Source organism: Leptodactylus fuscus, chromosome 1 (assembly GCF_031893055.1).
Source record: "Leptodactylus fuscus isolate aLepFus1 chromosome 1, aLepFus1.hap2, whole genome shotgun sequence".
NCBI lineage: Eukaryota > Metazoa > Chordata > Amphibia > Anura > Leptodactylidae > Leptodactylus > Leptodactylus fuscus.
In genome coordinates, this window is record NC_134265.1 from 223,169,286 (window position 1) to 223,297,252 (window position 127,967).

The 127,967-nt window shown below is 40.6% G+C and overlaps 1 protein-coding gene across 1 annotated transcript; it reads left to right on the plus strand.

Moving 5' to 3' along the window:
• Nucleotides 1-4,977: 4,977 nt before the first annotated feature.
• WRN (WRN RecQ like helicase) lies at nucleotides 4,978-105,420 on the plus strand. Its single transcript, XM_075262230.1, has 37 exons — nucleotides 4,978-4,992; nucleotides 6,083-6,198; nucleotides 8,812-8,957; nucleotides 11,987-12,135; nucleotides 12,625-12,774; nucleotides 14,758-14,830; nucleotides 16,549-16,663; nucleotides 20,106-20,379; nucleotides 25,127-25,195; nucleotides 26,418-26,544; nucleotides 27,266-27,341; nucleotides 29,424-29,491; nucleotides 34,048-34,156; nucleotides 35,274-35,342; nucleotides 37,750-37,832; nucleotides 39,453-39,559; nucleotides 40,598-40,785; nucleotides 55,838-56,012; nucleotides 57,044-57,225; nucleotides 58,366-58,467; nucleotides 60,802-60,894; nucleotides 65,423-65,564; nucleotides 74,953-75,123; nucleotides 76,836-76,933; nucleotides 78,390-78,465; nucleotides 78,560-78,636; nucleotides 80,093-80,171; nucleotides 80,865-80,977; nucleotides 83,259-83,373; nucleotides 84,450-84,581; nucleotides 85,837-85,999; nucleotides 88,797-89,023; nucleotides 94,714-94,845; nucleotides 96,277-96,439; nucleotides 101,044-101,261; nucleotides 102,009-102,143; nucleotides 104,211-105,420. Exons 1-37 carry the CDS (start codon nucleotides 4,978-4,980, stop codon nucleotides 104,316-104,318), a joined length of 4,635 nt encoding a protein of 1,544 aa, XP_075118331.1. The 3' UTR covers nucleotides 104,319-105,420.
• The last annotated feature ends 22,547 nt before the right edge of the window (nucleotides 105,421-127,967 follow it).

Below are 127,967 nucleotides of genomic sequence, written 5' to 3' on the forward strand. Positions count from 1 at the left end.
TCGCTCTCCTGTCATATGCACGTATAAGTAACCAGTAAGTCATGTCGTGATATAGAGTTCGGACAGCAGAAGGAAGTGTAGGTGACATTTCCCAAGACAATTGAGGGCGCTTGTGAAGAACAGTCTTGGGCAGTGGTGAAACTAAAGTGCATTACCCCCTACCCCATTCATTTGGCGTATCCTTGATAGTGATAGTTATGGGTGCTCTAGTTGTGTCCCATAGACTTGAAAAGGGCAAGAGCATGCCTTTTCAGGAATACAGAAAGTAAGCAGTACGGTGCCCGGCTTGTAAACAATGCTGAGTGCTCTGACAAACAGCTGATCTGCAGGGATCTGCTGGAGCGTTTTTGCAACGTGGGGCCCTGGCCTAAATGAGCCAGCTCCTGCTTTATAACAGAGGTTGGGGGACAGCTTGAATCCCTGACCACTTTCTCCCTGGTAAAGATCACCAATATCTGGCAGCAGAGTTCAGCTCTGGCCCCCTGGTCATTGGCTGCTTACTTTTCAATATATCAGCATAAAGCGTACCTCTTATGTCTCTAACAATTATTATTTATTTATATATATAACACCATTAATTCCATGGTGCTTTACATTTGGGGGTTACATGCAATACACAGAATATACAGGTAGATATAATACTAACAATGACCGACTGGCACAGTGGAGTAGAGGACCCTGCCCGCGAGGGCTTACAATCTATGAACCGTTTTTGCAACGTGGTGCCCTGGCCGAAATGAGCCAGCTCCTGCTTTATAACTGGGGTTAGGGGACAGCTTGAATCCCTGATTACTTTCTCCCTGGTAAAGATCACACATATCTGGCAGCAGAGTTCAGCTCTGGCCCCCTGGTCATTGGCTGCTTACTTTTCAATATAGCAGCATAAAGCGTACCTCTTATGTCTCTAACTATTATTATTATTATTTATTTATATAGCACCATTAATTCCATGGTGCTTTACATTTGGGAGTTGCATACAATTTGGGGGTTACATGCAATACACAGAATATACAGGTAGATATAATACTAACAATGACCGACTGGCACAGTGGGGTAGAGAGCCCTGCCCGCGAGGGCTTACAACAGTCCACCAGTAATCATTAGTCATTCTTTAGTTGAGGCATTTACTGTCCTGTTAAGTTTTTGTTTTTTTAATATAGATTGTGAGCCCCATTTAGGAATCACAATGTACTTTTTTTTCCTCCTATCAGTATGTCTTTGTAGAATGGGAGGAAATCCACGCAAACACGGGGAGAACATACAAACTCCTTGCAGATGTTGTTCCTTGCGAGATTCAAACCCAGGACTCCAGCGCAGCAAGGCTGCCGTGCTAACCACTGAACCACTGTGTTGTCCCACTGTCCTGTTAAGTTGATAGGACCTACTGGGCCCCTGAGAAAAACAGTGATGAGCCTCTTATTTCCCAATATCACCATACAGAGCATCTCTCATGAATTTCTAACACTCCACCAATAACTATTAGCAATGGAGTTTAGTAGCTTAGTCGTTTACCTGCACTCTAATAGACATTAGAAAGCTGATCATAAGGTGATAAAGCCCCCTCACCTACTGTATATCAATTCATTTTCATCCATGCCATTGTCACACTACATGAAACTAAGACTAAAATGCAGTGGCCTATAAATAGGGGGCGTGGCAATGGATCACAACAACAGCAATGTGAATGTAGCTCTAGTTTAAATTTTTAGTTTTATATCGAAGACGAAAAGGCCCAAGTTACTTTATTGGCATTTATCAACTTTCTATTCTTTTTGATATTGGTTAGACTATTGCAACTGATTTTGCTCTTCATCCCATGAACAAAGGTAAACTTTATGGAATGGGGACAACTAAAACTAATTGATTGCTCAAAAATGCCATTAAAATAAAAGTCAAAAACGACGGACCATAAAAATGTAGAAACAAAAGCCAGTATGAAGTGCTGCTTTTAGAAAGTTTCCAGGCCACCAATAGGAGTTCTCAGCTATTTTAATGTTTTAGGCTGGGACCACATGGGACGGAATCACCCACTATGGGGAAAAATCGCAACTTTTTACAGTACAGGCAAAGTGGATGGGATTCCAGCGAATCTCATGCCCACTTTGCAGTAAAAACCGCCGTGTAGCCACGCCGCGGTTTTGGAAATCGCAGAATGTCAAGTATACCTACGGAAACATCGGCAGTTTCCCAGTAGGTATAATTGTAACAGAAAATCCATGGAGGAAAACTCTGCGAACTTTCTGTTTAAAGCGTTGCAGGAAGAGCCGCTATGCGTTACCGCCGTGGTTTTTCCCACATCCCTTTATTGCTGCGGGACGTCCCTTGGGGCCTTAGCTTCAAGGAGCATTTATACATACAAGTATGTCCGGCTCATTCACATGTTGTCACTGTGGGTTTGGAGTTGGAGCCAGAAAAAAAAATACTGACTCTTGCTCCCCAGTCATGCTAAAACTTGCTAGTTTTTTTAGGGTTCAGGGATATCTGAGTTAGTGTAGCTGTCATGGAGAATATTGAATTTTACATTTAAATTAAATCCCACTTCTTGCTACATATTTGTACTATATCATGTGAGATGTGTTTTTCAGTCTTTGGAAAGCTGGGTAGCATACCAGGTAATTCTGTAATAGCGACTGCTGAATATGGAGTATATAATAATAATAATAATATATAAAATGAATCATCCTCATTGCTCCAAAATCATTACAGAATGTGCCAGGTTTACATTTCAGAGTTCTGTCAAAGCTGGGTAGCATACCAGATAATGCAGGAATAGAGACTGATGAGTACTAATTATACGAAATACCATATATACTTATATACTATAAGCCGAGGCCCCTAATTTTACCACAAAAAACTGGGAAAACTTATTGACTCGAGTATAAGCCGAGGGGGGAAATGCAACAGCTACTGGAAATTTTCAAAGATTAAAATGGTCGGAGTTTTTGGGTGCTGGGAAAGGGGAGGGGGTGTTTTGTTTGTCTGTCTGCCCCTTCCCTGAGCTTGAGGACTGTTTTTTCTTTCCCCACTTGGAATTCAGCCTGGCTGACTATAGGGTATCTGCAGTGCTCCTATTAACCCCTTCCTGACGGAACAGGAGCACTGCAGATCCCCTATATTCAGACACAGGGATACCTAATGTGTTTCACAGTAATTTTCTACTTTTATTTTTTTTTTTTAAAATCTTCTTTTTTTTTTTGCACTACTTTATGGGAGATTCTATACATTAATATTGTGGCTGGTCATAGACCCCCCCCCCCCCCTTCCTAATTTTTTTTTTTTTTCGAGTATAAGCCGAGGGGGGCTTTTTCAGCGCAAAAACTGGGCTGAAAAATTCGGGTTATACTCGAGTATATACGGTAATTCCCCCTGCTTGCCAACCATGCCAAAGCATACGAGTTTCCTTTCAGCGTTTTGGAAAAACTTGGGTAAGCATAGCATGTGGAGCTGTGATGGGAAAAACTGAATACAACATTTATCTACATAAATCTGACTCCTTCCTACAAAACTTCACCTCTGTACATCTTACATCAATTAGAGACTTAAGAATATTCCAATACTGTGGGTATGTGGACCAAAACCACCACTAACCCTGATTACTTTATTTCTAAATTTTGCTGTATAAATATGTGAAACCTCCTTTTTTAGGGCTTTATGATTGCCTTATGGTTGCATGACTTAAATGGAAACGAAAATGTCAGGGGAACAGCGAAAACTTCCCGACTGGATGGCTAAACAAGATACACATTGTGCAAGCGAGGCTAACAAGGCAAGTCTCCTTCAGTAAATCAATATTATCTTGAGTTAGTGTGTACTGCACATGGAACCATAGTAGCATGTTTAGACCCTCTTTTAAATTTTCATCTGATAGTTGTTGACTATTGCATGAGGAATTGTCTGTGAAGAAAAAAAATCCAAAATAAAAGCTTATTCATCCTGTAGAGGGTTTTCCCTATCCACAGATTATTGGTTAAAGTTGTGGATTAGCGGAGTTCCAACTTTTGGGACTCCTACTGATTACAAGTGGTGTTTTGCTCATCTATCTGAATCCATCTTGTGGATAGGGGATAAGTTGCTATGGTGGGAAAACCCCTTTAGGCTAAGGTCTCACGTACCAGGCCGCAGCCAAAAAGCCTTGCAAGAAGCACTGCAACAGAAACGCATCACTTTTTTTCCCACCGTGCTTTTCACAGAAAATCCACAGTTATCCTCTGCAGATTTTCTGCTTCAATTAATTCAATACAAACATCACCGTTTCTGTAGATATAATTAACATGCTGCAATTTACAAAAACACAACGTATTTTGAAATCATGTCCGCTGCAGATATGTGGATGGGATTAGCCAGAATTCCATCCACTTAGCAGGTACTGTAAAACACAGCTGGTTTTCCTGCGGTGTTTGTGCCACGTGAGGGCCTGGGCTCAAGGCTAAAGCTCTACATTGCGGAAAAGCTTCCAGGTATGGATTAAGTAGAAGGTAGAAGTATAAAAGCTTCCTTTTATATTTCCCATTCCTTATGTAGCCATGCATGTGCTTGAATCAAAGAAACACAGCAAAATAAAAAAAGCATCTTTTTTGCAACATATTACCTTAGCATAAAGGAGTTTTCCAGGAAGTCTGTGCATGCTTACTTTCTCAGAGTTCTGTATTAGTTTTGACCCCTGGTCACATGACCAGAACCTGTACCTGTCCCCTGTGTCAATCCACATCCTTTCTCCTCCTATTTTTAAAGGTAGCTAATTACCAGTGCTGTGGGGGCTACCGTCTATAGTAAAGCCAGCTCCCATAGCATGGGTGGAAGCACCTGGGGTGTTGGATACTGCTTCTGATCAGATGATTTCATAGTTTTTTTTGTTTGTTTAGGTGTTAGTGATGGCTTTCTTTTAGCTTTTCTGTATGTAAATCCCATTTTTGAGGAGTACTGTTTATCACTCATGAAGTCAATGCCTCAGAGACTGCAAGCAGTTATAAAAGCCAGATGTGGTGCAACAAAGTACTAGTCATGTGCTGGAGTGTTATTTTGTTTGTCTCTTTTTCATGATTCCATAATTTTTTCCTCAGAATTGAGTGATTCCATAATTTATTCCCTGTGCTTGTTCTAAAAATCTAGCTGTTACTGGTTACCATAATTATTTTTCTGGATTTCTTTTAGTGTTTCTTAAAGCCAGAAAGTTGCTATATGAAATGCCTTTATTTTTTTTTTTTTTCATGGCTGTGATCTGCTTTTTTTTCTACAAAATTAAACAACTGAAGGAACATTCTCGGGGACTGGTGATTCCATATTTTTTGCCAGGGATTGTAGCAAATTTGTTTGTTTTTTTAATGAGATTGGTGCTTACTAGCCACTGATATTTGATAGAAACGTCTGAGCTATGTAGAGTTTAGACATTCATATTAAAGAGATTTTCCTTTCTAAAAATATTGATAACCATTTCTGAGAATACATTATCAATATCAAACAAGTGGAATCCGGCACCCCCATTGAACTACTGTTCTCTGCAGCTGATACACAGAGAATGGAGCAGCAATCCGACAGCTGTTATCTGTTTATTGTCCAGGCCCCAGTACTGCAGATCAACGACCATTCATTTGAATGATATGTAAGCTGAAGTGAATGTTTCATCAGTACACAGAAAACAATGGTTTCTGCCTCCTGCTCCATTCTTTGTGTATTGTTGTTGAGAACAGTTGTTTGATGGGGAAGGCAGGTGTTGGACCCTCACCCAATTAATATTAGTGACTAGAGATGAGTGAACACTATTCGAAACGGCCATTTCCAATAGCACGCACCCATAGGAATTAATGGAAGTGGCTGGCACGCAGACTTTGCCGGCGGCCGGCCGCTTAACCCCCCCTGTGTGCCGGCTACGTCCATTCATTCCTATGGGTGCGTGCTATTCGAAACGGCCGTTTCGAATAGTGTTCGCTCATCTCTATTAGTGACCTATCTTTAGAAGAGGTCATCCATATTTGTTGCCTGGAAAATCTCTTTAAAGTATGGTGTTGTACACCGATACAAATATTCTAGCTGGTGATGGTCAAGTGTCTTTCGGTTCCTAAACCGTAATTTGCTTTTTAATTAGAATTATCCCTGGAAGAAAAATATATTTGAAGATAATCTCCCGTTCCTGAAATTCACTGGCTCAATTGTCTATAGTTATGAAGCACAGGAATGTTCCTTCTTTTCGGAGTACATCAGGTGAGCTCTTTCATATAACACAATTTATGCTTCATATTAAATGGAATCATTAAGGGTGCGTGCACACTACGTAACGCCGGGCGTGTATGAGAGCCGTACACGCCGGCATTACAGCAGACTGCCGAACACTTCCCATTCACTTCAATGGGAGCGCTCGTAACAGCGGCGTTTACGAGCGCTCCCATTGAAGTGAATGGGAAGTGTTCGGCAGCCCTGCTGTAACGCCGGCGTGTACGGCTCTCATACACGCCCGGCGTTACGTAGTGTACATGCACCCTAAAGGAGTTTTCTCATCTCAGGATTTCAGCTGCCCTCCTGTCTCCTCTCCCCTCCACTTCTTGGTTTTCAGCTCAATCCAGAAGCGTTTTTGGTCCTTGTTCTAAACTGCACAGTCATATCTGATTTACATAAACAGGCACTGATTAAGAAACATTACTATCACTTACTGAGATTTGACAACTGTAAGAAATATACAGAAAGAGAGAAAATAATATAGATGGTTGGGTCCAATGGGTCCAGTCAGAGTGATAGCCTGTAACCTAAGCAACAAGCTGTAAACACTGAGGAGAAATATTTATCTGTATCTGACAATGTATCTGACGATAGATAAAGCAATGTGCGTTGGGTAAACACTTCTGTTAGCTTAAACTACAAGTCTGAATAAGTTATTGGAGATGGAAATAACCCTTTAACTCCCAGTTTGATCCCTTGTGAAATGAAGCATATGTAAATTGATAGATTCTCTTTAGGCCCATCTGCATTCGGTATTCCGTTCGGGGACCAGCAAACACATTCTCCACCTGACATGGCGTCTCCGGTGTGGGCAGGAAGTCAGTTGCTTCTTTCATTCCTATTGAGACTCTCATAGGAATAAATGGAAAGACTGACTTTCTGTGAAAACATGAGAAGCCATGTCATTTGGAGAGTGAGATTGTTGGTCATATGGTACAGCTACAGACCAGAAAAGAGTAGTTATCTCAAAAATACATCCACCATTAAGATTACCTTTACTACAATTTACAACATGTGCCTTTCTACCATGGCAGAAAATTAAAGGGGTATTCCCACGTTGCATACTCAGCAGTCTTCACTGCTGTAAAATTTTCTTTCTTCCTGGTTTCTTGCATCATTTGGTGGGTGGGGTTTCACATGCAACCTGCCGTTTAGCTCCACCCCCAAATTGTGTAGCTCCGCCCACTGCATAGCTTGATCCTATGGGGCGGCTGAAGGGCCTCTGATGTCATCAAAGGTCCTCAAACAACACTATATGCACAATATTGGACTATGAAGTACAGGCAGGAGCAACTCCATTCTGTGTTACATACAGAGACTGCCTGTCTCTGCCATAATGAACACAATTGAATTAGCTAGCCTGATAACTGGGAGAACAGAAGACAAGTTCAGAAATGAAAACAGCTCCTCTCTTCTATCTGAGAGCAGGAAGCTAGGTCACGTGGTGTAGACACAGGAATAATTAGAAACACAGGCTCGCTCCCTGCACTTAGCCCCTCCTCCCTCCCCCCTGAGAGCAGCAGATACATCACTTGACTTTTGAGCAGATAAGTCAGGGCTTTGGCCACAAAGAATTTAATAAAGTAAGATAGTGGACAAACAAAGCAGTTTTGCTGAAGCAGTGTATTTAGGAAGAGTCTTACATCCACATTAACAAGCAGTATAGATAGGATCCTTGTGATGGGACAACCCCTTTAAGAAATTTGCGAGAGTTCAACTTAGTGCATTACATTTTGTTCCGGTATCACATGCTCAATGAAATGAAGCTAATGAAATGAAGTTAAGTTTTCTGAAAAGTTAGTGACTATACACAATAGTCTTGATTTCTCAAGTTTTGGCCCTTTTTGTCATTTGCTGCATTTAAGACAGTTATAAATATATCATTCTACTTTATATACTTGTCCAATAGATCTGGAACTTCGCTGCTTGTTTACCACTATGTTTGTACGTCAGGATTTCATCACACCGCTGCATGTAGCACTTTTTCCCCTTTTATTCAGTGAGCATTATGACCGAACCCAACAAACGCTGTTGTTAGTCAACGCCGGTTGCAGATGTGGATAGAACCTGAATTACATAGACAGATTGAAGATCGGTGTGATAAAGAAAAGAAACCTCAAATTTACTCATTTTACAGCCCTAATCACATTTTGGAGGAATCCTATGTTGATGAATGTCCCAAAGTATACTTCCATTGAATGCTTCTGGTGTGTGCCGCTGTATACCCATACCGTTGGATACTTTCCCATAAGGTTTTATGGCAACCCCCCTCAAGCAAATCCTGTATTGGCCTCGAATATATGCCAAAAGGGCATTCTTTTGGCATACACAGGGTACATTGTGGCCTGTGGTAAAATACATTGGGAACTTTTGTTTATGCAGTTGCATTGAAATGTACAAGGTTTAACCACTTTTTATATGACATTCCTAATTGCAACAGAAAATTGTTTGGGACTCCATATTTGGCTCATTTTGCTTGCTGAAGAGCTTCTCAAATTGCCCAAAAGATAAAAACTATACTAGGGAAACCTCAGTATCTCATTTTTTGTTGGTTTATGTATCAGCACACATAATTTCTATTTTGTTTACTTCCTATTCTAGAGAGAATCTTTCTGAAGAAGCTGTGCTTGGATTTGACATCGAATGGCCTCCTGCTTATAAAAAGGGCAAAAATGGAAAGGTCTCCCTCATTCAAGTATGCACTTCAGAAGAGGAATGCTATTTATTCCAGGTTTCCTCAATGACAGGTCTGTTATATTTAAGTATTCTTAATATAATAGATCAGCATTCACCTTTAACCATAATTAATTCACCCCTTAAGGACCCGGCCATTTTTTGGTTTCGCATTTTCGTTTTTCCCTCCTCACATTTCAAGAGCCATAACTTTTTCATTTTTCAGTTCACAGAGTCACATGATAGCTTATTGTTTGCGGGACAAATTGTACTTTGTAATGGCATCATTCAATATGCTGTGCAATGTACTGGGAAGCTGGAAAAAAATTCAGAATGAGGTGCAATTGGAGAAAAAATGCATTTGCGCCATTTTCTTATGGGTTTAATTTTTACAGCGTTCACTGTTTGGTACAAATGACATGTTACCTGTGTTCTACGTGTCAGTACGAACGCGGTGATACCAAATTTATATAGTATTTGAAATGTTTTGATACTTTTAAAAAAATGATAAACTTTGCAAAATAGAAAAAAAATTTTGTGTCATCATGTTCTAACACCTGTAACTTTTTCATATTTCCATGTATGGAGCTGGTTGTGGTGTCTTTTTATGCGGGACAAGATGACGTTTCTATTGATACCATTTGGGGAAAGATCTGATGGTTTGATCACTTTTTATTCAATTTTTTATAGGAGGCAAAGTGTTGAAAAAAACGCTTTTTGGCGGTTTTTATTTTTTTTGCCGCTACGCCGTTCGCAGTACGGGATAAATGTTTTAATATTCTAATAGTTCAGGCATTTTGGAGCGCAGGGATACCTAATATGTTTATGTTTAATGTTCTTTAATTACTTTTATAGCTAATCTAGGGAAAGGGGGGTGATTTGAACTTTTATATATTTTTTATTTTTTTAATACTTTTAAAAACTTTTTTTTTTTCTTCTGTTACATTTATGATCAGACCCCTTAGGTACCGTGAAACCTAGGGGGTCTGATCGCTCATACTATTCACTGCAATACTACAGTACTGCAGTGAATAGCAGAATCGCAGCACTTCTATTAGACGATGCCTCTGGCATCGTCTAATAGATCTAGTGCAGAGACAAGCCTGGAAGCCTTCAATAGGCTTCCGGCTGTCATAGCAACCGATCACCGCCCTCATGTGACGTTCAGGAAGGCGGTGATCGGCGAAACATGGCGGCGCCCATGCCGCCGGCGCCGTTTACACACTGCGGTCACGTTTGACCGCAGTGTGTAAAGGGTTAACAGCAGCGATCGGCTCGGGCACCGACCGCTGCTGTTATTGGCAGGTCCTGGCTGTATGATACAGCCGGCATCTGCCGTGTATGGAGCTCGCTCAGCGTGTGAGCTCGCTCCATACATCCCCATGCGACCCATGACGTACAGTTACGTCAAGGGTCGCTAAGGGGTTAATGTTTTTAAAGGGCTTTTTCCAGACAAAAAAAAAAAAAGGACATTTAGTGTTATTAGTTGGTTAATAAGTGCATCCAAATACATTCAGCAGTGTTTTGAATGATTTTGGGGTTTCTCTGGGAATTCCTGGTCATCTTTTACATTTGTACATGGGTATCTTTCTATTCGGTTTTCCAACATCTACCATGATGTATTGTGCTTCACTCAGGGCTGACTCGCACTACCTCCCACTCTTATTCCCCCTTCCTCTCTCTCACATCCCCTCCCTGTTTCATTGGCTAGCTCACCCGCTACTAACCCTTCCCAACTAACTAACTCAAACCCCCCACCCCATCATACTTGCCTGTCTTCCTGTCTGGATCTTCTGGGCACGGGTCATCACTTTTTTTTTTCTTGACGCCGTGTACACAATAGAGCCGGAGTGCCAGCATACACTGTAATGAGCTCTATTGAACAGGCGTGGGTGGCCGGCAGATGTCAAGAAGAGGAGGAATCGGGCCATAGACTTGTACTGGGGTGGCTTTCCTCACAGCTCAGCATGAACTTAGTGCACTGTCAAAGTTTTCTAGCAGTATTTAAAACTACACATTCATGAGGACATGAAAGGTCCTCTTAATTGCTGTTTGGGTACAAAGGTGGGAATGTTTTTTTCGGCTTTCGGAGTGTAGACAGAACAGAGGAGTCCAATCTGTGGTTCGCGGGTTGAATGCTTCACACCACAACACCACACAAAATCAAAAACTTAGTTGGCTCTGCCAGTGAGACACCAAGAGAGCCGAGTGTGCATGCCGGCCGGCGGCCATTTTTGGGAGGCCGCTCTTGCTCTTGTAGTTCAATACAGGAGCGGCCTCCCAAAAATGGCTGCCGGCCGGCATGCGCACTCGGCTCTGCTGGTGTCTCACTGGCAGAGCCAACTGCACAGGCGTCGGAGGTGACTCAAAGGAAGACGATGAAAGAAGGGGAGGATCCAGCCGAAGATAGAGGCGTCGCTGGAGCGTGTTTTCGAGCAGCAGTGGGGATGCCCTCATTGCATTTTCAGCGCTGAGGCCCACACCCATTGCTGCAAGAGAACTAATTTGCATACCGTTAAAAAACAGTATTTCTAAGGAACGGCGCAGCAGAGACCACGCCTAAAGGTAAGAGACGAATAGCCTTTCTAAAGACTATTCCGACGTGTGATCGTCAAAAAATTCATTTCAATGGTAGAATCCCTGAATTTCTGATTGGGCGCCTTTTTGACACTATAATTGAATGGTATTTTGCATGAACCCCTTGGTACCTGTTCAGTATTATTATGGCATATGTTGCAAAGGAATCAAATTAGTAAAACATAAAAAACACAATATTTGTATCTCCTGAAATCATACTGACACCTAGTATAAAAGTAGTACTGATATATAATTTTTACCACACAGTGAGCGCCATTAGCATGAACTCCAACAGAAAATGTCAGAATCTCTGTTTTCTCAGTTTCCACTGCAATATTTTCCAGTATGTCATAGCATATATTTTATATATGATATAATAATATACAAATGTTGGCATAAAAAATACTGCTCGTCTGGCAAAAAAAGCCCTTGTTTAGCTATATAAATTGTAAAATGAAAAAAAGGAAGACATTGAAGTTAAAATGAAAGGATAAAAAATGACTAATTGAATTAATCTATTACACAGGTTTTCCAAAGGGTCTTAAAAGGCTGCTTGAAGACATTTCTATAAAAAAGGTTGGAGTTGGTATTGAAGGGGACCAATGGAAGTTAATGAGCGATTGTGATCTGAAGTTGAAAGGATTCATTGAACTTACTGATTTGGCAAACGAAAAGGTATTAAACGTTTTGTTTTTTTTTTCTAATACATGTATACCCTATTCCATGGAATGCTGACACTGCGTTTAAGTCTGCCATGTTCTTCAGACTACTGAGGTCTGAACTATTTCTCTCGAGTCCACCAAAAATATGTACAATCTGCTCAGCTGGGCTTGTTTATTTATCTTAATAGGGAGAGCAATCTAATCTTCTGCCAGACACCCCCAGTAGCTTATCCGCCTGAATGTGTAATTGTAATATGGAATCTGCCACCAAGAGGCCACTGAACTCCATAAGGTTTAAGTCTTTGTCCGTATAACAAACACAACCAGCGGCACCACTTTTAATGGAACATATTCATTGGAAGTATGCGGCAAATCTCAGCGGTAAAACTGCGCCTGTTTTAACCCACACATACTACTACTACTACTAGTGTACACTGTTTCTGATATTAATGTTGGGAGATGACTAAAAAAAAATAATGCCTCTTCTGTTTACTTTGTACAGCTTCACTGTAAGGAGAAGTGGAGTTTGAATGGTTTGGTCAAACATCTCTTCAACAAGCAACTTCTGAAAGATGATTCTGTACGTTGCAGTGACTGGGATCGACTTCCTTTAAGTGAGGACCAGAAAGTTTATGCTGCCTCAGATGCTTATGTGAGTTTGTTTAACTCTGATTTCCTTAATGTTTTTCAATACACTAGTAAATATATTAGTTATGACGTTAATTGTGTGTATATCTATATGTCATACACACTTTATCCATTTTCAGTCCTCATTTATAAAGTTGTTAGAATAAAAACTGAAAGTTAAATATTAGAGACACACTCTGACTTTTTTTTTTTTTAAATTGAAACAGGGCAAAGAGTAAATGCTTGGGGCATTTGTTTCTTTTGATAGAGCCTTTGACCTGCCAATTCACATGGAAGTGGGAAGTCCCTCTTTCTAGGCAAGTCTATAATAGCCTTAGATCCAGATCCTCATGGACTTGGGTAGAAAATGGGACATCTGGCTGCTGTGTAAATGTAAGTTTGCTGATCACATGACCAGATGAGGACCCGTTCAAAGGCACTCTTAAAAGAATATTCTTGGTGGGTTAACCGACCATGCTATAGACTACTCTATGCTTTGTACAGAAGAATTAAAATCATCTGGCTGAAGTGAAGTTTTACCTCAGATTTGAAGCACAACCAACTATGCTTCAAACCAGAAGATCATCAGGAAGCCGTAAACATATCACTGCTGAGAAACAAGTTATCATAGCAGCTCGCCTAAATCCTCTTTAGTCTCTGTCTCTGTTGTCACTAGCTATCGGTCACAGGGACTTGAAACCCTGAGACCAGTCTGCTTTATAACTATATAACTAGAATTTGATTCATTAAAAAATAAAAAAGGTGAAAAAATGCAGATTGAATTAATACTTTATACATTATGCTGCTCACATGCGGTCCAGATGCTACTATTACAATATACTTGCTCAAACTTTGAAATATTGGGCACCTCACACACATTGGACTCACACTGCATCCACTTTACTTATTAGGACATACTGCAAACATAACGCTTCACACATTAGGCACACTCCACACACAACTGTGCATACTCTGAACATGCTGAATAGATGCTGTGCTTTCATAAGACATGCTTCACATGACATACTGGAAACGAACAGCATCTACCACACATATATTTAAACATACTGCATACATGCAGCTTTCACATTGGACATACACTGCATGCAATTAGTTCTCACCTTGGACATCTTCCTCAAATATGTTCACATCTGGAATATTTGACATGCGTTGTATACATTGTACAGAAAGTGCTACTTACGGCAGGTTAACTTTTTTGCTCGGGTTTCTGTTCTTCCGGTCCAATTGGAGACCCAAAAAACGGAAACCCTATCTGCTTAGTAAGCGGTTACCCACAGACTAAAATGGGGTCTGCCAGGTTTCTGCCCAAAAAATGCAGAGAGAAGTGTCCTGCTTATAGGATTGGGAGACAGAATCTCTGAACGGTCTCACAGCGCAAGTGTGGACCCAAACTGACACAATGTGCATGTTCTTCATACCCTACACACCTATCACAAGCACTATAAACCTCTTGCTCCTTTATATTTTTAAGCCAGGCCCTTGATTGAGATAGACATCTCAAATAAATGTATTCTCGCTTTAAGTCTGCTTCACCCTCAAGAATAGCCCACGGTCATTAGTCTTTGTCTTCCCTATGGGCCTCTCTCATGCTGAGCCAGCTGCATAAGCCATATGTTCACCTTTAATAAATGATAAATCTCACCCCTAATCTGTCCAGGTTAACCCATAGACATTAGTCTTTGCCTCTCCTCTGTACCCCTGTGTGGCAGAACAGCAGCACATGCTGTATGTCTTCTCATATTAAATGATAACTATTTGCTCAACTCTAAATTATACCATAAGAATGTCAGCAAGTGCTTACCTGGCCAGCCTCTTGCATTTATTTACAAAGGTCAGTGAACTTTGAGGTGACTTCTAATATTTTTTTTAAGGGTACATTATTCTTTATAATGTATACTGAGAATGGTGACACTGCAAATTGTGAGGAAGACTGAGTATAATCTTATGCTGTTACAGAAAGTTGTGATATGGTCTTTATACTTTCTAGGCTGGACTTCTGATTTACCAAAAGTTGCAGAGCTTGAATGAGAAAGAGAAACTTGCTTTATCTATCACCACAGGTAAGTTTTACACTATACTACCTGTTCTCCATATGGTGCTTCTGTGTGGGTGTCATATCATATATTTTAGTATGTTAAGAGATACAGTCCTATGAAAAAGTTTGGGCACCCCTATTAATCTTAATCATTTTTAGTTCTAAATATTTTGGTGTTTGCAACAGCCATTTCAGTTTTATATATCTAATAACTGATGGACACAGTAATATTTCAGGATTGAAATGAGGTTTATTGTACTAACAGAAAATGTGCAATATGCATTAAACCAAAATTTGACCAGTGCAAAAGTATGGGCACCTCAACAGAAAAGTGACATTAATATTTAGTAGATCCTCCTTTTGCAAAGATAACAGCCTCTAGTCGCTTCCTGTAGCTTTTAATCAGTTCCTGGATCCTGGATGAAGGGATTTTGGACCATTCCTCTTTACAAAACAATTCAAGTTCAGTTAAGTTTGATGGTCGCCAAGCATGGACAGCCCGCTTCAAATCATCCCACAGATGTTCAATGATATTCAGGTCTGGGGACTGGGATGGCCATTCCAGAACATTGTACTTGTTCCTCTGCATAAATGCCTGAGTCGATTTGGAGCGGTGTTTTGGATCATTGTCTTGCTGAAATATCTATCCCCGGCGTAACTTCAACTTCGTCACTGATTCTTGAACATTATTCTCAAGAATCTGCTGATACTGAGTGGAATCCATGCGACCCTCAACTTTAACAAGATTCCCGGTGCCGGCATTGGCCACACAGCCCCAAAGCATGATGGAACTTCCACCAAATTTTACAGTGGGTAGCAAGTGTTTTTCTTGGAATGCTGTTTTTTTTTGGACGCCATGCATAACGCCTTTTTGTATGACCAAACAACTCAATCTTTGTTTCAACAGTCCACAGGCTTGTCCAAATGTACTTTTACATACCTAAGGGGGCTCTGTTTGTGGCGTGGTTGCAGAAACAGCTTGTTTCTCATCAATCTCCCATACAGCTTCTCCTTGTGCAAAGTGTGCTGTATTGTTGACCGATGCACAGTGACACCATCTGCAGCAAGATGATGCTGCAGCTCTTTGGAGGTGGTCTGTGGATTGTCCTTGACTGTTCTCACCATTCTTCTTCTCTGCCTTTCTGATATTTTTCTTGGCCTGCCACTTCTGGGCTTAACAAGAACTGTCCCTGTGGTCTTCCATTTCCTTACTATGTTCCTCACAGTGGAAACTGACAGGTTAAATCTCTGAGACAACGTTTTGTATCCTTCCCCTGAACAACTATGTTGAACAATCTTTGTTTTCAGATCATTTGAGAGCGGGCTGTCCATGCTCGGTGACCATCAAACTTAACTGAACTTGAATTGTTTTGTAAAGAGGAATGGTCCAAAATACCTTCATCCAGGATCCAGGAACTGATTAAAAGCTACAGGAAGCGACTAGAGGCTGTTATCTCTGCAAAAGGAGGATCTACTAAATATTAATGTCACTTTTCTGTTGAGGTGCCCATACTTTTGCACTGGTCAAATTTTGGTTTAATGCATATTGCACATTTTCTGTTAGTACAATAAACCTCATTTCAATCCTGAAATATTACTGTGTCCATCAGTTATTAGATATATCAAACTGAAATGGCTGCTGCAAACACCAAAATATTTAGAACTAAAAATGATTAAAATTAATAGGGGTGCCCAAACTTTTTCATAGGACTGTATATATCTCATAGAATTGATATTTCATAGGATTGAGTTCTGGATCGTGTGAGGTGAAAAACAAGTTGAACATTTTGTCACAGGAGCTCCTTGTTCTAGTGGATCAAGTCCCTGATAATTTCAACAACTCCAGAGATGCACAAAGGTAATATTCCAAGTATTATGTTGTATTAGTGATACAGTTTGTTTCGAGTATGTAAGTTTTTTTGCTTTCTGCAAAGAATGTATGTTCTTAAGGGCTTGTTCACACGGGCACAGAGGGGGCGGATTATGGTGCGGAATCCACGTCATAATCCGCCCCCTCACAATGGTGGTCTATGGATACCGCTAGCGGCATCAAAAAAGAAGCAAGCTGCCCTTTCTTCAGGCGGATTCCGTGGCTGAATCAGCCGCGGTGTCCACCTCGTGGCAGCACAGTCCGGACTGGGCTCATTCATTTGGGCCTAATCCGGAGCGGAAAGCCACGACGGGATGTGCACACGCAGATTTGTGTGTGAACTAAGCCTAATGGTTATATTTAATGTTCCATACAATGTACTGTGCAATGGTAAAAAAAAAATAAAAAAAAAAATTCAATCCTGCTACTGTTTCGTTGGCATAGCTTTTACTATGCACTTAAAGGGGGGATCCAGCTTCCAGAACTGATCTTCAAATATGTCAGCAGTTCTAAATCCTCACTGTTCCCTTGTGCAGCCTTTGCTTGGTTTTGTTTTACTTGCTGCTCCTTGTGTCACTGTTATTTACTGCTCCTTGTGTCACTGTTATTTACATGCAGTGAATCAAATTACATTTCCCATTATTTATCTGCCTACTCTCACTCTCTGTATTTGCTGCTCGTGGGGGAGCGGAGGGTCTAAGGGCCCGTGCACATGATGTAACGCGCCATTGATTCTGACACGTAAACTCATGTCAGAGTCAGCACTGCAAAACAGAATCTTATTAACTTCAATGGGTTCCTTCTTACGCGCGCTACACACTGAAATCAAAGGGAGGCTGTGAAGAGGTAAACTGTTTTGTGTTATGTTTCCATGTGATTTCCTCTATGTAACCTTAGTGGTGGTACAGGAGTCCCCAGGTCTGGTAATATCTCTGTATGAATGTTCTATTACTGCTTCTTATTTCTTTCTTTCCTCATTAGGCTGGCCACCTAATGCTCTATTTTCCTACTATTTCTTGTCTTACCATCTGGGAACAATATACTAACACTAAGTAACTGTTCACATTAACATGGATTTATAAAGTGTTTTTTTTTTTTTGTATATTTACCTGCAGTAGTGGAGTTGCACTTGGGTGTGTCTGCCCTGATCTTATAAGAGGCAAGTCTGCAGCAACTCCAGGGTTTTATAGGGACAACTGCAGAGGATTATGGGAAATGTCTAAGGTATAAAATGATTCCAATTCCCAGAAAGCTGGGTGAGTGTTGGTGAAGTTCACATGGTGAATAGTTTGTGAGACTACAGCAGCCTGAGGTACAAGGTGTTTGTTGTACACATTATGGAGATTTTCTGAAGAATTATTTTTTTTTGTTAAAACTGGACTTCCTGAAATAAACTCCTTGGATTCTTTTCATCATTCAAGACCTGATTGTTTTTTTGAAAAATCCCATGCTTCACAGAGGCTTTTTAACCCATTGATTTCAATGTGTTACGAGCGTTAAATGGAACCCATTGAAGTCAATGGGATTCTGTTTTGAAGTGCTGATTCTGACACGAGTTTATGTGTCAGAATCAATGCCGCGTTACATCGTGTGCACGGGCCCTAAAAGTGATCTTGCAAATGAAGTGAGCTTGCACATCACAGCATCATGTGAACAGATGTGGGAGTGATTTATTACCTGCAATTTCATTGGAGGAGACAGTGGAGAAAGAGTGAGTACACAGAGTGAGAGCAGGCAGATGAATCGTGGGAAATGTAGTTTTTCCACAGATGCACTGCATGTAAATAATAGTGATACAAGGAGCAGCAAGTAAAATAAAGCAAAAGCTGCCTAAGGGAACAGTGAGGAATTTAGCACTTCTCTCCTTGTATTTGAAGATAATTTTTGGAAGTTGGATTACCCCTTTAAAGTCAACTGGTTTCATATATTCTTCTGGTCAGGACAGTTATTAGACTACTAAATGTATATAGTTTTATTTCTTATAAAATATAAAAACTTTTTTTCTTAAAAATACATTTTTGCCAGACAAGCTCTAGTTTTTAGACTTGATAGTCCGATGTTTAGATGGATCAGTCATGTGTGCCAGTATATGATTGCTCTTTGGTGACTTTGAAGTGCCTGCTCTCCTTCTTTTTGTAGCTAGACATCTTGAAGGGCAGTGTCCCAAGTGAATATAACTGTTTGTCAGTGTTTTTTTTTTTTGTACAATTGTAAATGAATAAACTATTAAAGGGGTTGTCAGGGATAACTAGAAATCCCTACACTAATCTAAACACCCTTCTAATTTACAAATAACATAATTTATCAAAAAATGGATAGTTACCCATATCCATTTTTGATAAATTATGTTATTTAGAAAGTAGGGACATTTTCTGATTATCCGGTGACGATCCGTTTCCAGAAATGGATAGTCACCGTCACTACTACTCTTCCCTCCCCCCCCCATCCACCCCTTTATACTTACCCTCCAGGCTCCTCACTCTGTAATGATTCTGCAGGGTGCGCGCTCTTCTCCACTGTGCGCGCCGCTACCGGTAATTCACCTCTACTGCACATCCGCACATGCACAGTAGGTGTGGATAATCGCTGGAGGAGAAGACTGAATCAGTACAGGAGGAGGAGGGGACATCTCACAGGAAGAAACGTGGAGTGTAAGTGTATAATGTGGGTGGAGGGTTGGGCTGAGTAGTTAAGGAAGGGCAGGGTAGCTAGAGAGACGGGGAGGGGGTTGTATGGCGGGGGAAGTGAGGAAGGAGGGGGGAGTAAGGTGAGATGGGTTAGTGTGGAAGTTATATAGCAGGAAGCTGAGGCAAGTTAACAAATGCAGAAGATACCAGGAGCTCCCAGAGATGCCCAGAAATCACTAAAAACACAGATAAAGGTATATGGGTGCATTTATTAACCTTACATTAACATTACCGTAATTAACATTAGTAGCACTATCAGACTTTAAAAAAACAAAATATTTTTTGCCTGGAAAAGTCCTTTAATAGAGATGAGCGAACACTATTTGAAACAGCCGTTTCGAATAGCACGCTCCCATAGAAATGAATGGAAGCAGCCGGCACGCAGACTTTGCCGGTGGCCGGCCGCTTAACCCCCCACGTGCTGGCTACGTCCATTCATTTCTATGGGAGCGTGCTATTCGAAACGGCTGTTTCAAATAGTGTTCGCTCATCTCTATCCTTTTAGTATTTTGTTTTGTACTAGGCCACAAATTACCTGACTATCTCTTGTGTCTTGATCTGCCTGTTGTCATCCTCTGTTTGGAGGTGTCCATTGTAATATCTTATCCTCGGTACAGTTATGACATATCTGCATTGAGCTGCTTTTGGCTACTGTTTTAACCAGGCAGCCGAACTCTAGATAGAGTTTCTGTAGAGACTCCTTGTTTGGAGCAGACTGACTTGTTTGCATATTTTATTCACAGAACTGAAGATATCCTTGCTGAACTTTCTTCAGGCCTAGAAGACTTAAGAAACATTATTGCAGAGGCTTCTAAAGATCATAAAAATAGTGCAAAAGAGGAACCTTTAGGTCAAGGTGATGTCCACTCAGCAAGCATAGAGGAAGAATATATAGAAGGGAAAATTGGCAAATGTAATGAGGATACTAAAATCCATCAAATAGATACTTCAGATCAACCATCACATTGGAATCTTATGACTGAGGAAGAAGAGAATAAAGAAACAATAAAGTTTGAGGTAATAATTGCATTTTTTAACCTATCCTTGACTCATTCTTCTCTTGCAAGTTTCAGTATTATGAAGGATAAAGATGGTTCTCCAACAAACCACATCTTTCACACCTATTAAAGTGCTTATTCTGATTGTAAGTAAAGAAAAATATTGCACAACTCAAAGCTCTTCAAGTCTATGTAAACCTGAAGTTCAGAACAGCCATAACCCAGGATGGAAATACAGTGCCTTGCAAAAGTATTCATTCCCCTTGAACTTATTCACATTTTGTCACCTTACAACCACAAATTTAAATGTATTTTATTGAGATTTTAAGTGATAGACCAACACAATGTAGCAGATAATTGTGAAGTGGAGCGAAAATGATACATGGTTTTCAAAATTTTAATCAAATAATCTCAATCTACGTTGTAGAACCACATTTCGCTGCATTTATGATGTCTCTTTCAGCTTTGCGCATCTAGAAACTGAGATTCTTTGCAAAATGGCTCAAACTCAGCCATTGGATGGATGGAGAGCATCTGTGGCAAGGCTGCCGTTCAATGGGATTTACGTCTGGACTTTGACTGAGCCATTCTATCACATGAATATTCTTTGATCAAAACCATTCCACTGTAGCCCTGGCTGTATGTTTCTCCTTCCCAGCCTCAAGTCTTTTGCAGCCTCCAACGGGTTTTCTTCCAGGATTGCCCTGTATTTAGCTCCATCCATCTTCCCATCAACTCTGACCAGCTCCCCTGTTTCTGCTGAATGGTGTGTTCAGGGTGATGAGTAGTCTTACTTTTCCGCCACACATAGTGCTTTGCATTTAGGCTAAAAAGTTCAACTTTGATCTCATCTGACCAGAGCACATGTTCCACATGTTTTCTATGTCTCCTATATGACTTGCAGTTCCTCCAGAGTAGCCATGGGCCTCTTGGCTGCTTCTGTGACCAGTGCTCACCTTGCTTGATCTGTTACTTTAGGTGGAAGGCCATGTCTTGGTAGGTTTGCAGTTGTAGAGTATTTTTTCAGTTTTAGGATGATGTATTGAACAGTGCTCCTTGAGATACTCAAAGCTTGAGATATGTTTTTATAACCTAACCCTACTTTAAACTTCTCCACAAATTTATCTGTGACCTGTCTGGGGAGTTCCTTGATCTTCATGATGCTGTTTGTTCACTAGTGTTCTCTAACAAACCACTGAGGTCTTCACAGAACAGGTGTATTTATACTGAGACTAAATTACAAACAGCTAGACTCTATTAACCAATTAAATGACTTCTAAAGGCAATTGATTGCATTGGATTTTACTTAGGGCTATCAGAGTGTAGGGGGGTGAATACTTTTGCACATCACACTTTTTAGATTTTTATTTGATTGAAATTTTGAAAATCATGTAACATTATCATTCCACTTCACAATTATCTGCTACTTTGTGTTGGTCTTTCCCTTAAAATCTCAATAAAATACATTTGAGGTTTTTTTTTCTTGTTGTAAGGTGACAAAATGTGCAAACGTGCAAGGGGTAGGAATACTTTTGCAAGCCACTGCAGGTTAAAATCACTCAGTGGATAACCTAAATCAGCCATACACATTAGATAGCTTTTGATTGACTATCTCAGCCTACTCCTCTATGCAGATGCTCACTTTGATCCAGCAGTGCACGCATGCATACTGAACTGGGAGGGGGGGAAAGCTAGCGCCATGCATTTCATCTCCAGGGGCAAAGCCTCCATACACATTAAATGGCTGGTCAAAACCTTCCAAAACTGTGGGCGGTATATTTTGGAAAAATTTGTATGTTACAATGCTGGTCATATTGCATCCTTGAGGTGGGAGTACACCTAAAATGGATTGAAACAAAATATTACAAGTTTTAAAATCATTTTATTACAAAATAGTTTCTGCTTGGGCTGTTATCTCTTTACAATATAAATGTACATCGCCTTTGAACAGGCGAGACTGATTGATAGCCATACTTCTGCAGTTATAGTTGGGAACTATTTGATTTAAGAGAGAGAGACTAGAAGGGGAATTATCATAATAATAATAATAATAATAAGAAGAAGAAGAAATACAATAACACATTTAAAATTGGTTGTTTTTTTAATGTAGCTCCCTGCCACTTTTTGTCTCCAGCATATGGATGACATTTGTTCATATCTTGTCCACATTTCTGCTACTGTAGAACTAGTGTCTAACCTGCTTTGATTACTAATTATGTGACCCCGTTCTTAAAGCGGTTTTCCCATATTTAAATTTGTAGATGATTAGTAGAGGACCATATTATTCTGTGTGGGGGCCACTGTGGAACATATTTTACTGTGCGGGGGCGACTGTGGAAAATATTTTATTGTGCGACGGCCACTGTGGAGGATTATACTCTTTATGAATGTGTGTATTGTGGGGAAGGTAGCTCGGTAGCAGCAATAGTACAGACCCAACCAGTCAGAGACAGGGACACAAAATGTGGTGCAAACAGGTTTACTTAGAAAAAAAACAAACAAATGGCAAAATAAATAAATATTCACGTCAGGTACAAAAATAAGCAAAATCAAATGCAGCCAATGCAGGCAAAAGCGAAAACAAAACTCTTGCTCGTCCGAGCTCTAACTAATACAGAGTACGGCTAACCATACATGTGACTTACTTCTGGCCACACGATCAAACAAAGCACAACAAGTCCTAGCATGGTCTCACCAAAACTCAACTCTCCAAGACAGACTCAGGCACCTCCTCCCACTCCCAGTATCTGCCCTGAAGTGCAGACACTGCAGCCTTTATGGCCGAGTAATGAGCCTAGGACCCAGACCTGGGGCTGAAACCTAGTCCTGCACTGCACTACACATATGTCAGGAATCTGGGGGAGATATACTGTGGCTCTAGCACTCTGCCTGTCACCTTTCTCACAGGGTATATAAATATATTTACCAAATGCCAAAATAGCATAATTCATTGTTGTCCTGAAGCTTTCTCAGTGTGACTGTAATGATGATGTATGGAAGTGAATACAATATTACAGCCAGTGGAGAAGGTTATTGAGTGAGAATTAGGAGTCTAAAGATGGCTTCTGAGGGTATAGTGGGCAGGCTAGCTAGAGAAACAGAAAGGGAGAAATGAATCAGCTGTGAGTGCAGACCAAGGAATCAAGAGAGTTATTGGAACAGCAAGATGCCAATGTAAACAAATGCAAAGGGTGGCAGAAACTCCCAGAATCACTCAAAACACTGCTAAAGGTATTTGAGTGTACCTATTAATCTATTAATAACACTAAGGGGGAGTTCACACGGAGTAAAGTGCCGCGTGATGTGTCATGTATACGCCGCGTGAGATTTTGCGGGCCGTATACGCTCCCATTGATTTCAATGGGAGCTGGGATCGTATACGTGGCGCTATTTTGCGGCCGCAAACTCACGGCCGCAAAATAGCGCCGCGTGTACGATCCTAGCTCCCATCACACGGCACTTTACTCCGTGTGAACTCCCCCTAGCAGACCTTTTTTTGTAAATAAATTTTTTGCCCAGAAAACCCCTTTAAAGGGATCCTATCATTCAATCACTTTTTTTTTCTAACACGTCGGAATAGCCTTAGGAAAGGCAATTCGTCTCCTACCTTTCGTTGTCTTCTCCACGGCGGCGTTCGCCTAAAATCCCGTTTTTTTCGGTATGTAAATGAGTTCTTTCGCAGTGGGTGCGTCCCCAATGCTGCCAGAGAACTCTCCAGCGCCGCTACCATCTTCTTCTGCAGCAAGGTCTTCACCGCGGCTTTTAACTTCTAGGCCTCGGGCCTAGGGCAAGCCGACTGTGACAATACTATGTAAGTGCCAATTTTTCTTGTGGCCGCGAGCATGCACAGTCAGCTTGTCCTAGGCCCGAGGCCTAGAAGTTACAAGCGGCTACCAGAAGAAGATGTGGTGCAGAAGAAGGTAGAAGTGGCGCTGGAGAGTTCTCTCGCAGCATTGGCGACGCCCCCACTGCTGTTTGAGCGCTGGGGACCGCCCCCAGTGCTGCAAAAGATCTCATTTACACACCGAGAAAAAACAGGATTTTAGGCAAATGGCTGCGCAGAGAAGACAACGAAAGGTAGGAGACGAGTAGCCTTTCTTAAGGCTATTCTGACGTGTTAGTTAGAAAAAAAGTGATTGGATGATAGGATCCCTTTAGGCCGGGGCCCCACAGGATGTAAATGCCGCGATTTCCCCGCAGCGGAGACGCTGCGGGAAAAATCTCGGCATTTTACAATGCAAGCAAAGGGGATAGGATACATGCGAATCCTATGCCCACTTTGCGGAAGAAATCGCAGCGTGGACACACTGCGATTTGCAAAGCCGTTGCAGCATGTCAATTATATCTACGGAAACGCCGGCAACTTTCCCGTAGATATAATGTTAAGAGAAAGTCTGCAGAGGAAAACTTTGTGAACTTTCTCTTAAAAGCGCTGCGGAAGGAACCGCAGTGCGTTCACACTGCGATTACGGCCCATGGGGCCTTAGCCTTAAGATCATTTTTAAAATTGTATTAATGTTTAAAAATGTATTAATGTTCACCATTTTGGCACTAAATGTTGATGTATAAATGCAAACCATTATGCAAGTAATGTAGTATGAAAAAATTATCTAACTTTATTAAACTGCATGTCATTCTGATATATTTGCCACCTACTTTGATGTGGGGATGGAATCCTGTGAAAATATATTTCTCCTCTGTGTGTCTTCTCTTGTTCAAAATTAGTTTATCAAGATATCTTATTTTATCATGTTTATTAATGATAGGATAACGAGGAACTTGAACAGTCATATGTATTTGGTAGTGATGAAGAATTTGAGACAGAGATGCTTAAGGTAGGAGTTTTTTTTTTGTTCTCTCAGTTAAGCATTTACTGTTTTTTTATGCATGGTTTACAGACTAAGGCTGCCTTCACACGGAGTAACGCCAGCTGCCATTCACAGCCGTACACGCGAGCGCTGCGGAAGGCTCACAAACACTTCCCATTCACTTCAATGGGAGCGCTCGTAACGCCGGCTTTACGAGCGCTCCCATTGAAGTGAATGGGAAGTGTTCGGGAGCCTTCCGCAGCGCTCGCGTGTACGGCTGTGAATGAAGCCCGGCGTTACTCCGTGTGAAGGCAGCCTTATACTAATACAGGGATGGTCACATTTGTGGCTCCTTTCCATCAATCCTCCACTGCCAGCCACAGGGTATCCACCCTAACACACAGTAGGTGTGTATAAAGGTAGTCAAGACCCATAAGTACCTGGGCTGATCACCTAGATGTGCTGCACAGAAAGTGCCACAGCAGGCTCTACCTGCTCAGGAGGCTGAGGGCCTTTGGAGTCCAGGAGGCACTTCTTAGAGCCTTTTTCAACTCTGGTAGCATCAGCCATCTTTTTTGTTGTGGCCTTACTCTCAACCGCGGTCAAGCTGTATAATCAACATCAGGCTAAGCGGAGATCACTCCGTACAGAGAACTAACTGCATTTTTTTTCTTTCTTTTTCTGACTCCTAGTATCTTTTTATCTTCTATTCTGAGCTTTGTATGTGTCTTTATTTCTTGTACTATTACTGTATTATCCATGCTGCTGTAACACACAATTTCTTCATGGTGGGACTATTAAACTATTATTATCTTATCTATCTTAACTTATTACTGAAATTTAGAAAGGCACAAAATCCCAAAAAGTATTGTGTGAACCCAGCTTGTAGGTAGCAGGATTCGGCTACATGCATGCTTTATATTTAAGTCTTAAACTAAGGAGATGCTTAGATGTGTGGAAAAAAAAATTGGATTTTTTAATTGAGTTGATTTGCAAAGTTTTTTTTTTTACTTTTGTTTCATACTTTGTATCTCTGAAAGGAAATGGGTTGCATTTTTTTTCTTTTAATGCAAGCCTGTTATAAGTGGTTGCTTTTGTTTGCTATGTGGAACTATGCAGTGGGGTTGTCTTTCATCACAATCTAATGGTCACTGAAATTGACTATATGGCCAGACCATCCTACCTAATAAAGAATATTTACAATAAAGAGTAATAAATATTTTCTATTTTTTGAAATTTTTTTGTTTAGTCTGTAGAAGTCGTGGAAAAAAGTCCAGAATCATTCTCGACAAGCTCTTCCAATAGTAAAGTAGACATTAACACTGTGGATGAGGAAGAAGATGAAGGTATAGAAGAGGAGGAAGATGATGAATGGGGTATGAACTACTACTAAATTATTTTGGTTTTATTTTCAGTGATGCTGTGTTTTTATCAAAGCATTTCCTTCTCTAAAAGCAACTTAATCTGACTATATTGGCTACTCACTGGAAATACCTGACAGCAGACACAGGATAACGAATGACACTACCTACTGACAGGGTGTCCTGTTGGGTGGTGGACATGCTGTGAATGCTACAAATAGGGCAATATTACTTCATCTGTTATGGACAGGGTGAAGGGAACAACTTGTGGTTTTTGTTAGGCCAGGTAAGAAAAGTACAAAATTTCAATCTTGTGCGCAGATCATGTTAAAGGCCTTGTCACATGTCGTTATTTTGGTATCTGTGTTTGTAATCCAAAACCAAGAGTGGAGTGATAAGGTATAATGGATGGATTTACTGGTTTTAGCTTACAGACAAATCATGGGATAGATCTGTGACATATATAAGACCTTTGATTACAACTTGTGTACATGACTTTTCGGACATTATAGGGTTACGTCTGTAGTTGTAGTGGCCATTGTGTCATCTAGTTCTCTCTTTTCACAGTGTAAGATTGTGAGCAACAGTTCAATTCGATGTGGTCTATCTTTCACACAATCCAAACCTGTAATAATAATAAAATATTGTAGGTGAGAAATGACTTTTAATTGGTTGAGATGGCATGGAAAATAAGTAAGTGATGTTAATTATACCTTTTTCTCCATTTTCCGAGAAGATCCAGCTCTTCCTGAACCAAATGTGCATCAGATATCTTGCTTGAAAACCTATTTTGGCCATTCAAGTTTTAAGCCGTAAGTACAACTTGGGGGCAATTTATAATAAGAAAAACTCATAGCATATTGAGACAACTGTAAACAGTAAATGTACTTACCGTATTTTTCGGACTATAAGACGCACTTTTTTTCCCCCAAATTTCGGAGGAAAATGAAGGTGCGTCTTATAGTCTGAATGTGGGTTTGCAGCATGGCCGCGCTACTACTACCGCTGGTTTTCTTCAGCGGCAGTAGCGCGGCAATCCGCAGGCCCCGGCAGCTAAGACAGTCCCCGGCATCTGCTGTAATAGACCGGCGGATGCCGGGGAGTGTCTTAGCTGCCGGGGCCTGTAGATTGCCGCGCTACTGCCACCACTGGTTTTCTTCAGCGGCAGGAGTGTGACAATACTGCAGGCCCCGGCAGCTAAGACACTCCCCGGCATCCGCCGGTCTATTACAGCAGATGCCGGGGACTGTCTTAGCTGCCGGGGCCTGCGGATTGCCGCGCTACTGCCACTGAAGAAAACCAGCGGTGGCAGTAGCACGGCCATGCTGCAAACCCACTGCTCCTCCGCAGGTCCCGACAGTTAGTTAGCCCCCCCCCCCGGCCTCATACCTTTAGTGATGCAGGCCGGCTCCTGCACGGCGAGGCCGCAGGAGCCGGCCTGTTCCGATGACAGCTGGGAGCCTAATGAAGGCTCCGAGGCCTGTCATAGATATATATTACTATCGCGGCTGGTCTATGACCCTCCGCGATAGTAATGTATAGAATCTCCCATAGACGGCAATACACTTGTATTGCCGTCTATGGGACTTGCAATCAAATGATTGCAGGTTCAAGCCCCCTAGGCGGGGGATATTAAAATAGTAAAAAAAAAAACAAAAAAACACTTAAAAAAAATATAATAAAAAATAAAATAAATAAAAGTTCACCTCCTTTCCCTAGAATACATATAAAAGTATAACATTACTGTGAAACATATACATTAGGTATCCCTGTGTCTGAAAATGCCCGGTCTACACCTGGCCCCACAAAAAAAACGCCCTATACATCCCCGTACAGCTGCAGGGTCACCTGTCAATGTGGCCTTGCAGCTGTTCCAAAACTACAACTCCCATATATTAAATATTTTACCATTTTTTGCCTGAAAATTTTTTTTCCCTATTTTTCTCCTCTAAAACCTGGGTGCGTCTTATAGTCCGAAAAATACGGTAGATTCTGTTCTTGCTTGTGACATAGCGGTCAATGGGGAATTTACATTCCTTGTGGATCTTGCGTACTAAGAAAATGAATTGAATAGTTGTATATTGATAAATTCCTTTTATTACAGTGGAAGGTGGAACTTTAAATTAAGCAATGAAATAGACTTTTATCAGTGTGTCTTAGAAAAGTTGATTGTAATTTCCTTTTAAAAGGAAAATATTCAGTTGAATTTGTTTTCGGGCTTTGTGTATAGAATTTCTAGTAAATTCTGGTTTTGAAGCTGATGAATAGAAAAAGACCCTTTAACATTAAAAATGGTTTAGTAATTTTCACCAAAGCAGGGTTCACACTAGCGTCGGTGTCTGACAGCTAGTGTCCTATGCTAATGTACGCGGAAGATTTTAGCATCGGACACTATCTGCGTCCGTTACAATTTGCAATTTGTGTCCTCATAGTAGATCTCTAGGGAAAATTTACACTTTATTATTTTGCTTTAGTTTTTACTGTAATTGGGGCATATGTAGTATCCCCAGTCATAGGAGAGAACAGTTATCTTAGTCACTGACAGAGCTAAGTGTTTCCTAAGCCCCAACAGCTCTGTAGTGGTGGGAGTTGCCTATCTATCAGGTGATCACCAGATCCATTAGGATCAGTGGCTCTGACACTTCTTGATTTCAGCTCTCAACAGTGGGATATTTGTAGAGACAGCCGTTTTCAATGCCAGTCTTCAAATCCTTGGCACCAACAGAAAAGTCACCTTGTTAATGGACATGTGTGGTGTGCCGACATAAAGACCAGCACCAAGCACTGTATATATATATATAAGTGGTTAATTTATGTTGGGAAGGAGAGAAGAGGTTATTAGTGTTTAATATTTGTTTATATCAAACTGAATTTTTTTTTTTTTTAACTCACAGAGTTCAATGGAAAGTTATCCATTCCATTTTAAAAGAAAGACGAGACAACCTTGTTGTCATGGCTACAGGTAAAATCTTTTTATCATTCACTAATACCTTGTCCATTTTAATGTTCATATATTTTTACACTACAAGATTTTGCATAGGGCGAATAGAGCATGGTTGCAATATATGACCAAGACCTGCTAAGAATAGGTCAGACCTGCTACGGATAGCAAAATAACCCACACAGAGCACAATCAAATGGATGGGCGTTTTTTGAGGTATGATGAAAGGGGTGCTCAGAGACTCTGGGGAACGCTCAGGGTGCTCCGTGAGCCTCATTTACATATACAGTTTCTTCGTGTAGTGCTAAGGTATTAAGTGACCATCCGGAATCCATATTGACAGTATCCCTTTAAGAATATTAGATGGTAACAGCCTGTAAGTTCTGTAGACTTGGTAATGTTTATTGAGAGACGCTGCATATTTACGCTGAGCTCTCTTATCAATGTTTCTCACAGAGTATTGTTATGAGAATGCTGTACCGTATAACGCTAGTTGATGGGAATGCAGGTTTGCTTAGCACCAGGAGCATTCAACATCCGATGAAGGATTTTCCCAGTGTCAGGTTAACCTCTGAAGAACTGGCCATTCAGAGGGGGGAGACCTTATACTGGAAAAATACTGATCTGTTAGTTTGTGTAGCATGGGGCTACGCAGGCATTTGTTTTCAAGAAGATATAAGCTGAGAAAGTTTGCTGCGAAGTTAGAAGTGTCTGGACCTGCGTGCTAAGGGGACGCCCATGGCGCAGTGTGGATCCCAGGAACTCTCTATCTTCACTGGCCCGCTTCTCCCAGCTGATGCCGGATAGATGATGCTTATAATTCCTGGTGAAGCTTTAACCTGCATATAGATGTGTAATGTAAGCTATGGAGAGAATTCTCTGCCTTCGCCGGTCGCCTCCACGGTTGATGATTTTCTTTTCCAGGCAGATGATGATGTAAGCTCTTGGTGTTGATTCTGTATCTTAATCTTTGTATATTAATCTTTGTATCTTGTATTATAGAACAGTGTATGCAATATCACACTATCTTCTGTTATTTTATGTAATCACTGAGTCTTCATATACCTTTCTAAAAGGCTATTCAGGCATATGTTTAGCTAAAAAAGCGTTTTCTGAATGATAGAATCCCTTTAAAAAGCAATGCAAGAGTTGATGTTTTCTTTCACATCCCACCCAGAAAGAGTTAATAAAATTTAAGTTACAGGCACCCCAAAATGGTGGCAATGAAAAGTACATCTCATATTGCAAACAACAAGTCCTCATTTGGCCAGAAAATTAAAAAAAAAAATAACTTAGACAATGTGAAGACCAATACCTCACAAATTGCCAAATCATTAGGACCTAACTGGCTGCAGCTAGACTGAAATGTGTAAGCTGTGTGATACAATATCAGGGGACACCCCAGGTTTATAGCTTATGAGAGGATACAGCAGCACTGATTCCCCAGAATGCTCCCCAGTCCGTGTCATAGGAGCTAGTGGGAAAATAGCATGGGATTTGGTGTACTCAATTCACTCCGCACAACTTACATATTCACTTCTGGGATACTAATGCACACTACTCTACTAAATAAATTCTTTTAGGGGTTCAGTTTTCAAAATGGGGTCATTTTCTGATGGATTCCAATTTACTGGCACCTCAAGTTCTCTGCAAACATGACATGACATCCAAAAACCAAACCATCTAAATTTGAATGTGAAAGCTGAATAGCGCTTCTTTCCTTCTGTCTTGTTGTGTGCCTCAGCAGCAGTTTGTGCCCACATGTTTGACATTGTTGTACCCAGGACACCCCACTTAACCAATATATGAGGGCACAAAGTCCTGTTGATCACACAGCAGGATGCAGAAAAGAGGCAGCTCTGTTTGGGTTTTGGAAGGGTTTGGTGTTTGGGTGCCATGTCACTTTGGACAGTTCCTGAAATGCCAGTAAACTGGAATCCCTTGACGTGTGAACCCCATTTTGGAAACCTCCCCTCAAGTAATTTATCCAGGGGTACAATTAGCATATATACCCCCAAGTATTGCTTTAATATATTCTCCATAAATGAATGCACCATCAGCTGCACAGAGTGAAAATGACAGTTTACCCAGGAATACGTCATTTCATTGCACAATATGTTGTGCCCGGCTTGTATCCGAGACAAACGCTCCAAAAGCTTTTGTACCAAGGGTAACCCACATTTCAGTTTTTGGAGTCTTTGTCTCTGCTGTTGCAATCGGATATAACATATCAGACTGAAATGGGTGTATCTCTGAAAAAATTACAATTTTCACTGCTCATTTATTAAATAATGCAATACTTAAGGATTAAAGATGCTCTTTCTGCCCCTACTTACATTCCTTGAATGGTGGTAGTTTTCAAAATAGGAGGGTGCATTTTTTATTTTCGTCTCAGACTCTCTGCAATGGCCCATCATTGGAGTGTAAATAACCAAATTAGGTATGGGTATGTATGTATAGGTAAGTATGGTGCTCTTTAATTTCTAAGCCTTGCCATATTTGTAGGCAAAAGATTAGGGCCACATATAAGGTGTTTCCGAAATTTGGACATTTCATAGTGCCATGATATGGGCAGGACCTATTGGCCACTGAAATGGCCTAAGAAAATTTCACTTTTTATTTTGCACCATCTGCTGTGTGTTTCTTTTTGGAAATCATCTTTGGAGTCAAAATGATCACTATACCCTTTGAAGTGTGCAGTTTTGGTACCCTCCACCGCATTAGCACCCTAGAAGCAAATGTGTCATGGCACCTGAAAATGATTCTGCCCTTCAAAAGCCGAATGGCACTTCCTACCTTCTGTGCCCTGCCATGTGCCAGTACAGCAGCTTCCTTGCATATGTGGGGTATTTTGTAGTCAGGTAAAATTGTGTAACAAATTGTTGGATATATTTTCTCCTTTAACCCCTTGTAAAAGTGAAAAATTTGTGGCTAAAGCAATATTTTATTTCAACAAATATAATGTTTCATTTTCACTGCCCAATGTTAATAAATACGACATTATATTGGGGAAAAAGAAGTAATTTTTCATTTTCACATCCTATTGGTAGAAATTTGGTGAAACAGCTGTGGGTTCCAAATGCTGACTATGCCCCTCAATAAAGTCCTTGAGTTTCCAAAATGAAGTCATTTATTGGAGCTTTCCACTTGGCTCTGCCAATGTGACATTGTGCCTGAAACCTATTTCCATCAGAATCTGCCATCTGAAAAGCTGAATGCTGCTCCTTCCCTGCTGTTTGCCAATACAGAAATCTATATCCAAATGTGGATCATTTCTATAGTCAGGAGAAATTGCTCGACACATTGTGAGGTGATTTTCTCCTTTAACCCCTTGTAACTTTAACCCCTTATTGCTACATTTTACAGATAAGAATGTAATTTTCCATTTTTATGGCCCAATTCTATGAAACCCTGTAAAGTCAAAGTACTCACTATACCCCTTGATAAATTCCTTGACAGGTCTAGTTTACAAAATAGTGTCACTTTTAGGGGGTTTCCACTATTTTGGCACCTTAGCGGCTCTGTAATTGGGACATGGTACCTAAAAACTATTCCAGAAAAGTATAAATTCAAGGGTAAACAAAAATATTAGTAAAAGAAAATGAAACGTGCAAATTTTACCTCCTCAACTCCTGTTAAGCACTTATAGGGTTGAAATACTTGGTATATGCTGTTTTGGCTTATTTAAGGGGTGAAGTTTTGAAAATGGGGTGATTTTGGGGGGTTTCTAATACAGGGGGCTTTAAAAACCCCTTCATAACTGGATTAGTTCCTTGAAAAATGGGTTTTGAAAATGTTCTGTAAAATATTAAATATTGTTGTTTGACTTGTAAACCTTATAATGGATGTACAAAATAAAGAGGTGATTAAAGTTTGATGCCAACGTAAAGCAGAGATCTGGGACATGAGATTTATGATATAATTTTGGTGATATGACTATCTCTATGCAATGCACATCATTTCAAACTTTTTAAAATGCATATTTTTCAAAATTTCCACCAAATTTCCTATTTTTCATAGTTAAGCACAAAACATATCAACCACAATTTACCACTAAGATGAAGTACAATGTGTCACGAAAAAAAAAAATCAAAATTACTCTTTTGAGTGCTCTAAAGTTATTACGACATAAAGTGACACATGTCAGATTTGAAAAATTGAGCTCTGTCAGGAAGTCAAAAACTGGCTTCGACAGGAAGGGGTTAATTATAGACTGCAGTGAGATCAAGCCAGCAGAAAAAGAGAGAAAAGTTAATAACGACCCAAGAACAGAGATGTGAAACCCTCATTTATAAGACGTTCATGACATATCCTTAAACCTTTATTTGGGATAGGCGTTGAATTTTGGATTTGTGGGGGTCTGACTTGTATGACCAACAAATAAAGGTTGATTGATCATTTTGTAGACACTTTGCATGGTAATGTAATTAAGTCTCATTTACTGCAAAATGTATGGAAGTATATATGGTAAACATTGATGGCACTACCTTGGTGTCTTCAATATGACCTATCCTAACATACAGCTTCAAAATAAGGCACTACCAAACATAAAATGTCCTTTTTTTTCTTTTTTAAAGGTTATGGAAAAAGTTTATGTTATCAGTTTGCTCCGGTGTACACTTCCTGCATTGGCATTGTAATCTCACCACTTATTTCTCTTATGGAAGACCAGGTTTTACAGCTTTCGTAAGTGATGCAATATAGAATTATTTTATCCCCATGGATCTTGGGAAGTTGTTGGAAATTGTCATATTATAGCTTAAATTTCCTTAAATATGGCAAATAATAATATTGTTTCTAGATCAGTGATGGCGATCCTATGTCGCACGTGTCACAGTTGACATGCCAAGACACTTAAGGTGACACAGATCGGCAAATCATTTTTACTCACCTGTCCATGCTTCTGTCCTGGCTGCCTTTTGTGGCCTCCTCTAGGCGGTGCGTCATATATATCAAATGACATAATGCTACACACAGCGTCCTGCCGTTCTTCGGGCATAGCTACAATGCACCCTGGAGGCAGCAGTGTAAGGCAGCCAGGACTGGAGCATGGACAGGTGAGTAAAAAGTATTGGCCACTACTCTGTGTGGGGGTGGGGGGATAAAAGGGGGTCATATAATGCGGGTGGGCTTTAAAAAAAAGGAGTCATATAATGTGTGGAGGTGTATAAAAGGGATGTGGTAAAACATTTTAAAATTTTACTGTTTCCTGTAGTTGCATGTCCATGTGCTTGTTTCTCTCTGTTGGCTCCCCCTCCTCTCTCCATAGACTTCTATATTACCTGATCTATCTGTGGGTCTTTAACAAATTATCGTAATTGAGCAATTCAGCAGAGAGGAGGGGGCCTGATAACAGGAGGTAGAAGCATTTTCCTTTGATAAGGGGGGGGGGGGGAGGGTCCCCATGCAGACTCCCCCCAAACGGAATACCAACGCAGATGTGAATGAGGCCTTAGTGTTTCAAGACAGACCAAGTCACTTCCTCTCCTCCCAGGATCTGTCCTGGGCTGCAGCTAATTCAAGATCCACCCTGGACCACACGTATATGTCAGGAATCTGATATACTGACTCCAGCACTTTGCCTGTCAGCTTCTCACACCACATAGAGAATTGAAGCTAGTTTACATATAATCTTCTATATGTCTTGTATGAGTGGACGGATTTTAAAAAGAAAAACAGATTGTTCAGGGGCACTGCAAGAAACTTATGGTTTATGCTATTTGATGACAATTGATGACAAATCCTCTTTAAACTATACCGTATGTATATTTAGAGTAATATGCATATCTTCTTTTAACATCAGGATGTCAAATATTCCTGCCTGTTTTCTTGGATCTGCACAGACTAAAAACATTATGCATGAAGTGAAAGGGTAAGTCTCTCACTGTTATAAGCCTGTCTCAGCAGAAACAGAAGTGCTACCTTCATTGTGTGTATGATGTAGTGGACTAAACACTAACTTGTCTAATCTCTAGTAACACTTTTGCTAGAAAATCCCTCCCTACAGAATTTTTATTGAAGAGAAGAAAAAAAACATTTCATAGGAATGACTATTATGTCTTAACCCTTTCAGGACCAAGCGTCGTTGATGCCCCAATACGCAGACCAAATTTAGCACTTTGGTATACATTGCTTAACACAACAATATCTTTCTAATAGCTTTGCATATCTCAGCTATTTTTACCAAGTTTTTTCAGGACACGTAAGGCTTGAAATAAATAACCTTATTTGTTAAATAAGTTGAATATTTTTTTGTTAGAAGTAGAAAAATGGTATAAAATGTAAAAAAAATAATAATAAGCAAATAACAAATTTAGCACCTTTTACTTAAAATATATAAATATATATATATATATATATATATATATATATATAAATATATATATATTTATTTATTTAGTTAAATATGCTATTGCACAAAAACTTATTAAAATTAGATTTTCTTGTTCTTCTGATTACAGGGGCTACACATTTATATAGTTTTTCTTAACAAAAATTAGATGATATATGGTTTCATATTCAGCAAATATGATTTTCTGGACCCCTAGTTCCTAGTCCTGGACCCCTAGATAGATAGATGGATAGATAGGAGAGAGATAGATAGATAGATAGATAGATAGATAGATAGGAGATAGATAGATAGATAGATAGATAGATAGATAGATAGATAGATAGATAGATAGATAGATAGGAGACAGATAGTTAGATAGGAGATAGCTAGATAGACAGACATTGATATGCTGTATATACTTACTTATCTACTCACACACATACATTCATAATTATCCACTGTTATTTATTTATAAGATAGATAGCTAGCTATTGATATGGACTAGCATTACATGAGTGCCCAATGTCTGACATGCCATTACAAGTCTTTTGGACACTGTTGAACCAGTACAGAAGTTCCAGAGAGTGAACAGCGCATAGCGTAGCCCAGTGACATAACTAGGAATAGCGGGGCCCCGTGGCGAACTTTTGACATGGGGGCCCCCCCCCCTTCGTGACTGACACCAAAGACCTCGACTGACCAACCTCTGCCACGTTCCTGCACGCTCTATTATGCCCCATAGTGGCGCCTGCATACACCATTGTGCCCATAATGAACACCCATGACCAATTGGAGACCCTGAAAGTAACCGCTTTTTAATGCGTATAGGTTTCTCTTTGGGGGGGTCCCAATCAGACTCCACGAACGGAAACCTGAACGCAAATGTGAATCAGGCTTAAACATCACATTATAAAATATAATTCTAGTATTCTAAAATATAATTCTAGACATTGATATGCTGTATATACTTACACATATACACATTTACTCACACAAATACATTCATATACAACTTATACACACATACAGGACTCACACAGTATATAAGGCACATAATGTAAACACATATACACATCTATAAGTATTTTATCCAAAAATATACTTACATGTGGCTGTGCAGCTCTGTCTAGCAGTGAAGAGAGCAGATACATCGCACAGGATGTCTCCCTTCACACTCCGATACTGAGGCGGGGGAGGGGCGGAACAGGAAGCTGCTGTGTGCGGAAGCTTTTACAAGAAGCATCTGCAGCCCTGCATCTAGCAGTGATTTGTCTTCTGCCGATTTTCTCCTTACGGTAGGGAAGGTATGGGGCCCTTGAGGGTGAGGGGGTCCTGGGTAATTGCCCAGTTTGCCACCCCCTAACGCCAGCCCTGGGGCCCTGGTAACAGCCTATTAAGGAAAAAAAATCCCGCAGGGGTAGCGGCTGTCGCTGGGCCCCTAGTGTCCCTGGCCCTGTCGCAACTGCTGCCACGGTAGTTACGCCACTGGCCTAGTCTGTAAACAATGCCAAGTAAACAGCTGATCTGTGGGGGTCATGACAGTTCGACCTTCCAGTCTGTATGGCAGATTATAAAACTAGTAGAAAACCTCTTTAGGCATGACTGCATTTTGGTGTGTACCATCCGATGAAGATAAGGGAGAAATAGACCACTCTAAACATAAGCTTAATAAGATTAGGAACATCATAGTGTTTGGAGTCTTAGGAGTGCTAAATATTTGGTAATTGCTCTAGTGAAAAGGATATCTAGTATTCTGTTGGGAGTAAATACTGTATGGTGATATGATTATTGGTTGGAATGAGTATATGAATCTTAAAATGTTACAGAACAAAGTCCTTCTTATTGTAAATATGTGCACTGCTGACTACAAGTTTTATTGATTGTCATAATGATATAATATGTGGTGATAAATCTTTTGCAATTTTTGCTCATTTTTGCTTTATCACAGAGGAAAGTTTAAAGTTATTTACATGACACCTGAATTCTGTTCTGGAGGAATTTCTCTGCTGCAAGAGCTAGATAACAATTATGGTATGCCATCATTTTCTTTTTTCACTCCGTTTTAGTTGTTTAGCTGTCTATAAATACACTTAAAAGGAATGTATCGCCATTTATTTATTAAAACCAAATAAATAAATCATCATTTTTCATCCATCACTTTCTTTAAAACATGTTTTTATTTTCAAACTAGATATTTTATTGTATTCTATTTTCTGTACATAATAATGGGGGCTGCCATCCTACCTTAGCTTCTTTTTTGCTCTGTTAACAGCCTCATGCACATGACCGTGTTTGTTTTCAGTGAGCTAGCCGTGTTTTTCATGGTAAGCACACTGACCCATGGGGCTATGGAGGCACAGGTGTCACATAGCTGTCATTCATGTACTGTCCGTGTCTTTCAATCAAAGGTCGGCTACATGCACATAGTTGCAGCAGTTGTCTAAATCTAACTCATGAGAGAGTTTTCTAGAGTGTTCTGTGGAGGGAGGGGAAATAGATAAGCTGTGACGACATCTATTGTCAGTAGTGGATGCAATGATGGGTATTATGTTGTGTTATCTACAGACCTATAGAATTGACAAGGTCAGTCTATTATAAGATTACTAGAGTGAATGTTGCAGGGTATAGTACACTAATAGCAGAACTGTCTATAAACAAATGTTTAAAGAGATCCTATCATTCAAATGGAATTGTTTGTGCCTAACACGTCGGAATAGCCTTAGGAAAGGCTATTTGTCTCCTACCTTTAGATGTCTTCTCCGCGCTGCCGTTCCGTAGAAATACCGGTTTTCGCCAGTATGATAATAAGTTCTCTCACAGCACTGGGGGTGAGCCCTAGCGCTCAAACAGCACTGGGAGTGTCCCCAATGCTGTGAGAGAAATCTCCAGCGACGCCACCATCTTCTTCAGGAACGTCCTCTTCCTGTGTCTTCTTCCGGCGGAGGCAGTGCTCACAGTCCACAAGAAAATGGCCGCTTACTTACTGTGTAAGGAGACGAATAGCCTTTCTTAAGGCCATTCCAATGTGTTGGGCACAAAAAATGCCATCAAAATGATAGGATCCCTTTAAAGGGATTATATCATTAAAACTCAATTTTTTCTCACTAACACGTCGGAATAGCATTAAGAAAGGCTATTCTTCTACTCCCTTTAGATGTCTTCTCCAAGGCGTTGTTCGGTATAAATCCCGGTTTTCATCGGTATGCTAATGAGTTTTCTCACAGCACTGGGGGCGTCCCCAATGCTGCGAGAGAACTCTCCATTGCCGCCTCCATCTTCAGGAACGGCCTCTTCACGCGTCTTCTTCCGGCACAGGCTTCAAACTTCTAGGCCTAGGGCAAAGCCAACTGTGCATGCCCGTCGGCCACAAGAAAATGGCCGCTTACACAGTATTGTCAGGCATCTGGGGAAGATATATCGTGACTCTAGTACTCTGCCTGTCACCTTCCCACAGCTTGGAAATAAAACTGCATATTGTCCAACAGCCTATCTAAAAACCTACATAGTTTTTCTAGCTTGCATTACAAAAGACACTTATACAAATGTTAAGGCAGCTGCAATTGACTATCCTTCAGAAACAGCCATGCAAGTATCCCTGGGGTCCAGCCTGCCATAATCACCTACTGATACTATTTCTTTTATCTTGTTTAGGTATAAGCCTAATTGCCATCGATGAGGCCCATTGTATATCTGAATGGGGACATGATTTCAGAAGTGCTTATCGGTGCCTTGGAAAGCTTAAGAAATTACTTCCTACGGTAAGAATTGTACATACTCTTCACTTTATCACTTTATATTAGGGTTATTCTGGTAATTTGAAGATTTCCCCTCTGATTTCTGATCAGCAGGAATATGACCACTGGGACCTGGTCATGAGAAGGGGGAGGGGGGTTTAGTCCTGTTCCCATTCATGCGAATGTGCGCTGCCAATCTTTATATTCTCTATCGATGGCTACTGTAACTTCAGCAATCCCAGTTTTTTCTTATGTCAAGCTGCAAATAGTATTGTTCTGTCCCTACATAATATATTGGTATGTAGAGGTATCTCTGTATGCCAGTACATTTTAAACTTAAAAATATATTTTCTGTGCCCTGAGTGCTTTGACCTTATGTTTAAATGGAGCAGTGAACATTGAACATGCATGGTTTTGCTCAATTCAAGGTCTGTGAGACTCATGTAGAATAGCCAAGCACTGTACTTGACACTCTCCTTTAGTCCCATATACTTCGATTTGAAGTTAACACACCTGCTGGACTTCAACACCATTGAAATGATGATGAGACACCGGACCACTGGTCTTGTGATCAATGGTCTGCATCAGACACTGTGAATATATGATAATTGTTGATTATGGGAAACCAGGGGTGAACCTTCCCCTTTCGCCGCCCGAGGCGAACTACAGAAAGCCCCCCCCCCCCCCCCGGAGGAGGGGGCATGACCGAACAGAAAGGGGTGGGGCCGAGCAGAGGGGGCGGGGCTTAGCACTGTTCGCAGGCAGAGAGCAGGCACGGAGATGACCTGCTCTCTGCCTGAGCGTGAGGGGAGGCTGCTGTAGCAGCGCTGCTCCAGTGGCCTTCCCAAACCACCGCTCGGTGCTAAGCCAGTCCAGGATAGCTTGTCCTGGACTGGCTTAGGGAAGCAAAAATACCGCCCTCCTTGGGGCCCTGACATAGCGCCGCCTGAAGCACTCGCTTCAGGTCGCCTCATGGGAGGTGCGGCGCTGTGGGAAACTGCTTTAATGTATTTCCTAATACCAAATATCTTATGTAATAAATTGTTTGGTTTATACATCTAGGTGCCTGTAGTCGCTTTGACAGCAACAGCAAGTCCGTCAGTTCGTGATGACATTCTAGCGTCCTTACACTTGCATAACCCACAGATCACCTGTACTAGTTTTGATCGTCCAAACTTGCACTTAGAAGTTGCGAGGAAGACATCAAATATTGCTCGAGATCTTCAACAGTTTCTCATTAAAAAGCAAGGGTAAGACCTATTTAACACAGAGCTAAGGCGCTTCAAATAATTGTCACTATACAAAAATCATTGAATTATGTCTGGTCTATAAAAATTGTAGACTTCAGAATTTTAGACTTTTATAATTCAGCACACTGTCAACTTTCCCGTTATGTGCCCTGGGGCTGGAGATATCGGTGCCGGTAGATTTGGCACACTGTCATAAGGGTGTTCCTGACAGTCTTGCTGGGCTGTGAGGAACGACCCTTCTGACAGTACTCGTCCATGAAACTGAAACTGATCACAGCAAGATTTGCCCTCCAAAAGCTCTTTGGCACTCATTCCCTTCTGCATCTCGCTGTGTACCCACATGTGGGGTACTATGGTAGTCTGGAGAACTTGCATAACAAATTGTGGGATTTCTCCTTTAACCCCTTTTGAATGTGTAAATTCTAGGAGTAAAAGAAAATGAAACATAAATTTTACCTCCATTTTGTCCTAATTACTGTTAAACACTTATAGGTTTGAAATATTTGTTATATGTTGTTTTGGCTTATTTAAGGGGTGCAGTTTTGAAAATAAGGTGATTTATGGGGGTTTCTACAACGGGGTTTTCAAAACCCTTTATTAACTGGATTAGTCCCTTAAAAAATGGGTTTTGGAAATGTTCGTGAAAGTTTTGAATATTGTTGTTTGACTTGTAAACCTTATAATGTCTGCAAAAAATTAAAGGGTGACTAAAGTTTAATGCCAACATATACCCTGTTTCCCCGAAAATAAGACACTGTCTTATATTAAATTCTCTTCCGAAATATATGACCTGTCTTATTTTCGGGGGATGTCTTATGGAGCAGCTGGAGCGGGGGACAATCGGCAGTCATGCCGGCGCTTCCTTAACGGAGTGCCGGCATGACTGCCGGTTGTAGGTGGTGCAAGAGGTGGTGGTGGGGGGCGGAGGTATGCTAGTTACCTTCCCCATCTTCATAGCAGCGCTGGTGCTGCTGTTGGTCACGGTGGTGGAAGTGGTTGGCGGGGCTTAGCAGAGATTAGCGAGGCTTCCGGCGGTTGTGCCAGAGAGCCTCACTTAGTGGGCATTGCAGCCGGCTGAACGCTGTGCTCCTTGTGCACAGGAAAGCTGGCTGCCTCCTCTGCTGTGATACCACTGTTCTGGCTGCTGTGGGATGAGCTGGGAGAGTGGACTCCCCGCAGCATACGATGCTTTCCCAGCTCATCTTACAGCAGCAGGAACAGTGGTATCACAGCAGAGGCAGCAGCCGGTATACCTGTGCACACGGAACATCGTGCACAGTGTTCTGCCGGCTGCAGTGTTTTTAGGGATGTCTTATTTTGGGGGGGGGGGGGGGGTGCCTTATATTAGGCAATTTAACAAAACCTCCCCATGCCTTACTTTTGGGGGATGTCTTATTTTCGGGGAAACAGGGTAGCAGAGATCTGGTACATTAGATTTATGATCTAATTTTGGTGATATGACTATCTTTATGCACATGCACATCTTTTCAAACTTTTTAAAATGCATATTTTTCAAAATTTCCACCAGATTTCCTATTTTTATCATAATTAAGCACAAAATATATCAACCAAAATTTAATACTATAATGAAGTACAATGTGTCACAAAAAAAATATCAAAATTACTTTAGTGAGTTAAAGTGTTCCAAAGTTATTACTACATAAAGTGACACATGTCAGATTTGAAAAATCGAGCTCTATTAGGAAGTTAAAGACTGGCTTCGGCGGTAAGGGGTTAAAGCGTTCAGTAGCCATTTCCAACATTTTTATGTTAGAATGCAAAAGAAAGGGAAGCATTTTTTTCCCCCTGAGAATACTCCATTGTGTGCAAAGTTGGTAGAGCAGTTTTATTTATTTTATTTGCTTGATTATATAGCACTATCATATTCCACAAACATTTTCAGCCACTGTCCCATGTAGCGCTCACAATCTACATTCACTACATTATTTATATTTTAGCCCCTTAACAAAAAACTAAAAGTTTTTTTTTTCTAAAAGTCGCCATATTCTGACACCCGAAACATTTTTATATTTCCATGTATTGGGATGCATAGGGCATCTTTTTTTGCAGGGCTGTTTTATCAGATGCAAAACAGTGAAAGAACAGCAGTTTGGTACTTTTGATTCATTTTTTTTTTTTCCTGCTAGAGCGTTTACCGTACAGGAAAAATATTTTTATAAATTTGTAGATCGGCCATTTTCAGATACAGGGACACCTAATGTGTATGTGTTTCACAGTAATATTTTACTTCTATATGTATTCTGGGGAAAGTGAGTGATTTGAACTATTTAATTTATTTATTTATTTTTTTAAACTATTTTATTAGCCTCTCCTAGGGATCTTGAACCCTCAATTATTTGATTGCAAGTCTTATAGACTGCAGTACAACTGTATTGCAGTCTATGGAAGATTTGTTATATAGCTATTGAGGCTGGTCATGTGTGTGTGGGGGGGCCTTAGCATTGGGTCTCAGCTGACCCGGTTGCTATGGCAACCGTGCTGCAAGAGAGCAGCCGCCATCTTTAAAGACCCCACAGCTGCTATGCTATTATGGTGGATGTTGGAAAAGAGTTCATGGAAATAGGAGGGGTTATACACCTATTTTTTTCCAACCCACCATCACTTTGCTAGAATTGATAGGATCCTCCTTTTCTCCTCAATGCTCCCTGACTTCACTTACAATTGCCAGATGCCCTGCTCCTGGTTGGATCACAACCTTGTCATGATGAATATCAATTTAAAGAAGCCTTCACTTGCCTGCTTAAGGTGGCCTTTAAATGAGTTCCTGCTGACACATCCTGGTATTAAACAAATAATCTGGGGCGCCCGTACAGAGTTCTTTGTGCATAATAGCGCCTCGGATAAAGGCTCCACTATTAACTGGGCTGCCCATAATGCTACAATTAGGGGTGACATTATAGCTGAAGCCTCTCATCTGAAAAAAGGTCTAAATTACAAGCTGATCCTGAATATAAATTATTCAAATTAGAATCCGCTAATCCACTTCAACCCTCCCACTATCTGAATAAATGTATCAGGGATGTCAAACTTCAACTCAACTCTTTGCTTACTTATAAGACTGAAAAGGTTATATGATGGACCCAAGTGAAATTCTATAAACTGGCAAACGAGCCTAAGTTGCTAGCCTCTAAATTCAGGGCCTTTTAGAAGCTAAACATGATATATCTAATAGTTGGGTGGCAGAATCACCTCCAGTCCTTTTTCTATCTATGTACAATTTCAGCAGTTTTTCCAGACATTGTACTCCGCCCTCATCTCTGCCTGTCCCCTGGAAATTGCTTCCTACCTCTGCTCCCTCCACCTTCCTACTTTAACCGCTACTCACACCACTTCCTTAAACATACCCATAATTAGAGAAGAATTGGCTCTAGCCATCAATGCCCTTAAGAACGGGGAACCCCTCGGCTGGATGGCTTCTCATCCCTTTACTATAAAAATGTTAAATCTACCCTCTTACTGCATCTTTTGCTAATGTTTAATGACATTCTATAAGACTTTAAGTTCCTTTGTGACCATGCTCAGCGTGTCCATTACTATAATTCCCAAGGTGGGCAAATACACTTCTACTCCTGTTAACTATAGACTCATTTTGATCTTAAATAGAGAAATTAAGTTTTTTCCCTACACCTTGGCCCGCTCGTGTCCCGTCCTTACTACATCTTGACCAGGGTTGATTAATCCCAGGTAGACAGGCTCAAACAACTGGGCCAACCAGTATTGTAAGCCTATCTTCTTATTGTCCTTGGATATTGAAAAGGATTTTGATAGCTTGTCTTGGAGTTACCTTACCCAGGTTCTGAGGTTTATGGGTATAACTGGTCAACTTCAAAGGGCTCTTCAGGCCCTCTATAGCGACGTCATCGCCTATTTGAAGCTCCTGTCAGATACCTTGATCCCTATTAAGATTGATCATGGCACCCGACAAGGCCGTTCCTTGTCTTCTGCACTATTTGCCTTTACCATAGAACGTTTGGCAATTGCCAATCGCTCCCACCCTGATATAGCGGGTTTGCGAATCGAAAACTTAAAATATTAAACTAACTTGTTTGCTAATGAAAAGTTGCTCACTATTACCCCTAATCACACTCCAGAATCTGATAAATACCCTTTTTGTGCACCTTTCTGGCCTTAAACTTAATACCTCCAAATCGGAAATTTTACATTGTAATGTCCCTAAGACTATCCGTAAGCTAATGGCTTTAAATTTTGGCTCCTAGACACAGGATAATTACTTGCCCTACCTTGGCATACATTTATGTAGTCCCACTGATATCACTTGAAATTGAATTATGCCACACCGATCCCAAAGTGGTGATTATTTTGCAGGCTGGAATTGTCCCACTCTCTTTTCAGTTTGTAGGTTCCATACAGCTAAAATAGTTATTGTACCACGCATTCTCTATTACTTCCGCATCCTGTCGACCCTAGTAACCTCCTCTTCTCTAGCCGGCCTACAGAGCTCTTCTAATATATATCTGTAGACGTACTATGTATTACCATAAGAGATTAGGTGGCTTGTCTGTTCCCAACCCTTATAAATATTAATCTGTGCAAACTATAATGAGATTGCCCTCGATGGGTGGCCTTGGAGTTCTCCTTGGTCACTGCAGCTTCACTACAGGTTCTGCTATGGACCCCTCAGTCAACCTCCCACCCGATTTCAACAACCACTAAAGCCACCAATTACATGCTGCAACTGTAGTGGAGGGTCCGCTTTAGTTTTAAACTATAAAGCCCGATCTCACCTCTGCTCCCTCTGTCTAATAATCCTCTCTCCTCTCCTAACCTTTTCCCTGAGTTATTCACTTGGTGGAGACACGCCAGGGAGGAGGAGGGTCAGACAGAGCACAAGCAATGAAGGGGCGTGAATAAAGATATGGCGTGGGGGGTCTTAAGAGGCCCTGGGGAATACCCAGGATGCTTGGTGGGCTCATTTACATAAATTAATTAACCAGGATTATAATGGAACGGCGGGGAGAATCGAAAAAAAGAAGGGAGTAGTAGAATAGTTCCCTCTAGGCTGCAGTTTTTACCTTGCGGTCTCGCTCACTTGTTTTTAGGGGTGCACTACTTTAGGGGAGACCCTTCATATCTGGTCGACTTGCCCTCTGTTCCATCGATTCTGGACATCCATCCATACAATGATGCAAAGCCTCTTGGGGCAATCAATCCCACTAACTGCACCAGTTTTTGTACTCTGCCTTAAACCTCCCGCTATTAGATATGCCCAATATAGATTGCCCCAAAATGTACTAATGGCGACAAGTTTTCTTATTGTTTCTAATTAGAAGAATCCAAGTCTTTTCGTGTCAGATGTCATTAGACGTGTTGATACGATTATGCCCTACGAAAAGATCAATGCTAATATTTTGGATACCTTTGGGTTTCTTTAGGTTTATAGGTCTATCGTTCCCGGTTTATCATTTTGCCTTCAGCTTTAATTTGATGACATGATCAAGTGCCGCATTCATACCACCTTGCAGAGGACCCACGCACTATAGCGCGGTCTATTCGTTTTTCCTTCCCTTTTGTTTATTCGTGGGGTTTTTTTTCCAACTTTTATCCTTATTATCCTGTAGGATTTCTCAATTTAAACTAGCCATTGTGTATTTGTGCAAAGAAGAAAAATTTGTCTCAGCCCGTATTACAAAAATGATAAATGTCTCTTACTGTTAATGCAGGAGTAGTAGGTGCTTGTAGTCATCCGGATGCCCGGGACGTCATGTCCGGCACAGACACAATAGAAGCAACAAATTGAAGTAGTCTCAGCACGCCGGATGATACGTTTTCTTAAAACAATTTCCAAATTTTATTGTGGAGACATGCTCCAAGTTAAAAATATATATATATTGTTCTTGGAAAAGCAGTCGATGGATATGTCCTTGTGCAGACGGGACAGAAGGACGAATAAGCCTACGCGTTTCGGGGATATGACCCCTTAGTCATTGTGTATTTGTATTATGCTATTCCTATATCCTTTACTCTCAGGAATGTTTCCCATGCTTTTATTGTGTCTTACCAATGTTATGTTGCTATGATTCAATAAATATCTTTGAAACTAAAAAATAGAAGAAAAATCATTTAACTTTAATCATTTAAGTGGAACCAACTCTGCACTGTACTATTGTGTTGTGCTGAGCATATTATGCACCCTTAAAGGGTTAAATTTAGTTTCTCAGTAGGTAATGTAAAACTTCAGATGTTCAGTGGATAGCATTGGTGAGAACTTTTTTCTTAGTTGTACCAAGCTCTATCAAAATATCTAGTGCACAAAAGTGTGTATTATTATTAGAACCATAACAGCCCACTGCTGAGCTCTATTCTGAGGAGCTTGCTATCTGATTTCCAGCTGATGCACAGAGACAGAATTGCCCAAAGGCGACTTAGCCTATTTTCCTCAGACATCAGACATCTATCAAATTTCACCCAAGGTAGAAAAACACACAGATGTTGTCACAGATGGGTAGAGCTGAAGGTCCAAACACAAATTTAATGTCAATAATTTCTCTGAGGGCCTCCTTCAGGTAAGCAGATCATTTTACCAAACATATCATTAGGAGTAAAATGAGTCTGAGGTCTCTGTCTGAAAATTCATAGGGTGGTAATTGGCATAATTTGTATACTCGGATGGCTGCATGCAGATGAAAGTCCCACATTCAGCCCGGTTTTACAAACTTTTTACCATTAACTGTATCTGTTCTGGATAAATATCCTCCTCTTTTTATAGTTCTACCTTAAGAGAGACCTGATTATTGGAATAAAAAAAGAACATATTTGAATGGGATTATTTTTTTTTATTCACAGATTTTTTTAATTTATTTATTTTTTTTAAATTGATAGCTTTGAAAGCGCTGTTTTCTTTAGACGTGTAGTTTATACATGTATGTATTTACTAAGTGTAAGTCTTCTGTGAAACAATATCCAGTAAATCATTCATCAATATGAGCCCATAGAATTGATTCTGTAAACATAGTTCATGTGACTTGGGTCACGTATATTGTGCTGTGCACGAGACCATCACATGTTAAACATGCATTCCCATTAGAATACAGTACAGCTTCAACTGTATTATCAGTGAAGAAAAAGCAGGCAACGCTGTACAGTGAATTTGGGACTTTAAACATGGTATCTGCAGATTTGCTGAGCCAGGTGCCATATCTGCCAGGTCTCTACTGTTCTACACAGCGAAGAGCAGGAACAATGGTCTCAATCTTTTTGGATCACAAGCATCAAAACTTTATAGATCCCTTGGTGAAATGCGAGGCATCTGAAGCGTGACATCATTTTGGCCCAATCATGTTGAAAAAAAGTCCAAAAAGTTGATCAGTTAAAACATAACATTTAATAGTTAATATTAAAAGGGAGATATTAGATAACCCCAAAAGCAAATCAAATCCATTGTTGCTACACACAAATGATAGCTCCATGAAATGGATATGGTCACACAATCTTGTCACTGGCACGGAGGCCCTAAGAAAAAGAAATCCAGTGTCTTAACATGTTGCTTTTGCTGTTCATGTAAGGTGGTCCACATGGACATTTATGATCAACGACGTATGAGAATTCCTGTAGATCATAGAAGTAATGCTAAGGAGAGCAGATAGAACAAGGGGATGGTTATGCACCCTAGTAAGACCCTTAACACTGTAACCACTGCTTCCTCAATTCTGAACCACAGCCCTGACTAGATGTGACCCAGACCAGAGTCTCAAACTAGGAATAAGTGACCCTAAGACAAGTAAGGTTCCCAAAACTAAGTACAAAAATTAAGTACTAGTTACTAATCACCACATGTGCGTTTCTTTCACAGTGTGTTCGTCATGGGATCCTAGACAACTAGTCAAAATGTGATTATAAACTCCAGCAACCACCAGTGATAGAACATTTGTTGCTACTTGGGGGAAAAGCAGGGTGTTTTAGGTTTAGCAACATGGAAATGGTGCCTTCATTTGACAAGCCCTGGGAAGTATCTGCTGATACAGTTGAGATTGGTGGAATGTTGGGGTGCTAGCAGGGGCAGTGTAGAGTGTCAAAGGAGAACCATGAAACTAATGGTCAAAAATGAAATCTCTAGCTGTAACCACAATTTAGTCACATAATAGAGATGCTAGTCATCTAGTCTGATGAGGTGAGAAGCCAGGTAATAAGTGTAGGTGCCTGGGAGGCCCACACAACAACTGACCCCCGACCCCTTCCCATCCAGAATTCTGTCTTCAAATGGTTATTTCCAAGGCTATGCACACAGGTTGACAGACAAACTTGAGGAACAGTACAAAAGCTTACGGAAGTATGAACTTGGGCTGACAATCAGGAGATCCTGGCACTAAAACAAGTGGCTCAGGAGAACATTCATTTTGAGGAACGAATTATGACTGCACCAAGTAAAGGAAAAAAAAAAGGGACCTTGGGAGCATTGTGTCAGTTCTCACTTTAGGCATGACACAAGGGTTTGGGAGTTAGTCTGAAACAGTTGAGCGATCTTATGCTGTGTTCACACTAAGGAATTTGCCGTGGATTTCAACCCCGAATCAGCCTCCTCTTGTTTTCAATGGGAGGCAAAGATCGCAGCAGGATGCGAGATAAAGAAGCGTCCTGCTAGATCTTGCTGCAGATTCAGCCACATTGTCCACAACTCGAGACTCCCTGCTGATTAGGCCCACTCATCTGGGCCTACTCAATAGCGAGATGCCGCGACAGAATGCTGATGCACTGTATCGGCATCCTGGGGCGGCTAGACTGTGGTGAAAATGCCAGCAGGGGAAAATGAATTGGAATTCCACTTCATTTTCCGCCTTGTGAACATACCCTTAGGAGTCAAGACAATACCCAGGTATTTCAGTGCCATAGGTGACCAGTGTTAAGGAAAGGAAGGAATTAATTTGCTTTATTGAACTGTGAAGTATAAAGCAACAATAAAAAGAGGGTATACAACCAATGTAGCACTTGTCAGAAACTATGTCCATCACATATATAGAAATGACATTATTGTACAGAAAATAGAGTATAGACTATCAGTTATACATATATATCATATATATCAGAGACTATAAGTTAGGAGAGGCCTGGGGAAGCTGTGCATGTGAGAGTGCGGAGTCTTGTGGGATTACCCAGTCGGTTGAAGACTCTGGAGAGTGGAGTGCAAGTCTTTAGGGTTTTGAATGGTTAGGGAGAATTTACACTATGTACCCCAAACCTTGACGATTTTTTTTTTTTTTTTTTTAAATTTGGGACATTTCCTATTTCTAAGGATAATCCTTTCATAAGGGAACACAGTGTTAAGCATATGTTTCCATGTAGGAATCTGTGGGGGCCTGAGATCCATCCAGCAAATCACTTTAGTTTTTGAGCTAAGGGTTTCTCTGAGGAAAATCTGGGTATGGTGTGTTCAAACGTCTTCTTCTAGGATTTGAAATAGGCACACCTCCAGAGTACGTGGGATGGTTCATTCAATTACTGTGTTGAGAATAGTAAGGATTCCTTTATGGGTCATATTTAGACTTCTGCAGATTAATGTTAAAGTTGGATAGAGCAGAGTAGCAGACAAGTTCAGAGAGATGGTTAGGTAATGTGATTAGTCAGGGCATAAGAAAAAAATATTTTTTCTGCGTAGGCAGCATCCTTATGTTTGGAATCCTCTACTTTGGTCCCTTAAAGTTTTCCTGATGTCTTCCCTTCTCACTTTCTGTATGCTGGTGGGCTGCTTTGACTGTTTGATACACAGGACACTATGTAGATATAGATATTGCCTTTACCTTGAGAGATTATTCATTATGATTAGAGATGAGCGAGTACTGTTCGGATCAGCCGATCTGAACAGCACGCTCCATAGAAATGAATGGATGCACCTGGTACTTCCGCTTTGACGGCGGCCGGCCGCTTAACCCACCGCGTGCCGGCTACGTCCATTCATCTCTATGCGAGCGTGCTGTTCGGATCGGCTGATTCGAACAGTACTCGCTCATCTCTAATTATGATTAGTAGAAATCTGTAATCATGCAGATCAAATATCCAAAGTTAATGTATATTACATTACACAGAGTTGGAAAATGCTTACATTTTCCATGATTTCAACAGACTTGCAGTAAACTCAATGTTATCTTTGTGTTTACATAGAAAGATAATACAGTAGACACTATCCAAGTCTTTATCAGCAAACTGGGTGGATGGGCAATAAATAGCTCCAGGGAGCAGTGAGTCACATGATTCGACCTAAGATTAGATAACTGTCTGGGTGCCTTGACAACTATGTGAACCACATTGGGAGTAATAATATCACATGGCAGGCAAACGAAGCAGCAAACTGCTGAATTTACAAAATCTAGCAGTATGGATAGGGTCCTTGAGATGGGACTACTCCTTTAATGTCAGGATGAAGGCGGCGTATATGATGTAGAAGGGGATCTAGATTTAAAAATGAAAATTTGGGGTAGAGCGATTTGTGATAATAAAGTAGTTAGAGGGATGTAGCCTAGGGCAGGAATATAGATGAATGGATCTATCTCTGCATGTTGGGACCAGGACCAATGTAGGTCCTAAAAAGGTACTCTAAGCTCACTCAATTGAAGGCTTTCTCACTACTCTGGAGAGGAGCATTGTGGATGGCTCTCATAGTGTTATCTCTAGCCTCACAGGTCAGCATAAAACCCACAAATAATTGTTAGCATTTAACAAAAATTATTAGCCGGTAGTTTTGGCAGAGCAAGAAGTCTTTGCCCACTTTAGGGATTACTGAGATATAGGCCCTGGAGGAGTGGGAAGTTGACTGATATAACTATGTGTAGTGACCCTCCGCTACCCTAATTTTCTTTACATTTCACACAGCCCTGTACTGCATACACAGTAACATTCAGTAAGATACAGAGAACGGTTGTCAGTATAGAAGCCAAGGAAAAAATAAAGAGATGCAGGATTTCATAGAAATGAGCCAAAATGTGTTAATAAAGTACAGTATATTACAAAATTTATTGATGACAAATACTGACAGAAAATCAAAAGTTGTCTGAAAGTTTAGTTACACTTTAAACAATTGGGAGTGTTGTTTGGAGTAACTGAGTACAATATAGCACCTTATACCTGCTTCACTTATGTTTTTGCTAGTATTATTTATACAGCTGAGTGGTTCTTAATTTTGAGACCATTTTAGTTTATTTATTTATTAAAAGTTAAGTTTTATTACCCACTTAGTGATTGTCTATGATAGATTTGTAGGAGTGGAAACAAGGTGGGGGAGCATAAGATTATTGCCCAACTTCAGTGATAGTCTGGATTGTGTATAAAAACTGTTTTAAGATAGACCATACATACCTGGATAATTATAAATATCGTTCCCCACACCAATTAATTCTATGATGCCACTTCTGGTACCCATACCATTCACAAAACAGGGCTGGAAGCAGTTGGCTCCCTGACCTGTATAGTCTTTAAGCTTTTTTTTTTTTTTTTTTTCTTTAATACACAAGCCAGACTGCTTGAGGCATGTAGGGGTTATAACATTAATAGATTTTTATGGCCTATGCTTTATTCCTGTGTCTGCGTAGTTGGCAGGTATCACTACTGCAACAGTGTATATTATGAGGCCACTCATTTAACTGCAGTACTATGCCCAACCATGGTTCAGAGCAGGAAGCCAACTGTCTATGGCCCCGTGTTGTTTATAGAATGACAATGGAAGCAACCCCGTACCGCTGATTGGTGTAGGGGACGCCTGTCAGCCCCCACTGGGCAGATATTTTTCCATAAGAAATGCTGTTTGGAGTAGGGAGGTGACTTGGGGATATGTAAACCTGGCTTGTTTAAGCACCTATAGTCGGCATCTCTCTACCATACATCACCATACATGGACCATATGATCATCTTCACTTGTTTTGGACTTTATATGTGCTGAACAGCAAACATACTCTGGTTACACACCATTTACCTTTGCATTACTGTTTTTATTGAACTTTGAGTCTGAATCAGCTTTCTCTGGCTCATATACTGTTACCCATGGACTAATCATTTTTGGACTTTGTATGTATTTAACAACAAGTATTTTTGGCTGCATGCCTGTAAACTGCGGTCCTTTTAAAGCCTGAATTGCATCTCTTTGTATATTATCTGCATGCATTGCCCTTCCTTGTAGCCCTGCATACTAGCCATGAGCAATGCTACATAAAATTTCTGACATATTTGGGAAAACAGCACCTAATGTCAATGGAATAGGTCAAATTATCTATATACACAATACACATACATAAGAGTCTATTATTAAATAAGTGTGTATAGGGATATATGTTTTGAGGCAATTTTGGTGTTTTTTTACCCCATCTGCATCACTCTATTGTATTGGTATGACTATCTGACCTATTGTCCCCTGGTGAACCAATGTTCTCTGGGGAAATACGTTGGGACGCTTATTACTGTTTTTAACATCACCCAAGAGACTGGTCGGACAGTTTTGGTACCATACTGTCTGCACCGATATTTCTAGTCTCTGTGGGTATGAGCGATTGCGTTATTTTTGTAATTGTGGGATTAGTGTTTGGCATTTTATGACTGTATTCTTAAAAGTTAAATAGTAATAAGTTATTTACCTTATAATGTAAAAGATTTGGATGTCTCCTGTGATAACTTTTGAATTTATGAGATCTTGTCAAATTATTCCTCTCAGTGAATTTCTACCTAAAGGATAGGTCATGGAAACTTATCCAGGACAACATCTATAATTTGATGTCCCTTACCCTATTGGCACCCCACAAATTTTACTCCTAGTTATTGTACAATGAATTATGTCATTTAATTTCTGCACCACATCACAGTGACTCCCCAACTGGCCCTTCTTTCAGTTATCCCTGGCAGGATTTCTATGGTGAAGAGGGACCTCCTGCGACACTTTGTTATGGCTGCCCGAACCGTCATTCCCAGAAACTGGCGGAGCACTGTTGCGCCCACTCTGGTGAAATTTTTACAGGAGCTTCTCCTAATGAGAAGAATAGAGGCCGTGGTGGTGGAGAATTCCCCTGACCCCTCCAAATTTGATGCGCTCTGTCGTCCTTGGGCGGTGGTCCAGGATTTGACTGATTCTCATCTCTCCTGATAGAGTACTACCTTTCTATCCTTTTTTCCCCTCGCATAGAGGAAGGTTGCTGATTATTCTTCCCTCCCTCTGTTGTGCCCCCCCCCCTTCTTTTCCTGTATGTCTCTTCCTGACTGTGTTTTCCCCTTGTCTGCTTGCTTGTTGTTCTTATTGCCTTATGTTGTTCTTATTGCCCTGTACTTCTGTGTCTTCTGTCCTCTGTTGTTAGCCTCCAGTTTATGCTGGTTTGAAGGTGTCAACCTTTTTTGGTTATTAAGCACCTTTTTCGTGTTTCTGAGGCTTGCACACCTCTATGTGCTTTGACTCATTGTTTTTTCTTCCCTGTTATATATAGTAAGATTTTCAATAAAAACTGATTAAACATCATTTCTGCACCACAAGCTTTGCCATTTAATTTGTGCACCACCGATTTTACTCCTGATTGGTGCGCATCTAGTTATACAATTTAATTTCTTTCCCACAAGTTTTGCTAAATAATTGGTGTAATAAATTTTAGTAAAAATTATTAAATTATCAATAATTTTTTTTATTTGTATTTGTCGGAGAGTTTTATTATCTAATTTGTCTACAAACATTTTTCATAATTGTTTAAGAACTACCTGTGGATTAAGAACTCACTCTACCCCAAATAATAGGGGGCGGTGGTCACTTCTCGTGTCGGGTTTCCTTTTTCACACAGCCAGGTGGAATGCAGGGGTGCCCCTGTAGCATGGGATGGAGGCACACACCAGTTCACTTCGGTGGAAGCACCAGAAATAGCCAATAGAGGATAAATACTTCTCATGGCACAACCCCTTTAGACAATGTGTGTCCCCTGTGCCTCTTCCTCTGTGCCTAAATATGCAGGGTAGATATGTGCTGTGAGACTGGTTATCCTTTACAATCACAGTTTTCTATTTATTTAAATAAAAATTTGTAAATGTTGCTCCACAAACATCCTTTCTGCTGAGTGCTCGCACCAAACTTATTAGGTTGTTTTCGCACCGCATTTCAGTGCCATTTTTGTTATATGCACTAGTAAAGCTCCAAGTCTAGAAACCCCCATTTAACTATAGCTGGTCAAAAGGATGTCCTATTAGCTGGCCTATCTCAGAAATGGCATTTTTCTTGTATGAAATAATGCAGCAAAATACACAGTGCCATGCGTGGATGTGTTACAGTCGGAACCGTGAAAATGTACTTTTACTGCAGAACGCAGTATTAAATGAGCCTTGTGCTAGGTTCACATCTGTATTGGGGTTTCTGTTCTTCGTGTCCGCTTGGGGACACAAAAATGGAAAACCCAATCTGCTTAAAAAGCGGTTACCCGCGAACCCCATAGACTATAATGTGGTCCGCCTGGTTTCTGCCCCCAAAAAAGCAGAGAGAAAAGTCCTGCTTGCAGGGAAGATGGAATCCTCTGAACAGTGCTCGTGCGCAGGTGTGACCATAGTCTTAGTAGACCTCTAAATTTAGGCACCACTAACAGAAGTTGTTTGCAAATGGTTTATGATTATCCTCTAAGATACTGACCATATGATCAGGAATAGGAACAAAAATGTTGAAGTCCAGTAAGAACACCTCGTATTGAACCTGGACTTTTACATTGATTGATTATACATTGTGTGGGCAGTATTTTTTTTTTTTTTTTTTTTTTTTTTTTTTACAAAGGCATGAAAAGAAAAGAGGTGATACAAACCTGACCAGTCTCCCACTGCTGCAGTTCTGACATTTCCTGGGTCCCTGCTGTTCTTACTCTTGGGCTTTTCATGCACTGAAAATGACCATTAAACCAGTCAATAGCTGTGGTGGGTGACAACTGCAATAACCCAGGAAGCACTGTAGCAGGAAAGTTAGCGCAGTGATTATCTTATTTTATTTTACCAACCACAACCCTTTTAAGCTGTGTAAAGACTGATACACGTGTGACATATAAAATGAAAATTCTTCATTTTAAATCTTTATTTCTACTTATAGGCCTGGCTGGGAATTTGAAGGTGCTGCTATTGTCTACTGCCCCTCCAGAAGAATATCAGAACAGGTTACTGGAGATTTGACCAAGCTGGGCATTTTATGTGATACTTATCATGCTGGTATGGGAATCAAAGCTAGGAGAGATGTACATCATCGTTTTATGCGAGATGAAATACAGGTACTGTTTGGTTTTCATGTGAACAGGCTTAGCCTCTTTGTTTGAAAAGTACTCATAAACTTGGGTCTGGTTAATGTTTTTGTTGCATAACAATTGTTACATGGCTGTGACTTGTGTGTTCATTCAAAAAGTATAGAAATCCTTAATAAAGTTTTTATTAACCAGTTACATTTATTCACATTAACAGAATATGTGACAAATGTTAAATTGGTGGGTCCATAACCGATGGCATCACCACTGATCACTAGATTGGGGAAGATCCATCCTCTACCCTGCAACATTAAATAGCAGTAATAAGGAAGAATTTTGTGGTGGGAGTTTGGTAACAGATCTGCAGTCTTAAAAAAAAAATCTGTATGGGAGATGCACAAAAAGTTGAGCACGCTCATTCAGATGTGTCCCTAATGTCTGAAGCCAGTACTGTGTCTTCTGTGTATTCTGCATAATTATGTATGGAGAATGAGGTTCAGGTGATGTGTTTCTCTCTTCCACATTTTTTTTTCCCAATATATTAAAGGGGTTCTCCCATCTCAAGGATCCTATCTTATGTAAATTGAAGACTTTTTCTAAATATATTGCTTTAGAAATTCTGCTTTGTTTGCCTGTTATGTGAATTTATTCCTCCCATTGTTTACACTGCATTGCTATAACCACTGACTTGGGAGATAGATAGGACAAGTGAGGTCACTTACTCAGTGTCGGCAGGACAATCCATTCAGCTAATTACAGTTTGCTGATAAAGCCTGGTCTGTTATCTCTCTATGTAAATACACAGAAAACATGGAGTCCTTCTGTACAAGAATCTGCAATATTAACTCATCTGTATAAATGTTGTGAGACTTCTCCAGCCGTTTTGCAAGAGGGAGGAGACATCCAGGAAATGAGAAGAGGAGACACTGCATGCAGCCTGGAGAAAGACTGAGATGGGAGAAGCCCTTTAAGCAGTTTCATTTGTTCAATTCAATATATTTTAATATTTCCAAACTGAAGCTTGTTTAGTAATGTTAACCATTGACTTCTTCACTACCCAGTGTGTTGTGGCTACTGTGGCATTTGGCATGGGTATCAATAAACCAGATATTCGTAAAGTTATTCATTATGGAGCGCCTAAGGAAATGGAATCCTATTATCAAGAAATTGGCAGAGCTGGTAGAGATGGTCTTCCTAGCAGTTGTCATGTTCTTTGGGCTCCCACAGATATGAAGTTTAACAGGTAAGTATAAATATTGATATAGCAGATAATACTTTATTTTCACATTTCACCATTGAAAACAACACACAAGTAACAATTGGTAAAAATTTGACAGCAGAATAAATTAGCCCGTGTCCCTGCGTAAGGTCTTTGTCCCATTTGACCTGTCATGCGCCATACAGGAGTCTTGCTGTATGGCTCCTATTATGAGTTAAGGCAGAAAAACACAGGCTCCTATGGGGATATTTGAAAGTTTGGTGTTCACATAAAGTGTCCCTATAAAAAAAATACTCAGTGAAGGAAATAATAATTGCAAAGTAATTTATTTTTTAAATAATTTGTTCACAAGAGGTTTTTTTTTGATAATTCAGACAGGACACTTAACACAGTTACAGGTTTCTCATAGTATGGTATGATAAATGGCAGCAGATGATAATAATAATGTGACCTAAAAGTCTGCATTGCATAGAATGGACCAAACTCCGCTCGATCCCAATATAACAGCAGAGAAATAAAAACCTCTGTGTAGGCCTGCCTTCTAAGAGGCAACAGCTGGTCATTTGGGGCAAGTAAACAATCTAATCCTAGGTTCACATTATCGTTTGGGTTTCCGTTCTTCGGGTCCACTTGGGGGCCTGAAAATAGAATTCCAGTCCACTTAAAAAGTGGTTACCTACGGAAACTCGCGTATGATAATGTTGTCTACTGGGTTTCTACCCAAAAATTTAGGAGAGAAAAGTCCTGCAGAGTTATAAAGATTTTCTCTGACCATCTTAATGGTCACAGTAACTGATGCAGTAACTTTCTATGGTCTGGGACTTGTCATGTACTCAGTCATGATTTTCTTATTGTAGCTGGGTTATCGGCGGGGTCACTACATGTATGAGAAGATATCCCGGCCACAGTAAGGAAATCATGGCTGATTTTCTGACATTAGGAAAGCTGTGCGTTCATGGTCATATCCACTGGCAACCAATTAAGACAACAAGACTGTGACCACAAGATATTTAGAGAAAATCTTTAAAACTCTGCAAATTGTTTACTTATTTGCAAAAATGTTTAACTTTTAATTATCTACAAATTTGGTTATGCTGGTAGGAATACCCCTTTAAGCGATGTTGTTGGAACTTTACAAAGTTATTTGTTTTTCTGTTTTTTTAGGCAAATGCTTAATGAGATCAAGAAGGAAGATTTTCGACAGTACAAATTGAAAATGTTATCAAAGATGGAAAAATACCTTAATTCAAGCAGTTGCAGGCGGAAGTATGAACCAATTTTTGAGTTGCCTGGTGTACACTTTTTGTTCACTGTGTTTCTTTCATAGGCTAATTCTAAATTATAATAGAGATATCTATATGCACATGATTGGCACACCCAGTATTAAATTCTGCTGTCTTCACATTCTAGGTATTGTTTGTGCTGCCTGTAAGATCTTTATTTCAGTATGACAAATGTATCTATTCTGTTTGTAACTAAACAAGGACTTGGCATTGGTTGAATTCAAAGAGGCCACCATAAAAAAAGAGGGAGACATATCTCTGGGAAATATCATTACTTTGTAACTGCCATGAACCCAACCAATCCTCAAAAAAAAAAAGGAGCAATAACATTTGTTAAGCACTGCAACTCGACCAAATATTTTCTATCTGCATACAGTAGCTCCATTTATTTCATATATTTAAAGGAACCCTGTCACTGAAAATAACCTACTTTTTAAACATTTCAAAGTTTTTATATTAAACATATTGGCCCAGATTTAATAATGGTTCAACAGTGCGAACTTAAGACAGTTTGAAAAGTGACAGATTTATCACAGTGGTTGATGCTGGATGACAAATCTGGCTTATATTTAGACTCTCTCGTCTATGTTTCTACCACCTTTTCGGACACACATTTTTGGGATATAAGCCATAGTCCCTTTTAAGAGAATCCACATCCACGTGTCCAGCAGGTTGAAAAATTTTACCCAAACTACGGCAGATGTGCAACGTTTACTCTTGTATCTAGTTGTAACCACAAATAGAAATCTGGGCCATAAGAATTAAGATCTTTTGCTAATTATATTTTTCATTTTCCATGTCAGTATGTATATATTTTTACCTGCCTACCTAAAGTACTGTAGCCTGCAGTTTTGTAGATCTTTGCAGCAGTCACCTCATTTCCAACACAGCCAGTATTGCAATAGAAGATAACTCCTATTTATAACATCAATTAATATGCATCATCACATTTATTACTGAAAATAGATGATGTCACAACTTTTCTCATTCCACCCCCTCCACAGAACATGTCTAGAAAACTATCCCATACACCTCAATGAGTTGGCTCTGGACTGTTGCTGCCTATGGCCATGACTATGCTGTAAATCATATCAATAAATGATGTTAACAGTGCAATATGGAGAAGCACAGCTACAATGGCAGCCCCATAATCATATATAGAAAATCAAGTAAAAAAAAAATCTACAAACTAAAAATTAAAAAAACAGGGTAAGTTCACACTACCGTTGTTGCTGTCATTCACAAGATGAGAGCAACGGACCTCAAATGATAGATGCAGATGGAGTTCCCTCCATTGGGTTCCTGCCTGCATTGACACTAATGTAGTAAAGATGACGGACACTTTTCCTTCATGTTTGTTTACTTTTGCAACAGAAGAAAAAAAGTCCTGCTTTCACAAATTTATAGAAGAAAGCTTGTGTTTTTTTGTTTTGTTTTTTTTTCGTTTTTTTTTTATATATACCTTGGGGTGAATACAGATGGACCACCAACACATGGGGCTCCGTCTGCATCTGTGATTTAATGTCCATTGCTCTAATCCTGTGATGGATGACAGCAGCTGTTGGCTTTGCTGGTGTCTGCCCCAGTTGCAGAAATATCGGTACCACTAGAATTCAGCACACTATCAGATTTCCAGCAGTATATAGCGCCACCAGTGTTAAAGGACATAGTCCTCTTTAAACACTCTCACATAAAAAATGTTGTAGGTCTTTGTATGTGATGACGGAAAAACACAAAAAAAGGTTTGGGCATTAAGCTGTAAAACTGGACAGTCACTAAAGGGTCAAAACTCAAAAGCTTCTGACATCCTGACAGCAGTTCTGTAGACATCTTGACCTTAGGGCAGTTATGCTTATTGCTTAACCCTGTTACCTCGGGGTTAAACTTTTAAAGTCGCTTTCAATGAGTTATATCCATTTGACATCGGGTGGAGTTTCAATCCTCTATGGAAACCAATTTTGATTGGTGGCATCTAGAAACAGTATTTCCTGACCACCAGTATCATGTTTGGCCAATGTAGTCCTCACCTAAAATATGTTGCGATTAAATTACTCTGAACTTTTTGATGTTCAAAATCAGATTGTTGCAGAGACAGTTGGTTTTTTGTGCCAAATTTTGAAACTTCTTTTAGTATATAGACCTGTATGTTTTTTTCCTCCAAGAATGACATCACTGTCTGTGAATTAAACAAAGCCAAATAATTGTGTCCCTCAAGATTAAATTAATGAAGATAATTTTAGCCCATTGTTGTCTTCATTCAATTTAACATGTAAATTCTTGTTCTTTTGTATTTACCTCATATTGTTCCCTCGTGTAGGATCATCTTGTCTCATTTTGAAGACAAACAACTCCGCAAGGTCTCTTCTGGTATCATGGGAACGGAAAAATGTTGTGATAACTGCAAGACCAGGTAAAGATTCATTGGGGCTCATTCATCGACAACTTCACATTTTTGCTATTTCTGAAAAATGTTAGATTCTTAAAGGGTCTTTCTGAATTTAAAAAAAAAAAAAGTCAAAGACAAAGTGTAAAAGCATAGGTAATCAGCTGTTTTTCTTATCTGCAGAGATATCGTAGCTGAATAATTTTGTGCTGCATGCTCTCTGCTGTAGTGTGAAATACTTTAGGGTAATATCCCGCAAAGCAAGCCACAGACAAAAAAGACAACGGTGGAAAGACATCGGCTTATTTTTTTGCATTGTTATTCACAGAAAGCCCGCAGTTTTTCCTCTGTGGACTTTCTGCTTTTGCGTTACCTATAAGGAAAACTCCAGCACTGCCGTACGGACATGCTGCAATTTGCAAAAACACTCAGGAGTTTTTTTTTTCTCTGCAATTTGTGGGCCAGAATGTCATCCACTCTGCAGGTAATGTAAAACACAGCATTTTTCACTGCAGCCAAAATGCAGCATTTTTACAATGTGTGGCCCTGGCCTTAAAAGGGTTTTCCTATCTAAATACAATTTCTTTGGATTAGCAGGTATCGCACCCAGCAATCAGCAGACACCCAAACATGTATAGAGAACAGACCCAGTGGACAGAGTCTGGTTACTGACCCCATGATCAGGGGTTATCTGGTTTCTAATGTTGATGGCCTATCCTTAGGATAGACCATCAGTATTAGATTTACAGGAGTCTTACACAGTGGATCCTTGCAGATCACTAGTGCCCAGACAAGACAGCACAGCTCTTGGTAATGTTTACATATAGTGAGCTGCACTGATAAATTCCAATCATTGCCCCATGTAAACATGGCACCAATTTGCTGACAAATAAGTTTGTTGGCTGATCTCATCTTTTATGCAGCTCTAAAAATGATAGTTGTCTGCAGCATTTTAGGATTAGGCATCTGCCCATGTAAAAGGACCCTAAAAACTTTTATTACATTATGGGCCTAATACTATTTAATTGGACATTAGTTGTTTTCTTTTCTTGTCATTATTCCTTTCTTAACATTAAAAAAAAGACACAGCAGAGAACAATCAGAACCAAATAAATACAGTAGGTCTGCGTCATCATGGCTTATGACCACTCAGAATGGCAATGGGGTATGTAACTTATGCATCCCTAGCTTAGATAGACTGTCTTATAGACTACTCTGTTTACGGATACTTAAAGGGGTATTCCCATGTACATAATCATTTCTATATTTGTAGATAATTAAAAGTTAAACATTTTTACAAATATAAGTAATAAAATATTCTGCAAAGTTTTAAAGATTTTCTCTAACTTTCTTAGTGATGACAGTGTTGTCTTGATCGTTTGCCAATGGAAAAGACCACTAATGCAGAAACTTTCTATGATCTGGGACTTGTCTGGAATCCAGCCATGATTTTCGTATTGTAGCTGGGTCATCAGGCAGGGACACTACATGTATCAGGAGATAACTCATTGACATGGGAATACCCCTTTAAGTATATTAGGGTGAGATATTCCTATGTCAGGACCTCCATGAATACGCCAGTCCAAAGAATGACTGTAACTCTGGAGGACACAAGTGCACCCTTATCACATGCAAATTGTTGTACACTATTGTGGCAATATATAGAAATAGAACAACTACTGTTAAGTTCCTCCACAGATAACAGCAGCATGTTGTGTGATCAACTTATTTTCTGAGTAGAAGGGGAGGCAAGATCACCAACCTTTCTATCATCATTGGCAAGTCAAAGAGCCCCATTAAAGGGTGCAGTAGGGTATACACTGCTATAAGCTGTGTATTCTGTGTAAGTCATTATGCTGACCTTTTTTTTTTACTTAATTTGATATAAATGTTAAATTACAGCTAATGTGCTATTCTTGGACTCTTTCCATACATGTAATAATGTGCTCATTTTGTTGGTGTCACATTAGTGATTGCCTTGGGCAGACAGCCAGATTATTGCTGCTGCTTGCTGGAGACTAGACAATCGACAACTAATTTATGATGGGAGACTGCGAGTATAAAATGGAACCGTAACAGAACACATCCTGACATAGTTGGTGTTAAACTAGGTCAGCCGGACCCTAGAATTAACCTATTTGCAGATGATGAGTTGTTATCTTTATCATATACTGATAATATTCTCAACACTGTGTCCCAGACCATGACAGATTTTGGAGCATTGACTTACTACAAGTTCAATGAATCCAAATCACAGATTTTGGGAGTTGGCCTGTCTCCGGCCTATATTCAACATATTAAGGACACCGCGCCCTTTCAGTGGAGCTCACAAACCATACCCTATCTGGAAATTCAGCTTACCGCAGACCCAAAACACTTAATCAAGGCAAATTTTCCAGCGGGACTTCAGGCAGCTATACGGAAAGAGCTAGACATACTAAATGAGTTTGTTCTTTTTCAATGTATTATCATGACTGTTTTTTTTTTTGCTCTGTTGCATATATGTATCTTGTACTATGTGCCATTACTTGTTTGTAACACTTAATCTTTTCTTAATAAGTATGTATTATTATTTTTTAAAAATGTAACCGTAAATGAAGCCCTAACTAGATTTCATTGTAAATGATTGGGATACAAGCACCAATCTTTATCTACTGAAGATCCCACTTTCAGGATGCTAAATTGAGTCCTGACTATTTATTTATTACACCCCCAAACCTCTCATTGAAGTATTTCATTTAAGATATTTGAGCTTTTTGGTAGCAAGAGATACCATTAGTAAAGCTGAATTTCCATGTCAAGTTTTGATAAGACTGGTGGCCCATATTGTTATGCACCACCAGCACTTCTTGATGGCTTAGATCAGGGGTTAGTAACCTTCGGCACTCCAGCTGCTGTGACACTACAACTCCCAACATACTCCATTCAGTTCCATGGGCGTTCCAAGAACAGCAGAGCAGGTATACCTGCTGGCAGTTGGAGTTCTGATGGTTGCCTACCCCTGGCCTAGATTGAAAGATGACTACTTCTCTGTGGTTTAACAGAACTAGTGAAAAATACCTGTTGAATAAGTTTTAAGTTGTTTGCATCATGCACAAAATAGACATGGCAGTTTTATTCTTATGCAAATGAAGGGAAAGTTCTTTGGGACAGTGCCTAAACTTGTCGGGGTTTTGGTCACAGCTCTAGATTCCAGGATAAAGCACTTTTCCCCTAATTTACATACAAATCAGTGAAAAGTATATATCAAAAATTGCAATTAACGTGAAAATTGGACTCCAAAGATGAATAAGAGTTGTATTTAGAGACTATAGAAACACCTCTACAAGGTACTGTGAATAGGCTTATAACTAGAGATGAGCGAGTACTGTTCGGATCAGCCGATCCGAACAGCACGCTCGCATAGAAATGAATGGACGTAGCCGGCACGCGGGGGTTAAGCGGCCGGCCGCCGTCAAAGCGGAAGTACCAGGTGCATCCATTCATTTCTATGGAGCGTGCTGTTCGGATCGGCTGATCCGAACAGTACTCGCTCATCTCTACTTATAACCAATTCACTACTGACAGACACTTAACCTATTTACCCTACACATGTGGGTTGTATTCATTCTAGATTGTCTTATACTGTGTTTTTTAGGCTCAGCAAGCCTATTCATTTTGACAGATTTTCAGATTTTAAAGACCATGAGCTTGCTTTATCAGTCACACAACATCGTACTGTTCTGTTCACGAATGCAAGATAACTATCTTCTAATACTAGGTCCTGTCAGTAGAATTCATTTGGCTGGTGGCAGGTTATTCAACATTTAGTTTATTAGGGTTAGCCATGTATAGGCTTTGTATCAGCCATTACAGGAATCTACTTGGCTTTCCGATTAGAGCAAAGCATAGGAAACCCTTTAAAGGGGTATTCCCACCTCACATACTCACCAGTCTTTACTGCTGTAAAATCTTCTTTCCTCCTGGTTTCTTGCATCATTTGGTGGGCGGGGTTTCACAATCAACCTGCTGTTTAGCTCCGCCCCCAAATTCCCGTGTAGCTCCGCCCACCCATTTTGGACTATGAAGTACAGGCAGCAGCAACTCCATTCTGTGTTACATACAGAGACTGCCTGTCTCTGCCATAATGAACACAATTGAATTAGCTAGCCTGATAACTGGGAGAACAGAAGAAATGAAAGCAGCTCCTCTCCCCTATCTGCTAACAGGAATCTAGGTCACATGATGTAGACACAGGAATAGCTAGAAACACAGGCTCGCTCCCCTGCACTTAGCCCCTCCTCCCTCCCCCCTGAGAGCAGCAGATACATCACTGGACTCATGAGCAGATAAGTCAGGGCTATGGCCACAAAGAATTGAATAAAGTAAGATAGAGGACAAACAAAGCAGTTTTACTGAAGCAGTGTATTTAGGAAAAGTCTTACATTCACAATAACAAGCAGTATAGATAGGATCCTTGTGATGGGACAACCCCTTTAAGGACTTTTCTTGCACTGTATTACAAAAATGTTTTTCCTCTATTCACACTTTTTTTTTTTTTTCTTTTTTCCTTTAGATTAAGTCACAATATTTCAATTACTGATCAAGAAGACAGTCTCCAAGATTTTGGTCAGCAAGCCTTCCAGTTATTATCTGCAGTGGATGCTTTAGGGGAAAAATTTGGAACTGGTGTTCCTGTGTTATTTCTCCGGGGCTCAGTAAGTATACAATACTTTAGTATTTTACAATAGCACATGATGCCCATATTGAGCCTAATGACACTGTGCACTGTCTGCAGCAAACTACATGAATATTACAAGCCTGCCGCATTGAGAGTAAATGAACGTGTTTATATGTCCGTTTTTTTTTTTTGTTTGTTTGGTTTTTTTGACGGACAGAATAAAACTGCAAAAAAATGACATTGTTTGTGTTTGCTTTGATGGACACACAGATCCAGTTGAAGCAAATGGGTTAGTTTCTACCAGATGTGAAATCAGATTGACATCTAATTTAAGTCTGTTAAAAATGGATCAATGCGTTGGGGAAAAAAAGAACTGATGCACTTCATTGTTTGTTTGTTTTTTAAGATTCCATTAAAAATGGATGGAAAAGATATCACTCAGCGGGCAAAAACAGACAGACACAGAACAGATTCAAAATGTCTGTTAAAAACTCTTTGATTTGTCTGTTTTTCACAGCCGAGAACCTGACAGTAGTGTGAACATAGCCTAACAGCCCCTACAGCACCGTATACCTGAAGTCAAGTATTCTATATATACAACATTCAAATGATTTGTGATTTCCATTCTTAAAGAAGTCTAGCAAAAACTTTTTCCCCCACCCCTGTACCGATCACCTGATTGTTTTTTGTTTTTTTACACCCCAGGCTTCTTATATGTACTGTACACAGTACTCCTATCCCTGCAATCTAGCATCTTCTCTGCTTCTGATCAGATATAATTTTGGTTTTTATATTGTTCTTTCTCTGTTCTCAACTGTTAAATCTAAGTCTAACATGGGCAGTTAAAGAGAGTGCAATTTATTGGGGACAGTATAAATATCCTTCCCTCAATGTTCTAAATAATCTAAGAGACTGAGTATATTTTTAGGAAAACTGAATTGTGGGCTTCTTCATTATAGCTGTGTGACAGGAACTGTCTATTCACCAGCAGAAGTGTGATATAATTGACATGTTTGGCTGGAACAGTCCATACAGGATGTGAGACTCTCACTTTTATACTGAGCATTTCTACTGGGTATATCATTAGATTTCGCTTAAAGGGGCTCTATCACTAGGAAAAGTCATTTTTAACTAATCACATCCTTGCATAGGCTTTAGAAAGGCTATTCCACACCTACCTTTAGTATGTAAATTGCCTCAGTAGTGTCTGAATAAGTTTGTTTTTATCCATATGCTTGATACATCGTGCACTCCTCTCCTGTTGTTTCCTATGAGCACAGCACAGGCTGCTGCTGCTGATGACTCGCTTCCTGCATCCACACACACAATAGGAGATAAGAGGAGAGACGAGTGCTGCTGAGAACTTCCTGTGCTGGCTGTAAGCACATTAGCATATGAATAAAAACGGACTTATTCAGAAATCACTGAGGCAATCTACATATTAAAGGTAGGTGTGAAATAGCCTTTCTAAAGCCTATGATGTGATTAGTTAAAAATGACTTTTCCCAGTGATAGAGCCTCTTTAACCATACCCATTTGTGTACTTTAAAAACCTTTCTAAGGTTGAAGCCCCACATTGCAGAAACAAAGCTTTTTTTTTTGCAGATTTTATTTCATCTTTTTGAACCGAAGCCAGGAATGGATTGAGCAAAAGCAGAAGTATAAGAGCTTCCTATATATTTCCTATTCCTTTTGCAGCCATTCTTGGATTTGGTTTAAATAAATGCAACAAAATAAGTTGCATTTTCGCAACGTGGGACCTTACTCTCAAAGCTTGTTGTATGCAACTGACTTCTGAAATAAATGTAGTGCTAACAAAACAGGAACCTTCTGGTAGATTTTCCATGTTTTTAGTATTTGTCATAGGGAAGTCTGATTGAACTATTTTACTGTATAAAAAGTTCAGGGCTTTACTGGAAACCCGGCATGTATCCAAGACTGGTAATTATTGCTATTCCTTAAAGTAAGTCTGCACTGATGTCTTTAAGGTTGGTACTTTAGAGAAAAGGGCAAGAGAGACAGCTTAGTCTAATAGTGTGTTGAAATGATGAACAACAGATGATAACAGCAGTTTTTCGGGGCCCAGTGATTTATTTGTCAAATGTATCTGTGTGTTTGAGTACATCGGAGAAGCCACCCCATATTTAATATATTATATGATTCTGTGTCACCATAGTGCAAAATAGCATCTCAATTTGCAATATGCACCTCCTAGTCAGCTCTACAACACATACAACAGGTCTACAACAGCATTTACAAAACGAAACTTAGCAAATGCTGTTGTTCATCGTGTGTTGGAATAAAACCCACACTATTGAAGCATCAACTGGCATTTAGTAATTTTCCCTCCTATACCAAAATGCTAAGACCCATCACTAGAAACCTATAAGAAACATGAAGTCTTTCACCTTTATACAGCTGTTCACATGTAATTGTAGAGTTTTTCTTTAATAAGCCATTATTGGATGGTAATTGATTAGATTGTTTTCCGGTCATCAGCTTGCATCTATAGCTGTGTTTGTTTACTTTGCCTGTATAGGCTTTTATTGATGTGATAGTAGGATATTTAGTTGCAGCAGCAGTTTAGATTATATGGAGGATTTTGCAACAAATGCATTACATTGCATTACTATGTAGGTGAAACCTCATTGGCAGAAGATTGTAGTAATGCTAAAAATTATCAAGTAAGAAAATGTGGGTTTCTACACTGGTTCAATATTGTTATATTTTTGTGTTGTGTGAAACCAGCCTAAATGAGAAGATGCATATTACGCTAAGAGGTGAAAAAGGAATTATGGCGTGTTCACACCTGCGCCCGGTCTCCGCTTTGCAAGTTTCTGTTTCCTGCCCAAGAAACTGGACAGGAGACGGAAACCAGTAGGCAGTTTTCAAACCCACTTATTTGAATGGGTTTACAAAGTGAGCGCCTGTGAGCGTCTTCTGGTCTCTGCAGCGAAACCGTTTTTGTTAATTTTTTTAACCGGACACGAAGTCGGACATGCAGGACTTTGTGTCCAGTTAAAAACCAAAACCGGTTTTGCCGCAGAGAGCAGAAGACGCTCACGGACGGACACTGAATGTCGGGTTTTCGTCTCCTGTCAGCAGAAGACGGAAACCCACAAAGCAGTGGTCGGGTGCTCAACGCGGTTGAGCAATATTTTAACAAAACTTGGTATGAGACCTGTAAAATAAATTATAAGGAAGACTACACTCTTCATTTAGAAATCTTTTCATTCTGATCTCTGCTCATCCTGCATTGATGTCAAATTCATCATTCATGTGAATTCTGCAAATAATACCTCTTTCAGTGGTCATATGCCACACATGTACACATGACTGCTAAGACTACCTGTGATTGGCTATAGCAGTCATGTGAATTATAAATGTTGCCTCACTTGTTGCAGTCTAGAGTGTTTCAGAGTGGCTAGAACCATAGCAGTGGCACTGGAACTGAGGGACATTTAAAATGAGTCTTTCACCAGGAAACAGTATATCAAACCAGTGTCAGTGCATTGTACCTCTCATTATGCTGAGAACAGTCTCACAAGGGATGGACAAAATAACGAGAACACCCCTATTTTTATGTTTAATCAAATTTTATTGAGGATTTTTCAAATACAAGGGAAGGGGGAAACAGAAATATAAGAAAAACACAGAAACAGCTGAGGCTCGCAAGCCTCACAGTAACAGGAGCTAAACAGTAGCCCCAGATCAGTCATACATATCATAATACAATAATAATATAATGCATCAAGCAAGGCAAATGTACTCGTAAAGTAACAACTCAGGAACAACAGAGAACAACAATGGACAGATGGAACATCGGGGAAAAGACAACTATAGGGGGATGTAGTAACAAGACAAGACGGACACAAAGACAGAGGAACCATGGGAGAGATAAGAGATAGGGAGGAGGAAGACCAGAAAGGCAAAATCATGAGAAAGAGGAGGAAAAAGCATTGGAGTCCTGAAACGTAAGCCAGGGCAGCCAGGCACTGTCAAACCTGGAGGAAGACAGAGAGTCCTCCTCAACAAGAGCCTCCATTCTCCTAATAAGGACAAGCTCCTGTAGGAATTCAAGCATAGTAGGCGGGGCAGTACTGCGCCAATTCCTAGGAATGACAGACCTGGCGGCCATAAGAAAATGTCGCAAGAGGTCCTTCTTGATCTCAGAAATTTTACCAGGGAGGACCGAAAGGAGGGCCTCCTGAGGCGACGGGGTGACAGGATGATCACATACCTTAGAATACAGAGAGAAAACCGCATCCCAAAAGGGACGGAGGACATTACACTCCCACCATATATGGAGCATGGTGCCCCTCTCAGTGCCACAGGGCCAACATCTATCAGAAACGGTCGGGAAGATCCTGTGAAGGAGGTCTGGACACCTGTACCAACGGGAGAGGATCTTGAAGTTTCTCTCCTGCGCACTGCAGGGCAAGGCCATTTTGTGAGTGAGGGGGAAAGATTTACTCCAATAGTCAGGAAGCAGACTAGTGGCGAAGTCAGAGTTCCAAGACCCAACGTAGGAAGGAAGCCCAGGGGTGGCATCCTCAAGGAGAACACCATATAACAAGGAGAACCCCTATTTTTATTTGGTCACCTGCCATTACTGGTAATGCTCCCTTTTTCTTAGTCACACAGGCTTTGTCACTGTTGATTTGAGATTCAAGCAATAGGCCATAGTTTTGCTGAATTTCCATAAAGTGCTCTTCTATTCCTCACATCAAGCTTTGACTTTGGACCACAGCGACTGTCTGCGGATGTTTTGCCTGTCTTTACATCTTGAAGTGTGGTCACAGAACCTTGACAAACCCATCCACTCAGCAACACCATGCCAACAATTAGTCCTCTTCAGAGTTCCGGCATATTATGCCCCAAAAACAAGTAGATTATTAAAACAGGAGAATTAAAAAGTTTATCAGCAGCAACAAGCTACATGATGAAATAAAAAAGGGGCAATACCAGAGGTAGCAGGTGTGTGAGAAAGAGTGAAACTGAACTTTGTAAATATAGGGGTGTTCTTGTTATTTTAGTCAACCCCTGTACTTTTGCCGTTTTGTTCTTATAAAGGAAATGGTGCATCTATTCGACTATCTAATGGTATGATAGTGTTCAGAATAATGTCCTCTACTGGCTGACTTTAATATTGAATTTACTGGTGTCAGACTCTGGATGGGGACAATTTCTTACTTTTACACAGTTTTGTTGACTTGAAAGATGTACCACTTAAATGGATTATATGAAAATGGGCAACAGCGCATGTAGTTTTTGGATGCAGAAGTGCAGTGACGCGGGAGAAGAGGCAGAAAAGACAATGGAGGGCGTCACTGAAGAGTTTTGAAGCAGCACAGGGGAACGCCCCCTTTGCTGTCTGGAGACTCATTTGCATAACGACGAAAACCAGGATATCTACCTAATGACGTCACAGAGAAGAATTCTGAATGTAGGGGAAGAATAGCCTTTCTTTAGGCTGTTCCGATGTGGGCTTAGTTAAAAACGGGATTCTAATGATAGAATCCCTTTAAATAAAAAAGATATCCCAAATTAATATACTAACTTGCAACTACGGTATATATATACATATATATTTATTTTTCATTCATATATTATGCAATGGTATGGCAAGTTCGTCTGTACATACATAGGCGTGTGGACATACAATGATAGCACACAGCAGCAGTAATTTAGAAGTTTTCTTTCTACAGTTGAATACATGTTTCATTTAACCTGTATTTTTTTTTATTTTTTATTTAAGCACCTGTATGTTTTGTCCCTTGGATAACTAGGTACAGATGGGCTTTCCAGTATACCTGAAACAGACCACAAGAGGGGATCAGGTTTCCTCTTATTATTTGAAAACTAGTCTGTCTGCTGTAGGAAAAGTTCTCCTGGGAACTTTCAAATTAGGAAGTTGCATTTGATGAAATTTTATACCGCCTTTGTTGCGATGAAAGATTAAGGGCTCTCCAGAAAGGAAACCTCAAATGTAAAAATATAAACAACAAAGAAATGAGAGGTTTGCCCATGTTTAATGAGATGTTACAAGATTGAGTCAGTATTAAGTCAACAAAGGCAGCAATCATGCATGATGCTCGTAATGTTAAGTTATCCATTTCATTTAATTATTAGTCAATGTTTCTTTTAATAAACAAAAAAGATTACTCATCCTTTATAGTACAGTTTAGTCTTTGTGAAAATGAACACCTAAATCATAAAGTTCCTGTCTGGAGCAACATTCATTAGGAAATTAATTTATTGATAACGCCAGTATGAGAATCACTGCATTTAGGATGGCTGTATATGTCCACGGATTAGGCAGGTTTTGTCCAGGTTTTTTTTTATGCAGTTTTGATTCAAAACCATGTGTGAAATAAAGAGGAGAGAAACTAGAAGGGTGTTAAGCTATACGATATGGTTGGTGCACACCGCTGAAACTTGCCCACACACTGGCTAATGGTAATTCCCTTCAAAATCATGTGCCTATTGGCCACTGCAGATGGGCGTGGAGTCGGCTGTGTGCCACAATAGACCATGTGTATCTGGTTTCTAAGATTGCTGACCTATCCTTAGAATAGACCTTCAATATTAGATCTGAGGGAGTCCAACAAACTGTAGCAGTGGGTGTAGGTATTGCAGCTCTGTCCCATTGAAATCTATTGGGCGGCGCTGGTTGTACGTCGAGTGAGCAGTGCCGCTCTACTGCACTGCCTCACTATTGGTCATCTGCTGGAGTCTCAGGCCCACGCAGATCTAACATTGATGGCCTATCCTAAGAATAGGCCATCAATCTAAGAAACCAGATAACCCTTTTAAAAGTATAATATAACCCAAATAAAAACAAAACAAAAATTGTCTTTTTCTTCTATCTCCTCTCTAATCCAGAAAATCAAAATATAGAAAAAATTTGAAATTATAGCGTGTTTATTGTTTTTTTTGGTTGTAAGGACATAAAACTGGCAACACGTTTCAACATTTTACGGTACACTGTATCTCCGCTAATTTCTATCCATCAGTAGCGTGCTACAATTTTCCAGTTTTTCTGTATTTTCATTTCCCAGTATATCATCACCTACTTTGTAGGACTGTGTCCGGGTAAGAGCTGCAGCTGACCATTTGGGCTCCCGCATTGAGCCTTGCAGTGCACCATCACGAGTGCCAGGTTACCATCCTTTTTGCTTTCCTGATTTCCTTCTATAATCCAGCATTTAGGGGGAAAAAAGAGGGTTAACCAAAAGGAATTTACTGGGATGATTTTCCTGGTTGGTTGTTTTGCTTTCTCTATACTACTCAGGGCTCGTTCACATCTGCGTTCTCCTCTCCGTATTGCAGGTTTCCGTTTCCTGCATAAAACAGAGCAGGAGACAGAATCCTGCAGGAGTCTTTGTCCGGCCGTGAGCGGCGGTGAGCGTTATGCTCTCTGCCGCGAAACCGGCTTTTTATAATCCGGACACAGAGTCGGACATGCAGTACTCTGTGTCCGGATTTAAAAAAAACGGTTTCGCGGCGGAGAGCATAAAACGCTCACCGCCGCTCACGGCCGGACCCGGTCTGTGGTTTCCGTCTTCTGGCATGCAGAAGACGGAAACCACAGAACGGAGACTCTGAACGCAGGTGTGAACCTAGCGTCAAACATTACTGAAAAATGTCAAATGACCATTGTAGTGCTGGAGTGTCAAGGCACATTTTCATTCTTCTATATCACCAGCAATGAAAAGGCAAGGTTAGGGTGCATTCAGACTACTGATACGCTGCCTGATTCTGAACGTTAAAACACGTTCAGAATCAGCGCGTATAAAGCAGTTCCCATTCATTTCAATGGGAGCCGGCATACGAGCGCTCCCCATTGAAATGAATGGGCTGCTTTTTTCACTACGAGCGCTCCCATTGAAGTGAATGGGAAGTGCTCGCGTGTACTGCTCGGAATGAGCTGAGCTAACCGTACACGCCGTACGTACGCGCTCGTATGTCGCTCCCATTGAAATGAATGGGAACTGCTTTATACGCGCTGATTCTGAACGTGTTTTAACGTTCAGAATCAGGCAGCGTATCAGTAGTGTGAATGCACCCTTAGACTTTGTTCACACCACATTCTTGGTCTACATCAGACATACGTTGTGTGTTCTGGAAATAGGCTTTGATTTCGGTGCTTGTCTGCATAACAAAGTGGTAATTATAAGATATAACTTTTATTAATTGCCACTTAGGCTAAAAACGTCCACACATACTACATATATAAGACCCATATATGTAAGAACCACTGAATGGGAGCAAGATTTTATCTCCCTCAGTAAACATTCAGCCTATTCTGTGTGTATTGATAAGAACTAAAAGTGGATACACTATTATGACTATAACTGCTAATAACACAAATAAAGCTCCAATGAAATCCCAGGGAAACAATATATACCCCTATCTAGGACTTCACGGTTACTACAGACTGGCTCTACGCGTTTCGCCTGTAAACTCAGGCTCATCAGGAGCTGCGTTTTGGGTATAGTAACCCTGAAAGATTAAGTATTGGGGCACACCATCAGTGCCTCAAGAACTGCAGTTTTTACTGCACATCGTTAGTGGTGCTTTCCTTAATCTTTCAGGGTTACTATACCCAAAACGCAGCTCCTGATGAGCCTGAGTTTACAGGCGAAACGCGTAGAGCCAGTCTGTAGTAACCGTGAAGTCCTAGATAGGGGTATATATTGTTTCCCTGGGATTTCATTGGAGCTTTATTTGTGTTATTAGCAGTTACCAACTAGCCACTAATTCCTACTAATAAGCGCAGGGTAACAACAAGAATTATATACCTGTGATTTTGTGGGGTTAGGGTTAAGTGAGGCAGCAGTGATAATCTATAGGAAATCACAAAAAGAAGTTACAATAGAGCTGTCTCGAACTACCACAGCAGTGTTGGTTTGCTGCATAGGACCCTATAGCACCTAATTTAAAGCTATTACGCTCCTTTTATTTTATTTACCATATATGTTACCAGTTCAATTTGGCTCAGTAATGTGACAGTGAGTCAATGTAACTTTATTCTCAGCCAATTCTGAATAGTTGTGAGTGTATATCTATGGTGGAACACTGTGTCATAATAGTGTATCCACTTTTAGTTCTTATCAATACACACAGAATAGGCTGAATGTTTACTGAGGGAGATAAAATCTTGCTCCCATTCAGTGGTTCTTACATATATGGGTCTTATATATGTAGTATGTGTGGACGTTTTTAGCCTAAGTGGCAATTAATAAAAGTTATATCTTATAATTACCAGTTTATATACCATTCAGCCAGACTGTGAAGTATAGATATAGTGGTTGAAATTAACCCCTGTGACAATATCTGCATAACAAAGTTAGCAGATTTTCTACTTCAATTCCAATTTAAGAGAAAAGTGAAGTTTTAAGTTATACTTGCTTGCATTCTAGACATCACAAAGATTACCAGACAGATATCGCCGCCATCCTCTCTTTGGTAAGGGCCGGGATATTTCTGAAGTATTCTGGAAAGCTTTGGCAAGGCAATTGATCAGTGAAGGATTCCTCCAAGAGTTATCTGGTCGAACTAAATTTGCAACTACTTGTGCCCTTACAACCAAGGTAATGCGTGATGATTATTTTGGTTTTTTTACTCTTCTTCTGTGGTTAGATAGTTGCTTCTTTTGATTGTAATTTATGTTTTGTTTTGTTTTTTTTTGTCTACCCAATCCATTTTAAAAATCAGAAATGTCTTTTTAAGAAACAAAATGAAGGGAGGCTTCTGAGGTTAACTATATTTGTAAAATAGCTTTCTTCCCACTACTGTCACAATGTGTTCGGCCAGATTGTGTTGGGTCACACTTTTAGCCCCTAATATCAAATTTTTTACACTCTATGTAAAATTGGAATTTTCCATAGAAATTGGAATTCCAAATTCCAAGTTTAACAAATAAGTAAGCCATTCTCATCCTAAGTGTGTTCGCATACACTATATCAGGGGTCCTCAAACTTTTTTTTTTTTTTTTTTTTAATGTAGATTGTGAGCCCCACATTGGGCTCACAATGTAAATTTTTTTCCCTATCAGTATGTCTGTTTTTTTTGGAATATGGGATGGAAATCCGTGCAAACACGGGGAGAACATACAAACTCCTTGCAGATGGTTTTTTGCCCTTGGCGGGATTTGAACACCAGGACCCCAGTGCTGCAAGGCTGCAGTGCTAACCACTGAGCCACTGTGTGGCCCCCTCAAACTTTTTAAACAGGGAGCCAGTTCACTGTCCCTCAGACCATTGGAGGGCCGAAATATAGTTTAAAATTTTTTAAAGATTATACACTCCACAGTAGCTCCCCCACAGTATTATATGCTCCACAGTACACCCCCTCCACACAGTATTATGTGCTCCTCAGTGTGCCCCGCCATAGCATTATATGCTCCTCAGTACACCCCCCCACACATACACAGTATTATATGCTCCTCACTATGCTCCCCCCCACGCTGTATTATATGCTCCTCAGTACACCCCCTACACTGTATTATATGCTCCTCAGTATGCTCCCCCCCACGCTGTATTATATGCTCCTCAGTACACCCCCTACACTGTATTATATGCTCCTCAGTATGCCCCAAACCTCCCTTAGGGTGCATTCACACTACGTATACGGCAGCTTATTCTGAATGTAAAACATGTTCAGAATAAGCGGCGTATAAAGCAGTTAAATTCATTTCTATGGGAGCCGGCATACAAGTGCTCCCCATAGAAATGAATGCGCTGCTTTTTTCACTACGAGCAGTCCCATTGAAGTGAATGGGAAGCGCTGCGTGTACGGCTAGCTCTGGGGAGCGCTCGTATGCCGGCTCCCATAGAAATGAATGGAACTGCTTTACACGCCGCTTATTCTGAACGTGTTTTACGTTCAGAATAAGCTGCCATATACGTAGTGTGAATGCACCCTTAAACACACACACACACACACACACACACACAAACAAACACTATTATACTTACCCTTTATGTCATCGCGCCTGCGTCGGGGCAAAGGTCACAATATGCAGTCAGTGTTAGCTCACGATCGCGCGGACTGCGGCCTACATTCACTGCTTTCAGCTGTATGTGCATTTGCACATACAACTGAAAGCAGCAATCACTCTCTAACGGGGAATCCTGTACCGGATTACCCGTTAGTGAGCGATCCAAGCAACGGCGTGTGGGACGTAAAAATGTCCTGGGCAGGCCGTATGTAGCCCGCGGGCCATAGTTTGAGGACCCCTGCAGTAAATGGTTCATATTTGGTGTAGTATTTTTGTGAATGATAAAATGCCCTTTTTCTGTAGGGCAAAAAATGGATGAGTAAAGCTGAGAATCTACCATGCCCAAGTCTTATGTTGACACCAACTGACGAATTGTGCCCTCGAAGATTTGTTATGCCAAGGTAATTTTTAACCAACGTTACACATATTTTTGGGCTGCGTTAACAAGAAAGATATGTTCACTATGTCACTAACCAGCCCTATAACAGAGTATTAGTGGTTTCGAAGTAATTAAGATGCTCAGAGATTCCTTTAAGAAATGGATTCAGTGTATTATATTTTAATGTTGAATTTATTGAAATCATTTAAAATATATACATAGAGTTTTTAAACAAACAGGAAAAACTCAACAACTAAATATTTTGCTTGCACGTCTTTGTAACAAACTACCGATATATTTTTTGCCACATGCTTTATAACTCTTCAATTGATCAAACATAGACGATATGTTATAATAACAGGGTTGAGCATGACTTTGAATGTTTTTTTTTTCCTTTACTCATTGATCTATTAGACTATTTATTGGACTGATCTTTGGGGTCTCACTGCAGGGACCTCAAATGTATCAGTGATGTGACCAAACATGTGTGGTCACTCTTTGTAAAAGCAAACATAAGTTTGAGAAACTGCATTTAAAGGGGTATTCCCAAATTGCCCGCTCACCAACTTGCAGGCTGTATGCTCTGTTCACTTCCTGGTTTTCTCGGTGAATTGGTGGGCAAGGCTTCATTTGCTGTCTCCCAGACAAAGCCAGCTCTGCTATCTCTCTTCATAGCAGTACATGTTTGCAGTCAGTAATGAGGGATGGTTGTAAATAAATTAGCACAGTATCAATGGAAGATGCACAATATGAAGCTGATGTAGCAGAACTGGATTTGATAGGTTATGAAAATCCCAAATTTACATGCTACAGGACCAAGAGTCAGCTTGCAATATACTCAGTTTTAGGTCTTTGTTTACATACAGAGGTAATGGACTCCCTGTCTCATCCCTTATCAGCAAAGTTCAATTAGCAGACTGATAACTGGAAGAGGAAGATAAACAGCTCAGAAATACAAGCACTCAGCTCCCCCTCCCCTCCCTGAGAGCAGGGAGCTACATCACTTGTCCTGGGCGGAGAGATAAAGAGCTCAGAAATACAAGCACCGAGCACTCAGCTCCCCCTCCCCTCCTGAGAGCAGTGACCTTGTCCTGGGCGGAATGATAAGATCATCCCCAGGTCCGTGGTTATGGAAACACAGTGTAAACAATGAAGTGAATAATTCTCAGCAGCCAAACAAATCAGTTTTGATAAAGCAATGTATTTAGGAAAAGTCTTAAATCCACATAAGCTAGCAGTATAGATAGGATTCTTGAGATGGGACAACCTCTTAACAGCTAGAAATAAGGGCTGGGCACCATTGTTATGTACAGCAATGGTATCCCAGCAGTTGAACCACACAGGACTAAGTCAAAATAGAATGAAAGAATAAATATTGGAGGTTCAATCAGGGTTCAAGAGTCAGCTTTAGGACCAGCAAGAAAGAACACTTAGAGACCAGGTATCATTGCATTCTTTTAATCTGTGTTTTTCAATAGTTTGCAGCAGTATACTCCAAAGGTTAGGCAGCCATTATCAGATGCAACATCTAAGAAGCCTGAAGCTGGTATTCAGGTGGGTTTCATGCTTCTCTTTTTTTTTTTCTTTTTTTTTTTTTTTTTTTTTGCTGTCCGTTAGTGTTGATGACAAAGTTTGTTTGCATCTACAGAAGGTCTCTTTGAAGGACAAGTTTTCATATCAAGAACCTGGGAAGATTTTAAAATCATCAGAACTCCCTTCAACCAGGTATTACTAGTCTGGCATAAAACTAGTTGAAAGTTAACCTGTTCCTGCCAGGTTAAAGTCGCCGTATTCAAACACCTGGAATTTTTTAATATTTCCATACATACAAAGGGATTCTTTTTTTGTGAGACCAAAGGTACTTTTTAGTTATTTTGAATGTCTATGGCTGTGATTACTTTTTCTTCAAATTCGCTTTGTTACTATTAAGGCGGGTCATAGACCAACCTCAATAGTAAAATTCCTATGACAGGCCTGAGAGCTTTCATAAGACTCTCAGCTGTCATAGAAATAGGTAGACTCCCGCGACGTTGCTTTACAGAGCCAGCCTGCAACGTTACGGGGCCAGTGGAGACTGGCCTCAGGGGCTCTTTTCTTAATTCAGGGGGGTCACAGTCCAGTGCTTGCGATGAGAGTGAACTCTGATCGCGGGCATTAGCTCCGGGTCTCCGCTGTACATTACAGCAGAAACTCGCTAGCTATGGTGGCTGTCATCTTTAAAAACCAAGCATCAGTCGTAATACTATGGCAGATGTTGGGAAGGGGTTAAAGAAGCAGTTTGTGTATATATATATATATATACACACACACACACACACACACACACACACACACACACACACACACACACACACACACAATTCAGCTATGGGAGTTACATGATTTTTTTTTTTTTGCATGATGAACTGTTCCACACAGGCTCTCTGCAGGGGAAGACAAAAGCTTCTGTCACTTACTACTTGAGAGCAGACTGTTCCTGTCACACATTTATAATAATGGAGCTCACAAATCATCATCCCTAACTATATTCTTATAGCCTCTTACATTATTTAGGAGAATACAGACAGAAGGTAATTGCACTGCCCCCAACGTGATGCTGTGCTGAGGCATCATGGGATTGATAGCAGAGCAAAGATAAATATCAAATCCAAGATATAAAAAAACAAACAAACTGGCGTTTGACAGACAAAGCAGGTGAAGGGTGCAGGGATGGGATTTTTTTTTCCTGGAGAGCTTCTTAAAATTCAAATTCATACTATGTTTTCTGTTTAGTTAAAGGGAATTTTCCATTTCATTGTTTTGTACTAAAACAGCAACGTATATGAGTTTGTTTTACTAATATACTAAATAAGACACCAGATTTCTTTAGTACAGAGCATTGTTCTTTCAAATAAATACTCATGAAACTAAAAACTAGCCACTCCTAGGAGGATGAACTGTATATGCAGTAGCTCTAAAGTAGGAGGCTGTCGGTCAAAGGTATGTTTGGCCAACAGTTATCTCCTTCTCCAGGTCTCTAGGTTTATCCAAATATATAAGAAAAAGTCCAGCACTATGCACATTCATCCTCTGCTTTAATATGAGATAAAATAAAATCATTTTGACTGGTAACCTTATGTTTGAAATGTGTAGGATGGAAAATAATTAATTTTCTTTCTTTTTATTCATGTATTTATTTAAGCATATTGAGACACATTTCTCCACGCAAACCATGCAAACCACCAGAACCAGCTGTGTCACAAAGAGAATTAGAGCTGCAGGTAAGTTAAACTTTTAACCAAAGGCTCAAAAGCCTCTGATCTTTTGTAACAAATCCGTAATTTTTCTTGACATAACTGAGCACATATCACAATGTATACACATTTGTCTCAAGATAAAATTATATTACGCTTGTGTTGAAAGTGACTAGAACATGTGGTCAATTAGTTGGTAAGTATATCTGATGTTATTTGGCCTGCATTCATCTGTGTCCATATGATGGAATGCTTATAAAATATAGCTGCTCATTTAGTTTTCATATGGACAGGTGTAGAATAACATTAGAGAAGAACTGCATTTCTACACACTTTATTTACAACTGTCAGTAACTTAAGCATACATAACATTTTCAACATGTTAAGACCACATGCATAATGGGATCTTGGAGTTGTGTTCTCACATTTCACAACTGCCACATTTGAGAATGAGATACCAGTTTGATCACTGAAAATTAAAAATGTGAAAAATAAGTGGTTGATGAAGTGGAGACCACCACTTTGATAACACACCCTTGTTTTTGATCATAGATTTTTTTTTTCTAACTATATCTATGTATATTCAGTGTTTCAGTGTCTCCCCGACTTCTATACAAACATAATTGTTTAGCTCAGTCATGTTGTATGTATTTGGAACCAGTATTTTATGCCAGCATTATATTTTGAAGGTTGTAACTGATGAGATTTTCTTTCTTGCAGACTACATTGTATGGCAAGCTTGTAGCAGCCAGACAAAAAATTGCTAGTGAGAAGGATATCCCACCGGCTGTATTAGCTACTAATAAAGTACTTGTGGACATGGCTAAAATTAGGTAATTTTTTCTTTGTTTTTAGTAGAAATCTAAAACAGATGGCAAAATAAGGGTGGTGTATAAGTTCGGGAGGGGGGGCATACAAATCTAATTATTGTACACCAATAGTAACATTAATACAATCTAAGAAAAAAAAAAAAACTTTACCTCTGTTTTTTTTTGTTACGCCCAACTCCAAGTGTAATAAAAACAACATTTGAATATAGATGTAATGTCAGTACTTATGTTTTCTTGTAGACTTTGATGGGAGATAGGAAAGTTTAGCTTTCACTGAAAACACTAATACTTGAGTACGGCTTATACTCGAGTCATTACGGTAATTTTCTGCTAGCAGGCCAGTAACGCAGACACCCCCACACACACTGCTCCATCACACGCTGGGTGACGTGGTCACACAAGCTCAAGCCCACACCCGAGATTGCAGGCATGAGCTCCGGCAACTCCACTGTAGGTAACTCTTACAGTGGTAATGCCGGAGTTTATGCCTGCAATCAGAGATCGCAGGCATGAGCTCCAGCATCTCCACTGTAAGAGTTACAGCGGAGATGCCCTGTGTAGATCCCCCCCCCCCCCCAAAAAAAAAAAAAAAAAAAAAAAAAGTTTTACGTTAGCTTTGGGGTCGGTCCCTACCGGCCCCATACCTTTTAAGTTGCAGGCCGGCTCCTGCGCGGTGAGCTCGCAGGAGCCGACTTGTTCCGATGACAGCCAGGAGCCTAATAAAGGCTCCCAGGCCTGTCATCGCTATATTTCTATTGGGGCTGGTCTATGACCATCCGCAATAGTAATGTATAGAATCTCCCTTAGACGGCAATACATTTGTATTTGTATACATTTGTATTGCCGTCTACGGGACTTGCAATCAAATGACTGCAAGTTTCAAGTCCCCTGGTGGGGGGGCTAATAAAATAGTTTAAAAAAAAAAAAAAAAAAAGTAAAAAAAAAATATAATTAAAAAATAAAAATTCTAAAACACTCCTTTCCCTAGAATACATATAAGGGTGGGTTCACAGCACCCGATCTCCGTTATGCAGGTTTCCATTTTCTGTCAGCAGAAGACGGAAACAGACATTCAGTGAGTGCCCATGAGCGTCTTCTGCTCTCTGTGGCAAAACCGTGTTTTTGTTTTTTTTTACCGGACACAAAGTCCTGCATGTCTGACTTTGTGTCCGGTTTTAAAAAAAAACAAAACGGTTTCGCCATGGAGAGCAGAGGACGCTCATTAATGGGTTAGAAAACTGCCTGCCGGTTTCCATCTCCTGCCCAGTTTCTTGGGCAGGAAACAGAAACCTGTATAACAGAGATCGAGCGCTAGTATGAACCCGCCCTCCAAGTAGAAAATTACTGTGAAACACATACACAATAGGTATCCCTGTGTCTGAAAGTGCCCGGTCTACTGAATATAGGGTATCTGCAGTGCTCCTGTTCTGTCGGGAAGGTGTTAATAGGAGCACTGCAGATACCCTATATTCAGCCAGGCTGAGTTCCAAGTGGGGGGAAAACCCCCCAGTCCTCAAGCTCAGGGAAGGGGCAAACAGACAACCAAAACACCCCCTCCCCTTCCCCAGCACTCAGCATCTACTGCACCCAAAAATTACGGCTATTTTAATTTTTGAAATGTTCCAGTAGCTGCTGCAATTCCCCCCTTGGCTTATACTCGAGTCAAGTTTTCCCATTTTTTTGTGGTAAAATTAGGGGTCTCGGCTTATATTCGGGTCAGCTTATACTCGAGTGTATATGGTACCTGAAAAATCTAAAAAAAAAAAAAAAAATTGTACTGCCTAGCTGGCCTCATCAAATTGGCCAACTGTAACCCCCATTATTACACCACCATCAGGGATGCTGGGAGGAGCCAGGTTCTGTCTAGTATTTGACCATCTAGTAGTAATATAGTACTGAGGCTACTGCAGGCTGGTTTTGTCCCAGATTTCTACTGCATTTTTAGATCTGAGTGGTTATGAAAAAGGAGGGAGGGGTAACAAATTTTTTATTTTTTGGGGTTTTTTTCAATTTTTTTTGTATTTTTTAAACAATCTGAGCTTCACCTCATTTTTCATAAGAAGGCAGATCCAATAAAGTAGAACTGGTCTGGAATTCCCAAGGTGGGAAAACACGGTTTTGGTTGGTTTGCTTAATAACAATAATCATCATTATTATCACTCAGATAGCAGTCATTATTAATAAAGTTAAAAGAAAAAAAAAACTCACAAAGATATTGACTGTCATATCAACTATCAGGCTGTTCTTGTACAAATATTTTTTTTTTGAATTCTTTAATCTACAGGCCAACTACTATTGAAAATATCAAAAAAGTTGATGGAGTATCTGAAGCAAAGGCCCATATGCTAGCACCCCTTGTGGAGATTGTGAAGGAATTCTGTCTCACCAACAGTTTGAAGGTATCATACATTTATAGCGTGAGGTTTTCAGTTTTGAACAGTTTCTCGCTTTTCAATCATCAGTGCCAGCAGGGTGGGGAATTATGAGCTTACTGCTGTTGCATTTGAATCTAAAGTGTTCATACACCTCTGATGACCCACTATATCAGAAAACTTTACAAACTATGCCAGCATAAAGCAGAGATGTGGTAAAGTATATTTATGAACTAACTTGGATGATATCAATATTTAACGTTTTTAAAATTCCATTTTTTTTCCCCAAAATTCCAAATTTTTCATATCTCCAAAACATATTGGTCAATATTTGTCACTATCTGGGGCCACACGGTGGCTCAGTGGTTAGCACTGCAGCCTTGCAGCGCTGGAGTCCTGGTGTTCAAATCCTGCCAAGGGCAAAAAAACCCATCTGCAAGGAGTTTGTATGTTCTCTCTGTGTTTGCATGGATTTCCATCCCATATTCCAAAGACATGCTGGTAGGGAAAAAATGTACATTGTGAGCTCTATGTGGGGCTCACAATCTACATTAAAAAAAAATATATATATTTGTCACTATCTCGAAGCATAGTGGGGGAATTTATTAAGACTGTTGTTTTCATGACTGTCTTAATAAAGTTCCTGACCAGTGTGAGGAACCCCTGAAAATTAGAGACTCTGGCCACTTATTAAATTCGGCACTCTCCCTTGTGTCAGAATAGAAATCCACACTAGTCAGGAACTCATGTACTCAAGAACAATGTTACTCATGCCAGTTTTCTGGCTCGAGTTATAATAAATTTATTGGACTGAAGCATCCCTGGCCTACCCAACTGTACCCACCTCACAGAAAGTGGTGAGAGATGCTCAGAACAAGGGATGTAGCACATCTTTGGCGCAATAACACCAATCTACAGTAGGCTGGTGTAAATGTGTTAATATATTTTCCTCCATGTCAGGAAAAAAACTTGCTTAAAATCACCTGGAAAGTTTCTGACCCTTGTCAGATTTGAAAAATGGGGCTCTGCCAGGAAGTCCAAAACTAACTGTGGCGAGCAGGAGTTAAATTTAAATTGTAAATTTTATACATCTTTAATTTTAGGCAGAGTCACTTAACGTTTCTGGTACAAATTTACAAACCAACATGGCTGTTTCCAAAGGCTCAGCTTGCATCGAGCTTCCAGAGTCTCCTCGCATTACCTACTCACTGTTTCAGGAGCAGGGCTTGTCAATGGTGAGTGTGACAGTGGTATTTGCTTTCTAGACTCTCTGTACTAAAGGGTTGTATGTTGTACTTTTTTGCTTGTAAATTTTTTCACACTGCAGTACATGAATTCCAACAGCTAAAACCGTTTTTAAAGGGGCTCTATCAGCAAAATCATGCTGATAGAGGCCCACATATGCGTGAATGGCCTTTAAAAAGGCTATTCAGGCACCGCTAAAGTTATATTAAACTACCCCCCAGTTTTAAAATAATACCCTAAAAAAAAGAATGTGATCTACTTACCCATCGTGCACGGTGGGCGGGCATTCAGGGTCCGCCGTCTTCTTCATTCACGCCTCCTCTTCCTGTGATGTCCTCGGGTCCCGTCTAAGTCGCGAACTGACATTGCTAAAAAATGGCCCGGGTGGATGCGCAGTAGCATGCTGCTTCTATTACGGCTACTGCGAATGCGCCCAGGCCATTTTTTTTAGCAATGTCAGTTTGCGACTTAGACGGGACCCGAGCACATCAAGGAAGAGGAGGCGTGGCTGAAGAAGATGGCGGACCCTGAATGCCCGCCCACCATGCACGATGGGTAAGTAGATCACATTCTTTTTTTAGGGTATTTTTTTAAAACTGGGGGGTAGTTTAATATAACTTTAGCGGTGCCTGAATAGCCTTTTTAAAGGCTATTCACGCATATGTGGGACTCTATCAGCATGATTTAACTTGTATAATTTAAAATACTGTATAAATATAACAAAAGTCATTCTGATTTACCATTTCACTGTTCTTTTGTTCTTCTTTCTGTCAGCAGTAAATTAGTTATAAACCTAATCTCAGTACCTTGTGGTGTTTCTTCAGTTTCCGAAAATGTCTCTGTTATTCAGCTTTGGAGCCCTATTTCTTGTAAATCAATATGCAAATGAAGAGGAAAGTGCTTTGGGGGCCGTACCTTGTCTTGCCTTCCTTGCAGAGCACTGTCCTCTCATTGACAGTCTGATAGTCGTTGAATCAATGGTAATGATTGAGCTCTTCCAGGTGAGGCCACCTACTTGCTGCTGTTAGGCAATGGGCCTGACATGTAAAGATATTCCTTAGTCAAAGAAGAAAATAAAATTCAGTATGGAATGACTTTCTGACTAATGACAGTGGGAAACCAAGTCAATTAGAATTAGTGTACTGTGACAAAACTCAATGAATGTGGATTTATAAATTAAGATGAATAAACATTTTATATATCAATGTATAAATGTATTTTGAATTTAAAATGTTTTATTTTCAGCAAACTGTTTCTGATACCCGAAGTATAAGCTTGACAGCTGTTGGCATGCATTTATGGCAAGCACTTAAAGCTGGTTACCCCCTTGATGTTCAGCGAGCTGGCTTGACACTGGCTATACAGAAGACTATTACAGAGGTTATAAAAGGGCCAACAATCAACTCAGGTTAGACAAGATCTAATATATTTTTGTATGTAACAAGTACAAGACAAACCATATATAGCAATATATGGTTTAATAAATTTGCGCTAATTGACAGAACTTGGGGTTGTTCTAAATAAAGCATTAGTTTATAATGTTATAATTTTGTAATGTTCTTGGTGTGAAGGAAAGGATAGAAACTCAAAAACATAATTTGTTGTTGGCATATATAGCCAGCAACAAATTATGTTTTTGAGTTTCTATGCTTTCCTTCACACCAAGAGCCTTACTTATACAACCTAGAAAAATGGTTCTGGTATCAGAAGAAAGCTGAGATATTACTAGTTAAAAGCTCAGTCGGGAATATGATTTTATATGCAACATGAACTGCTGCATATTAAGTTCAAATTCACAACTGTGAGTATATGAAAGCTGCAAATCTCAGCTTCCTTGTGATATCAGAACCATTTTTCTAGGTGGTGTAAAACCAAAGAGACAGCCATTTGAAGTGACCATATCTCCTTCTGGTAAATGCTTCAGCTCTGCATGTTCACAATACAAATGTAAATGGACTTTCTAGGGCTAGGTTAAGGGCTCGTTCACATCTGCGCCCGGCACTCCGTTATGCAGGTTTCCGTTTCCTGCATAAATCAGAGCAGGATACGGAAACCTGCAGGACTCTTTCTCACCCATTCATTTGAATGGGTGAGAAATCTGTCCGGCGGTGAGCGTTTTATGCTGTCCGCCGCAAAACCGGGTTTTTTTAATCTGGACACAGAGTCGGACATGCAGTACTCTGTGTCCGGATTTTTTAAAAAAAACGGTTTCGCGGCGGAGAGCATAAAACGCTTATCGCCGCTCACAGCCGGACCCGGTCTGTGCTTTCCGTCTTCTTGCATGCAGAAGACGGAAAGCACAGAACGGAGACCAGAACGCAGGTGTGAACCTAGCGTAATAAAGTATATAGCAAAATGACCACCAAGCATCCCACAATGCAATAGCAAAAAAAATAAAAATTGGGTTCATACTTCAAAGGCCATGAATGTTTATTTTTCTGGGAATTTTGGAAAAAAAACCTATGCAAATTAGTTCTCCTCGCTAGAAAAAGGCAAACTGTGCCAAACTCCACATATTGGATGGTAACAACCCAACAAGAAAATGTCTGACTTTTAAAGAAGTCATTGAACAGTTTCCTTTTTCCAGGAAGAAGACCTAATTCATATATTTTTTTTCCATGTTAAAAAAAAAAAAAAAAAAAGTAGTATAATGTAATTCAGTGGGGAAAAAAAATAATTCTGCTATTGTTTATTTTATCGTTTTTACGGTATTGATTGTGCATATTTATATTTTTCTATAGGTGAGTATGATTGCAGTGATACCGTATAGATTTACAGTATATATATAGTTTATTTTTATTCTTTAATGCTTTGAAAGAAATTACTCTGTATTGCCACATTCTGACACCCATAACTTTTTGTTTATATTTCTGTTGTGTAAGGGCTCTTTTTTTTTGTGGGTTGAGTTGTAGTTTTTATTGGTTACCATTATGTGTAAATATACAACTATTTGATCACTTTTTAAAAACATTTTTTTTTTTTTTTTTTTTTTTTTTTTAAGGTGGTAGAGATGAGCAAAAAACTGTGATCCAGACATTGTGATTTTTTTTTCAGTCACTTTCACCATACTCTATAAATATATATTACAAAGGTTAATAGCCATTCAAAAATTTAAAATAATGTCACAGAAGCAAATGGCCTGAGAAACAAACGATAATATAAAACGTAACCTTTAATAGTAACCATTTAAAGGGATTCTATCATTAGAATCTCTTTTTTCAGTACTACCATGTCAGAATAGCCTTAAAGGGGTATTCCCATGTCTCTTGCTCACCAGTCTTCGCTGCTGCAAAGACTTCTTTCTTCCTGGTTTTCGACGTCAATTGGTGGGCAGGGTTTCATATGCAAAGCCACACTGTCCGACTACCTCCAGTTTAGCTCCGCCCCCAAAATAGTGTGTAGCTCCGCCCACCACATAGCGTGATCCTATGGGACGACTGAAGGGCCTGTGATGTCATCAAAGGTCCTATAACACTTGGATTTAGCTTGTTCTATATAGAGTCGGATAAATCCTAGTGAGCAGAGGGACCAGGTCCTTGAGCCCACTAGGATTTAGAGAATATAGATATATATATGTACTGTATATATATATTATATAAGAAAGCAGCACTCATTTACCCCCTCCTTTATCTGAGGGCAGGAAGCTAGGTCACATGTAGCCAGGAACGTCCTTCTGCCTCGCGGCGCCTATCGCGCTGCACTGTGGAGCGGGGAGGAACGCCCCCTCCCTCTCCTTATAATACTCGTCTATGGACGAGCTGTGTAAGCAGAGGGAGGGGGCGAGGCAGAAGGATGTTCCTGGCTAACAGTCAGAAACGCCCTTCTGACAGTAAAGCGCTACGGTCCCGGGACCGATAGCGCTTTACACCGGGCACGGATCGGGAAAGCCGACAGTGTGCTGAATTCAGCGCACTGTCAGCTTTCCAGCAGTATATAAAACTGCATGTGCCTGATTTGATGAAAGGTCCTCTTTAATAATGTTCTGTCAATGGGACGGGGTATATCTATCACGCTGACAATGATTTTAGTGAGATAGACATTAGTATAACCTACATATAGAAATCCCTGAGTTTAATTGACTCATTAGGCTAGACCATTCATTCTCTCCATCAATCCCTAATGATACTATTAGTAGATTTCTTAAAAATCCACATACCCTATAAAAAACTAGATGTGATTTTATAATATGAAGTTTGTATTTGCAGATCTCTCAAGATTTCAAGCTATAAGGTCATTGGTGGCTCCTGAAATTGATATCTACCTCATAAGGATGGTGATCACACTGCTAGAAAAAGAGAGAGCTGGTGAACTAGGCCTAACAAATGAACATCCACAAAGTCCTACAGTGCAAGCAAGGGACAAGTCACAGGAACAAGAGTGCACACAGCCCAGAACCACTATGGACAGGAGTCATATTTGGATTGAAAAGGAGGTTAGATGGTCTTTCTAGGGTTACTTGACAACTCTAAATCTTTTGGGACACTTTGTGTTCAACTTATTTTTTTTATCATAAAATCAGTTATCTAAACTAAAAGTCCCATAATCATAGTTGTAGGATTGTGTGGTGCACATGTGGTCATCATTTTCACTCAGACCAGGGAGCAGTAATTATTTAGGGTGCTGCCACACAGTTTACACACTTATTGCCAGTTAGTGCTTTCACTTAAGTCAAAGCACTGGTTCGGCTAGCAAAGAATGAGACTGAGATTCTAACACTTTGCGGCAGCACCTCCTGTGGCTGAATACGGCAATACTGCTGTATTTGGCCGCAGGATTGCTGCAATAGTATGCCAATGTCCCTACATCGGAATTCCTTTGTGGCTTTCCCCTGCTGATTAGGCCTGGAGGAATGAACTTAATCATCCGGGAGTCCCAAGCCACGGAATCCACAGCAAGATCGAGCTGATTTTTTTCGGCATCCTGCTGCGATCTCTGACTCCCATTGTAAACAATGGGAGGCAGATTCAGGGCAAAATCTGCCACAGATTCCTTTGTCTTAACATACCGTATATACTCGAGTATAAGCCAAGTTTTTCAGCACAGTTTCTGTGCTGAAAAAGCCCCCCTCGGCTTATGCTCCAGTCAAACAAACAAAATGTTTCTTTTTGTTTTTTTGGGGGGTGGGGGGGTGTCCTATGACCAGCTGCAATAGTAATGTTGTAGTTTTGAATAAAAAATCCAGCGCCAAAAAATTAAATAAAACTTGACTTTTACTTAGATCATGTTAAAATAATTTCACAAAATTGATCCAGAATGCAAAATACAAAAGAAGAGCTTACGCGTTTCGGGACCGCATAATATGTCCCTTACTCATAGCCTCATGGCTTACTCATGGCTATGAGTAAGGGACATATTATGCGGTCCCGAAACGCGTAAGCTCTTCTTTTGTATTTTGCATTCTGGATCCGTTTTGTGAAATTATTTTAACATGATCTAAGTAAAAGTCAAGTTTTATTTAATTTTTTGGCGCTGGATTTTTTATTCAAAACTACAACACAAGACGTCTTCTTTTCCAGTCGGGAATCTTCCGAGCAGCCTTGCACGTATGTTTTTTCTCATTTCTTTTTGATATTTGGGGTAGAGCGGTTTTTGTATATTTTTCTATTTGTGCAATAGTAATGTATAGAATCTCCCATACAATAGTGAAAAAATAAGAAGCTTTAAGAAAAATATAATAAAAAAATTAAATAAGTAAAAGTTCTAAATCACTCTTTTCCCTAAAATACATTAAAAGTACTTTGAAACACTTACACAAACACTTACACATTAGGTATCCTGTGTCTAAAAGTGCCTGGTCTACTGAATATAGGGGATATGCAGTGCTCCTGTTCCATCGGGAAAGGGTTAATAGGAGCACTGCAGATACCTTATGTTCAGCCAGGCTGAATTCCAAGTGGAGGAAAGAAAAAAAAAAACAGTCCTCAAGCTCAGGGAAGGGGCAGACAGACACCAAAACACCCCCTCCCCTTTCCCAGCACCCAGCAACTACTGCACCCAAAAACTCTGACCAGGCCCGATGCCTTGGGGTAACCCTGGACTCCGACTTATCCTTCAAACCACATATTCAAACCCTCAACACCTCTTGTCGCCTCCAGCTCAAGAACATCCACCGAATCCGCTCCTTCCTCACCCCAGAAACTACCAAGATGCTTGTCCAGGCCCTCATAATCTCCCGCTTAGACTACTGCAACACCCTTCTGCATGGAGTCCCAGCAAACACCCTCGCCCCCCTCCAGTCCACCCTAAACTGCGCTGCTCGCTTAATCCACCTCACCCCCCGATCTTCATCGGCTGCTCCCCTCTGCCAGTCCCTCCACTGGTTACCCATAGCCCAGCGAATCGAGTTCAAGCTACTAACGCTAACATACAAATCCATCCACAACCTGTCCCCTCCATATATCTCTGACCTCATCTCCCGCTACCTGCCCACACGTAATCTCAGATCCTCCAACGACCTTCTACTCCGCTCCGCCCTCATCCGCTCCTCACACAACCGTCTCCAAGATTTCTCTTGTGCATCCCCCATACTCTGGAACTCCTTACCACAACACATAAGACTGACCCCCACAATCACAGGATTCAAGAAGGTCCTGAAGACTCACCTATTCAGGAAGGCCTACAACCTCCAATAACACTATCACCGCACTGCCATCTGCACAGCCTCCCCCCTCTCCTTCTGTCTCTACCCCCCTCCCCTCATAGATTGTAAGCCCTCGCGGGCAGGGCCCTCTACCCCACTGTGCCAGCCGATCACTGTTAGTACGATATGTACCTGTATATTTTGTGTATTGTATGTAACCCCCAAATGTAAAGCACCATGGAATTAATGGTGCTATATAAATAAACAATAATAATAATAATTAAAATTTTTGAAATTTTCCAGTAGCTGCTGCATTTCTCCCCCAGGCGTATACTCGAGTCAATAAGTTTTCCTGTTTTTTGTTTTTTGTTTTTTTTTGTGGTAAAATTAGGGGTCTCGGCTTATATTCGGGTCGGCTAATACTTGAGTATATACGGTAAATGAATTTATCAGCTTGTACAAATTTACAAATTTGTGCAGCGTGAACATACTCAAAAATGGAAACTGTCAACTCTCCTGAGTAACCACTATGAAATAACGATTCTGGAGCATCTTTTCTTCCTTTTCTGTGCTATATCATTCCTATGTTATAATCAGTACTATTAGTAGTAGACTGTGCACACACCCTTTTGACTAGGGATCCATTTGGCAATTTATTCATAAATAGTCAAAGTGTAATACCCAATTTTGCCTTAAAATTAGGGACACTTTCTGCCACCCGTTGAAAGCAAGGTTGAAAAAATAAGTGTGCTGCTAGGTCTTGACTTGAATTCTGCGGCTTGAAACCCCCCTCTGATTAAGCCCATTCATTTAGAATACCACTGCTCTGGATGTCAACAGGGTCTAACAGAGAAATTCCACACCACAGAGTTATGAGAAAAGAATTTCTGAATTGTTACTTTATGGTAAATTTAAGTATTTATTCAAATAAACATGTCAGGTGAAGTGACTGCTCCTTTTTAACCCCTTCCCGACATCCGCCGTAATAGGGACTTCCCGTAAACCGCCGTAGTACTACATGACCGCCGGTATCTCAGGGGTTTCGGTATGTAATAGTGCCTATCGGCACCCCCCGCAACGGTTTCAGGGGTTCCGGTGTTGGTAGTGGGCAGCCCGGGGTCTGATCAGTGACCCCGGGTCTGCCCCATGTCGTCCTCTCCACGTACCTGGTTGATCCTGCCAGGAATGGAGGCTGTCAGCCCCGTGCGTCTGCACGAGCTGAGAGCTTCCTGTACACTGCAATACACGTGTATTGCAGCGTACATGTAGTTAAGCAGTGATCAGCAGATCACTGCTTCAATCCCCCATGGGGACAGAAAAAAAAAGTTATAAAAAAGTAAAGATAAAAAAGTTTAAAATAAATTAAAAATAAATAAAGCCCCAAAAATCCCATTTTCCCATATAAAATGTTTTACTATGTAAAATAAAGAAAAATAGAAAAGAACATTACATATTTGGCATCACCGCATCCGTAAAAACCTGAACAATTAAATTAAAACATTATTGAACCCGAACGGAGAACGACATAAAAAAAAAAAAAAAAAAAACGTAGAAAAGCGCACAAAATAATGATTATTCACCACCTTTGCCTTACAAAATGTTAAATAAAAAGTAATCAAATGGTCAGATGAAAACCAAGATGGTACCAATAAAAAGCAGAGGTCATCCCTCAAAAAATCAGCCCTCAACCAGCTGTCTACCGAAAAATAAAAATGTTATGCCTTTCAGAAGATGGCAAAAAAAATTGATTTTTTTTTTTCCCTAAATTGAATTTTATTCTGCACAAAGAGCAACGCATTAAAAAATAATATAAATGAGGTATCGCCCTAACCGTACCGACTCGCAGAATAAAGGTAACATGTTACTTATGCTGTACGCTGCACGGGAAAAAAAAAAAATGCTAAAAAGCAATGTTAGAATTGATGTTTCTTTTTACATCCCACCCAGAGTTAATAAAATGTAGTCAATAAGTTACAGGCCCCAAAATGGTGGCATTGAAAAGCATATCTAATACCGCAAACAAGCCCTCATATGGCCACATTGCAAAAAAAATAAATATATATATATATATATATATCCCAAAAGTCGCCAAATCATTAGGACATAAGTGGCTGCAACTAGAAGGAAATGTATAATCTGTGCGAGCATTTTCAGGGGACACCCCATATTTAGAGCTTAGGAGAGAGAAGACACCAGCGCTGATCCCCCAGAATGCCCCTCTTCCCCGTCTGTGTCATAGGAGCTAGTGGGAAAATAGAATGGGATTTGGTGTGCCCAATTTCCTCCGCACATCTTACATATTCATTTCGGGGTTACTAATGCTCACTACATCACTTGATAAATTTTTTGAGGTGTGCGGTTTTCAAAACGTGATCACTTTCTAGAGGTTTCCACTGTTTTGACACCTCAAGAGCTTTGTAAATGCGACATGGTTCCTGAAACTGATCACAGCCAGATCTGCCCTCTAAAAGCTCTTTGGCGCGCCTTCCTTTCTGCGTCTCGCTGTGCGTCCATATATTAGTTTACACCCACAAGTGGGGTACTATGGTAGTCGGGAGAAGTTGCATAACAAATTGTAGGATGCGTTTTCTCCTTTAACCCCTTGTGAATGTGCAAATTCTAGGGCTAAACGAAAATATTAGTAAAATAAAATCAAATTTGAAAATTTCACCTCCATTTTGTATTAATTCCTGTTTAGCACTTATAGGGTTAAATTACTAGGTATATGTTGTTTTGGCTTATTTAAGGGGTGCAATTTTGAAAATGAGGTGATTTATGGGGGGGTTTAATACAAGGGTCTTTCAAAACCCCTTCATAACTGGATTAGTCCCTTAAAAAATGGGTTTTGGAAATTTCTTGAAAATTTTCAATATTGTTGTTTCACTTGTAAACCTTATAATGTCCATAAAAAATAAAAGGGTGACTAAAGTTTGATGCCGACATAAAGCAGAGATCTGGGACATGAGATTTATGATATAATTTTGGTGGTCTGACTATCTGTATGCAATGCGCATCATTTCAAACTTTATACAATGCATATTTTTCAAAATTTCCATCAAATTTCCTATTTTTTTCTAATTAAACACAAAACATATCAACCAAAATTTACCACTAACATGAAGTACAATGTGTTACGAAAAAAACAATCTCAAAATCACTTTGGTAAGTTAAAGCGTTCCAAAGTTATTGCCACATAAAGTGATACATGTCAGTTTTGAAAAATCGAGCTTGGTCAGGAAGTCAAAAAGTGCCATCGGCGGGAAGGGGTTAAGTATAATGTGTTACGAAAAAACAATCTCAAAATCACTTTGGTAAGTTAAAGCATTCCAAAGTTATTGCCACATAAAGTGACACATTTCAGTTTTGAAAAATCGAGCTTGGTCAGGAAGTCAAAAAGTGCCATCGGCGGGAAGGAGTTAACCATAAAAGTTTCAGTTTTTGCCACATAAGAGTCCAAAATTTGCTATGGCGAGCAGGGGTTAAATAGTATAATTTTTTAAAATTTTAACATTTTTGTAACTTTTATATATCTTTAATATTAGGCAGATTCACTTAACGTTTCTGGTACAAATTTGCAAACCAACATGGCTGTTTCCAAAGGCTCAGCTTGCATGACACTTCCGGAGTCTCCTCGTCTTACATACTCCCTTTTTAAAGAACAGGGCTTGTCAATGGTGAGTATGAAAATACTATTAGCTCTGTAGAACTCGCTGCATCAGGGCTATGGAATCTGTAGGCCAAACCACTGACTCGTCTATATTTTCCATATCTCCAAATCTGGTTCTCACTCCTTCGTAAATGGCTGGTGGTCCACGGTGAGATAGGAGCACCAAACTTCTTCTAATTTAGGAAAAAAGACAGTTTGTAATGCAAGGCAGGAACAAACTACAAAAAAGATGCTTCAATGTCCTGTCAGACATGAAACTCAGACAGCACCAGAGAAAATCAGAGTAGGAAGAAAGAAAAAAGTTTTTCATGAGAACTTTTAGCAAATGGCAATTATTACAGGTATAGACTTCTCACAAGAGCGCATAAAAGTACCTTTTGGTGAGAGATCGTTAACTGCTAGACATGCATATGCAATCAGACATTTTGCCCAACTGATAGACTTTGAGAAGGAGCACATTATTGGACCGAAGAACCTGGATGGTTGTTTTGATAAATTACCTACGCTATATGGCATCTGACTTAGCTGGTTAGCAGTTGCGTAACTAAACTCGTGTGGGCCCCGTTGCAATCTTTTGTCCGAGGCCCCCTACCCCCTCCCTAACACATTCTTGATAGTAACAGTTACGGTACCCCATACAGTATGATATGCTCCACAGTGGCCCCACACACAGTATAATAAACTCCATAGTGGGCCCCCAACACAGTATAATATGCTCCCCACAGTGGCCCAACACCGTATTATATGCTCCACAGTGGCCCCCACACAGTATTATGTGCTCCCCACCGTGGGCCTACACAGCATTATATGCTCCCCACAGTAGCCCCCACACAGTATTATATGGTCCCCAAAGTGGCCCCCACTCAGTATTATATGCTCCCCTCAATGGGTCCCCTCCACTTCAGTGCTATTATACTCTGGGGTATAATAATAATATTGTTGGTTCTGTTCGGGATAAACTGATGGCTGCATTATATGGATATCTTGTGGTGGGTACATGTGCTGCCTCTCATGTTAGGGCTTCCAGCAGGATAATGCCTGCCCCCACACAGCAATGTTTGCCAAGAGTGTCTTTGCAAGATTGCAACAATTACTACAGCATCACATTGTGGGGATGCTTTTCTGCAGGAAGAACTGGTGCACTTCATAATAAGGAAGAAACATTATGTGGAGATATTGAGGCAACATCTCAAATTAAAGCTTGGAAGCAAATGGGCCTTCCAAAGTTTTCAAATGAGTTTACCTCTACAACACAAGTTTGCCGAGCTTTGCCACATTATATTCATAATTTTAACTGTTGGCGTTCAAGCGTACTCACTACCACTCACTAGTCAGAATTTTCATTGTTATGTGGCAAAACTCTCTATAGGTGAGCTTACAAAGAGCTCCAGTTAAATACATTGAAATTTTAAATGTTGATTTTTTTTTTCTTTTTCAGCAAAATATTGCTCATACCCGAAGTATAAGCCTGACAGCTGTTGGCATGCATTTATGGCAAGCACTGAAAGCTGGTTATCCCCTTGATGTTGAGCGAGCTGGCTTGACACCTACCATACAGAAGACTATTACAGAGGTCATTAAAGGGCCAGCTATCAACTCAGGTCAGCAGACGTTTTTAATATTGTCTTGTATTTTATTGTCTATTATTGTTTCGTATTTTATATTGCATCTCAGTAGTGAATTAATCTGAGACAAATAGTATATGACTGATCCCTAGACCAGATAGGCTGAGGATAGGCTGAGTTAGCACCCATTTTGCAGTCTAAATGAATGTTCTGACTGCAGATATATAATCTATAGGCAACTTTTTCAGCTTTTCCTGACAGACACCTAAGAGATAGGGAGTATGTGAGGAGATTGACTATACATGTTAGATACTCCCTGGTGGTTAGGAAAAAATGGTGCAGAAAAGACATTGTTGGTTTTAATAATGTTTTTACCCAGGGGAATTATTTTAATAGAAATATTAATAAAGATTAGTTTTTTAATTGCCATTTTTGTTTTGGATTGGCTAGTAATAGAGATTCTGGTGGAAGTATAAGAACACAAAATACGCAGCAAACTGGTTTATTTAAAAAAAACAAAACAGGAAAATAAATAAACCTTGACTTCAGGAAAAAAATAAATAAAACAAAATACAACTTTAACTTCAGCAAAAGCCGCCTGAGCCGCTAGCTAAACAGAACGGCTAACCTAACTACAACCCCTGGCAAAAATGATGGAATTGCCAGTCCCTGAGGATGTTTCTTCAGTTGTTTAATTTTTTAGAAAAAAAAGCAGATCACAGCCATGGAAAAATCTAAAGGCATTTCATATGGCAACTTTCTGGCTTTAAGAGACACTAAAAGAAATCACGAAAAATAATTGTGGTAGTCAGTAACAGTTAGATTTTTAGAACAAGCACAGGGAATAAATTATGGAATCACTCAATTCTGTGGAAAAAATTATGGAATCATGAAAAACAAACAAAATAACACTCCAGCACATCACTAGTACTTTGTTGCACCACCCCTGGCTTTTATAACTGCTTGCAGTCTCTGAGGCATTGACTTCATGAGTAATAAACAGTACTCTTCATCAATCTGGCTCCAGCCTTCTGTCATTGCTGTTGCCAGATTAGCTTTGCAGGTTGGAACCTTGTCATGGACCATTTTGTTTAACTTCCACCACAAATGTTCAATTGGATTGAGATCCGGACTGTTTGTAGGCCATGACATTGACCTTATGTGTCTTTCTTCAAGGAATGTTTTCACAGTTTTTGCTCTATGGCAAGATGCATTATCATTTTGAGAAATGATTTCATTATCCCCAAACATCCTTTCGATAGATGGGATAAGAAAAGTATCCAAAATTTCAATGTAAACCTGTGCATTTACTGAAGATTTAATGACAGCCATCTCCCCAGTGCCTTTACTTGACATGCAGCCCCATATCATCAATGACTGTGGAAATTTGCATGTTTTCTTCAGACAGTCATCTGCATAAATCTCATTGGAAGGGCACAAAACAAAAGTTCCAGCATCATCACCTTGCCCAGTGCAGATTCGAGATTCATCACAGAATATGAATTTCATCCAAAGTCCACGATTGTCTTTCCTTAGCCCATTGTAAACTTGTTTTTTTTCTGTTTAGGTGTTAGTGATTGCTTTCTTTTAGCTTTTTCTGTATGTAAATCCTGTTTTTGAAGAGTATGGTTTATCACTCATGAAGTCAATGCCTCAGAGACTGCAAGCAGTTAGAAAAGCCAGAGGTGGTTCAACAAAGTACTAGTCATGTGCTGGAGTGTTATTTTGTTTGTCTCTTTTTCATGATTCCATAATTTTTTTCCTCAGAATTGACAGATTACATAATTTATTCCTTGTGTTTGTACTAAAAATCTAACTGTTACTGGTTACAATTATTTTTCTTTATTTCTTTTAGTGTTTCTTAAAGCCAAGAAGTTGCCATATGAAATGCCTTTAGTTTTTTTTTCTACTTGTGATCTACTTTTTTCCCACAAAATTAAACAAATGAAGGAACATGCTCAGGGACTCGCGATTCCGTAATTTTTGCAAGGGGTTGTATACATGTGGCTTATCCCAGCCACCCGAACAAAACAGGGGCAATATAGTTACAGGACTAAACCATACACCTGCTTTCACCTCATGGAACTGCTATGAACTGCAGGCTCTGCGGCCTTTTAGGAGTCAGTAATGAGTCCAGGATCTACACTTGTGCTGAGGCCTACTCCAGGTCCGCCCTGGACCACACATAGGTCTGCCTGTCACCTTCTCACATAACATAGATTTCATATTCACCTCAGACAGAACTTTATGGAGAGCAGAGGCTGTTGCCTCATTCTTTGTCTCATCTTGACACATAGCAGTGTTAAAGAGCTGCCTAACAAAAGAACAATTTAGCATCTGCAGTTATTTGTATGTCTTTTCCAGCACATTCTTCCTCTCCTCTCCATAGACCCACATGTAACAAGTAATTGTGCTTGATAAATGAAAAAGGAAACCTACACTGTATTTCTTAAATAAGATGCATTACAAAGTTCATTATATTCACCTGTACTATTCATTCATGAAAAGTTGTTTTATTATTGGACGTACGTTTTCAGATATGGCTACAATTAGTTTGAACATACTCTGGGGAGATTTTTATTATTATTATTATTATTATTATTATTATTATTATTATTATTATTATTATTATTATTATTATTATTGCATTCTAGCTATTGTGGCCTAAAAATATTTTCCTAATACAATTCTCAATTCCGCAGCCCTAACTTTTTCTTATTAAGTGCAGACCGTTACGTCATGAAATTTATCAGCGAAGCTGATTGACTATTCCTTTACTAGTCCTCTCTCTTCTCGGGTCATAAATACTCATTTAAACTGAATTTACATGAGGATGAGAAGAATATGGGACAGATGAGTGCTGTACTTTACTTCTCTATGGCAGTCTCATAGAGGTATAAGGAGCATCAGCATGCATGTAAGACTGCTGCTCCATTCTACCCCTCTTGCTGTTGCCTGCGGTCTTGCCACTGAGGAATACGTGCCAGCAATCTGTGAAGGTTCAAGCAGTTGGACTACCATTTATCTTGCTATTACCACCTATCCAATGGATCAGTGATAACTTGATATTACTGGAATAAAAATTGAATTTGAGAATGGCAGAATGCTTAGTACAATAGGCCATTCATTCTTTCATTTAGCGAGAGTCCAAGTCCATGAACCCATCTGAGGCTGTTTGTGTACATGTAATAACATTAGAGACGCAGATGTGCTATGAAACAAGTTTACATTTACTGCCAATTTTTGTATTAAGTTAAAATATTTTTGAACATAGCCAATGGTTATCATTTGCTATTTTTATTTACGGAATAAAATCCACATTTTTTTTATCTATAATACCTTGAAATGTTGATATTTTTCATTGTATGATGAGTAACACTTTAAGGATGCAGCCTTGCTGGATATGTAGGGAAAAGGTCCTTTTCTTTTCTTTCTTTTTTTTTTTTTCTTTTTTTTTCATCTTTTTCATTTTAATGTCAACATAGTTATAAGAGGGCTTTTATTTTGCATAATGAGTTGTACTTCTCTATTGCACCGTTTTGGAAAATCTTTAGCTTATTAACTCAGGATGCAAACAAAAGTCAGCATTGTTTTTCTAATGTTTTTTAATTTTTAAAATTTTGTGGGGTGCACTGGTTTCACATCTGTATTGGTCCATTAGAGACTCCACTGCAGAAACTGAAAGTTCGACTGAGAGAAAAGCCCGGTATGAAGGACTTTTCTCTTTGATGGTTTCAGCATATAAATAGTGGACCCTGAGGAGCATCTGGTGGATATCATTATAGTCTATGAGGTGCATGAGTGTCTTCAGGTAACCACTGTTACCAGGTCTCTGTCGTTCCTGTCCCCTGGTGGACCCAAACAACGAAAATCTGTGCACAGATGTAAACCTAGCCTATCATGTTACCTTTAGGTTTTTTATTTTTTAGGCTTTCTTTGCACAATAAAATAGCTTATTTACCAAAAATAATTTTTAATAGCGTTACCACATTCTAGGCGATAATATTTTAAATTTTTCCATTATTGGAGCTGTGTCGGGGCTTAGGGATCAACTGTTCGTTCTATTAGTAACATTTCGGTTTATATGTGACTTTTAAAAATAAATAAATACATTTTGAGGCAGACAATGTGACCAAGCAGCAGAAATTTTGTTGCTCTTTATTATTTTAATACTTGCCGGTGTTTACTGTGCACGATAAATAATATTCTATTTCTATAGTATGGGTTGTTGGGACTAAGCAATACTAAATGTGGCTTTTTTATTTTTATTATATTTCTTTTACAAAAAGAAAAAAAATGGAAAAAGCACTGTTTAAGTTGTTTTATTTAATTTTTTACTTAATACTTTACAATGAGTGAACTAGGTATCACGATCACTACTATAGTACATTTCTTCTGAATTGCAATGTACTGAAGTTTGCAAACTGAAAGTGAAAGTATATCTATATTAGGTTAGAAATGATCTTGGGAGGGTGAGGGGAGCCTTCAGTAGGCCCCCATCACTGTGACAAACAATCAGCACCCCACTATCACATTGGGTGGGACAAACACAGAGACCCTTTTACCTTTGCACTGGTTTTGCTAAAGTTTTATTCAGTGAATCTAGACATTATTTTATAATAAAACCTTTATATCTACAGATCTATCCAGTTTTCAAGCTATAAGGGCTTTGGTGGCTCCTGAAATTGATATCTACCTCATAAGGATGGTGATCACACTGCTAGAAAAAGAGAGAGGTGGTGAACTAGGCCTAACCAATGAACATCCACAAAGTATGACAAGGGACGAGGCACAGGAACAAGTGAGCACACAGCCCAAAACCATTATGGACAGGACTCATGTTTGGATGGAAAAGGAGGTTAGATGTTTGTTAGCTACTTGTTCTAAAATATTAAAGGGATTGTTTCATGATGGTTGCTCCCTGTTCACATGCTTATTAGGACATATTTACATTATAGTGCCTCCACTGTATAGGATCTCCACTATGAGCCAGAATGGAGAAAAACTGTTAAAGTCCTTTCACTGGTACCCACCCAATCTATATAAGCATTACATAGGCAACCATTCAATTAAAAGACTGCCACACATAATACTATATTGCTTCTTTAGTAGCTCTTGCCACACAGTTGTTTTCCAGTGTTGTTTCATCCTGCAGTAAGTGCTGCTCCATTGATTCTAGCGCAGTTGGATTTCTTTCTTCAGTTCCCACCATTCCTGAGCAATCAGTGCATTTAGTTTCAGATTCAATATGCCATATGTGAAACGACACCTCATATTGACAAAATTGAGCAGGTTATCAATTACTTAGTACATTTCCATGAGCATTAACAGAGGAACAGCACAATAGTTTTGTGGGGACCCCCCCCCCCCCCCAAAAAAAAAAAAAAAACCTCTCCTCCTCACATATATGCTCACACAGTAAAGATGCTGTACGTAGCTGTACACGTGAGCATTCTGACAGACTTAGGTACATTTCGGTATACTTTCGGTATATATATATTTAAAAAAAAAAACTACTAATGCCATATATATTTCCATTAGAAAATGTCGACAGGACTACAGTGATAATTTTCGCATTCTTCTCAATACGATGTTTTGTGTTCAGAAACAAACCAAAGAGGTCCCATCAAATGTTCAGAAAGACTCCATGTCTGTTGTAGCTCCGATCAAACTGGCCTCATGGAATCAGCAGGTATTGGATGAAGACACAGAGGAATTATTCTCAGAATCCCAAGTTCAGGTATTTGACATTAAACATGTATGCATTCAGCATATATTGTTGTTTTATTTTTCACTATAGAATATATATAAGAATTTATTTTGTAAGATGCTTACATTGCTTTTTTTTTGTAAAGAATTAGAGAAATATGATGGAATGTTTAACTATACAGTTAAACTTTTAGCTGTAGTTTATCAGTTGGACATCAGCAGGGGTCCTGGATCTTGGACCCTGAAACCAAAGTCAACTGTTTAAAGAGGCTGCAGCATTCGGGTGTGCACTGCAGCCTCTTCACTACACAGGTTTGTACATTTGTGTATTAGCTGTGCTTGTTATTGCATCTCGGCTCATTGACTTGAATGAGACTGAGATGCAAACAGGCCGTGTGACCAATGAATGCGATATCACATTTGAAGATGTAGTACTCAGTACACACTACTGCTTAAAACAGCTGATTCTAAGGATGGGTCATCAATTAATAAGATTTAGAAAACTCCTTTTCTAACCCTTTTAGGATGCAGGGTAGTTTGTACAACTTTTATTTTATATCTTCCTTCCCCTCCTTCCAAAGTTCCTTTTTTTTAATTATTATTATTTTTTCTGTCGAGATAGCTATATGAGGGGGTTAGTTTTTGCGTGACGACTTGTACCATTTTGGGATAATGTTTTAATTCTATCATTATTTTTGCATTTTGTGTTCATGGTATTTACTCTGCATTAAAAGTGACATAGCTACTTTGTCCGGTGGGTCATTACAATTACAGAAGTACCATATTTGTATTGATTTTATCATGTATTAGCTATTTTTAACACTATTTTTCGATAGTGGGGACTTAGTTTGCGTACACATCTGTGTTGGAGTCTCTGAAGACCAGCAGGATTACTGCCACATTTGAATGTGTGTGTCATCCTGTTGTGTGTTATACGGTGTGTGCAATGGTAGTTAATAAAACTAAGAGAGTGTAATGTAAGCTCTCCAGTTAGACCTCAGCTAGCCGGTCTTTTACCGGTTTTGAGGTTAGTCCGTGGCTGGGTGTGCTGATTTGGGACCCCTTGTAATATATTACACACCCTTTAGAACTGAAGGTGTGTTAAAGAGATTCACTGATTATGACCAGCGTATAGGGTATCGCTCCTGATACTATATCCCTATGTTAGATACCAAGACTTATACATAGGGTATTATACCCCCTGTCCTTTTTGACAAATTGGATAGGTGGACTTTGCAGGGCTTTGAGTATTGAGCCAGAATCTCAGCTTTATAAATAATTTGCATGTACCTACCTACCGCCTAACACTACCATTGGAACGCAGTGTAATAATTTTAATATTTAATACTTGGTACTTTTAATCGTCACTATTAAAAGTTATATTTTAGTGTACACATTTTTCCTTTTTTTGTTCCCAGTGCAATGTACTGCAATAAATAGTATTGCAGCACATAACACATAGGCTCACTATGTGTAACGTGCATAAGCAGGAGGCCATTGCGCGGTCTCCAGGCTGCCATGGCAACCCCTCTTACCCTGCAATCTTACTATGGGGATTCGGAGGGAGGCAATCTTGCCCTCGGATCCCCTGATTGCCAGGCTCCTGTGCCCACAGCATTACGTAATAGTAAGGAGCAGGAAGGGGTTAATGTCAGGTTTTGTACCTCAGGATAGGTCATCAGTATCTAATTAGTGGGGGTCTGACACCCCGATCTCTCAGCTGATTTGACTTCAGCAAGCTGTATAGTGTATATGGCCACAGTGTACAGCTCTATAGTTGTGGTGCTGGGGAACTTTAGCTCATTTCACATTCTCTTGAATAGAAGCTGAGCTGTTTCCAGCTATATACACTATATACAGTGTTTTAGACTTGGTGGAAAAAGTTGGAATTGCTGAATTTTAGGATATTTTTAATTTAGCTAAATATTTAATATAGCTAAAAAATTCTTTAAAAATATGTTTAACATAAAAACATGATTTGAACAATAGGCCATTTGCTGGCGACACATTATTCCTAAGAAGCATTGTTGCTAAGAAAGCACATTTTTTCATTCACAATATAATTGGGGTTTTTTTGTTTGTTTGTTTTTTCCCGCAGACACCAAAAAGAAAGTTGCCTGAATGGTTTGAAGTGCCAAAAGAAACTGCTAAGTCTTCTAATACCAAAAAAGCCAAAACTGTAAAGAAGAAAGGCCTTTTTGGATGAACGTTGTATTTATGCATGTTGATATTTGTTATATATATGTCCTTGTTTTATATATTGCCCATGTTTATTTTATGAAGTTGGAGAGTGTACATCTCTTCACTTTTATTGAATGTTTAGTTTCTTGTGTTACATATTCGTCATACTAGGCCCACAAAGTGTTCGTACCTTGGTGCACACAAATCCACAGGTTGATCCTGTTCATAGTATTCAAAGGAGAATTCCATCCCAATTTGATCTTTTAACACGACAGTCATTTTAGAAGATTTCATTGGAGGAAATTGGGACCTCAGAACATCACCAATTTTCAGAGTTACAAAGCATTTAAGATCCTGCAGAAAAGCTTAGAAAACTACATCAACGAGAATCATTTTAGGGCTTTGCTTGGAACGCAGTGTCGGAGATTTCCAGTAGTTGATAGGATGTTCATTTACTCCAACAGTGATTCTTCATCTTCTGTGATTAACAGTGGTATGAGGACTTTGTCATCTTCTTACATGCCACAAATACTGCACATAACAAAAGTTCATATTAGGCTAGGTTTCTTCGTTCTTGAAAAAAATGAAACTTGAAACAATGAAAACTCGTGGTCCACTTTCACCAGGTAGTGCTGCTAATATTTTTTAAGCTATATTTTTTGTATCATAAAAACTAAATTGCAAAATGTAATTTATTTGTTTTTCTTATTGTGTACAGAGACAGTGTGTATATACTTTCAGAGTGAGGCTACCAAAACTATCTAATCTGTAGGAGGGAAGTGTGACTATCCCCCATTGTCTGTTAAGAGAAATAGGGATAGGACATGTTACATTTTATAAGTTTGTACCACAAATCGAAGTCTATGATCGGTTAAGATCTGACTGCCAGAAACCCCACTGATAATAAGAACAGGAGTCCTGGGTCCCTGCAGCTCCCATTCAGACACATACACCCTGTATATTTTTGTGAATTGAGGACCGGTTTCATTTGTGGTTCACCACCTTTAACATACTCAATCCTTTACTCCACAGAAATAGTGATATATGTGTATCTAACAGCCTCTATTATCCTGTTAAACTCTGTCTGCTGATTCTTGTATGCATGAAGATTGAGGAGCTGGGAACATGGAAACATACAAACAAGCATACTATGTCAAAAAATATATACGTATATTATTTTGTAAAAAAAAAAATATATATTCGTTTTCTAAATTTGTTTAAATAAAGAAATATAAAAGCATCAGTTGTGTTTACAATTTTGTTCTAGTACATTTCGTTCAGTCTGTACATAGAAGAGGTTTTCCAGTGGTCTACAAATGGCGCACATTTGGCACGTGTCTTGTGGAGTAGGTAGGCTCAGCAGTAGCAGCAGCAGCAGCAGACCCAGACAGTCAGAGACAGACACCAAAATTGGGTTCAACAGGTTTATTTAGAAAAACAGGAAAATAAATAAACCTTCACTTCAGACACAAATGAGCAAAACAAAATATAGCCTTAACTTCTGGCAAAAATAAAACAAATCCCGTTTGTCTGAATGGCTAACTAAACAAAGGTACTCTAACTGTACGTGTGGCTTGATTCAGCCATACGGTCAAAACAGAGGCTATGATCCATACTGGTCTCTCACCAGATGTCAGGGTGTTGGGACAGAACCTGACTCCTCCACTCTGCCCAGGATTGAAGTCTTGACAGGTTTTATAGGCCTTAAAGGGATCCTATCATTCAAACACTTTTTTTTCTGACTACCACATTGGAATAGCCTTAAGAAAAGCTATTCTTCTCCTACTTTGCGTTGTCTTCTCTGCGCCGCCGTTCGCGTGCAATCCCGTTTTTTGTCGGTATGCAAATGAGTGCTCTCGCAGCACTGGGGGCAGGCCCCAGCACTGGGGGTGTCCCCAATGCTGCAAGAGAACTCTCTCCAGCGACACCTCCATCTTCTTCAGCAACCGCCTCTTCACGTCTTCTTCCGGCTGGGGTCACACGCTTGAGCACTCTGCCATTGGGCCTCAGACAGAGCCGACTGCAGATGCCAGCAGCCATTGTTTTGTGGCCACTTACGCGAGCATGTGAATTATGCTCCTGTAGTTCAACGCCCCCAGTGCTGCGAGAGAACTCATTTGCATACAGACAAAAACTGGGATTACAGGTGAATGGCGGAGAGACAAGGGTCTTATTAAACCACTCGACTAGGCCATCAGTCTGGGGGTGGTAGACAGAGGTTCTCAAGTGCTTAATACCTAGGAATTTACACATTTCCTTCATAACTTTGGACATAAAGGGGGTCCCCTGATCAGTCAAGATCACTTTAGGGATACCTGCTTGGGAAAACATGAAAAAGCTCCTTTGGGATCAGCTTTGCTGAAGTATGTCTTAGAGGCACAGATACAGGGTACCGTGTAGTATAGTTTAATACTAGTCTAGTATAGTCTAATACAACCAACAAGGCGGACTTTAAAAGAGGTCCCACCAAATCCATAGCTAGACGCTCAAAGGGCACTTCTATAATTGGCAGGGGTGCTAAAGGAATCCTGAAGTGTGAGATTGGAGCCAGTGGTGAAGTTAGCCTCTCTGTTGCCTGAGGTGGATGATAGAAAGACGTCAACACCCCATTTTCCCCACCACCGCACTGAATACCGTGAAGGAATGGGAGGAGCAGTTCTAGTGGTAACATTACAGTGAATACAGTGCAGTACCATTTTGTGGCTTACAGGAGCGTCTCTAGCTAATCGCTCACATTTCCCATCTCTTCACATTGGACCGCCATGACAATTTCTTCCAGCTATGACTTATCTCTGTTGTCTCTGAAAAGTTTGCAACACAGACATCTTTGATTCCTCACTTCTCCACGCACCCGACCCACATATATAAATATATATATATATATATATATATGTATGTATGTCACGGTTGTGTCAATGCCTGACAACTGTGGTACTGAATGGTGCTAGCACTACTAGGGAAATGGGGTAGGTAAGCTGTCCCTAGCGCTACAACAGCTGACGAGGCCCTGCCTGAGGGTGTTGGCCAACTGTTCCCGAGCTAAGCCTGGCACCGACAACTATAAACGCAAAGGTCTAACAGACAGGTAAGATGAGAGGTGAAAGAGGCTAGGGACTGGGAAACTAGAGGCGGTCACCCCTAGCCAAAGGATTAGTGCAGCTGCAAACAGTACTAACTAAGATGGGACATGTTGGAGAACTAAGAGGTGCAGCACAACCACTAACAGAAAACAGGAATTGAGGAGCGGAGGAGTGAAGTAATGAGGAAGGGTATCACAGGACAGGGACAAAACAAACCTGAAACCCAAAACAGAAACTAACAAATACCAAACAGTGACAGGCAGCTAGAAATGCAGGACAGGGGTTGAGTAGGAACAGACTCAGAACAAACCTCACACCACTTCCAATTCAGCTTCAGATACCGTACAACTCCCACTAAGTTCTCCTAGACTGGGCCAAGACTCCTAGCTGGTAACCACAAAAACCCGCAAGGACTGAAGCCAGCAGTCAGCCTTTTACAGACCCCGGAAAAACCTGATAGGTTGACGACAATTACACACACCTGAAGCTCACATCCACCGAGACACAAAGCAAGCTCAAGTATACACTGAGGCTGAGCTCCAACCACTATCCCAACAGCTCAGTGGCAAAGAGAATTGACCAGAGAACCACAGGACACTGGCTCAAATCCCCACTCGAACACCACCAAAAAACGCACTGTTTTATAAATAACTCAGATCCTGATATATGTGTATATAATGCCCCCTTCTATTCATAATATATCCTAATAAACTCTTTCATAAATGTCCCTTGCACGTGGAATTATGCCCCACAGTGGCATAAGAGACTGTGGGGCATAATAGAGGTTGGGTGGGCCACTGTGGAGCATAGAGGTTGCAGGGGCTGCTGTGGGGCATAATAGAAGCTGCAGGGGCAGCTGTGGGGCAAAATAAAGGTTGCCGGTCTATTATGCCCCACAGTGGCCCATCCAACCTCTATTAAGACCCATAGTGGCCCACCCATGAACTATTATTATACTCTGGTCTTTTAAGACCCCAGAGTATAATAATTGGAGACTCAGGGGAGGTGAAGAAACATAAAAAAAAACATTGTTACTAACTCACCTCTCCTGGATGCGCCGTTACTCCTAGCAGGCTTCGGACCTTTATGGTAATGGTCTAGACGTCACATGGACCCATCCACATGACGTCTGGGACATTACCATAAAGGCACAAAGCCTGCTAGGAGTAACAGCGCATCCACTACAGGTGAGTAACAGTATTCAGTTTCTTCACCTCACCTGAGTCTCCAATTATTATACTCCGGGGTATAATAATAGTGGTAGTTGTCAGGGTTTGCGGGCCCACTTCTTCTCCCCTCTTCTGCATCCTATAATAGAAGGGGAAGCGGGTGGCGGCCATGAACAGGACTGGGCTTAGGTAGACAAATAGGTTGTTACCTGCTGGGGATACTCCAGCAGGTAGCGGCCTATTAAAAAAAAAAAAAAGTATCCTCACCTACCTGCAATCCCTTGATGGAGCCACCACTGCCTTCTATTCCTCACCCACGCATAAGAGGCATGATGACATCTTAGCATCGCTGCCTGTGCCAAGATGCAGAGGTTTATGCTAGCCTAGGACAGGTCAGCTCAGTTTTGTTTTCAGAGCAGACTGTCTTCGGCTAGTTCAAGAAAAAAAAGGTAAAATTGCCACTTCTCAAATAGTGCTGCCTGTGGTCACCGCCTCACTCTTCCTCACAGGGGTGCGCCCCGATTTGAGTGGTTAATTGGCACATCAGGCAGGAGTTACAGTAGTCTTGTACGTGTCTATCAACCCCCAGCCAATAAAAACGCTATAAGTTCTTTCATCTTCTCATACCCGAAATGTCCTCGCTGTGCATGCTTATGGGCTAACTCTAGAACCACTTTTTGAAAGGGTTGAGGTACCACCAATTGCTCAATAGCTTAATTTCTTTGCTTACCCTATACAATAAATCCTGGTTCACAGCACAATAAAGAAACTCTTGGTCACCCCCCAGTTACTGGGATTTACCATTTATCATATTAACATTTTCTCTTGTATTAAACAAGCCTGGGTCTCCAAAATTGTCACGTGACAACTCAAGTTCCTGCAAGTCAGGTACTTCCCGCTGACCTTCAGTGTTGACAGCTAACACAGTCAGGGGAGAGCTATTCTCTTCTGAGACTGCAGGTATTGCTGGCACCTCACAGTCAGGGGGTCAGGGTCAACTTTGGGCAACCTTTCCCACCTATCCTGATTTTTATATGTAATCTTCTGTTTTTTTCACAGGTTCCAGAACACAGGAAAATCCACAGCGCACGCGCCCAGCTTCACAGGCCGACGCATGCGCTTTGCTGACACTCTATTTCGCTGGCTGGCCCTGGAGGCGTGTGCTAATGCATGCGCCGCTCCTTGGGGTGGGCGTGTGCGCTGGCTGGTGTCGGTGTGCATGCACCATTCTTCGGGGTGGGCGTGTGTGCGCTGGCTCTTGCCGTCAGTCACTGGTGCGCGTGTGCCGCTCCCCGAGGACGGCGTGTGCGCATTAGCACATGCCTCCGGAGCCAGACGGCGAAATAGAGTGTCAGCGAAGCGCATGCATCAGCCTGTGAAGTCGGGCGCGTGTGCTGTGGATTTTTTGAGACGCGGAGTCTGTGCCGCTCTCTCCACATGTGTGCCTTTGAGCGCATGTGCACCTTTGAATTATTGCGGGAGGCAGAATTGACATGTTCCACGCCCACCAATGGTATTTTACACTCCGCCTTCTGCCAGGCTAACAAGCAATCAGCCCGATGGTAAAGGTAAGAGTATGAGTTTTCTTGTTATGATATTTATGGCATTCTGTGTGAATTTCAGATGCCTTACTTGATGAATCACGTTTCCCTCGGGGCCATTGTGCCATTTGGAGGTTTTGTCTTTGCTTTTCCATAATGAGTGTTCATTTACTCAATGTTTGCTTATGGTGGTCATTTGAACTATAACAGAATTGGTTAACCATTACATGTGACTGAATTATTTCAATTTCTATTATAGGTATCCACTAACATCAAGTCTTACTATTCTATAGAACCATCTGCCTCAAATATGGAGTTGGTTTTTGGAGAAGTATAATAGAAACTACTGAATTTGTACTTTTATTTTTTATTTTTTGTATTGTGGAACTATACTCCATCTTTGGCCAATGTGGTCATATATTATGCTATAATGTATAAAATCAAATAGGTGGGAGAATTGCTTCTATTTTTGGAATTGTAATTATGTGGGACACATATATATGTGGTCTATTCTGTTTTTATTGTTTTAGAACCAATGACCTGAGGAAGGTCAATGTATACGCCCGAAATGCGTTGTGTGTAAGTTGTCTAATAAAGTCGTGTATTTCCATCCATATGGCAACTGGGGGTCCTTTCTAATCAGATTTTTCACCATAAATCTGTATTATTGGTCCTTCATTGTACTCTACTCACACCCATGAGGTGTGAGGAATCCTGCAGCTACATCCATTTCAGAGAGGGATCCTCTGTTAAACATTCTCACTGTTGGTACAAGTGTTGTGTAATCACAACTCATCCAGGTGAGCAATATTCTTGCCGTACCTACTACGGGCCGCTCAGTATCTTGTTTTTGTTTTTGAGATACAGCACTGGGCTTGGATATACTGTATTAAATCTGCAGTAAAATGGGGAAACAGTAGTAAGTTGGTTTTTTTTTTTTTTTGTTTTTTTTTTATGGTTATTAATGGGGCATCATCCATTAGGTACCCTAGAGAAGCAAGTTCTCAGTGACAAATTAGATGAAAATCAGGTAATTTTAAAAAAAACAACTATTGTGGTCATCCAAATCTTAGAAAGGTATCGCCTCAGAATGAAGTCTGTAAACAACCTGTGGCCGCTCCCCTATGACTTATACACTGTCAGGGTCCATCTGTAGAACTTCTAGTTGTTTTGTTATAATGTCTGACTTGGGTCTGACTTTACATATTGTCAAACGTGGTTGAGTCTAATCTCAGTAGTGGATTGGGTTTAACTCTTAGATAAGATAAGATAATCCTTTAATAGTCCCACATTGGGGAAATTTCAGCATGTTACAGCAGCATAGTAATACAGATACAGAATAATACAGAGTAATACTGTATATTACAGGAGGAGATACACATAAGCTGAGAGGAGAAGATATACTAGGAGTCCATAGCAGCTAAGGAAAAACGGAAGAGAAAGAGGAAAAACCTCATGGTCATCGTCATAATCATTAGTCCTCTGTGCGGAGAGATCTTCGCTTGGTTTGATGTAGATTATACAGCCTGGTCTCGGTTGGAATGAAGGAGCTGCAATAGCACTCCTTCTCACACTTGGGGTGAAGCAGATGGTCACTTACAGTGCTGCCAAGTCCCATCAGGGTCCCATACATGGGGTGGGATTTGTTCTCCCGCATGGAGGTCACCACAGACAGTATCCTTCTGTCACCCACCACCTGAACTGGGTCCAGGGGGCTCCCCAGCACAGAGCTGGCCCTCCTGATCAGCCTGTCAAGTCTATTTCTGTCCCTGGTTGATATACTGCTCCCCCAGCAGGCCACACCGAAAAAGATGGCTGAGACAACCACAGAGTTGAAGAAGGCCCTAAGAAGTGTCCCCTGGACTCCGAAGGCCCTCAGCCTCCTGAGCAGGTAGAGTCTGCTGTGGCCCTTTCTGTGCAGCACCTCCAGGTGATCAGCCCAGTCTAGTTTATTGTTGAGGATCACGCCCAGGTACTTATAGGTCCTGACTATCTCAATACATGTTCCTTGGATCTCCACTGGGGTCGGAGTACCTCTCCGTTTACTAAAGTACACCACCATCTCCTTGGTCTTCCCAGTATTAATCCTGAGCTGGTTCTGTTGGCACCATTCAACAAAATCCCGGATTAAGTCTCTGTATTCCCTATCGTCACCATCAGTGATAAGGCCTACTATAGCAGAGTCATCGGAGTACTTCTGTAAGTAACAGCTGGAGGAGTTGTGCCTAAAGTCAGCAGTGTACGGTGTGAAGAGAAATGGGGCAAGAACTGTACCTTGTGGTGCCCCCGTACTACAGATCACAGTGTCAGACACACAGTCCCGGGCTCTCACATACTGAGGGCGGTTTGTCAGGTAGTCTAGGATCCAGTTGGACAGGTGATGGTCCACACCACCAAGGTTCAGCTTCTCCCTCAGTAGCCCTGGCTGAATGGTGTTGAATGCACTGGAGAAATCAAAGAACATTATTCTCACAGTGTTCCCAGGTTTCTCCAGGTGAGAGAGAGCTCTGTGAAGAAGGTGGATGATGGCGTCATCTACCCCAAAGCCTGGCCGGTAGGCAAACTGGAGGGGGTCCAGAGCGGAGCTCACTAGGGGGCGTAGGTGTGTCAGGACCAGTCTCTCTAGGACCTTCATCAGGTGCGATGTCAGTGCTACAGGTCAGTAGTCATTGTAGCCCATCGGGTTGGGTTTCCTTGGGACTGGTACCACCCAAGATGTTTTCCACAAGACCTGGGAATGTTCACATCTTCACTAATGCATGTTGTTAAGCCTTATGTAAATTTGAGTCCATATAGTCACGAACCCTAGATCTTTCCCTAAGATCACAAGTCTGGGTCCTAAACTTTTCTATTAGAGGAACAATGTGGTCTCAATATGAGATATTGACCTTTGGGAAAACCACATTTACATGGGGCCGGATGACAGCTTTCCCAGCATAGTAGGGAATTAGCGGCTGTAGCTTTGCAGAAAACAGTAGTACTGAGTTCTCCCCCAGTTTCCATGGATATCTAGGAAAGATTGACTACTGGCATCAATTTCTTATGTAAATCGTAGCCCCATATGGTTAGTATTGAGTATTACATGGCAGTACCGTCCCTTACAAAATATTGACTATGTATCTGACCTATATCTGTGCCTGCTCAATTTCTATCAATCACTAAAAAACAGGATTTTCTCCCACCAGCCCAGGAATAGGTTGGCATAGGTGGGTGCACAAAGCAATTTCATCGCACAACCCCTGAGCTAGTGGGAGATTTTCCCATTAAACAGAAAATAGTAAAGCAAGCAAAGGGCATTGTGCTTGACACCATCTGGCACCATCATGTTTTAAGAAATACTCTATGGCCTATATGCGGTATACATAAGGGATCGAGGAGTACAAAGCCTCCACATTAATGAATGCCAACATACTTTCTTCACCCACATGAATGCCCTCCAATCTTTTTAAGAAGGGCCATGTTGCCTCATATATATAGGAATGTAGTGCCTCCATGAAAGGGCCCATAATGATATTCAGATATATGACTACATATGAGAAAGTGGATACTAGACACAATGGGTCTCACTTAAAGGGATTCTACCATTAAACTACCTTTTTTTCTAATGAACACGTCGGAATAGCCTTAAGAAAGGCTATTCGTCTCCTACCTTTAGATGTGGTCTCCGCCGCGCCGTTCCATAGAAATATCGGTTTTAACCGATATGCAAATGAGCCGGCCATTTTGGGGTGGCCTCTCTATGCTCCTGTATAGAACTACAAGAGCAAGAGAAGCCAGAAGAGGCGGAGTTGCTGCAGAAGAAGGAGGCGGCGCAGGAAAGAGCTCTCGGGCAGCAATGGGGATGCGCTCATCGGCCTTTCATTGCTGCGTAGAGCTCATTTGCATACCGGTTAAAACCGGTATTTCTATGGAACGGCGCGGCGGAGACCACGTCTAAAGGTAGGAAACGAATAGCCTTTCTTAAGGCTATTCCGACGTTGTAATTAGAAAAAAAAGTAGTTTAATGGTAGAATCCCTTTAAGTGGACTTTGGGAAGAGTGTAGAGTGTTGCCAAACAAGGATGCATTGGGAAGAGGAAATTGAATTCATCCAAGCAAATCAGTTGCTTATTTAATGCTTCCTTCAATATATCTCTAAATACTGCCATATAGGAATCAGTGGGATCACTTGTCCATTCCTCATAGTAATCCTGATAGCTTAATCTGGTGGCAATATACATGTGGCTCTGCACTGGGCATTGGCTGGACAGGGTTGATGTCATTTTTGAGGTGTTCTCTGTCGGAATATGTCCAGTGTTGATGATGACATCATTATTTATTTATTCTTTATTATGCTTACTTATATAGCGCCATCATATTCCGCAGCGCTTTACAGACATTGACAGTCTATTTCCCATATAGGGCTCACAATCTACATTCCCTATCAGTATGTCTTTGGTGTGTGGGATGAAACTGGAGTACCCGGAGCAAACCCATGCAAACTCCTTGCAGATGTTGTCCTTGGCAGGATTTGAACCAAGGACCCCAGTGCTGCAAGGCTGTAGTGCTAACCACTGAGCCACCGTGCTGACCGTCATCAATCAGCATGCAAACACACAATGGTAACCAAAGCTCTTCTTAAGCTTTCTGCTGCATTCGTCTCTGTGTGAACCTGTCTTATATTCTTGATGTGTGCTTGGTTGATATTGCTTAAAGGGGCTCTATCAGCAAAATCATGCCAAATCATGCTAATAGAGCCCCACATATGCGTGAATAGCCTTTAAAAAGGCTATTCAGGCACCGTAAATCTTATATTAACCCCCGGTCCCTTTTTAAATAAAAGGATAAAAACATATATGCAAAACTTACCTGAACGTGCACCCTGGGCGGGGATAAACAATGTGACGTCAGCTTCGGGCACGCCTGACTCGTCTGTCTTCTTGGAGTAACGCCCTCTTGCTCCGTGTCTTCTTCCGGCTTCTTCTCGTGAAATCCCGCGCCTGCGTAGTAGCGCTTCCCTCCGAATCGCTAATGTGCAGGCTCAGTCCGCGTAGACGTACGTGACAGTACTGCGCATGCGCAGTACAATTGCGAACTGCCATTAAGTGAAATGGCAAGTGAGCCTGCGCAGTAGCGATTCGGAGGGAAGCGCTACTACGCAGGCGTGGGATTTCACAAGAAGAAGCCGGAGGAAGACACGGAGCAAGAGGGCGTTACTCCAAGAAGTCAGAAGAGGCAGGCGTGCCCGAAGCTGACGTCGCACCGTGCACCCCCGCCCAGGGTGCACGTTCAGGTAAGTTTTGCATATATGTTTTTATCCTTTTATTTAAAAACAGGACCGGGGTAAATATACAGTGGGGCAAAAAAGTATTTAGTCAGTCACCAATAGTGCAAGTTCCACCACTTAAAAAGATGAGAGGCGTCTGTAATTTACATCATAGGTAGACCTCAACTATGAGAGACAAAATGAGAAAACAAATCCAGAAAATCACATTGTCTGATTTTGTAAGAATTTATTTGCAAATTATGGTGGAAAATAAGTATTTGGTCAGTAACAAAATTTCATCTCAATACTTTGTTATATATCCTTTGTTGGCAATGACAGAGGTTTTCTGTAAGTCTTCACAAGGTTGGCACACACTGTTGTTGGTGTGTTGGCCCATTCCTCCATGCAGATCTCCTCTAGAGCAGTGATGTTTTGGGGCTGTCGCTTGGCAACACGGACTTTCAACTCCCTCCAAAGGTTTTCTATAGGGTTGAGATCTGGAGACTGGCTAGGCCACTCCAGGACCTTGAAATGCTTCTTACAAAGCCACTCCTTCGTTGCCCTGGCGGTGTGCTTTGGATCATTGTCATGTTGAAAGACCCAGCCACGTTTCATCTTCAATGCCCTTGCTGATGGAAGGAGGTTTTCACTCAAAATCTCACGATACATGGCCCCATTCATTCTTTCATGTACCCGGATCAGTCGTCCTGGCCCCTTTGCAGAGAAACAGCCCCAAAGCATGATGTTTCCACCCCCATGCTTTACAGTAGGTATGGTGTTTGATGGATGCAACTCAGTATTCTTTTTCCTCCAAACACGAAAAGTTGTGTTTCTACCAAACAGTTCCAGTTTGGTTTCATCAGACCATAGGACATTCTCCCAATACTCTTCTGGATCATCCAAATGCTCTCTAGCAAACTTCAGACGGGCCCGGACATATACTGGCTTAAGCAGTGGGACACGTCTGGCACTGCAGGATCTGAGTCCCTGGCGGCGTAGTGTGTTACTGATGGTAGGCTTTGTTACATTGGTCCCAGCTCTCTGCAGTTCATTCACTAGGTCCCCCCGCGTTGTTCTGGGATTTTTGCTCACCGTTCTTGTGATCATTTTGACCCCACGGGGTGAGATTTTGCGTGAAGCCCCAGATCGAGGGAGATTATCAGTGTTCTTGTATGTCTTCCATTTTCTAATTATTGCTCCCACAGTTGATTTCTTCAATCCAAGCTGGTTGCCTATTGCAGATTCAGTCTTCCCAGTCTGGTGCAGGGCTACAATTTTGTTTCTGGTGTCCTTTGACAGCTCTTTGGTCTTCACCATAGTGGAGTTTGGAGTCTGACTGTTTGTGGGTGTGCACAGGTGTCTTTTTATACTGATAACAAGTTTAAACAGGTGCCATTACTACAGGTAATGAGTGGAGGAAAGAGGAGACTCTTAAAGAAGAAGTTACAGGTCTGTGAGAGCCAGAAATCTTGATTGTTTGTAGGTGACCAAATACTTATTTTCCACCATAATTTGCAAATAAATTCTTACAAAATCAGACAATGTGATTTTCTGGATTTTTTTTCTCATTTTGTCTCTCATAGTTGAGGTCTACCCATGATGTAAATTACAGACGCCTCTCATCTTTTTAAGTGGTGGAACTTGCACTATTGGTGACTGACTAAATACTTTTTTGCCCCACTGTAAGATTTACGGTGCCTGAATAACCTTTTTAAAGGCTATTCACGCATATGTGGGGCTCTATTAGCATGATTTTGCTGATAGAACCCCTTTAAACTTGATCAATCTTTTATAAATACTATTAAGATTCATTGAGCTGACCGAGATGTTGCGCTTTGGGGCACTGATACAATCTGCAGTCCAGTACAAATCCAGTATTAACAGGCAATATAAAAATCAATTGGGGTTTAACATTTTTCAACATGTTTATTTTTCAGTTCGTCTCCTACTATCACTATCCAGAGTTTTTTTTTTTTTGCCTTTGGATACAAATTTTAACAATATATATGACCCCTATATGGCAGTTTGTTATAGATGACAGATTTGTTGAGATAAGTCAGATTTGGAATCCTACTCATACTCTTTCAAAGACTAATAAAATGAAAGGAACACTCAGACAGAACTGATACTCCTATGCATCGTGCAGGGCCTGAAGGAACGTTGCATGGATTCCTGTACTGCACCGGCCCCTCGTGCCCTGAACTAGCAGGAGTAAACCTGATAAGAAGTTTACAGCTTTCCCTTCTGGTGTAGCAGCTCATTACTACATGTCAGTATATCAGTCTTACTTAAAGTGATACAATCCTTGGCTACGGAGCAACCTGCACACTGTGTCTATCAATAGCAGAGATCTCATTTCATGGGTTGCCAAGAAACAAAACATGTCAAACCTTGGCACCCAGGAGCTTCATCCGCCGCGCTGCAGACAATGTTACATCTCAGTCCTTTCAAAGAGAATTCTAGCATACAATGCAACGTGGGTTACACAACAGTTTTCTCCAAACTTTCTAAAGGTTACTAAGTTTAGACCTGTGATAATTCTTTTATTCCTTAATTTGATTCTCTTGTTTTGATTTGCTTGATTAAAAGTTAGAAATAGGCAAAGATCTAATTGGTACTTGAGAATGTGTCAAGTACTAAAGCACAATGTTTCACTTGTCAACAAAAATAGATTAAGAATTCCAGTTACCATAGCAACAAACTTACTTGCAATCCAACTATACATAGTAACAGAGAAGACACTGATAATCCTTCACGTTACACATTGCTCTGAACACCTACAGTGTAAAGATGGGAAGAATACAAAATGTTACATTTCTGACTAATTCAATTATTTCGCTTTTAACATAGATCTATGTTAGTAATAAAGAAGTCTACACTATGGATATCTATGTGCTGCTAAATAAAGCATGAACGCTAAACTATCTTATCTTATGAACCGTTGCTTATCTGAACTTGTTGTACTGATGTATATTTCAACGTGGAGAAGGAAGTATCAGAAATAAATTAAATGAAGCTTTTGAGAGAAAAGGATAGGGCATGTTCCAACCCAACATGCCTGATCCTTCTATCGCTGACATCTGTTATCATGTAGGGATTGAGAGCCTTTGATACTCCAAGCCTTTAGAAATCTGAAAATTATTTAAGTGTAAATACACTCTGAAAATAAAAAAACGCAGGTAAAAATGTTTATAGAAAACTTGGCATGCAGTTACGTGTCCTGCAGATATGTAAATAGTTCTGGTCAGACAGTGGGTTTTGCTGCGAGTGTTCTGACCTAGCAATAAGGAGATATTGAGAGCAGAGGTTACATAAGGGCACGAACACATGGCAAACTGGCTTCAGATGGCCCAGACAGATCACTAGAAGAGAGGATTCGATGACCTGCCAATAAGTTCACACAGATCCCTTGTCCACTTAGAAGCCAAACAATGAAAAGCAAAGCCCTTCCCCTCTGAGCCAACATATACAACTTTTTTGTACCCAGAAAAACCCACTTAAAAGTTTTAGGAGTGGGCATTTCTGTTAATACAAAGTGCCCTCCAAAATCCAAATACCAATCTTTCCATTCCAAACCCTGCCATGTACCCATACAGATGTGACGTCAAAATGCACCCTATACCCTTTGATAAACTTCTGTGAGGGGTGTAGTTTCTACAATAGAGATACTTTTAGAGGATTTCCATAGTATTGATACTCTAGGGCAGGGGTAGGGAACGTACGGCTCTCCAGCTGTTGCAAAACTACAATTCCCAGCATGCATACTTGCTCTGCTGTTCTGGGAACTCCCATGGAAGTGAATGGAGCATGCTGGGAGTTGTAGTTTCACAGCAGCTGGAGAGCCAAAGGTTCCCTATCCCTGCACTAGGGGCTATGAAAATTAGATGTAGCACCTGAAAACTGCAAAATTTGCTTTTCTAGCGCCCAGTGTTGATCCTTCCCTTTGGCATGCTGCCATGTTCACGAACACCAGTTTACATTCATATTTGGGGTATTTCTGTGCTCGGGAGACATTGCATAACAAATTGTGAACTGCATTTTCTCCTTTAACCCCTTGTGAATGTATACATTTTAGGTCTGAATAAAAGTACTATTAAAAAATGAAATGCCTAAATTTCACTTCCATATTGTTTTTATTCCCATGAAATGCATAAAGGGTTAACAAACATCCCAAATATGATTTTGAAATATCTGAAAGAATAGCTTTGAAGCTGGGGTTTCAAATACACTGCTTAAAAAAATAAAGGGAATACCTAGACCTAAATAAATGAAATATTCCCATTGAATACTTTGTTCTGTACAAAGTTGAATGTGATGACAACAAAATCACACAAAAATCATCAATGGAAATCAAATTTATTAAGCAATGGAGGCCTGGATATGGAGTCACCCCCAAAATTAAAGGGGAAAAACACACTACAGGCTGATCCAACTTTGATGTAATGTCCTTAAAACATGTCAAAATGAGGCTCAGTAGTGTGTGTGGCCTCCATGTGCCTGTATGACCTCCCTACAATGCCTGGGCATGTTCCTGATGAGGTTGTGGATGGTCTCCTGAGGGATCTCCTCCCAGACCTGGACTAAAGCATCTGCAAACTCCTGGACAGTCTGTGGTGCAACGTGACACACTGGAGGCGCTGCCAGGAGACGTGGAAGGAGCCGTATGAAGGCAACAACCCAGCAGCAGGACCACTACCTCCGCCTTTGTGCAAGGAGGAACAGGAGGAGCACTGCCAGAGCCCTGCAAAATGACCTCCAGCAGGCCACAAATGTGCATGTGTCTACACAAACGGTTAGAAACACAGAGTGGCCTGCAATAGAAACTACTGAATGACAGACCTGGGAGCCTTCGCAAGGCTCCTGGCTGCCATAGCAACAAGACACCTGCCCCGAAGCTTGCTTTGGGTGCTGGCAATTCCCGGCAAATTGGAGGCTCCGGCGCAATGCTGATAAAATGGCACCTCAGTGCAGGCACTGATTGTGGGCATTAGCGCTGGGTGTCTACTGTATAAAACAGCAGACACCCAGCAGCTATGGTGGCCACCTGGCTCCCAAGCGGCCGCCATCTAGTACAGAAGATGTCAGATAAGGGTTAAAGGGTATGAAATGCTGAAGATTCTCAAGTTTTATCTTTTATATCTACTGGATAATATACAAAGATATATTTTTTACTTACTACACATTATTACACTTTTGTTTTTCATGTTGTCTCAAGCCATATTACATTTTATTCAATCAATGAATGAAGTCTAGAGAAGGCAGCATATTTGAGCCAACCATTTAGGATAACTCCTCTGAAAATGAGTATAGGATATCACGTTTGTCCTGCTTAGTCTGTGTTAATGAATAAAGTGGCAGAAATTTTTAAAATCCCTGACAGGTGGGAGGATGGGCTTGGACCATTTACAGATCTGGCCCCAACTTCAACTAGAAATTCCCCCCAACAATGGCACCCCCAATTAACACCTATCTTTGGGTTCTAATAGATAGTTTACAATAGCTGCAAATAACCATAGAACATAACATGATCAGAGGGATCTGGAGGCTGATGACAAAGTATGAAATGATCAAACTATCTTGATACAATTTTGTGCTCTTATGTGGTGACCTTACTATCCTACTTAAGGGATACAATGAATGTCCTCAAGAAAATGGAGGGCATCCATTGAGAGGCAGATTGTTGTCTGGCTAGCTTGGATGTTGAAGCTCTGTTTAGCTTGATTAGGCATGGGTAGGACTATATAGCGGTCAGCTATTTCCTACAGGATAGGGGCACACAAATCAATAGATTATAAAAATGTTGTGCTTATGCTCCTTACATTTGTTTAAAGGGGCTCTATCATTGGAAAAAAGTCATTTTTAGATAAGCACATCCTTGCATTGCCTTTAGAAGGGCTATTACACACCTACCTTTTGTATGTAAATTGCCTCAGTAGATTTGGAATAAGTCCGTTTTTATGCATATGTTAATGAGCTTCCACCGTGCTCCGGAATGATGGAGCCCCTTTAAGAACACAATTACTTCAGCTTTGATGACAAGTTCTACCGCTAGTGCAGGGAAGTGATGGGAATGGCAATGGAAGTCCCTGTGCACCCACTTATACCAACCTCTTCCTCGGCTGGTGGGACACCGAACGTGTTTTCTGTGAGGGCATGGAGAGAAGGACAAGTTAAATTGCTTTCTGTATTAGATTCATTGTTGATGTCCTTATTTTTTGGTCCGAACCCAAGCAGAAGTTTGTCAATTTTGAGGCAGAGCTGCACAACAGTGTTGTTGGCCTTTTTAATGACATAGATCCATAAAATACTATATTTATGGATGTCACAATTGAAATCATTGCACGGTAGTGAGGGGCTATTCAGAAAGTGTTCTCAGGTCAGATTATCAGCACTCTCTGTCGTTAAATATGGATTAACTTCTGAATCCAAAAGAAAAAGTACAAGAGTATGACGCAAAGATACCTCACTCACTATTAGCCTGATATTAGTCCTGGATGGACTAGAAACTCTTTTACATCTTATTATAATGAAAGTATTTTTTTTAAACAGTTCTTTTCAGGTAGTGGAGTTTGTGTTGACTGCTGAGGAAGAAATAGAACATGAGCTCCCCCTACTGGAAAGACTTGTAACAGTCATATCAAATTTGGTTTACAGCTGTGACTTTTTACATTTTACATAATATAAAGAATACAATGCAGATGATATATCATATATAGCTATAACTCATGTAGCTCGTGTAGCAGGTTTTTGTAAGGATGTAAAGAGATGAATGATACTTCACTTTAGCTCAATTCTTCTATGAATTTAGTTTAATTGGTTTACACAGAACATGAATGTGTTTTTACAACTGCTATCTGCTACCTACAGTGAGTTTACAGTAAGGATATCAAGTACTGTTAGTTGCTTCTCAGAAGGTGGGTAGTAAGGACTACTCTATTCGATTAGGTTCACCTCTGCATCGGAGTCTCTGATGTAGAAGTGAGCCTAGCCTAAAACTTTTGATTCATTTTTAAGTCCTTTTGATGGCAGATGGACAAAAAAAAGCATTGTTGTTTTAGGGGACATTCACACTTGCCCCACTGTCCACCCCTTGTGATTCTGTCGAAAAGTCAGTTTAAAAACCTATTAATTTCATTGGGTATTGGGTCCGTATGCAGCCTCTCTGCCGTTTCTTTTTGCAAAGACACATAGTTGGACATGCAGGACTTTGTGTCCATGCAACAAAAACGGTTAACCTGCGGAGATGCTGCATACGGACATTGGCAGTTTGCTCTAAAAACCCATTGAAATTAATGGGTTTTTAAACTGACCACTGGCAAGCTGTCCCCAAGCAGTTTTTCCTGTTTTTTTGGCGGAATCACAAAGGGCAAACAGCGGCGCAAGTGTGAAAACCCCCTTAGGTTTAAGCTTTCACCAAGCAAGCTAGTGGCTATTTTTTTTTTTTAATTTTATTTACAATTTGTTTAAAACACTAAAACATTGCATTTTACACAATTTTTATTAGTGCATATGTAATGTCCCGGTCCTGCTCATCCAATTCCCTTAAATGTAAGTATAAAAAAAGTTGCGGGTGTCAGAATATGGCAACTTCTAAAAAAAAAACAAAAAACTTTTGCACACCTTTTTTAAGGGGTTAAAATGTAAATAAAACCATATAAATTAGTTATCCTTGGAATCGTACCAACACATAGAATACAGGTGACATGTCATTTTGGCTGCAAAGTGAATGCCTTAAAAACAAAGCCTGTAAAAAATGGCACTTTTTCTTCCAATCCACCCCATTTTGAATTTTTTTCCAGCTTCCCGGTACATTGTACAGAATAAATAATGCTAACATCATGAAGAAAAATTTGTCCCGCAAACATTAAGACCTCATATGACTCTGAGAGTGGAAAAATAAAAATGAGTTTTGGAAGGGAGGTGGTTGTCAAAAACAAAAACTGAAAACTGCCCGCGGGTAGGGGTTAAAGCTTCTCCACAACTTTATCTCTGACCTGTCTGGTGAGTTCCTTGGTCTTCATGATGCTGTTTGTTCACTAGTATTCTCTAACAAACCACTGAGGACTTCACATAACAGGTGTATTTATACTGAGACTAAATTACACACAGCTCGATAAAAAATAAAATAAATAATTGACATCTGAAGGCAATTGTGCACACTGGATTTTATTTAGGGGTATCAGAGTACAGGGGGCTGAATAAATTTGCACATCACACTTTTCAGATTTATTCAGAATTCTGGTGTATTTTGCTAATCTACCACCAGTGGCTGCTGTTTCTCTCATTCTGAACTATTGTGTTGCACTTCCACATCTCATCACTGGAGGCTGCTGTGTTCATCCTAGGAACTGCCTTTTAACAAGGATGACCGAGCTGTACCAATATGAAGTCATCTTGTTTTCTGTGTGGGTCTATTTATACCCATGAGGCAGTTCAGCCTTTGCTCGAGAATTGTGATTTTGTCAGGATTCGGGGACGCTGCGGCCTTCCTGCTATGCGGTGCATGCCCTGGAGGTGTGCCAGAGACTCCTCTGGCTATATTTAGTGCAATAAGGGGTTAAGTTGTTTCCTTGGTGCCTATTTGACTGGCAGACTGTCTCCTGAGTCATTCCTATCTATGAAGGGTGGGGTTTGTATCTCTGATCCTATTTAGTTCCCCTCCCCCAAGTTCATGTACCTGCTATAGCATTCACACTTGTTTGCAACTTGCAGGTTCTTTCTTATTGTTATCTGTACTCCTGCTCCAGCACTTAATTTTTGTTTTACCCTAACCTTCCAGTTCTCTGCCTGTTTAGTTTATCTTTGTATTCTATTGCTCCCTGATATCTATCACTAGCCTTGCCTGACTACGCTTTGCTGCTATTGCTCTCCGATGTCAGGGATGCTAATGTCCGCGCAAGATTTTGCGCGGACATTAGCATCGGACACTAGCTGTTGGACACCGACACTAGTGTGAACGCCTCCTTAGGGTAACTATAGGGAATCTATTTTAGGTTCCAGTGAGGGGCGTCCTTGTAAGGACATAACTCATAAGTTAGGCAGGTTCAGTCAGGGAGTCTGTTAGGGAAAGATTACCAATCCGTTTCTTCCTGCTTTCTTGGATTTGCAGCCAACCATAACTAAACTTTGTCAGAGGTAGCAATCCTCAAAACTGTCTTTCCCAGACTGTTTCTACTCCTTGCTGTATTACCCTTGTGCTCTACCCTTCAAGCTGTACCCCGGACTACTACTCTTCAATACCTAATTGCTCCTGGCTTATTCCATCTGGCCACCGGATTTCAGCTGTGCAGTGCCGCATCTCCCATGAGGCGACCTGAAGCGACCGTTTCAGGCGGCGCTATGTCAGGGCCATGGGGAGGGCGGCATTTTTGCTGTCCTGGACTGGCTTAGGGTCACCGTCACTGAGCGGTGGATTGGGGAGGTCGCTGGAGCAGCGCTGCTCCAGCGGCCGCCCCTCATGCTCAGGCAGAGAGCAGGTCCTCTCCCTGCCTGCTAAAGACGATCGCTCCACTCGGCCCCGCCCCCTCTGCTCGGCCCGCCCCTTCCGCTCGGCCTCGCCCCCTCCTCGGGGGGGGGGCAGCTTTCTGACGTCCGCTTCAGGTGGCAGAAAGCCATGGTTCACCCCTGCAGCTGTGTATACCAGTATTGTAATCAGTATTATGTTTGATTAAAATCTTGAAAACCAGGTATCATTTTCCTTCCACTTCACAATTATCTGCTACTTTGTGTTGGTCTATCACTTAAACTCTCAATAAAATACATTTAAGTTTGTGGTTGTAAGGTGACAAAATGTGAAAAAGTTCAAGGCGTATGAGTACTTTTGCAAGCCACTGTAACTACTTCCTCCAGCCAGGACATGTGTAAAAAATTATCGAAGAAAGTGTCCTCAGGCGCTCTTGTTGCTCTGGACCATCCATCCAATGCTACTTTGGACTCCTTTCCCGCCTCCTAGCCAGGATTTCCCTTGTCAGTGTACTCACAACCATCTTGGACGGGCTTGGCCTCTTCATCATGCAAGGACACAATCCCTCGCTGCAGTTCCCCGCCAGTGGCAGCACCTCTGGAAACTCCCTCACTACCTCCATGGTCCCATTCAATGCCAGTGCCATCTGTGAGGGCCCCACTACAAAGAGCCGCAGACTCAGCCCAGGAGGGTTCCCCCAACATGGCGCTGACCTCTTCTGCTGTCCAGGACCTGCCGCACTACAGGTCGCTTTAAGGTACCTGATGGAGAAGGGTGACTTCCTGTAACCCCCTGCTGCTCCCCTTACTGCATTAACTGTGTTACCACTGCCCCCCACCCCCACCCTGCTTCAGGTGAGACTCTGCAGGGGCTAGATACTTCATCTGTATCCCCCCTAGAATTAAGACCTTCTCCTTCTGGATGTAGACTCTCTGCCAGCCTCACGACCCTTGTTTGCATTTTTTTTCCCAGTTTCCCATGAATCAAGACTTCAAGTTGCTCATTTCTGAAGTTACATAGACATGAAGGACTGAGATTTCAGCAGTATGGAGAGACCTGCACCACACAGCAACAGAGGCTGAAGCCCTAGAAGATGTCCACAACGTGGAACATACATTTCTCAGCTTCATGATACTACCCTTGTGCAGGGTATGAAAGATATGCAACAACACCTGAAGATCCTTGATAACATTCGGAATTGGATCTCCAAGATGCTACTCATACCAAAGACCTGCATGCCACTCCGGAGGGTATCTTTATCCTCATCCTCCTAGAACCACCCTCACATAACATAAAACTGGACAGGGCCCATCGTGCCCTTCGCTCGAAGGGCTCCATGTCAACACCAGGGATATGATATGCTTCGTCCATGACTTCACACTGAAGGAAGCCATCATGTCTAAAACAAGAAAACTCTGAATTTGATGGAGCTTGGTTAAAATTTAACCAAGATCTCTCCCTTATTATTTAGCAAAAAAGACGTCATCTCTAACCACTACAACTGCTCAGAGACCACCAGATTCCATATTGCTAGCATTTCCCCTTTACCTTATCTTCTTGGAGAGATGGCCATACAGTCTTTTGATCCTCACTGATTTTATGGCTGTTTCTGACCAAGTGTTTACTTAGATCCACACTGCCAGTTTCCTCATGTGTCACAGTTTGTAGTTTAATTAGTTAACTTAAATTAGTGCTAGTTCTAAAAATCTGCTTTTCTATATAAGTAGATATAGCTTATGGGGTAGCATTTCATATGCAGGGGGCATTTCATTTGCAGCATGCATCTTAATCGCAGTGCAGATTAACCAAAGTGCACTTATACATGGCACTTAAACAGGGCACGGAACAGGCTAACCATGGCAGAACACCAGGTAAATTTCAACCTAAAACAAGTTTTACCACATGGTATCCTATAGCTACACTGTCTCTTACTATCTTAGCCATTGTCTTCCTGCAGACCTCTCCTCCACCTCTACCACCAGTACACACCATCCATGTCAGTCCCTCTCTTCTTCCCTCTCCCGTGTACAGCTCTCACACACTTTTCACACTCTTTAATCACCCCTTTACTTCTTTTAGCAGTGAAACCAAACATAAGCGCCCACATAAATCACTGAACCACCTTCTGTCTCTGTCCTTGTTACTCCTCCTAGCTGCCGGGGACATATCTCCTAACCCTGGCCCTCCTTCCTTCACTAACTTTTCTTCTTCTTGCTCACATAGATGGCCTCCAAACCTCATCAATATTTACCGTGTTCCTTCCCCTCACCCCTCCCCTGTCTCTTTTAACTGCTCTCTCTGGAACGCCCGCTCAGTGTGTAACAAACTAGAATATATTAATGACTTATTCCTTAGTAAATCCCTTGGCCTGCTTGCCCTTACTGAAACTTGGATCCAGCAGGCAGATACGGCCTCCCCTGCTGCTCTGTCTCATGGTGGCCTACAATTCTCACATACCTCTAGGCCTGACAACAGGCAGGGTGGTGGGGTAAGCCTACTTCTGTCACCGCAGTGCATTTTTTAGTCCATTCCCCCGGTCCCCTCACTCATATTCTCCTCATTTGAAGTCCATGCTATCGGACTCTTCCGCCCACTCTCCTTACGTGTAGCCGTGATCTACCGTCCACCTGGCTCACCCTACCAATTTTCGGACCACTTTACTTCTTGGCTTCCCCACTTTTTATCCAGTGACATTCCTACCCTCATCATGGGTGACTTTAACATCCCTATTGACACCCCTGTCTCCCCAGCTGCCTCACAGTTTCTCTCATTAACCACTTCTCTTGGTCTTTCACAATGTTCTTTTTCTGCCACACATGTAGATGGCAACACAATTGATCTTGTCTTCCATCGACTCCTCACAGTTTCTAAATTTACTAATTCTGCTCTTCCCCTTTCTGATCATAATCTTCTGTCTCTCACCATCAGTGCTCTCTCCCCTTCACATGATGCCCCTACCCATCACACATATAGGAACTTGCGTGCTATTGACACCCAGCACCTCTCAGATACTCTACAGTCCTCTCTGTCCCCCATCTCCTCAATCTCCTGTCCCAATCTGGCCACCAGTCACTAATGAAACCCTCAAAAATGCATTGGATGAGGTTGCTCCCCCCTCCGCTCGTAAAGTCCCACATAGGAGGTAGCAACCCTGGCACACACCACAGACACGATTTC

Coding starts and splice junctions, on each gene's coding strand:
- WRN (XM_075262230.1), top strand. Junction 56,013..57,043: donor TTATGCGAGATGAAATACAG/GTACTGTTTGGT, acceptor TTCACTACCCAG/TGTGTTGTGGCTACTGTGGC. Junction 60,895..65,422: donor TGTGATAACTGCAAGACCAG/GTAAAGATTCAT, acceptor TTTTTCCTTTAG/ATTAAGTCACAATATTTCAA.